The sequence below is a fragment of the Rhododendron vialii genome, chromosome 3a (genome assembly GCF_030253575.1).
Source record: "Rhododendron vialii isolate Sample 1 chromosome 3a, ASM3025357v1".
In the NCBI taxonomy this organism is placed as follows: domain Eukaryota; kingdom Viridiplantae; phylum Streptophyta; class Magnoliopsida; order Ericales; family Ericaceae; genus Rhododendron; species Rhododendron vialii.
The window spans coordinates 30,469,991-30,587,262 of NC_080559.1; the positions used below are offsets into that span (position 1 = coordinate 30,469,991).

General features: G+C 39.0%; 14 protein-coding genes and 1 non-coding gene across 25 annotated transcripts; 8 read left to right on the plus strand and 7 right to left on the minus strand.

The window, feature by feature from the left end:
• Positions 1 to 9,484: 9,484 nt before the first annotated feature.
• LOC131319831 (histone-lysine N-methyltransferase ATXR6) lies at positions 9,485 to 12,471 on the minus strand. Of its 2 annotated transcripts, none has more exons than XM_058350240.1 (6): positions 12,132 to 12,471; positions 11,174 to 11,254; positions 10,827 to 11,056; positions 10,314 to 10,414; positions 9,985 to 10,197; positions 9,485 to 9,902 (listed from the first exon to the last, which is right to left on the minus strand). In XM_058350240.1, exons 1-6 carry the CDS (start codon positions 12,379 to 12,381, stop codon positions 9,743 to 9,745), a joined length of 1,035 nt encoding a protein of 344 aa, XP_058206223.1. In that variant the 5' UTR covers positions 12,382 to 12,471; the 3' UTR covers positions 9,485 to 9,742. The 2 variants fall into 2 exon arrangements, with proteins under 2 accessions (XP_058206223.1, XP_058206222.1); XM_058350239.1 differs by having other exon boundaries at positions 11,168 to 11,254.
• Positions 12,472 to 13,295: 824 nt separating this feature from the next.
• Positions 13,296 to 18,551, plus strand: LOC131319832 (uncharacterized). 2 transcript variants are annotated; one of them, XM_058350242.1, is made up of 9 exons: positions 13,296 to 13,731; positions 15,316 to 15,447; positions 15,609 to 15,732; positions 16,649 to 17,094; positions 17,320 to 17,396; positions 17,498 to 17,633; positions 17,877 to 18,080; positions 18,339 to 18,436; positions 18,526 to 18,551. In XM_058350242.1, exons 1-8 carry the CDS (start codon positions 13,351 to 13,353, stop codon positions 18,396 to 18,398), a joined length of 1,560 nt encoding a protein of 519 aa, XP_058206225.1. In that variant the 5' UTR covers positions 13,296 to 13,350; the 3' UTR covers positions 18,399 to 18,436; positions 18,526 to 18,551. The 2 variants fall into 2 exon arrangements, with proteins under 2 accessions (XP_058206225.1, XP_058206224.1); XM_058350241.1 differs by having other exon boundaries at positions 18,339 to 18,546.
• Positions 18,552 to 20,334: 1,783 nt separating this feature from the next.
• On the plus strand, positions 20,335 to 22,153 carry LOC131319835 (dof zinc finger protein DOF4.6-like). Of its 2 annotated transcripts, XM_058350245.1 has the most exons (3): positions 20,651 to 20,911; positions 21,080 to 21,593; positions 21,669 to 22,153. In XM_058350245.1, the coding sequence occupies exons 2-3, from the start codon at positions 21,083 to 21,085 to the stop codon at positions 21,788 to 21,790; spliced, it is 633 nt and encodes a 210-aa protein (XP_058206228.1). In that variant the 5' UTR covers positions 20,651 to 20,911; positions 21,080 to 21,082; the 3' UTR covers positions 21,791 to 22,153. The 2 variants fall into 2 exon arrangements, with proteins under 2 accessions (XP_058206227.1, XP_058206228.1); XM_058350244.1 differs by lacking the exon at positions 20,651 to 20,911 and adding an exon at positions 20,335 to 20,537 and having other exon boundaries at positions 21,080 to 22,153.
• Positions 22,154 to 22,781: 628 nt separating this feature from the next.
• Positions 22,782 to 27,384, minus strand: LOC131319833 (uncharacterized). The gene is made up of 5 exons (XM_058350243.1): positions 26,786 to 27,384; positions 25,163 to 25,368; positions 24,167 to 24,265; positions 23,775 to 23,848; positions 22,782 to 23,203 (listed from the first exon to the last, which is right to left on the minus strand). Exons 1-5 carry the CDS (start codon positions 27,123 to 27,125, stop codon positions 22,978 to 22,980), a joined length of 945 nt encoding a protein of 314 aa, XP_058206226.1. The 5' UTR covers positions 27,126 to 27,384; the 3' UTR covers positions 22,782 to 22,977.
• A 672-nt stretch (positions 27,385 to 28,056) lies between these two features.
• Positions 28,057 to 31,441, minus strand: LOC131319836 (protein yippee-like At4g27745). Of its 5 annotated transcripts, none has more exons than XM_058350250.1 (4): positions 31,356 to 31,441; positions 30,678 to 30,803; positions 29,206 to 29,258; positions 28,057 to 29,112 (listed from the first exon to the last, which is right to left on the minus strand). In XM_058350250.1, exons 2-4 carry the CDS (start codon positions 30,768 to 30,770, stop codon positions 29,031 to 29,033), a joined length of 228 nt encoding a protein of 75 aa, XP_058206233.1. In that variant the 5' UTR covers positions 30,771 to 30,803; positions 31,356 to 31,441; the 3' UTR covers positions 28,057 to 29,030. The 5 variants fall into 5 exon arrangements, with proteins under 5 accessions (XP_058206233.1, XP_058206232.1, XP_058206230.1 ...); XM_058350249.1 differs by lacking the exon at positions 31,356 to 31,441 and adding an exon at positions 30,947 to 31,331; XM_058350247.1 differs by lacking the exons at positions 28,057 to 29,112; positions 29,206 to 29,258 and adding an exon at positions 29,346 to 29,775.
• Positions 31,442 to 33,971: 2,530 nt separating this feature from the next.
• Positions 33,972 to 38,106, plus strand: LOC131319837 (protein FLUORESCENT IN BLUE LIGHT, chloroplastic-like). Of its 2 annotated transcripts, none has more exons than XM_058350251.1 (5): positions 33,972 to 34,127; positions 35,260 to 35,474; positions 35,912 to 36,074; positions 36,503 to 36,823; positions 37,600 to 38,106. In XM_058350251.1, exons 1-5 carry the CDS (start codon positions 34,028 to 34,030, stop codon positions 37,821 to 37,823), a joined length of 1,023 nt encoding a protein of 340 aa, XP_058206234.1. In that variant the 5' UTR covers positions 33,972 to 34,027; the 3' UTR covers positions 37,824 to 38,106. The 2 variants fall into 2 exon arrangements, with proteins under 2 accessions (XP_058206234.1, XP_058206235.1); XM_058350252.1 differs by having other exon boundaries at positions 33,992 to 34,127; positions 35,286 to 35,474.
• An 8,312-nt stretch (positions 38,107 to 46,418) lies between these two features.
• Positions 46,419 to 46,526, minus strand: LOC131321467 (small nucleolar RNA snoR100). Its single transcript, XR_009198512.1, has one exon. It is a non-coding gene; the product is annotated as a small nucleolar RNA snoR100 (small nucleolar RNA).
• A 2,476-nt stretch (positions 46,527 to 49,002) lies between these two features.
• On the plus strand, positions 49,003 to 54,823 carry LOC131319839 (oligopeptide transporter 6-like). Its single transcript, XM_058350253.1, has 7 exons — positions 49,003 to 49,692; positions 51,054 to 51,151; positions 51,244 to 51,813; positions 53,008 to 53,266; positions 53,352 to 53,534; positions 53,792 to 54,435; positions 54,636 to 54,823. The coding sequence occupies exons 1-6, from the start codon at positions 49,225 to 49,227 to the stop codon at positions 54,407 to 54,409; spliced, it is 2,196 nt and encodes a 731-aa protein (XP_058206236.1). The 5' UTR covers positions 49,003 to 49,224; the 3' UTR covers positions 54,410 to 54,435; positions 54,636 to 54,823.
• Positions 54,824 to 54,958: 135 nt separating this feature from the next.
• On the plus strand, positions 54,959 to 68,357 carry LOC131319840 (oligopeptide transporter 6-like). Of its 2 annotated transcripts, XM_058350255.1 has the most exons (7): positions 54,959 to 55,464; positions 55,550 to 55,732; positions 65,863 to 65,960; positions 66,166 to 66,735; positions 66,817 to 67,075; positions 67,161 to 67,343; positions 67,644 to 68,357. In XM_058350255.1, the coding sequence occupies exons 2-7, from the start codon at positions 55,649 to 55,651 to the stop codon at positions 68,259 to 68,261; spliced, it is 1,812 nt and encodes a 603-aa protein (XP_058206238.1). In that variant the 5' UTR covers positions 54,959 to 55,464; positions 55,550 to 55,648; the 3' UTR covers positions 68,262 to 68,357. The 2 variants fall into 2 exon arrangements, with proteins under 2 accessions (XP_058206238.1, XP_058206237.1); XM_058350254.1 differs by lacking the exons at positions 54,959 to 55,464; positions 55,550 to 55,732 and adding an exon at positions 64,992 to 65,497.
• Positions 68,358 to 69,455: 1,098 nt separating this feature from the next.
• LOC131321336 (putative F-box protein At3g25750) lies at positions 69,456 to 70,663 on the plus strand. The gene is made up of 2 exons (XM_058352328.1): positions 69,456 to 69,823; positions 69,967 to 70,663. The coding sequence occupies exons 1-2, from the start codon at positions 69,456 to 69,458 to the stop codon at positions 70,661 to 70,663; spliced, it is 1,065 nt and encodes a 354-aa protein (XP_058208311.1).
• A 183-nt stretch (positions 70,664 to 70,846) lies between these two features.
• LOC131319841 (U-box domain-containing protein 43-like) lies at positions 70,847 to 76,529 on the minus strand. Of its 2 annotated transcripts, none has more exons than XM_058350257.1 (5): positions 76,215 to 76,529; positions 74,118 to 75,396; positions 73,452 to 73,755; positions 72,552 to 73,042; positions 70,847 to 71,971 (listed from the first exon to the last, which is right to left on the minus strand). In XM_058350257.1, exons 2-5 carry the CDS (start codon positions 75,348 to 75,350, stop codon positions 70,967 to 70,969), a joined length of 3,033 nt encoding a protein of 1,010 aa, XP_058206240.1. In that variant the 5' UTR covers positions 75,351 to 75,396; positions 76,215 to 76,529; the 3' UTR covers positions 70,847 to 70,966. The 2 variants fall into 2 exon arrangements, with proteins under 2 accessions (XP_058206240.1, XP_058206241.1); XM_058350258.1 differs by lacking the exon at positions 76,215 to 76,529 and adding an exon at positions 76,039 to 76,123.
• A 1,045-nt stretch (positions 76,530 to 77,574) lies between these two features.
• LOC131319842 (MAG2-interacting protein 2) lies at positions 77,575 to 90,199 on the plus strand. Its single transcript, XM_058350259.1, has 12 exons — positions 77,575 to 77,831; positions 77,967 to 78,015; positions 78,704 to 78,877; positions 79,216 to 79,417; positions 79,534 to 79,754; positions 80,450 to 81,446; positions 82,339 to 83,315; positions 83,700 to 83,788; positions 84,214 to 84,573; positions 85,493 to 86,732; positions 86,914 to 87,179; positions 87,290 to 90,199. Exons 1-12 carry the CDS (start codon positions 77,742 to 77,744, stop codon positions 89,906 to 89,908), a joined length of 7,284 nt encoding a protein of 2,427 aa, XP_058206242.1. The 5' UTR covers positions 77,575 to 77,741; the 3' UTR covers positions 89,909 to 90,199.
• Positions 90,200 to 92,152: 1,953 nt separating this feature from the next.
• On the plus strand, positions 92,153 to 95,888 carry LOC131319843 (uncharacterized). Its single transcript, XM_058350260.1, has 3 exons — positions 92,153 to 92,391; positions 94,304 to 94,463; positions 95,438 to 95,888. The coding sequence occupies exons 1-3, from the start codon at positions 92,313 to 92,315 to the stop codon at positions 95,664 to 95,666; spliced, it is 468 nt and encodes a 155-aa protein (XP_058206243.1). The 5' UTR covers positions 92,153 to 92,312; the 3' UTR covers positions 95,667 to 95,888.
• Positions 95,889 to 96,191: 303 nt separating this feature from the next.
• Positions 96,192 to 102,297, minus strand: LOC131319844 (vacuolar protein sorting-associated protein 26A). Its single transcript, XM_058350261.1, has 12 exons — positions 102,182 to 102,297; positions 101,926 to 101,973; positions 101,721 to 101,795; positions 101,103 to 101,177; positions 100,869 to 100,941; positions 100,252 to 100,296; positions 100,057 to 100,168; positions 99,027 to 99,093; positions 98,172 to 98,216; positions 97,668 to 97,723; positions 97,090 to 97,265; positions 96,192 to 96,674 (listed from the first exon to the last, which is right to left on the minus strand). Exons 2-12 carry the CDS (start codon positions 101,926 to 101,928, stop codon positions 96,496 to 96,498), a joined length of 906 nt encoding a protein of 301 aa, XP_058206244.1. The 5' UTR covers positions 101,929 to 101,973; positions 102,182 to 102,297; the 3' UTR covers positions 96,192 to 96,495.
• Positions 102,298 to 106,039: 3,742 nt separating this feature from the next.
• Positions 106,040 to 108,361, minus strand: LOC131319846 (AAA-ATPase At2g46620-like). Its single transcript, XM_058350263.1, has one exon. The coding sequence runs from the start codon at positions 107,722 to 107,724 to the stop codon at positions 106,258 to 106,260; it is 1,467 nt and encodes a 488-aa protein (XP_058206246.1). The 5' UTR covers positions 107,725 to 108,361; the 3' UTR covers positions 106,040 to 106,257.
• Positions 108,362 to 117,272: the final 8,911 nt, after the last annotated feature.

Below are 117,272 nucleotides of genomic sequence, written 5' to 3' on the forward strand. Positions count from 1 at the left end.
ACATAAAAGTCACAACAAGTTAACCTGCTAAAGACATCATATGGGGGTGAGAGCATTGCTGCATAGTTATAGTTTTGAAGTAACTTCATTAATTTGAAAATTTTTGTTCTACCGTTCTATAGAGGAAATATTCGTCCATAGACTAAATTAACTACTCTAGAGAAAACAAGAGAAAACACTCTCATAGATCAAACGACAAGTCAATTAAACGACGAGAGAAAAACAAAACAAATACTAAAATATAGAAGAAAATGTGTAGAACTAGTACCACGGCCTTTCCCTTCTACCGCCATACAAGGGTGTGAAATCCTAGGGGATCTGAAGAGAGAAGAAAGATATTTATAATGGCCAGATAGAGAGAGACTTTATAGAGGTCATGACAGTTAAAGATTACAAAATTATTTCCTTGTGGATTATAAAGTACATAATAAACACGAGAAATATTTACGAGGAAATCGTGTGGTCTCTGAGTCTTTGTTCGATATATATCTCTGTCTCAGTATTTGCATGCATGGTGCCGCGGCCTGGAAAATGCATGTATAGTAGAAAATATATATAAGTCAGCAAATAACAATAATATAGTAAAAAAATTTTTTTTGGTAACGGAGGAATAGTCCTACAGTCAAACCATTAAATGGACCCGACTGCACAACCCATAAAAAAAAATTTTGGTAACGGAGGAACAGTCCAATAGTCAGATCACTAAATGGATCCGACTGCACAACTCAAACCTCCAGGGTAGTTAGCGCGGCCACATCAATCATGGCCCCCCCACTTACTTCAGAATACTCACCCGGTGAAAAATCGAACCCGGGCAACCTGGGTGTGTCCAAATATAATAATTTGTTTTGTCTTATGTTACCTGTTTGGGATATCTGATATGAACATTTTACTTGCCACAATTTTGCATCATTCTAGTTCCCTCCTTTTGGAGCTAGAATAGAATGGTGGTTGTAAACGTTTTGAAACGACAGGTATCCTCCAACTGAACTAAATTATCACTATTTTGCATTAAGGTTACCAGCTTAATTAATTGGAGTACAAATTTAAAAAAAAAACATTTAGATGCTAGTTGTTTAAGTAATGGAACTCTTATTTTATGAAGGTGCAATTTGATTTCCAATCATTAACGTGATATGAATTAATCTCCCTTTTTTTTTATCGGCAGTAAATTTATTGAAAAAAACTTGATAAATAGTACATCAAGATGGGAGAGGGGGAGGAAAATCCAACCAAAAGTTGGATGAAAAAAAAAAAAACCTATGAAACAAAGCCCCCAAAAAACACATGGAACAGAAAATGCAAAGAACATATCCTTAATGATCCCTTGTTACTTTACAAATTAAGGAAAATCAAGAAAGAAATTATTGTAGCCTTAGATCATTCTCTTTGTGATCATCACTCATATGACTGTTAATTTCAAATAAGTTTTTTTTATTTTATTTGACAGAAATGAAAAGAAATCATTATTCCTTGGTAGTCTAACGCTACAGCAAAAAAACCAATGAGACCTAGAGATATTCTTCAATCCCTTTTCAGAATGATTTTTAGCGATGTTGAGCATATAAAAACATCTAAAATTAAACTTCATCAATCTGAGACGGAGATACAAAATGAATATTGATTTTTGCCAAAACCCCAAATAAATAGCAGAAAATAAAATCGGTGCCTGACGATCGTTGTTTATCTTTTCAAAGTTCTTCTCTCTTCATTGTATAAGCGCAGCACAATTAACATCAAAAGAAATAATTCAAAAGGCCAAAATGAAGCACATAAAACTGGATTAAGAGTAGCGCACGTAATAATTAAGCTAGTCTTTTTTCGTCTTTGATAACTCGATATCCGGTCCAATAAATCGACTAATCCATAGACCTAGCTAGCTAGTGGAAGCGAGTTAATTTCGCAACAAGTTGCTACTGTACGATTTAAGAACAATACAAACTAAACAAGAATCACAAGAAACTAATTGAAATTAACAGTAGAATATAACAGAAGCATATATATACACGTAAGGATAGTGAAAAAGTGGAAGAACTTATCTGATTTTGGATGGAGAGAGAGAACTAGAGAGAGGACAACAAAGCCATATCCGTAGTAGATCTCATGCAATTTCCTCCTCCGTTTTTAACATTGCTTACTCAAATGAGCATCTCAGAAACAGATCTTGATTTGGACTGCATGTCCCGTTCAAGCCGAATTAAAGATTGGAGAAGTTCCGGTCCCGGTCCATTCCGACAGGAACTAGGTTGATGTTACGATCAACATCATATCAGAAATTATAAATAGAAAATTAAAGCAAATATATATATATATATATATATATATATATATATATATATGTGCATGTTGAAAACAGTGGTTTGAAAATCAGTCACACACGTGGGGGTTTCCGTCAGAATATGCATGCAATTAAAGAAATCCACTGCCGTTGGAATACTCATTTGAGCAAGAAACATTACAAGGAGAGGGGTTCCAGTTCTCTCTCTCTCTCTCTCTCTCTCTCTCTCTCTCTCTCTCTCTCTGAGTTGGCTTCCAGGAGTAATGGCCCCGTTGGCTTCCAGGAGTAATGGCCCCGAGAATGAAGGAGAGTGTCCTGTTATAAATAGGACGATGTTGATACCATGATGAGACGGAATTACCGCCGAGCAAAAAATAAAAAATTACCATAACACCCCCCTTGGTGCCTTTAGAAAGACTGGTCGCCAATGGTGGCAAAGCAAGTGCACGTGGTAGTACCTACGGTCGCGGACCGATTTTCCATCATTTCTCTCAAAATCAATTGGTATTAGAAAGGGTTTCAATTAAGTTTTTTATGATATTTGACATCGCACCCGTAAATTTGCTTTTAGAGAGATCGCAGAAAATGTAATTGCAATCAAATCCATGGAGACACTCTGGACCCAACACATACAACATACAAACATATATCATTGAGTTTCTGCCCTACTTTACGTTACAACTTGGGGGAAAAAAACAAAACTTACGGCCAAGTTTATCCTTAGAAATCAAAGTGAGTCATATCTTTACTCACATAATGATTCGGTAAGATCTCTGCTCGTGCATTTGCAAATTTTACTCCCTCCGTCCCCTTTTTAAAATTCAGTGTTTCATTTTGGACTGTCCATTTTGTAAAGTTAGTATGAAAAATTGGTATATTTTCCATTTTACCTCTAAAAGTAGATTTCATTTTGAAAAGTTTTAGTGAGTAAAAGTGTAATGATGATGTCTCTATAGTGGGTAAATAGGGAAAGTGGAGATAAAAGTTAATATGAATGTGTAATGATGATATTTTCTTAATAAGTTGAACTTACGAAGCGTAACACTCAAAAATTGACCGAGGGAGTAATAATTTTATTTGAGATGTCACTTTAACCCTCGCACGTACTTCCGCTCCTGCTCTTGCATTATACGAGTTATGTAGGTTATATCATCAATATTCTTGAATCCAAAAATTCGATAAAGAGGGGCACTTTAGTAGTCATGATCCCGAAAATATTTTTCCCAATCAAGTCTAATGTTATTTTCGGTCTTGTTTCATATGCTTTGAAGATGGTTTTGTTACTCAAAACGAAAAAGCCTAAAATTTTGAAAGAACTAAAAATATCAAACAAGCATATCCCATCCCAAAATATTAATTTAGGAATAAAAAGACATGACTTTTGTTGGAGATATGCCTTGAATTTGGAATGGTCGAAGAAAGGTATTTGACTTCCTAAAAGATTTGTTTCTGTGTTGATTTAGACTTTGGGTGCAAGGAATTTTGTTTAGGCAAATATTTGTTTTTGGAAGGACTCTGTGACTATAAATATAGTCTTATTCCCTTCATTAGGTTTTAGACTTTTTGAATGAATCCCTTTGGATTGTTTTATGCTCTATTGGATTCCACCTAGGATTTTAGTATCCCTATCGGATTCCGTCAAAGATTTGTCCTTAGATATCTGTAATTGGATACTTCAACAAGAGTTACAGGTATAGCCAACTTTGTGTGTTATCTCCCTGTTTATAGTAGATCCTCTTGCTCTTCTCCCGTGGACGTACCCAATTTGGGGATCTTCTCCCGTGGACGTACCCAATTTGGGGAACCACGTAAATCTTGTGTTATTGATTTTTGCTTGTTATTTTGTTAATATTCTCAATTTCGTTTTCGGCACAACAACTTTCAGGAACACAAACACAGGTATTAGATTCGAAAAAACTTTTGAGAAAACAAAAACCTGTCCTGCAAAGTATTTTTCAAAAAGAGAGGAGAGATGAGGTTATTTCTGAGAATGAAAATCGTGAAGCAATTAATAATTAAAGGAGCTATTTTATTGCTTTTGAGACTTATTGAGAGTTGATGGTTTGATAATTTGTAACTATCAAAAACACTCATCTAAATTTTTTAAGAGAGAGATAAAAGATTATACATGTACATATATAGGAGTTTAATTAAGTTCCAATACTAGAAAACCTATGGGGCTACGTGACCTAGCTCTGGTTCTTCGTTGGATCCGCTTCATATCATGAACAAAAACTTCTCTATATACCCGTGGAAATCAAATGTACGACAACAGTTAAGTATCATAGATTCTTTGTTAGTGTTTGTTTCATCATCGATCGTTTCTTCATTTTGTATCATATAGCCTATGTCGATGGTTTTGGTTGTTTCTTTACTTGTGCATAGTCTCAGGTCTCATATGAATCTTGAGTTTGTAGAGAAGCTTGTGAAGGGAAAAAAGGCGAGCGATTCTACAACCAAATCCATCCACAAATCCAAGCACACAAACACATCCTAAAGGGGAAAAAATGAATACCTTTTTTTTTTTTTTTCCTTGATCGGGAAAAAGAAGAAGAAATTAAAGAGTACCTTGCCTAGGGCTCTGTGGTCAAGAGCACGCGTAAACTCCCCCGTACACCTTGAGTTAGTAAAAAAAAGACATAGAAAATTAGTACGAGACTTCGCTATCTCTATGAATAATAGTAAATTGCAGAAGAGGGTATTATGGGAAGGATAGAATAGAAAGAGGTGAAAGTTGACCTGGAAGCCTGTAAGCTAGGGCAGCAGCACGCACAGGATGTAGTTGGAAAACTTGACAGTCAAGTTCACAGAGAAACAGAAGCTATGGAATTGTAGTTGTTCATGGAATGGCAGCTCAAACCCAACAACCAAAAACTAACAGGCAATATGTAGTTATTATAATGGTGAAATTAACGAAATCCAATTTTGATTAATTATATTGGTGCCCTCTCCATCAATAAAAGTAGCTTTGTTTATGAGGATTTTTTTAATCTAAAATTAAAGTGACCCAACTTCATAAACTCGAGTATTCATTTGACACTTTAATAAAAAGAAATATTATTAGAAAAAGAAATGCTAGATAAAAAAAAAAAAAAAAAAACCCTAAAAATCACTCAGAACAAGGATTTCTTACCGTTAATAAAAGATAGAACAGAGATAAATGATCATACGACACAAAGTTTGAAGTAGGATGTAGAGTACATGATCTCTTACCCTTCCGAAAAGCAATAGGAACATCTAAGTCCGGTGGTGGAGAAGGGGAAATCTGGTGACTGGATACGGGATTAGGTTCGATCCCATAGGTGGGGGTCCATTCTCAAATGGGGATAAGCGATAAGCCGCTTTGCGGGACTTCCCTATCTGCAATTTGTCTATTAACGATCATAAACACTGTATTTCGAGCAGGAATCTTCTCCTGCTAGACTACTAAAATGTGACTTGTTTCTTTTTGATGTTTTCTTGTAGATACTGACACATGTCTCATACACAATTGGAGGCCCATTTTCTTGTATATCTTGTTGCCCTTTTTTTTTTGTGGATCAGACCCTGTTTCTGTACTTTGCGCAGACCTCCTCGCTTACTGATGAGCACAAATTATTGACACATGGAAGTCCCATGTCACATCTTGTTAGTCCCAAAATGCCCATAATTGCCTATGGTTATTATATCTTTCATCACTTATATTGGATTATCGTTTGCGCAGGAAAAGATGATAATTAGAGGTATTTTCGGTAAATTAAAAGCGTCCAAAGTCAATCTGGAATTGCAAAAAAGTGACGGATCGTGTCCCATTCTGAATGGAAGTTGGCTAGAAGAAAGGAAATAAATTTCACGTTGAATCAAAGTTCGGCCATATCTTTTAAAGGTGGATCCACCTTACCAGTTCCTTTTGATGCACTAATGGAAATTGGACTTCAGAAGAAGGGGAGACCAAGGCAAATTAGAAGGGAATTAGGAAATCTAATTAATTTCTTTAAATATGGGATTTAATTAGGGAAGAGATCTTTTTGCATAAGAATTCTTGGCATGTATAAAAGGACTTCCCACACCCCCGAAGAGGACCTTTTCAACGCACCAACTCGGCACAACTCGGCACACTGCACGCAGCAGCAGCATCTTGGCGCAAAGAAGAAGAAGACGGAGAAAGAATTATTTGTTCTCTTTTTGTAAGCTTTGTTCAATGGAGTTTTATCTTTATTTGTTTATGTGTTTTGATTCCATGAGCGGCTAAACTTTTCAACTAGGGTTGAGGATGAAGCCCTATTAATGACTATTGTTTATATGTTCATGAGATTTGATTTTACCCGATTATTTGGTTTGATTTTGATTAAATTGTTCTTACTCCAAATCAACTATTAGGGATAAATTTTGGATATGAGTTCAATCATGTTTTTCTCATGATTTGGAATTGTCTTTAACATTGAACGCTGGATTTTCATTGTTAACTATAAAACTGAATATTTATTGTGATTTGTTAAAAGCGGATACAATTAATGATTCGGTTTTATACTTGCGAGCGGAGAGAAACAAACATTAGACTTTTTGATGAATTTTCACGATGATATTTTCCATGGTAACAGAATTAGCTTTCAGATTATCGTGAAGAAATTTTGGGTAAAGTCAATGATCATGAATATATAATGATACGAGTTAATGGGTGTGGATTCCGAAACCTTAGTATTTTCTCCTTTGGTTAAAAAGAAGCTTTAATTTTCTCTTCTTTAATAATTTAGTTTATTGTTTTTACTTTTTACTTTTAGTTTAAAAAATCAATCACAACATTTGTCAACTAGGTTAGGGTTTAATCGGTTTAAGTTATTTATTTTTCCTAGAAGAATCATAAGTCCCTGTGGGTTCGACCTCGCTCTTGCATTACTATACTTCGGTACGATTCGTGCGCTTGCGAATACATTAAAATTTCACATCTCTTACAACTGAACACACAACACACTACGAAAAGACAGAGAAAATTAAGGGGGCGTTTCTGCTGACCAATAAATTATGGACAATTTTTTGTTGTCGAAAAATGTTAAAGTTGTTTACACTAACCTATAAGTTGTAGATGGTATATGGGTGGGTGAAAGGAAAAAATAGAGAGAAAAATGAAGAGGAAGAAGTTGTGAATTTTTGTAAATAACATGGCAAAATGCAATAATTTGTAGCCCAAATTTTTTAGTGAAAATGCCCCTATGATTTCTGTTCAAAGAAATCTGTTCTATTCACAAAATAATACTTATAAGATTCGCATAAAGATCTCCCGGTAAGAAAAAGGTGAGAAGCAGCACGAAAAAGTAGTATTTGGTGGTCTTGGGGCCCACCTAGGCGTTCCGACACCCTTATTCACCACACATACTTGTAGGGTCCAGTATTAAGTGTATGGACCTCACAAAGATGTGTAGTAACTAAGGATATTGGGGCATCACATGCAGTGGCGTAGCTAGGAATTTAGCTCGGTGGAGGCACCATTAATTAACACGGTCATGGTATTCTTTATCTTTCTTAATAAACAACCGTAATATAAAAAGAAATGAACTTAGAACGTAAAATATTTGCTACAATATACAGATAGATAACGGGTTTTGATGAAAAGCAAATGCGAAAAAGTTTTTTTTTTTTTGAGAGCTTGACAAAGATACTAGGGGATGTAAGTGTTATATGAGGAAAAATGTGAATACTTTTTGGATACAAACTGTCATGACCTTTTTACTTTTAATTGCTTCGTCTTATCTACAAAAACTTAAACTAGCAAACCGATAACACCGAACCAATCGAACCGCGTTGGCGAACACCGAACCGAGCAGCTTTGTTCATCAAGCAGTCGGTGTCAGTTTTTTATTTTTTCAAACCGACCGGTTCGGTTCAGTGGAAAAACAGGCAAAAAATTGACCAAACCAAACCGATTCCATCCCTAGCTACAAAATATAGATAGATAACAGGTTTATATAATAAAAAAAAAAAGACAAAAAAGAAAACTTTTTTTGAGAACTTAACAAATATACCAGGAGATGTAAGTGTTACTATAAGAGAAAAAATGTGAATATATACTTTTTGGATACAAATTGTCATGACCTTTATAATTTGGGAGCAAAACCGATACTTTTGGAAATTGCACTTGGGGTTCTTATCGCACACTGTCTCCACCGACACTAACCATGTAGCGGTGCCCCAACACCACTGAATATCCTGTCCAAATGAAGACCACTGAAATCTTATCGGGGGTGTGATATGAGAAGTCTCTTTCTTCTTGTACCAATATACCGTATATATATGTCATAAACGTTCGGAGTTTATGTAACTACAAAGAGAGGACAACTTGGCCAACCACAATTAGCAGTGGCCTTTTTTTGTTTGTTTGGTGGGTAGTGCATGTGATAAGTCTACCAGCTCAGTGTTTGTACATAAATATTCACCTAATTGTGATTTACAGTGTCTGTAGTTTCGGGTAGGATCCAAAGTTTTAAATAACGGGTTACGGGATCGGTGCACGTGACGGTATCAGACATGGTGTAAGTAGGAATCGGCTCTAACGATCGTGAATTTTTAAAGTTTATTTTGACCAATTTTCCCCCTGTAGGCTGTAGTAGTATCTAAATTCAGTAAATCACCCTTTAACAATCGAGTATCTGCCCTGAACCAATTTGTGAATCAAAAACAGACCAATAAGTATACAAAATCGGTCGGTACGCATGTGGTTTTTCCATCTTGCTGGTATATCAAAGTGCAACGGTATCAGAACACGCAAAAACTGTTACTACATAATAGCTGATATGATGCATAACAGACCATATTTTAAAGCATACCCCTTCAAACTTCCATTATGTGAAAACATTCCGAGCTCATAACAATAATTCAAACAGTTCAACCAGTAGGATCCCCAAAGAGACACATTTCTACACATGTCCATAGGCACGTGAACCCGTTACATTTCATTTTGGGAAATGGATTTCATAAGTTTTCGGTATGCAACATAATTTTCAAGGCACTTTGCAGAGTAAAATACAACGTGTTCACTGACAATCCAGTCTTTGGAGAATTCCCTTCAGCTTGTCTTCTTCCCCCAAGGCAAGTGTGAAAGAAATCTTAAAAACGACTTTGCACCAAAAGAGATCACACAATACCAATGTTAACAGGGCATCAAAGTACGACACACACATTAGGAAGTGGGCCAAATGACACTCAGAACTGGAAACAGAAGTAAACTGAAACTGGAAGCAGTAAATTCTATTAAGATGATTGAATTGCAAATATGAAGTTCCCAGTTTCACCAGATTTGAATCAAGATTACATTCGTCGTTATCCAAAATGAGGATGATTTACATTAGCAGGACACAAACAAGTAGATTTCTTTGTCTTCTTTGTAATTCTTGTGCTTGGGAAAGTTTGAATAAACTAAGGAGAAGGGTTCACAAGGGGTATAAAGTTAGCTTGTCATAGCCTAATCAAATAGCCAAGGATTGGAGGAGGCTAAACAAAGTGCTCAGTTGGATATTCATGTTCATACCCATTGTAATCATAGTACAACCTCTCTCCCTTTGGAATGTCTCTGCTTGCGATCAGTAAAGCCCGACACTCCCCGTTCACATCGAATCTCACACATTTCACATTCTGCTTCTTTTTCCCATCTCTGCACGATAACAAAAATGCGATTATTAGATGTAATGAGGAACCATGGAATGTTTTGTCACTTGGAGGAAGGACAAACTTACGGTGTGTGATTATTGATGCCATTTATGAATCGAGCAATGTTACTACGCTTGTCTGGACAGATGACTAGGCTTTTTGAAGGATCCGCAGCTGAAATAAGTGTCATCATGCTATCGCCATCGTCATTTTCACGATTTTCCAAGTAATCGACGTCTCCAACATACTCCGTGATTATAGTTAAATCCTTGATGAACCTATCTGCCTCTACCGTGAATCTGTTAATAACACACAAATGAGTTGACTTCCGTCAAGGAATATAGTATCTAAAAACACTCCATGAAAAATGAACAAAACTAATAAGAAAAACAAACTTAGAATACAAAGAACTTACCCTTCTCTAGGATCAAAAACAACCATGAGGGGTGGCCACTCCCCTCTCTCCATCATGTTCTTGCACAAGTCCAGGGTTTCCATGTCCTCTTTAGGCAAAACCTGAATATGATTTTTATTTGCATTTTCAGTCAAATAGCACCAACAAAAAATGATAACCATATATGTAATCACTTAAAACATGATTGAGAGCTATTTCCCTATGAAATATATGTACATGACATCCGTTGTCACAGAATACTAGAGGGTGAATTCAGTGGACTATGGTTATGGCAAATTCAGCTAAACATTAGACAATAAACCACCAGAGACAACACATTAGAACAGTCCTAGCTTGAAGGGCTTTCCGATCATAAGGTTTATGCAACTTTACAATGCTTCACTTTGTGTTCAAACTTCAAAGGATCCTTAAATTTGATTGTCCGTGTTGATAGCTTCAGAAAGGGCTATTACACCATTTTGGGTTTTCTTTATTCAACTTTTGGGCAATGAAATGTTACAATGTTTATTATACCTGCATTCCTCCTTGTTCCAGAGCTGCACAATTTGCTGATCTAGGAGCCATGCCAGGCACATAAGTAAGTTCATTTCTGAAATCTGCACCGGTTGCTGTCAATGCCGTGGCCAATGAAGCCATTTGTTCTAATCTCCTTATTGGATCTTCACATGGGTTAAACGCCAACAACTTTCTTCTCTTCTTTGACACCTTCAAAATACTTGTTCTCTTTCTTCTCTTTCGACTATCTGAATTAAAAAAATCAATAGAATTGAGCGGGAGAGGTCATTTCTGTTTTCTACACAAAACAAATAAATAAAAAAAACAAGAAATCAAACTGACAGTGAAATTCCATGTACCTGTACCTGGACTTATCTTCTGTATTGGTTCTGAAGACCTTTGAATTCGAAAGAAATCAACAATTTTCGTTTGGACAAGAGGAAAACCTGTGAATTAAAGGAAAGAGGTTGTTGTTTTGATTTCTAACCAATGATAAATCACAACCCTATATCACAAATTAAACATAGGACAGATGATGCGATGCATGTTAGCTGACCCTAACAAATCAATAACGCCCCATTTGTTTCTGAATTTTTTTTAAAATTTAACAACATTTATTAAGATGAGACCATTCACTAAATGCATTCTAACATTTAATTTCTCTTCTATCTAAGAAGATAATGAAAATTTTGTGTAGGCGCTTTTTGATTCATTGTACCTGATACAAAAACCCAAATATATGGCAATGTAACTGATCCAACTATGCTTACGTGTCCATAAGCGAATCTATATCCTAACTTTCTGGTTTAACCGCCCCTTTGGATGGTGAAAAAGGCTGAGATAAGAAAGAGGAAAAGACAATAAAAAAAATATTCTATTTTTGTACTTTTCTAACCAAAATACTCATTCCAGATGAGTGATTTTGCTAGAAAACATAACCCTTTCTTTCATTTTCTTATGAAATCCCTTAATCCAAAGGGAATGTAAATAAACCACATTGTAAATTTCAAAATCCCAATTGTTGGAGTCCTTCACAAGAGGTGCAAGTGGTGAGAGTGACAAGAATCAAGGGCTCCACCACAGCCTAAACTTTAGCTGCCCATGTTGGACTTTTGCTTCCCATTCCTGATTTGGTTGAAGTTTTGATGTGAAGAGCATTGAATTACTTCTTTGTTTTTTTCTCTTCATAAGAGAGGTGAGGTTTGAGCGCGTAAACCAATAACAAGAAAAACGCAGACAAATAACTTAACTTAATTTTTTTGGGTAAGGTTAACTTAACTTAATTGACATTACTAAATCGTAAAACGAGCACAAAATACGTACTTTTGGGTTTTTTCTTGTGGTCCGAACACGAGGGGCAGAACCAGGAGCCTTTGGGGACGGAAGCGAGGATGGGCCTGAGGCAAAAGAGGTGAAACCCACAATCGCATTTGTCGCAGAGAAGCAGCTCGGACGGGCTCTCGCCGGAGCCGCATTCCTCACAGCAGGTGTCGGTGTAAGAATCCTCCCGTTTCGATTTCGAAGAGACAGGACGAGGCTTTGGAGCCATGGTTCTGCGCCTGAGGGAAGCCATAGATGGGAGAGAGAGTTTGGTTTGAGACTGGAAGAGAGAGAGAGAGAGAGAGAGTGCGAATTTGGATTGGGGCAAAAGTTGTTTAGATACAGCAAATGGGACAAAGCGAGGAATACGAGGGTTTTGGCAGAACAATTTGGCGCGATAATTTGGTTTGGCGGGAAGTTGGGGGTGGTTTTTGGCGCCAATGCATCCAAAGGGACCAAATTCTAAATTCTACTAATTTTCTAGATTTTTGATTTTTTTTTTCTTCATAAAAATTAGAGAGGGGTGGTTTTGAGAATATGGATGAAAAATTATTCCACCCCTCTACGGCATCTCCGTGATACTTGCCCCAAATTTATCATTTACCACACATGTCTTTCAGTGCATGTAATAATAACAATGCTAATATGTATTGAACATGAGTCCGTAAATAATTAAACTATATTTTTTGTCAACTAACTTTGTGCCATTAAAAAAATGTTTTTTAAAATTTTTTTTTTTTATCTTCAAAAGGATGAAAGAAAACGACGAACGTAACAACTTTTGTCCTCTTAAATGTGATCATAGGAACTCCACAACTACCATTTAAGTATAAGATGGCATAAGCATCACTCCTATCATCGGGAGGACCCGAACCCAAACCTCCACTAGGGGGTGTGGCGTACATTGCAACTCCATCATATCCGAGAAATTTTTCAGTGCCTGATGGGTATGTCTCACGTGGTGTCCGCTCGACACTCTCGAGCCGTCTAATATATTTTTCGATGGCTCATATTAAAACCTTTTCTCTCCTCTCATCCCTTCTATTTCTCTCTCCCTTTCTATTTCAAATCCGAACAGTCCAAAACTGAATCAGACAGTTTGAATGTGCTGAATAAGCATCATGTGGTACCCGCATGCTACTGAAAAATTCTCGACATATACGATCCACGCCTTTTGAAGCAAAAAAAAGGCCACGCACAATCCATTTCCCCTCCGTTCCAAATGGAAGCCGAAGACCGTAACCCGCCCACCATCTACTCCGTCTCTTCCGTCGACTCGCCCGAGTTCACCCGCTTCACTCGCGCCCTAACTCGCTCATCCGTCATCGGCCTCGACGCCGAGTGGCAGCCTCTCCGTGTCCACCAGCCCACGTTCCCCACCGTCTCCCTCCTCCAAATCGCCTGCCGATCAGCCGGCGACGACGACGATTCATCGGTTTTCCTACTGGACCTCTTAGCGATTCCTCTCCCGTCAATCTACGGACTGTTGAAGGACGTGTTCGTTTCACCAGAGGTGCTGAAACTGGGGTTTAGGTTCAAGCAGGATCTGGTTTACTTGTCTTCCACTTTCTGCTCTCAAGGCTGCGACCCTGGTTTTGATAGGGTGAGTTTTATTTGTCTGTTTGTAGTCAAACGCAATCAAAATTGCGCAATTCAGGACTCCTAAGTTTTTAAATTTAATTGGAATTAAGAATAAATGGAGTCTCGTGTGAATGTTTTTGTTAAATTTTGCTCAATTTGTTCAGTTTTGTTTTGCGTGTGGTGATAATTATGGACATTCACTTGCTGCTAGGGCTGCAAGCGAGCCGAGTCGAGCTTTGTTGTGTTGGAGCTCGGCTCGTTTACTAAATGAGCCAAAAATTCGACTGTAAACGAGCCGAGCCAAGCTTTGGAGCGCTTACTAAATGAGCCCAAAACTCGAGCTTGAGCTTGGCCAATTACTAAATGAATCAAGCCGAGCTGAGCCTCGCGAGCAGCTCGATTCGTTTGTAGCCCTCTACGAAGCACGGGTACTTCAGAAATGTACCGGGTACGGCAAAATTTGATTGGGTACTTTTGATAATTTTGGGTACGGCATGGGTACGTTTTAGCCTAAAATGATTTTTTTTTCAAAATTTCAGGGATTTTTTTTGTAAATAATTATAAAATATGGGCTTATTGTGTAAATTTTGTCTTTTATATACACATTCACGTGTTTACTGAGTCACTGAGAGAGGCAGCGGTCTAGGGCTCCAAATCGGAACAGAAGACGTAAGTTCTCTCTCTTTTATATACACATACACGTTTACACTGAGTCAATGTTTGTAAGCACTGTTGGTATGTAAGGAACAAGGAACTCATCTAGCTTTGATCTAGTCACGTTGAACTTGATGTATGAACTTCGAACTTTTATCTATGTTGCTTTTTGTTGGTAAAATGGGTTTATATTTCATTTAAAGCAATAAAAAATAGAAAAAATTTATATATCTATTCGCCGTACCCCTGCCGTACCCTACTTTTTTGGGGTTTTGCCATTTCCCGTACCCGTACCGCGTACCTGTGCTCCATAGGTAGCCCTACTTGCTGATTATTATGAATTATATATACCGCTTTGCGATGCATATTCAGTTATCTTGAAATTGCTAGCCCCTTGGATGGAGGGATTTCATAAGAAAAGAAAAGAAAGGATTATAGTTTATTTTCAAATCACTCATTTGAATTGAATTTTGGTGAGAAACGGAGAGAACAATACAAAAAATTTTGATTGGCTCTTCCCCTTTCTTATCACACCCAGAAGTTAAAGCCCTTTGATAACATAGCTGTCGAGTATACATTGAGTTACTTAATTGTAAAGAGTTCTGTATGGCATTGATAAATTTTGTAGTTTTTTTGTCCCTGCTATAACGTTTCGGTTTATAAGTTATGCATCATTTATACTCCCTCGTGCAAAAAAAAATGGTTTGAGCATGGCATGATTGCCCTCGCAAGACTTCTCTGCTCAATGCATGTGATAATGTCCTTGAGAAGCATTTCTTTTTGTGGTATTTGAGATGAGGTCTTTATTTGCAACAGAAAGAAGTTGTATGCCATTAAACTGTGCGGTTGACAAATAGATTCCATTTAGATAGTTCATTTTCAGAACGTATAAAGTAGCTGAAAGTACAATATCCGGTTTCATTGTATCTTATTTGGTGGAAATGGTAAATAGGTGGAACCCTTTCTGGACATTACAAGCATTTACAATTATCTACAACACAAGCAACTAGGAAGAAAGATACCGAAGCAAATCAAGAGCTTGGCAACCATCTGTGAAGAAGTGTTGGGCATCTCTCTTTCAAAGGTTTGCTCTTGAAAAATCGCATTTTGTTCGTTGGATGGATTTAAACCCGAGTTTTCTCTTACAGTAATACTTGTTGTAAGCTGTTTCTTTCTGGGCCTAAATTTGAATTGCAATTTGAAAATTGCGTCTAAGAATCTTCCAACACAACTCATTTCTGGTAGGAACTTCAATGTAGTGATTGGTCATGTCGTCCCCTTACAGCAGAGCAAAAAGCATATGCAGCTGAAGATGCACATTGTTTGCTTGAAATCTTTAAGGTCTTCCAGATCAAGGTTAGCAAAGAAGGTTTGTGACACTTAACAGTTTGAAATCGTTAAACTTGTTTAACCATGGTATAGGGAATAGTAAGGGACAGAAAATCAGATTATGCACTTGACAATTAAAAACATCAGAAAGGGGATCTGAAGTAATTGGCTCAATATCTACATCTCAGAGCAGCTTTTTCTGTGAGAGGCAATAGAGGAACTCTGAGAGATCTCATATGTAGCCCTTTGGGCATCTGCTTTCTTCCGTATAGTGAAACCCTCATCGTCTGATTGCCTATGGAGTAGGTATTTGTTACTGAACCACGTAAAATCTCCGAGTTCTCTGTGTTTGCTCATTTCTCTATCTCTTCCGTCGTTTGTTCAACTACCAATAATCATGTCCGCTTTATGTGTTTGTTAATGCTTCCACACAACAGGATCAACATGAGTTTTGATTGTTGAATGAACGTCTTTTAATTCATTTGCCCTTTAAATTTTGTAACTTGTTTTCATCCTCCTGTTTCTCGTTAAGGGAGGTTAAATACTAGACGACATCAAAGAATGCATATGAGGACCAGCCTTTGACAGGTTTCTCAATGTAGTACAGTAGCAGCTTTATTAATTATCCACTTATTTTCTTTTTCTGATGATCAAATGTTGTAGGATGTTTTCTACTTGTGAGCTTTGAACAGAAAATCATCTTCTCTTTCTCTGGTATAAATCACCCTATTGTGCTGCATGAAGCATCTAATGCCCCACAAATTGATACCATTCTGAAATAAAGGGATATATCATATATGTAGCCCACCTGCTGCATTTCAGATGAAATGCAGAGACAAGTCTTTTGGTTTCTAATTCGAATGCCTGTGGTCTTAAATAATATTCAGTCTGCTTATAAAAACTAAAATGTTAGCGTTGGTCAGAGTACTATAAATTTCTTTTATTCTTTACTGCAGGGGATTCTTTCGGTGAAGTCACTGAACTTAGTTTCTCTCATCTAGATCTTGGGTTGAAAGAGATTCTTGAGAAGCCTAATAGTTGTGATAAAATCTTGCGGACCAAATTCAGTGAAGCTTTAGAGATTGTCCGAGCTACTACATCTTCTGAATCCTCTCATAGAGTACTTTCTGCAAGGAGAGAAGTACCTGATGTGTCATGCATGAATACCATACCAATGGATGGTTCGCTATTGCAGATTGTTCAGATACATGGTGATAGAATCCTATTAAAGGAATCTGACAGAAAACCTAAAATGTCCAGAAAGAAAGGAAAAAGAAAACCTTCTGAAAGTTTGATATGCAAAGAAAGGCGATCAGAAAAGGTCGATGATTGGCAAGGCCTTCCACCTTGGGACTTGTCCTTGGGTGGTGATGGATGCCCGAAGTTTCTATGTGATGTGATGGTAAGTGGCAGTACTTTAGTAAGTTGTTGCTTGGAGATTCTTTTCTAATGCCGTTATTTGCAAGTGTACTAGTTCCTTTGGAATTACGAGGCTTGGGATTTGATGTCCCTCTTCTCTCCTGCTATGATCGTTGTTTGAAAATTGCATTCCTCTTAGTTTCCAATTAGATGTGATTGGATATGTCTCAATATTCAATTATGAGAGCTGAATAAAAGGATCAAGCAGGTAGAAGGCTTGGCAAAACATCTTCGGTGTGTTGGAATAGATGCTGCAGTTCCATATGCTAAAAAGCCTGAAACCAGGTGTTATTCTTTTGAATAAATTTTCCTCATTTTAGAATTGTGATTCTTTCTTTGTTTTTTATTTTCTAATGTAACTTTATTTGCCACTTGTTTTTCATTAGGGGCTTAATAGACCAAGCACAAAGAGAGAAGAGGGTGCTTCTGACACGAGATGTCAAGCTTTTGAGACATGGATATCTATTAGAAAATCAAATATACAGAGTGAAGAGTCTTCTGAAAAATGAACAGCTGCTTGAGGTATATATTCAATGTAGTCAGTGGTGCATGCTAAGTTTGGACTTAGTTATATTGTTGGCATGCATACTCATTCCTAGTTATTACCATAGTAAGTCCCAATATAACCTCAAGCGTCTAGGGTTTTAAATAAAGGTGGTTACATATTGTATACCGTAACGTTTCCTGATACCGCGAGTTAAAACCCTGAGCTTATCATGAAAGTGAGTACATAGTTGTGGATGCTAATATGATGAATCCTTGCAGGTAATTGAGACTTTCCAATTGAAAATTATTGAGGATCACCTGATGTCAAGGTGCACCAAATGCAATGGTAGGTTTGTTCAAAAACCACTAACAACAGAGGAGGCTGTTGAAGCTGCGAAGGGTTTCCAAGTGATTCCCAACTGTTTGTTTAACAAGAATTTAGAGTTCTGGCAGTGCATGGACTGCAACCAACTCTACTGGGAGGTAGACATTCGATGAAATTTCTGCTTCAATCATGGTTTTATCTGCTTTTTTCGTAGTGATTACATGCTTGTATCATGAATCTAATGTCAGCATACCAGAATCATATAATCAATACTTGTGGGAGTCATGGTTCTACTATCTTTATGTTCTCTTTGATTACTTTGTTACGAAAACTCTCATCAAACATGTCATTTTTTTGTCTTTGTTGTGATATATGATTGCGTATGGTTTAAGATAACACCTGTAATATTGTTACAGGGAACCCAATACCATAATGCAGTACAGAAGTTCATCGACGTTTGCAAGCTAAATGCGTAACTCAAATGCCACCAATCCTCGGCGAATATTTGCAACGGGTATCGTATTTTATTTGTTCTAATTTCTTGTTATGTTGTATTTGTTACTGTCAGATAACACGTGTATTTGTTTTGGTTTATTTATGAAGCTTCAATCTGCCATTGCTACCTGTTGTGCGTATCCTTTTTCCACAAATTTTCCTCCATGAGCTTCTCTGCTTGTTGCAAATGGACAGTCCCTTTGCTTGTCGAAAGGGTTGCGGTGTTGCACCCAATACAACATCATGAATCTAATCTGGAAAATTTCAGATAAACTGATACTAATAAACTTAAAAAAAATTGAGGGAAAATTAACGAAACGCTTAGGGAGACCAAAAAAAAAAAGGAGTTAAGATAAGCATGTGAAGGTCACTCTTCGTATAATTCTGTCAAAAACAAATGGTGGGAATTTGACATTTTATATGATTCTGGCAAGAATTGCTGCTTTAAAGACAGCAAAATAAGCAGCAATGCTGTGGAAGAAATCTGGGCGGGAGTGCTGACTCATGTGGGCATCGAAGGGTTGGGCTGCTACCCAGGGTCTATTCTCCACACCACGTTATGGTGGGATTCATACAATTTGGCTTGGGTCCCATCATAACGTGTGGCAGTGGAGGAGTATGGACACCATGTGGCGGCACTCCAAGGGCATTGAATAATTTTTTCTTAGTATCTTTGAGAATCCCTTCTTTTGCACTCAATTTTTGCTCTCAATCATTGCTTTGGATTTTTTTAAGACGCTTTTATGCTTGCACTCTCGTTCCGCTCTCGTATGCAAACATCAATTACTATGTGACCTATGGGTGTTTTGCTAAACAAGTCACTTGCCTTATTTTTTTTCTTTATTCAATTTTTTTTTTTTACATCTGTTAGTTTCATGTCATATTTTTAGGATTATTGATTCGTCTCAACGAGTCAACGAGAGTAATCGAAAAAGTAAAAAATTAGGGTTCGAACTTAATTTTTTAAATAAAGCCCAAAATTAGCCCAAAAAATCAAATTTTTTGGCTTTACTAAAAAAAATTGAGTTTGGATCACAATTTTTTTACTTTTAGATTTCTTTCGTCGAGAGAAACTAATAATTCACAAAAATATGATGCGAAATTAACAAATGCAAAAAAAAAAAATTGAATAAAAAAAAATAAAAGGTCGAATGACTTGCTCCATTTTTTTAAGCCAAATTTATCACCCCTTGGTCCCAAAAAAATTCGTTTCGATTTGATCGAACGGTTTTGGGGTGGGATTCTCTGCTTCGGAAAAGGACAATCGCACGCTCTGACGGGACCCCGGCCCACCGTCGCTCATAGAAGCCGTTGAAAGGCTCGAATAAAACGTTTCGTTTTCTAATTGGTTAGTACTTCGGTTGGGTAGCCCCATGTAAGAATTGACCATAGAATGGTGAAAAGTGGAAAAAAGATCAACAAAAAAATGGAGTAAAGAAGAGGTGAAGCGTGGAAAATTGTAAAGGAGCAACCAAGGCGGTTGGCGTAGTGATTGTGTAGCGGTACTAAATACTATAAGGTTGCTGGTTCAAATTCTATGGAGAGAACAGTGATATCTATTGTGTTTGGTTAGGCCATTGGATTGGGGTTTTTTGCAGTGCACAGCCGCAACCGATCTAGCTGTCTATTTTGACGCGGGCAGTTCAGATTTAATCTGAACCATTCATTACTAGGCCGTTAGGGGAAAAATAAGTTCTATCACACAAAAAAGAACCTGTAAAAGAAGCATAAAAAAGCTTCTGTCAGCTCAATACCATAGTCAGAAAAGAAGCCACTATACTGCACTCTGGTCATGCAACACGCACAAAACCACTCGCAAGCAAAAAGATTATGAATGACTAATGAAAAAGTATACACCCAAGGGAGGTGCTACTACTCTCATGATTACAGACTATAATGGCAATTTTGTGTGTATTAACTGAGCCATGCTAATTGCTAGTACAAGAAAAAACAAAAGAAAAAAAAAAGTCATTTCAAGACTGGCTACTAGTCGCAGCAAATTGGTGTTTTGCTTGTGATTTTCCTATCTTTTCAAAGCCAAGACTCAAAAGCGCTCTCTCTCTCTCTCTCTCTCTCTCTCTTCTTCATCTTGATCCATGGACATTTCTCAGTGGCGACAGGTAAAGAAACTATGTCTTCTCCCTCCGAAATCATCATACATGCTATCTCCTCACTTGGGTCTTGACCGGTTTTAAAGACTAATCCAGAATGCTTTGGGTTTTAAGAAATTTTCTTGTTGGTTGCAACTTTTCTTAGATATCTTCCATTTTTAGTTTGCAAGTACTCACCCCCTTCTCTCTTTTTCTTTGTTTTCCCACCATCTGATATGAGGAATGATATGAACACAACCCCGGACACAACTTTATCGAGAGTCTTTCGATACATATGAGTCCACATACCACATACATCCAACTGTTTCGGACACAGTTGTGTCCGATAGATAGGCGTGTTCCTAGAATTTTCCATCCAATAAAAGGGCCCCCCGCAAGCAGTCGTAATTTGTTCTTTCTGCCTTGCTTGTTTGCCTTTTTACTTTCTTAACTTCTCTATTTTCCCCTACATATTTTCCTTTCGTGCTCGACTGTAATTTTGTTTTTTCCTCATACATAGAATAGAGCCCTTCTCTTATCCAGTTATCCTCTTTTTGGTTTTTTGTTTTCAGGGGATGGAGTCAAGGGGTATAACTGAAATGAGGAAGCCAATTAGGCCACAAAAAGAACAAGCATTGAACTGTCCAAGGTGCAATTCAACCAACACAAAATTCTGCTACTACAACAACTACAGCCTCTCTCAGCCAAGATACTTCTGCAAGTCTTGTAGGAGGTACTGGACTGAAGGTGGGTCCCTCAGAAATGTTCCAGTAGGTGGAGGCTCCAGGATTAACCACAAGAAATCATCATCATCAAAGAATAATCTCCCTCATGATCTGACCCCGCCAACAAATTCCTCACACTCTGCCATCCAAAACCCTAAATTTCACCAAGGCCAAGACCTCAACCTTACTTGCCTACCCCCTAATACTAGTGATCACAACACCATTTACCCTAACCCTTTTGGATATAGGATATTTGACTCAGATGGGGCAATTTCTGAGCAAGAATTCAAGCCAATCAGCCTTAATATTTGTCTAAACGGGTTTGGAAATGTGTATGGATCAAGGTTTCCAGGGGTTCCCCGTCCAGTCCTGACGCACAAATACACACAAATAACTTTCCCACCAACTCCTCTCCCATGCGCGCCTGACTTTGAAGAGAGTACAAGTGCAAGGCCATTTTTCCCTTTTGAGGAGTTGAAGCTGCATAATAAAGGGCAAGGAGAGCCTAGCACAACTGGGCACTGGAGTGGGATGTTGGGTGGAGGGTCTAATTGGTAAAATTACTACCATTCGAAAATGGGTAAGGAAAAAAACTGAATAAAGTCTCTCTCTCTCTCTCTCTCTCTCTCTCTCTCTCTCTCTCTAAATCCCAGCAAGGGAGCAAAGAACCCTAAGTTGTATGCGTCTTGGTGAAGATGAAAATTGATCCTAGTTCCATGTTTTGAAGCAGCATTTTTTGAGCTGTTCTGCTTAGTAGAATGTCTGTTCTTGGGAATTGAGACCAATAAACCTTTCCTAAAGTAAACGATGTGGCCTAGATTAACTAAGAGCATAGGGATTGCATCGGCACCTGTATATGAACCACAAAATTTATCTTCATGTGCAGTTTTCTTGATTCTAGAAAGCAAAGATTGTTTCGTATGGCAGGGTGATCGATTAACATTAGTCTATGATTTTTGTTTGATAACATTGGGTCAGGCAATGTATGCATCTGACTAAACTAATCCACAGGATCAATCCCGCTGTCAATTAGAGGGGGGCCATAAGTGTTAATAGCACATCTGCCTTAACCACCATATCAACTCCTTGGGATATTGGTATGCGATCACAAAGTGTCTAATAACTTCGATCTAGTAGAGAAATGAAATTAAAAATCATCTCGTGATTCCCAAGTTCACCTGCTATACCAACAGGTCACATAACATGCTCAATATGGAAACCGCATATGAATACCTAGCCACGTTAGCACTCCCGAAATTTTTTTTGTATTTTTGGTTGTACCCACAAACATTCCCCTTGGCAGTCGTGCGCGTGTGTGTGAGCGCTCTTCTTTTTTTTTGTGGTGGAAGACTGACTCGATAAAAATTCACATAACAGTTGTGAGGTCATCCAAGTAACTAACATGATCAGATTAAGATCTCTATCATATTTGCACAGATTAAAATAATACGACAACGTCTCCAATCAAGATTTCCAAACCATTCTTCCCTAAGGCCGTGTTTGGATTTTGGAGTAAAGAATTTGGTGAGGGAAAAGAATGCAAGCATGCTTTCAATTGTAAAGGGAAATTCCCAGCCTTTCATTTCTATCCACAGATCAGTCTACAAATTGTTACCAACACATACTCGAGAAAAAAAACAACGGGAGTTGATGACGCACCTCCAGCGTGTATCTTCTGAGCCGCTCCAGGAATTTTCCTGTGAGGGTAAATAGCAGCGATGAAAGGATCATTACTATGATTAGATTCAGTAAAGGTCAAGCGACTCGAGCACTCTGCGAGCTTGGATGTGTAGAGCCATCAGTCTCTGCTCTGGATCAAGGGTAGAGCCAAACTGACTAGCAGCCCAAATCAAAGAGGCAGACTTCTCACCCATAAGCCGCCTTATGTCTTCATGTACTGCTGCCATTGGAGATCTCTCTCTCCCATTTACATGCCCAATGAGCAGCAGCAAAAACTCTCCACATTTTAGCCTGATCAGAAAAAATAGTAGTTTTCAAGTCACTGTGTTTTCCAATAAAAGCAACATCATAAGGTAACCAGACAAAATATGAAAAGACTAGAGGAATGATATAATTTCTGATACTTCTATCCAAAACTGAGACGGGGAGAGCCTAATGCACTAATGAAATTTGTGTAATAAGAATCTGAATGAAATGAAAGAGATCCAAGTTAAACTACGGTGAAATAGTTTTTTTTGCCATGGCCTTCCAAGATTTATCTGTGCTAACCAAGATTTATCTGTGCTTCCTAATAGTTCCGAAATCCTCAATCCCACTAGTTTTTACATTCCCAACTTTCCAAGAAGGGCAAACAGTACTGATCAAGAATGCACAGAATTGTTCCCAGAGCATCAAATTACGTTCTCGTCACTCAGGGATCCAACAAAAGGCCCGTTCACAAATTATTAATTTAGTTCACATAAATGAGAGACCATTGAAGTATATATCTTAACTGGCCATAAAGAAGGCAGGAATCATGTGGTATATGCAAGTTAACAGTCAATAAAACGGGGAAAAACCGAAGCCTGGGCAGAAAAATTACCTCAAATTCTCTTCTACTTGTTTGTCTTTTATGAGTATAGCAACTTCCTCAATGCCATTGCACGCCTCAAAATCCTATATATTATTGCCAAAAAATTAAATATGCAGGAAGCAAAAAAATTTAATATGCAGGCATTGTAGATAGCAAAATAAATATGTATATTCCTTTTCACATTTCTAAATCCAAATATCTGAAGGACTACTTACATTTCAAGGGCATTTTTACAAGTTAGTTTCATAAATAATAGCTCTACACTGAATCTTAAGACCTTATATTCTGAAAAGGAAGACCGTAGCTTAAGAACTTTATTCAGAACTAATTCTCAGAACTTGTATGACTGCATCATTAAGTGGTAACCGAAACTTTAAACAGAGAGATGAGACAATGTCTACCATTTGGTTGGCAGATGAATCGAGCATTATTGAGATTAAAGCATCTAGACATGCGCCTTGCTCAAGTACTCCTCGAGTGGATAAGATATTCATCAATACCTGCAACATATGAAACCATGTCAAATCTGACATTCCTAACATGACATGAGAAGAAAATTTTAACAGCAAAGCATTGAAACTAAGGGAAAGAACCTAAAGTTTAAAGATTAATTTCCAAATTAGTAGTAGATGTCTACATAAAGTAGCCATCCGAAAAGTAAGAAATGGCTAGAAGCAGGCGGCAAGCAAAAGCTGCATGACACAATCAGTTGAATGGAGAAACTCACACCAAAGCAGATTATTTCCCATGTTTACATGATTCACAATGATGACCTACACAGAACACCTTTGCATGGTGGCTACCAGATGCATCCCTGAAATCTTACTCATGTCCAACAACTATCCAGTGCAAGGGGGCTCAACATTCAACAGGCTTTGATAACTATGTCACAGCTCATACTAAATGTGATTTCTGGAGAAGAACCAAAACATATTCACATAGCCAACTGGGGCCAAAAATGTTGGGCTTATACATTGAATATTGAATTGATGGCTTCTGGTTTCTTGTTTGCACCATCTGACAGGATTAAACACATTGCCAACCATTACAGAATTAGAAGCCTTCCTTTCCATCAAGTCCTTGAGCAATCTATCTTCAACAGTATTAGGATAGTTCTACTTCTCTCACATTTGATAAACAGTATGTTCTAAACATTTTCTTTTTGACGGGGAGGGAAGAGGGAAGGAGAAAGAAAGATAAGGGAATCCGACCCAGATGTAAACAAGAGACGTGCCTAGTACGACATTTTTCTTACAATCTCCAAATTGATAAATGATTGTAAAACAATTGAGACAGCAAAGAAGTTAGCCAAAGAATCTGCAAACATATACGTATATATATGTACGCATGGTTTTTGTGATGGGGTAAACAAGAGGTTAACCTATGTATATGTATACCTGGATTGCCTTGTGTTGATGAGCCAGTAGTGCGCTTCCTCTGTGCAGCAAACAACATCCTTCCAAAACTCGAAGTGCAAGTGCAACTTCAGAATCAGTTGAAGGTGTAACTATCCTAATGGGTTCAGTGCCAAATATATGATCCAAATTTGCTACCCTCTGCTCCTCTAGCTCTTTTAATGAATGTTGAAACAGAACCGGCACAACTGGTAGATACCAAAACACCATGACGTCAGCCACGTCTCAACGTCAAATCATACAGATTTTTCCAAAAGGAAAACCAAATTGACAGTCTTTGCGCTTCAACAACAGAAATCGTTAAATTACCAATTCTCAACCTTTGACATCTGACATATAAGCATAGCAGCTATCTTTCAAAACCTCTATATGTCATCAATCCGAAAACAGCACTCAATTTGGTTGCAGAGAAAACATAGGAAAGCACAAAAACTTATACCCAGTATTTCCGAATTTGATTTTCTTCGAGGAGGAAAATGAACAATGATAATCTAATCCAATCATTTTTTACTTTTTTTTCCCCCCTCGGAGAAAGTCAGTATGATTGGATCATCTAATCCAATCATCTTGGCTTGGCAACATCGCAAAATGTCACTTTTTTCAAATATTGAACCAAATCAACCATAATATTTAGATAGTTTCTCTTTTGTGGTATTATAAGTTTCCTCCTGTAGCCTGTAACAAATCCTAAACACATAGAGAACTAAATAGATTGTATTTACATCTATCCAAATCAAGTAGATGCAAACATCAGGAAAGAATGATAAAAAAAACATCAGGATCTAGGAGATGAACACCAACAAGTAAGACAAATTTGCCATCCTGGCTTAGCAACAGAGCAAAACGTTACCTTTTTCAAGAAATAAAACAACTTTTACCAGAAGATTGGATAGTTTCTCTTTTCCAGTCATACAAGTTCTCCTTTTTTCCCCCGCAATCAAACAAGAGATGATGGCAATCAAGCTGAAACAAAACAGTAACAAATACAGAACTAAACATATCGTACGTCCATTCAATTCGAATCACCACAAATTCGCTTAGATGTAAACACCGGGCTCTAGTACGCACACACAAACAAATAGAAAACGTTTCACCACCTTGGCTTGGCAACAGGGCAAAATGTCATCTTCTCCACAAATTAAACCTAGAATGGATAGTTTATCTATTCCGGTGTTTAAAGCTTCTCCCTTTTTTTTCTCAATAAACAAATAAGAAACAGCGGCAATCAAGCCACAACAAATAATTACCACACACAAAACAGATCGTATATCCATTCAATCAGAATCACTACAAACTTGTATAGACGTAAACATCGGGCGCTAGTATATAAACACAAACAAATAGAATAAATTCACCGCCTTGGCTTAGCAACAGAGCAAAATGTCGCCTTTTTCACAAATAAAACCATTTAAGCCAGAATAACGGATAATTTATCTTTCCTAATTCCTAGTGTTTTCTCCTTTTGTTCTCGGCAAAAATGTAACGCGCCAATCAAGCCGCAAAAAACAGTTAACACTTAAACACATACAAAACTGAACAGATCGTATATACAGTCAATTCGAATAGCTACAAACTCGTATAGACGTAAACATCATATTACTTGACCTTGGAGATCGGGGATGGATTGGCTGTGGCAGAAGAGGTTGATTGTGGAGTCGGACTCGGCGACGGATCGGAGGAACTTGAGGATGCTGCGGAGGCCGCGGACGCGAAGGAACGAGAACTCGGCTCGCGCGTCCTTGAGTCCGGTCCGGAGCGCGAGCGTGATTTCCCTGTAGAGTCTCTGCTTGTCGAGCGAGTTCACCACGTCTCCGACGGGCGACGGCGACTGGGTCTGGGGGTCCGAGTTCAGGCTGTCGCTCCAGAAGGCCTTCTTCAGATACATCTCTCTCTCTCTCTCTCTCTCTCTCTCTCTCTCTCTCACTCTTCTTGCCCCCAGTATCATTTGGACGCTCAGTAGCCCAAAGCCATGTGCAAAAAAAGAGAATTTGCAGCTCACTTTGCTTAATGATGTCCGTACAAATCTGTTTTGTTTATATATGTAATTATTGATGTTTGATCAAAACTAATTTTTTTGCTTAGAAACATACTGGAGAGAAGCTTTACAAAATAAACGATTCCATTTCGGGCTTCCAACGAGACCGAACTGGACCTTGACCCCAAAATGGAGCAGCTCGGAGAGATCTTTATTCCCTTTCTTTTTTTTCAACAACTTAGATCATTTCAGATATTATATATAAGAAAAATACAGTATAATGAAAACGGACATTATTGGTCCGAAAATACAGAAAACGACAAACAAAAACAAAAACAAAATACACCAAACGAAACAAAAAAGAAAAGCCAACTAGAGCCAAGACGCCAGAGCACTATAAAGGGGGAGTTTGAGTGACCAAGTATGGACACAAAGCAAACTCTTCTGGATGAACCCGCTGCACCAACATTCCCTTTCTTTTAGATCTAAGCTAATGTAGGTTCTTTTTAAAAAAAAAAAAAATCAAAGTGAGCTATTTTTTTTATTTATCTTGTATTTATATTCATGAAAGAAACATTCTCTGAAAGTATCCTACGTTTTTTACAGTAATCATGATTAGTATTACAAATCACATACTTGAACCTGATTCAATGGTCCCAGATCAGTCAGGACACAAAATAACTCTGGAAGTTCTGCTTTGGCCCCAAGTCAAGTAGGCTAGCCGAACTGCCGTAACCATCACCGCTGCTGCTTTTCTATCAGAGTTTCGTAAACTTATTCAAGACATGATAAACCAGTTTTTTTTTTTTTCCCTTTTAACAGTACTGCAATCTATCTTTTCTTGATTATTCCATTATTCCAAATCCAAATCTTTCGCAAGGCCTTAGTTTAGTCACTGTGGTTATCATCTGAAGTTCTGAACAATAAAAGTTTGCACAATGAAATCCGACATGTCTTTATTCTCAGTACAATTTTGCAGACATTAGGAAAACGCCCCCAATGTCTTGTTCCACAACCCACGCATTCTTCTGCTAACCGCGTGTGGAGTCGCAAACCTTCCTAATTGGAACATATTCTCCGGTCAGTAGATGTTAAATCACCGCCTCCATTTTGCTGACGTTGTGAAGTCTCTCGCCCGGATGGGACCTTGCGTTATGCACCGTCGTTCAATGGTGAGGAATCTCGCCTTGCCCTTTTAGTGTCAATAGACACAATAGTAGCAGTTTCAACAGGTTATTCGCCCCAGGATCAAACATTCAATGCCTATCCAATGCTAGTATCGAACATTCAACGAAAAGATCATGGTCATATATGGACATTCCATCTAGCTTGCAGTTAGTTTGCTCCTGCAACTTCAGTTCATATTTACAGTCCAGCAACCAACGCAACCCCACCTTTTCTTTTGAAACCTGGAGAGTCTAAAGAAATTTCAGTGCTGTGTATTCCACTTGAGAAGATCAAATAAAATCATCTTAGATCACGTTTATACTAGTGCCATGAGCTAGCAAACGAAGACCAGAAACGCAAAAGCAAACCGGAACAAGAAAACGGCCAGAGTCCCCAATTTGTCAGTTGAGAACACAATTAATGCACTAGTTACTTTAACCATTTTCGCCTTTTAGGTAAAGGGCCAGCATTGCCTCTCTCGTTTACACATAAGGGTAGTCCCAAGTCTGTCCGTTGGTGTGAGATAGCAGACTGCAAATCTTGCCATACAGACTAAGATAACCGAACCTCCCGACATCTCCCAAATTTGTTTTCAAAATATAAAAATAGGCAGATTCTAGCATGTTGGTTTCCACCGGGCATGTTTCTTCTTTTTTTCCACAAGAGAACCCTAACTTTCAAGTTCTTCCCTCCTCCCAACGACAACCTTTAAATCTCCACCATTTCTCTGAAACCTAGTTCCATTCTATGAGGAACAGACAGATTACTGGACTCAGAGAGTTGCCTATGGCTGCAAGAGGAGTTGGAGAAAATGAGAGTTTGGAAGTTTAAACAACCACAAAACCCTAAAAACTCTAAGACTACTCTTTTTACCAGCACCTACTACGTAAAGGTCATGCTTGTTAATTTCACATTCTCCTTCAGATCCATAGAAACCTGTAATTGTACCAAGCACCACAACACACCATTTAGACAAAGCAAAGGCTTTACTATGAGCACAATCCTCGTAAATAAGGGATCAGAGAACACAATCGATGACACAGTTGTATTAATAACAAAACAATTAGTTCAACAAAACTTCCGTACAAATCACATTGAGATAGTAAATAAAGGGGACAATGACAAATTTCCATTTGAGTGACTATTCCTGGAGAAAATTAACATTAGGAAACATGGCACACTTGCATCAACAATGGGATGAATGGTATACGGTTTTTCTAGAAGGCTACCAATTATCCTTCACAATTTTTGACTTTTCAAGTATGAATTTCCCTTCCTTGTACTTCTGTGATGCCTCGTAAGCTCTTTCATACTTCCACCCCAAGACCTCACGGCAGTCACCACAATAGACATCGGCAACTGTGTGAAGACCAGTCAAGAGGTGCCTATCTTCTTTTGGCCCCATGACAATGTTCATTGTGTGAGAGAAAAGAAAGGCTCTACCATTTCTTCCCTGGAAACAAGAGATTGGAAATTTGAAATTAACAAACCTACTTAAAACTTTTGCTTGCGCCAAAACTGAAAGGAAACGTTCTGGCATCTCAAAACATTCAGGAAGCGCAAAATAGAAAAAATCTAGGGCCACGTTGAATTTGATTGTCAGCGAGGGGTCCTATAATCCCATCGCATGAGTATCACACCGGATTAATAACGAGAGCATATCTCATGTCATTGTTGGATGGGTTGTCCCCCAAATTGGCTTTTGTTTTGGATAAGCAATAATGCTATTGAAAAGGCATGAAGGGGATGCCACCCATGTACAAAAGAAAGCAAAGAACAAAAGGCCAAAACACCGACAATCCCAGAAATTCTACTCAATCAACAGTAAATGCCAAAAATATCTAGCATGGCAAGAAATTGATCAATGGAAGGATAGCTCACTTTCGACTCCCAACTAAACGAACTGGAAGAGTATGCACTCCCTCCGCAAATTGGTGCATTCAAATGCTACGAAGGAATGGCAAGGGATATATAATCCAATTTCACATATAATCCCGGGCAATCTAATGGGCCTAACAAGGGAAACAACCCTATAATGTAAGTTAAATTGAACCCGAATCCACTCTTCGCAAATTGACTAACAACAATATGCTCTTTCCATGAAATTCGGAAGATATGGTGGTTCAAAAGTTGGAAACATAACCAATATCTCTTCAAGAAGAATCATTCACGTCAATAACTTGTATCTCCAGTTAGTTGCCCTCGGTCAACGCTTTAATATAAAAACGAACCCGTGAACAAAGAACACACATCAAATTAGAGGTAAAAATGATAGACAGGGCAAGGTCAATTCTATACAAAAGAACTATAGTTCAACAACGGTTCTTACTACATGGATCAGAGGTATTCATTCACCTGAAAAGCCTTGGAAACTATATCGTCGTGAAGCGAAACATGATTTCGACAATTGCAGCAGCTGTACAGGCGAGGCCCGAAAAATTCAGCCATTAGACACACAATTCAGCTCCAAACACCTTATTGCTGCATCCAAAACATAGTTATGAGATCATAATAACACAGAAAGAACCAAGTAAATCAACTTGATTGATATCAACAGAAAACAAAAGGCCTGCGAAGTCGAAAACCCGAGCCGATAAGGGGGAAAGGGGCAGCAAGTGCTTTACCCACAACGAAGCTGGTAAAGACCCAAAATTCACAACAGAAGATAAACTACATAGAGTGTTAGCGTGCAAGTTTAGAACTCATTGAATATATGATTGAGTGAAAGATTCAAATAAAGTCATGGGTTTCGCAAGGGAAATAAAGAAGTGGGTGTGATAGAGACAGGATTGGTATGAGGTGCAAACTACAAGAATATACGAAAATAAAAACAAATTCTGAACCAATTAGAAAAGGGGAATCTTTGAAAACAAAATCTGCACAGTCAGATGGACTGGAGAAGACGACCCATTCTGAACTGAATTAAAGAAGTGGAATTGGATGAGGATCAAATTGGAGTCAAACTCAAAAAAAAAAAAAAATTGTAGATTGAAAACAGAATTAACCCCTTACAAATATTTTGAAAATTCTAACCTGCCCAGTGTGCCCTAGAGCTTACGGTAGCCATTCTTGAGAACCAAAGAGGAGTTTCTGGGCCTATTTCGGTTGGTGGGTGGTGACCGTATGTGGACGTAGCAATAACATCCCAACGCGCGCCCACAGCACGTTGCAACCACGCGTCCCGTTAAACTAAGATTTATTTTTTGTTTTTTCTTTATAAGACAGATCATTTTCTCATAATACATCATATTTAATTTAAAAATAAATACTTATTTAGTAGAATACACCCTAATAATTTTGAATGATTATGATGCCAGCAAAAACAATTTTGCCATTATAATTTTTCCATATTTATCTAAAGGGACAAACTGTAAGAGAATTCCAACCCATATAGTACTATTTTTGATAAAGCAATGTTGAAAAAAATAATCCGACCCTCCCATCAAAATTGACAACTCTTTCTCACACTTCAAATATGATAACTGAACATAAGCCCGATAAGAAAAAAAGAACATCACTCATTACCCCCCACCAATTATAATTAACATCTAATTATTTTATCAACGGAAAGTCTATGGACACAGCAAAAGTGGGCACAGATTGTGCACAGAATGCGTAGTGGGGTCTATAACGGGTCCCACAAAAATGATTCGAACCGTTCATTATGTTTAAAATATTTTTTCAAGGATCCTCTCAAAAAATTAGCTCAATCCGATACCTATAAGAACTTGATCTGGAAAAATGTTTTAAATATAATTAACGATTCGAATCATTTGTGTGAGACCCATAATGAGTCCCAGAATGTAATCTGTGCACGATTTGTGCACAATTTTGCTGTGTCAGAAGGAAGGTTCATAATTACACCATATTTCCGTAGGTTTTTTAGCCTTTAAAAGTTAATCCTATTGATTTTTTTCATTGTTCGAATATTTTTTGGCATCTATTAATTTGCATTATTGGTTTTTGAATGATTTTCTTTCCAAAAAAAATTCAATTAAATAATCCAAAATGAAAATTTATGCAAAAATAACAATGCAAAAAAAAAAGAATAAAAACAAAAAAAAAAAGGGAAATGATAATGCCAAACCCACTTTTATTCCTAACAAAGCCCTTTTTGTTCTTACCAAAACTCATTCATTGCATAACTCTTTTTGTTCTTACCAAAACTCATTCATTGCATAACTTAATTGTCCTCCACTACATTACTTACTTTATGAAATTACCCCTAAAAATCCCATAAGTGATGTTTTCCAGTTCCACATTTTCAAGCAAAAATGCAATTCACAAGCAAAACTAGAATTAATTTTAGAACAGAAGCAAACAAAAATTAAACTTCAATATTTTCCAGTGGAGTACATGTTTTATCAATTCATGAGCAACTCATCTAACAAACACGAGCTAATTTTTGAAGAGCCATGTTCACATCATCATCAAGAATCAAACATCAATTCCAAAAAGTTCTAAAGTTGCGATTAACAAATGATAATACTCTAGTCTTCGCACAAAAACTCCATTATGCATACTCTAGTATTCACTCAGCAAATCTACATTATGAAAGTTAAAGAAAAAAAGACTTTACATTTATTTGAACCTGTAAAGTTGCAATAGACAATAGAAGAGCAATAAAATTAATTCTTCTAGAAATTGAGTCGTCCTTACAGAAATAACAGAGAACGTGGCACTAACTAATGATGTTATCGATGGAGAGTTGAAAAATACATAGTTGTTGTTGTATAAATTACCGCTTTGTGACAACAAAAAAACCCAAAGCAAATCACTACCACGACTCTTCATCACATTGATGTTTGAATGGTGGGCGTTGACGAGAATGGAATATAAAACTTGGATTTACCCAATAGACAGGTGATTGTGGATGTTCAAACCTTAAAAGTCCAAACCCTAAGGTTGCAATAAACAGTAGAATACTAATAAACTTGGAGGAACTTAAATAAAGAACTATTGTGTATAAAATAGCTTTGCGTATAGTTTTAATGGGTGCAAAAAAATATTTTTGAAGGATAAATAATTCTCTGGATTTGAAGGGTTATTTTTGTAAAGTAAGTGATGTAATGGAGGACAATTAAGCTATGCAATGAATGAATTTGGGCATGAATAAAAAGCGTTTTGGCAGGAACAAAAATGGCTTTCGCATGATTTAACTCCCAAAAAAGACAACCATTGCTTAGAGCATCTCCAGCCTTGACCCATTTTAAAACTCAAATTTAAAAATGGGGCAAAAATCTCAAAAATCTCTCTTCAATATTTGACCCAAACCCTTTTCCATTTTTGGTTTTACCCTTTTTTTTTGCCCAAATCTGAGACAACTTTTGCCTTGACCCATTTTTCCAACGGCTAGTTGGAGAGGGAGAGAAAGAGGGAGATGTGTAAAATTTGGGTTTGATGGTTAGAAATGTGTTTACCCAAAATGGATTTTTATCCAAAATTTGACTCAAATTTGAGGAAAAATATGGGTGAAGGTTGGAGATGCTCTTAGTGCAGTTGGTCAGTCATTGTCTCCCATTTGTGGAAGGTCTTGGGTTCGAGCCCCACAGAGGGCAGGTCCTTTTGAGGACCAGGGTTATAGATAGCTCCCGCTGATGTATATCGCCGTGAAAAAATAAAAATAAAATAAAATAAATAAAATAAAATAAAATAAAATTTCTTGAACATTACCAAGAAGAGGCCCAACCGAAGAGCCATCAGCCATGGCGGTCGTCGTCCGTTGCTCCTCCCAACTCCGCCCCCTAACTCCGCCTCTTTCGACCGCCGCCCATCTCCCTCCACCCAATTTCCGCTTTCGACTTGGTCAGTCTCTCTCCCTCTCTCAATAGAATTCTCATCATTTCTGAAGTTATTGCTCCACAGTACTATCCTAATGTCATCTAGTTTAGAACAATTCATTGAGCAAAACCTTGGGTTAACCCCGAGGGTTTGATCCGGTGGTCTTGGCTTGGGACTTGGGGTTTGTTGCCTCCTAAGGTTGTACGTTCAGTAAGATAAAGTCAGACAAAAGTTGAACTTTCACCTACGCATTATGATGAACTTTTGAAGTACTGTTGTGATGACCTTCCACTTAGGTATTAAGCCTTATGAGGGATGTATCGTTTTGGTGGTGAATCTTTTGACGCTGGAGCACCAAATCATTGTGGTCTTGTGGCACTCTCTTCCCTAAGTAAGGAATTTGTCCCGAAAGTTTGAAACACTTGTGTGGACAACAAAATTGGAAACTGAAAGAGTTGAAACCAGCTTTGTCTCTTTAGTTAGAGTAGAAAACACTTTTTGTCTCTTCAGTCTTTTATAGTACTAAGGATAGACTCTTCCAAGCTTACCGATAGTTACTATACTATTTCAATGGGGAATAGAATCCATTTAGAGATATGTATTTGTTCCATTTGTTGTTTATTTTTCATACTTTGGGGATGCTTTTCTCATATACGTCGGGTAAGCATAGATACAGAGTTGAAATGGTTGAGACGTGTGATGAAGAAGATTACATAAACTTTGGGGATTTGACAATGCAATTTCACTCAAGCCAATTCTCTTCTGCCTTAAGTAGAATAGCAGAAGAGAATTGATACAGTGATTGCAGGGTAGAATTACAAATTGGCTGCAAAATCTTGCGGGGAAGTATCCTTGATCACCACTCACTGTGCTTTGTCCTGCTGCTTATTTTGCTAGAAATACGTCACAGATGCACTTGTTAATTTGTTATCTTTCCATCTGCTTAAGTTTCGTGATTAAGTTCTTGTTGGTATCTGATATTGAGGAAGCTTCCACACACAGAAGAATTATTTATCCACTCTTTTGCTCTCTTACATTTATTAGTGTGAGACTGTCTTGTGTATACTCTGTCGGCCACCCTTTACAATTGATATGATGGTGTGAAATCAAGACATAAAAGCATGCTTCTGACGGTAACCAAAACACACTTTTTCAGGCAATATGGATTCTATTCCTTTGAAGGTAAAGAAGTTAATTTCATCAGTGGAAAACGCTGCTAAGGAAGAATTTGAGGCTTATCTAGCATTGCTAGGCAGACAGGCTATGCCTTTGGGAGTGGATGATGTGAAGACCTCAATATCAGAAGGAAATTCTGTCGGCCCTACACAACTAGATGATGACAGCTCTCCAGGACACTTACTTGCTCATCAGGTACGATGGTGATGCCACATCTGTTGTTGTTCTAATTCTGATGTGACATGCACAATTAGAAGTGGGTAGAACTTCTGTCCGTCAATGTATTGTTTGATGAAGTTGCTGGAATTTGGTTTTGGGTCTCTAACGCTTGGATACTTTTTCTATAATCATCATATAAGATAAGTAAACGAGTTTATTTCTTTTTCGTATTCCGCTATTGTCATCAACTATATGTTTTTTTTCCTTTCATTTTTACATGAGTTGTATTACATGGATAGAAATGTGATTTTGACAAGGTAAATGGACCCGTCAAGCTGTTTTAGTAGCCAAAAACATGCATGTGCCTCATATACCTGTCTCAGTTTGAATATTTATGATGATCAGGGGCTCTATGGGTCGCTGTTATAGTTTGATGACGTCAATAAACTCCTCCATTGGAATTCCTTTTGCAGGTGATGGTTCTTGGAAGATTCCCAGCCTTCGCACTTTTCGTTGTTAATGCCTTGATGTTTAGCACACCGCTTGAGGCTCTGGCAGAAACATTTGAGGCTGATCAGTCTATTTTCAACATGCCATTACTGCTATTTGCAGCCTTTATGGGGGCAACAGTTGGAGGTATGCCACATCTAGCCATGGTGTCGTAACCTTATGTTTTCTTCCTTAATTTTCATGAACAATACCTTAAATGTTGTACGCCCCACTGTCCACATCTTAAACCCCAGCCTTAGTTTCTGTGCAAGTTTCAATAAACGCTTTTAGACATTCGGTTTCGTGGGCTTGCCCAGATGCAAATAACACACCAATGCCCCCAATCCGAGGATAGCATAGGAGCATTTGAGATGAGTCTAAATTTGACGTCAAAACTGTGTCAACTAACTGTTTGCTTATCCACAATAGAAATAGAAGTCACGAGCCCGAAAGTATGTACATTCGATTATCGCTCTTCAGCCATTTGAAGGAGATACCCTTTATACTTACTCATATGTTTAGGTTTTAGCTCCCAGTGAGTTTCAAAACACTAAATAGTTCATTTGGTATTACAGTATTGCTTCCACAATGGAAAAAAGAAAATTTGAAGCAGCTGGATGAGCAGTTGCGCCAGATCAAGGCAGATCTAAGAAGGCAAGCAAAGATCAAGTCATTAGCCCCCACTTTGAGAAACGCTCCCGCTGTTGGTAGAGTACCTGAAAATGAAGTAATTGCTGATCCGAGGAAGCATGAGTTGATTTCTCATTTGAAATCCGGAGACGATTTTTTGACGAATCAGGATCCTGATAAGGCATTTGTAGAGTTTGAGGCGGCTCTTAAACTCGCTCACAATCTATCGGATCGAACCAAGATGAAGAAGGCTGGTACAGGTTTAGGTTGGTTATCCGTGGTCGTCTCCTCTCTTTTTTTGGCCTCCAATCCAGCGTATGTTTGTTTACTGCTGTTTTAAGGGAATCATAAAACTCTGAGGCCCCGTTTGATAACAGTGATAGATGGATGGGATTCGTAAGAAGATGAGATTAGGATTGGGATTGATAATAAGAAGAGATTGGTAATGAGAAGGAATTTGTAATGAGTATGTTTGTTTGAGTTGGAATTGAATGATAAGATTATTAATATCATGTTTGTTTGAGATGGAATTAGATGATGGGATTGGATTGATAGAAGGAATTGGTAATGAGAATGGGTTGGGTTGGGATTGATAATACCATCTCCCCCGGGTATTCATAATACCCCCTAAAGCCCACCTTACTAGTCCCTTGGACTAATAGTCCTAACCCATTTTTGGTTATCAAACAAAGGATTGGTAGTCCATTGGGATTGGTAGTCCAATCCTAAGGGTTAATAAGTTTATCAAACGGGGCCTTACAGGAAGGGTAGGATATCGAATGTTGTGTGATTTTAAAAATTCTTGGGTTCAATCAACCCAGATGCATTAATCTAGTGACAACCTTACATGCGGGCAATAGCATTTACATAGGTTTGGTGGGTTTTCAATCAGCTGAAAGAACTAATTCCTCACTATTGGTTACAAATGTTGCTTTTACGCGTTGGTATTGTGTTGCTCAGTTTTACAGTAGATAATTTCTTGCTCAACAGTTTGCTGAAACATTTGTTTTTTTTTTAACGAATTTGAATATTTGTCAAGCAGGTGCCTCATTGCAAATGCAAGGAAAATTTCACGAAGCTATTCAATGCTATTTCGCGGTACTGGCAAGCTCAAAACAGGAGGCAAAAGTCCGATCAAAAAGGAAACGGGAGGTTAAAGATTCTGGGGATACAGAAGCTTATAGAGCAATCGCGGAATGTTACACTGAGCTTGGAGAAGTTGATTTGGCCAAGGCTTTCTATGAGAAGTATAGTAATTCACTATAACAGGCGGATTTATTCGTTTATCTACTCGGGTAGTTGTTTTCCTTGTTTGTTGTGTTGCGGGATGATTTTTTCCATGTGTTGATAATAGCTTTGGTATCATTTTCAGTTTGACAAATCTTTTTTGAAGGTTGCAAGTGTTTCCGGTGGCAATCTTCTGCTTCTCTAATTTTATTTGGGTGCTGTTCCCGTGTTATTTTTGTATTCTAAACTCATATGTTCGGACCAGCGACTAGCTAACCATGCTAGTATTTCATTTTTGCTAATGGAACTAAGAATGCTAGAACGTCACATGAGTCTATGTATTTTGAGGGTTTTTTTTTTTTTTTTGGGACTATGGATTGAGATCAACATGAAAAATTATTCCGTCAAAATATATAGGAAATAAGGACTTTCCAAGGTAAAAAAGAAAGAGATTTCTTGATTCAGTCCATCAAACCAAAAGACCAATCATTGGGGTTCATACTTTTGGAAACACGCTAAGGTTAAGATTTTTGGATTTTTTTTTTGTTTTGTTCTTATTTAAATTTTTTTCGCATTTATTAGTTTTGCGCCTAATTTTTGCTGGCTTTTTGATTTTTAACTTGAATATTTTTCAAAATATTTGGGCAAAAGTCATTAATTTTTTACATTTTTGGGAATCAATAATTCACAAAAATTAGGTGCAAAACTAACAAATGTGAATTTTTTGAATAAGGACAAAACAAAACAAAAAAGCCCAAGAAAACCCTTTTGCGCCTAACTTTTGTGAATTATTGATTTGTTTCATTAAGATGAATGGAAAAAGTAAAAAAATCATAATTTTTGTTTATGCGCTTTATTGTATTATTTGGATTTTTAGGCCTACAAGTGTTTTGGGCTATGGCCATTTAGGGGTGTTTGGGTTGTCCCAATTGGCTGTATTTTTCTACTTTTGGTTAAAATTCCTTTTCCCTTTTCCCCATTAATAAAATATTTTTGTCAATCAAAAAAAAAATCATGAATTTTACCCAAATATTTTTGAAAATATTGAATATCCAAAATAAAGCCCAAAAACATGTTAATTGCTACTCTTAGTCACTCCTCCCATTAACTAGAGCCAAGACTGCGCAGATGGTCACCCATTGCGTCATAGAATTTTGCTCTCTTTCCTCCTCCTCCTCTCTATCTGTCTCCCTCCGCCATAGTAGTTGCTACTTCCTCCGTTCCCTTTTTAAAATTCAGTATTTCATTTTGGGTTGTCCCTTAATAAGTATCCATTTTGTAAAGTAGTGGGTAAAAGTTGGTACATTTTCTATTTTGCCTCTAAAAGTAGATTCTATTTTGAAAAGTTAGTAAGTAAAAGTGCAATGATGATATTTCTATAGAGGGTAAGTAGGAAAAATTGAGATAAAAATTGATGTGAAAAGTTTAATAATGATATTTTTTTAATAAGTTAAAGATACGAAGCGAGACACTTAAAAAAGGACAGAGTAGTATTTTTGGTGCTTAAAAATGTCAAGCTTCATGGGTTGCCTAGCTATTTTACTTGCGGCGATGAAAGAGCAGCACAAGCGCACGCCGTGTAACTAGACTTACCCGACTCCATTCAAGCATCCTATAATCGTACTTACAGGGTGTGGTACGCGTTATGCGTTCCTGTTGCGAATTGAGTGCCGATACTGTTACTCTTTAGATATAGTTGTCTTCTGTGCATATCTAATGGTGTTGTGCAGTATCCCAGGAAATTCATCATATGTTGGGGGGAGACTCGGCTAGGCCTTTGAGTGGTGGAGTAACCGGTCGTCCGGGTTATGAATATTCTTGGATAAACCGACTGGCAAAAGATCGACTCTGAATGCTTATGTCCTCGGATTAGGATTTTTTTGTTTGCAGCAGAATGATCAGCACTCTCAAGTGCAAGATTGGACTTTATTTTGGAACTGTGCTACACACACAGCAATCTGTGCACAGATTGTGCAAAGATTTTGTTGTGGGGCTCACCACGGGTCCTACACAAATCATCCGAGCCGTTCATTAAATGTAAAACATTTTTTCAAGATTCCCCGTAAAAAATAAGCTCAATCCAATAGCTATAGGTACTTCATCCAACCATCTAACTTTTCATTAAGATTTTTGGATAATTAAAAGTTGTGTGATTGGATCGAGCATCTATAGATATCGGATTGAGATTATTTTTTACGGGGACCCTTGAAAAAATGTTTTACATTTAATGAAGAGCTTGGATGATTTGTATGGAAATCCGTGGTGAACCCCACAACAAAATCTGTGCACAATCTGTGCACAGATTGTATGTGTGTGTAGACTTTCTGTTTATTTTGTGCCTGTCACATTTGAAAGCAAAGTAAAGTCGCGCCAAGAGTACCTGTGTATATCCTGTTTTATATTGGGAGATGCTCTTATTTTTGGGTCTACAAAGTTTCTAGGGACTATATAAACTTTTTCTCTAACGGAGTTGCCAGAAATATGTATTAGCAGGGGCATTATGAAATAAAATTCCGGTGACAACGAATCTCAGACATCCCAAGAGGCACCGACTCACGACTTGATGTTTTTGGGTAATACGATGGTGGCTTGCGTGTTACATCACGAAAAAATGAGTGAGTTTTTAAATTCTGGAACAGTGTTTTGTTCACCCACCTATTACGAATTCTAAATAAAGTAGATAATGTCATAATCTTCACCCGATTTTTTGAGTTATTGAACACAATATCCTTCATAAATGCGTATTTGGACGAGTTAGTTGAACTATGTATGGAGCAACATCAGTTTCAATTCAAGTAAAACTAAAACGAAAAAGAAAAATGCAGCGGGGGCCGTGCCCCGGTGTGGTTACATTGGCTCCGCCACTGATTTTCCTCGAGTACAATTTTGTTTACCCTCCTTATACGAGGATGAACATTACCTTCTCTCTTATTAGTTGAAATAGTGTGGATCCCATCAAAAAGTGATGTCATGCTTACCGTGTAATACACTTTTTGGTAAGCATGACATCACATTGTAATAGGATCCATACCATTTCAATTTTCAACAAATAGGAATAAGAGTAATGTTCACCCTCTTAAGTGGAGGGGTGAACAAAACTCAACTCGTTTTTCCTCTCATCTTTTAGACCGATATGACATTTGGTTTTCCACCAACTTATTTTTTTGGTCCACCTTCAATATAGTGGTCAAGTGCGTTATATCTTCCCATTTCGCGTGTGCTTATCCGTCGGCGTCGAGGGCATTTTGTCTGCCATTGCTGATGAATCGTCAACGTACGTTCGAGTAGATTTATGGTCCAGCACTCCAACTCCACGTTATCAGAATACTCCATGCTTTGGGCATTTCCCATTTTTTCAATTGGGGACCAGGGTGAAATGTTCAATCGAGGACAACCCCGAGCGGGTTTGGCTAAGTATGAATGAGAAAGCAACAAGTGTTTGTAATCAGAAAGCATGTTCGAATTTCACGGAGGTCAAATGTTCCAAATCTCGAGGTCACTGAAAGGTTTGTTCGGCCATTAATTTTAGAATTCCGGAATTAGTCGAAGTGCGCAAACAGACACGTTATCGGGAAAAAAAAAAAAAGTGAGATCGAGGACATTGTTTTGGAGTGAGCTAGCCCAGCCTGGAATCCAAGCATTTGTAGGATGTAGATTTCTTTGTTTCTGTCGATGAGGGTGTTGGGAGTTTGGAATTAAACTTAGAAAACAACTGGTCATTATTGCCGCCCCAGAGCGAGGGTTAGAAAATTAAAGAGAGTGCCAAAATCAATTCTCGTCAACATATATGTGATGCTGATTGAATGAACCGAGCGGCTTGCGAGCTCGGCTCGTTTAGTAAACGAATCGAGTGGAGCTCGGTTCGTTTGACAAAAGCTCGACTCGTTAAGAAATGCTCGGCTCGATTAAAGAGGCTCGTTAAGAGCTTGGCTTATTAAAGCTCGAACTCAAGTTTTTGACTCGTTTAGTAAACGAGCTGAGCTCGAACTTGACAAAACTCAGCTAGTTTACAGCAAGCTGCTTGTCATCATTTGTCAAAGCAATGTGTGCTTTCGTTATTTGTGGAATTTTTTACAACTTGTGGGCCTGTGACAATGTGTGGTTTCGCTATTTGTGGAATTTTAGACAACTTGTGGGCCTGTGGCAATGTGTGGTTTCGTTATTTGTGGAATTTTAGACTACTTGTGGGCCTGTGGCAATGTGTGGTTTAGGGAAAAAAATCGAAATGGTCCTTATAGTTTAGTGTTTGTGTCAATTTGGTCTCTGCAGTTTGAATTGGCTCGATTTACACTCTGTAGTTTTCATTTTGTTCCAACTTGGTCCAATTACTAACTGTCGTTAGACTCCGTTAACCCCAGATACGAATGGGCCCATTTTCTAGGCTTAAAACTGTAATCTGTCATTCTCCTCTTACCCTAATATACCTCCAAACCAAAACACAGAGCCTCATTGTTCCATTCTCCATTTTTTTTCACGGCTTCCATTCTCCATTTGTCGCGCCCGAGATTTTACCTTCGACCGAAATGTGTCTTGTTCGCCTTCGGAGGGAATGAGTGAGAGGGATTAGGCCTGAATAAGTGATTTGATTCCTATGGATTGTGACGTGGTTCTTACAAAAATAAGGAAAAATGAGGAGTTTTGTGTTCTATAAAAGGGGTTCGGATATTTTTAAAAAATGTATGAATTTTTAAAAAATGAGCAAGGGATTTCTTGCTGATATATTGCTGAATTCTGCTTGTGGTGAAGCTTGAGTTGTGATGTGGCTGTTTGATCGTGGTGTGTACTGATATCTCTTTTCAACTCCCAACCGTGGGGGAGGGCTAGGAGATAGCTGGGTTATTAGTGTTTTTTAGCATGTTTTATTGTCCAATTGTTGTTGCTCCTATTGCTGTTGGTCACGGTTGAATAATGAGCTGAACTATTACTACAGTATTGATGAATTATGCGATAAACTAGTTTGCTTGGATTTCATGATATAATGGGTTTGCTTCCTGCTGCATTTGGTGCTAATGGAAATGTGCTGGACGAGATGAGCTCTAGTAAATAATTATGGAAGATCCTTTTGCTGAGGTTCGTGATCTAATGAGACTGCTCCTGAAATGTTTTTGTGACTGTTGGAAGCCATTCAACTTCCATTGAATGTAATCTTCTCTTCTTTTCTTTTCTTTTGCTTTCCCTCGGGCCTATACAGTATCTCTTTCCCAGTGGTCTGTATTTGGTCTTTTCTCGATGTACCATTTGTCAAATTTTTAATAAAATTTTGTTGCCTATCAAAAAAAAATGTTTGAATTTTAGAAAATGAAGTGGGTTTTATTTTAAAAAGAGACTGAGCTTTCATCAAGCTGCCTACATATTTCCAAGTAAAGGAGAATCAGGTTCGGCCATAGTTTGGGCCACAAAAGGGGTTTAGAAAAAAACTTAGAGTCTCCGGGCATAGAGTTTCGGTGTGTTTGGTCACCTCTTGAATATCGGAAGAATAATTCAAATATTTTAGAAAAAAGAACATAGGCCAGAGAACCCGGTTTTTAGAAAAAAGTGACTCAATTTTGCTTTTTAGGAAAAACCTTTAGGTCTGCGAGATTAGAGAATAAAGTGTTTGGTAATTCACTAGAAAAGAGACCCATTTGTGTTTGGGGTTAACGGAGGCTAATGGCAGTTAGTAATCGGACCAAGTTGGAACAAAATAGAAACTATAGAGTGTAAAGCGAGCTAATTCAAACTGCAAGGACCAAGTTGACACAAACAATAAACTACATGGACTATTTTGATTTTTTTCCATTTGCGGAATTTTAGCTATGTATTGTTTGGAACTTAAAATAAACGGGAGAAAAGAAAATGGGAGAAAAATAAGCGGGAGATTGGACGGTGCACAATTCTAGATTTTTTATTTATTTATTTATCCTTTTTCTATCCAAACCAAATAATTGGAAAGAAATTTTTTTTTTTTAATTTTTCCTTCTGTTCTCTTCTTTTCTAACACACCATTAGTTTCAAACAAAAAATAAAACTAAAAAGAACAAATCATTAATTACGTGTAATTTTCTTCTTCTTATGGATATCTGCTCCGGCCCCGTCGATGGAGGGGGATTTCATTAGATTGTTCTTAATAGTACTCTTAAATAAAATAAATCTACGTCTTGTTTTTTTTTTTTTTGTTTATTTGTTTGATATAGTGTTGCGATGTTTTCAAAACCTATTTTCTCAAGATAAATGTGTTACAAAAATGTACCAAATATTATGTGAGCGATATAATTTTCATCTTATTGAGCTAGTCTAGAAAGGGTCCGATCATTTTGATTAACTTATGGGATTTATTTTTGTGATCTAATCAAAAAAAAGTTATGAGATATTTCAAATATAATCACCAAATTTTTGTAACCACTACCTGAATCGAATTAAATGTTAATTAACGAAGTCAAAAGTGTTGGTCCGATGGGGCCTTTACTCGCGTTAGTGGTTTCAATATTCAGAAAAATGCATAGGCTAATAAGAATTTTTGGGTTTTTTCTTGTTTTGTTTTTATTAAAAAAAATCAGTATTTGGTAGTTTTGTGCCTAATTTTTATGATTCTCACAAATCGAAAAAATAAAAAATTATGACTTTTACTCAAATATTTTTGAAAATATCCAAAATAAAGCCAAAAAAATCTCAAAAAATAACTCGACCTTAAGAGTGTGCTGCACATGGAAGTTTCTTGACTTTTTGATGAATGTTACATGGGGTGTTTTTTTTTGACAACGAGGGGAAGGTTTGAGCCAGTAAATTTACGCGTATTTCAATTAATTTTCTTCCAGATTCGATCAAAGAAAGGTCATTCATACCGGAACTAATAAGTTCACAAAAAAAAAAATACTTTCTTACGACTGACTTCCAAAAATTGAATCCTGATTAATTACGAAATACTGTATACGAAAAGCAAACCCATCAACCAACAAACTGACCTAAACGCGGGTTTTGGGAGGATGATTGCAACTTGCAAGTCCACACTCTCATTTGATGCTTATCGGTTTCGATGCCGACATCGATCTTCTGAAAGCAGTATTTTATTTCAACTTTAAAGACTTTTAATTAATTGAAGGGGGTGGGGGAGCACTGTGTTTGTCTTAAATTAGCCCCAGTGGACTTTTGTCCTTGTTCGTTGAATTCCTTCTAGATTTGCGTTAGATTTTAGATTATTCATTTGTCAATTTCAAAAATAAAAATGACCCAAGAAAAAAATATTCGTTGAAGTAAAAAACAAGTTTCAAAATAAAAGGATTATTGACTTCTTGTTCATCTTATATGAGTTATTTTTACTTTCGGTCTAGATGTGTATATTTTTTAAATGGGACAGTAGGGGTCATCAGTCAAGTGTTGCCCTATAACCGGGAAAGAATAAGTAAAATGTTGAATGAGTAATTAATGTTAAAGTTTATTGATAAGATTAAAATAACATAGTAGATGTGTTTTTTCAAAAGCGTTAAAAGTGCTAAATGAGTTTTATTTATTTATTTATAATTTCTTTGTATTTAGTGGTGAAAAAAGCTCATTTAATACTACTTTTAACACTTTTGAGAAACTACCCCTACACAAGTATTAGAAATACATCAAACTAGAAAACAAGTTCATAATCACTATAAACTAAACCCAACTAATAATTCAATTAAGAAGGAAAATAATTCCAACAAATATAAGAGGAATAACGTTCACACATAGGGGACTAGGCACAGAGATTTAAACTTCTGACCTCCTAATAGAAATCGAATTTGGGGTGCTTGGCTGCCTGGTGTCCCCGTGTGTTGGGCCAATTGCATCTCAGCCGAATAGATATCAATCGTCCATTGCTATTCGACCGAAATGCAATTTGAGTCATCTGTTGTCGAGCATGAACGGTCCAAATTGACCCAACACGCATATTGTCCCACGCACCCAGGTTCATAAAAACTTAAAGGGATAAGCATGAAAATTTAAACTCCCGACCTGTCAGTAAACCGTAAAATGCAGGAGGAGGAATAGTTATGAAACTCGGATTCCACTCGGTAGTTGCTCACATTTCACACATCACACGTGACGTGACAGACTGGACTCCCAGTTATTATCAAGAGCGTTCCAAGATCTGAAAAAGAGATTGGATACACACAAAGGTAAATTTAGTCAAATTACTCATTAAATTCCACTATAACTGCACAATTATTGCTTTCCTTAAGCTGCCAGAGAAAGCGAACCCACTAGACATAAAAACAGCTACGCAAGTCGTCCTCTTCATCAGTTAAATTGGAAATCCCCCATCAGTGGGGCTGAAAATATCATTGGACCTCTTCGTCTTTGGAATTAGAATTTACTCTAATAGTGGCGAAATATATACTAAAAAAATATAATACAATATTAATAGTCATCGACTCCAGAAAAAATTAAAATAACATAATAAAAATTATAATAAATGATATTTTTCATTTGCACATGAAGTACGAAAAAAGACTAATTTTAATTTTGGGCATCGATAATGTCACTCCAACAACAATAACAGTAGAACCCATGTCGTCCTCAACCATTGGGGGTATGAGCGGGGGAGGATTGGAGATGGACTTAACTTTTGACAATATGTACAGAGTAGCTGATCCCAGAATACTACTTAAACAGTAGCCCCTCTATACATGTTTTGCTGCGGAACCATGCCCCAAAATCAAAGTCACATGACATCAGAGAGGACAGGCCTAGAGGTCCAATTCAATTTATGTGCACATTACCATGCTTCCTTCATTAATAGTCCAGAGCATCGGTATGCACAAAGATAATGTTACTTTCCAAATTTATAATGTTACTTCTCAGATCCCTCTATGAATTTCCCAAATTGATAACCGCATTCCCTTTTGAGAGTGGCATTATAAATTTGGGGAGTGATATAATTAAATTCCCTTAATTTTTTAGGTTAAGTTATTTTAGGGTTAGAATTTATTTGGAGTTTTTTTTTTCTTAATTATACATCATCATTTATATTATTTCACTTTGGCCCATTAAATTTAGTTTTAGAATACTTTTTTGGGTCTACTTTCTTGAAAAAAAATAGAAGGTTTATGACTAGTATATAATAAAAAATAAGAAAAAAATCTAGCAGTGGCGAAACTATATAAGTTGGGGATAAATTTTTTTTTCCATATATAATAATTGCGTTTTTTTAATTTCTTGTCGTGGCGGCCGCCGCCACTAGACCCCCCTCTGGTCCCATCCTTGCTCCTTATTGTTGTATGGTGAAAGGATAGAACGGTGAATTGGGTATCTGAAAACAGAAGGGGGTATACCTCCGGGAAGACGCTCAGACGAACAAGTTAGTAAGAGCCCGAGAGGTGGAGGAAAGTATGCTTTTTGTGAAATTTGTAAGAATGAGAGAGATTCGATCATTTACCTTGCCTCTTACTTATAGGCAAGGTTTTGAGTTTTGGACTGGTAGATGATATCATTTTCGATTATAAGTATAAAGCTTCTAAATCATGTCACTTTCGACCATAAGTAAAAAGCTTCAAGATCATATCACTTTCGATCATATCTAGAAAGTTTCTAGATAACCCTTTAATTCCCACTTGCAAGCACTATTCCTGAGATATTTTCCCGAATGATAACGTACTTTCCGAACGAAAGCTTTTATGCCCATGGACGAGCTAAGGTGTTACTGAGTGATCATGCAGTAAAACATGCCAGGAAGGGAATACACTCGGGAGAGCCTCTGAGGGTCGGCACACGCTCTGCGGAACAACGGAGTGCTTTCCCATGATGTGTAGTGATGTTACAGACGAACTGAGGGATCCGCCCTATTGCTTCTGAGTACATAAGAATCCTCTGGACCTTCTGAACCATGAATATTTCGGCCCACTACACCATCTAAATGGGATTTCGATCCAGATTTACGTTCCCACTAGAATTTTATTCAATGCCACTGGTACCTGTTGTTATTTTGTTCCACACCATAAATGTGATTAATTGGTTAGTCATTAGGATCAAGTGGCGGAACTAGGATTTGGGTTCGTTAATCGCCGGCACCGGTGGTGATCGTTGCAAAAAATCGAGCCGATTGAAGATTGCCGTTCAGCGGCTTCCGTCGATTCCTCGCCCTTGAGCTCTCGCCTGTACTGGTTTGATAGTTTTACCGTCACCGAGCTAAATCGAATGAGGGAGGAGATCGAGACTACGCCGGGAGAAATACGGAGAAAACAACGTGGGTTTGTTTTGTTTGTAAATAAGATGAGAAATTTTAAACTGAGAGTTTGGGAAGTCACATTGGCTAAAGCTCTACGCCTGTGAGAGTTTTATTCTGAGTTTTCGGTTGAAACTAAAGATGGACCCCGGCCCCAATCAGCCCCAAAACAATTCCGCCACTATCAGGACCCATTAGGCCAATTGCTTAGTTCATATTTCCACTAGCAATTTTAGGTGACAAGTTATGACGTTTTTGCTTGTTGTTCATACTGAGCAACAAGTTTTGCATTCCATTTATTGATATTTAGGGGGTGTTTCCGGTAGTGAAAGATTTGTAGATTTTTATCTGTGATTGAAAAGTTAGATATTTTCGGTAGTGAAGAAGTTGTTGAGAAATGTCAAATTGTTTCTAATAGTGAAAAAGTTTTTGCTGGGTATGTAAGTGAAAAAGTTGTTGAGTTGGCAAAAACTTTTTTGTAAGAGGAAACCAATTGGTAAAATGTGTTTCGTTTCTAGTGTTTTTTATTAGTGGAAACGGGACCTCAATTGAGTGTTATAGGCGCTTGGATTTAATTTTGTGGGGTTCAAGCATTATGGATGTTTAGTTGGCTTCTTGTCAACGGTTGAGGGGTATGTTAAGTAATGTGAGTAGCAGCTGGAAGCTCTCTCAAAGCATTTACTATTCCTATCGTATTATTTCCATTTCGGGCATCTTTATGATTCATGAAAACTTTTTTTTGCCGTTCAAAAAAAAAGAAAAAGTTTTGCATTCCATCTACAGTTTATACGTTAGTAGAAACAATTTGACATTTTTCAACAATTTCCTCTCAACAAACTTAAATTTTTTTAATAACCTATTGGTCAGTAAAAACAACTTGATATTTTTCAACAACTTGTTGGTTAATGAAAATAACTTGATATACTTCAACAACAAGAAGTAATCCTTAAGTTTTTTACTACCGAAAACACCCAATGTTAAGAACCTAGCCACAAAATGGTACCTAATACAGTGAATAAATTTTTCACACCCACGGAATCTTTATGAATCCTTAAATCCTAATCCATAGGATTCTCTGAATCTCCCTATTCAAACTCATCCTGCCCAGACTCATTCTACACCTCAATACTTCTTCCTTATCCTATTTAGCTGCATTACATCTATTCTATATATAATACTAATTCTATGTTCCGTTTGGTCACCCACAACCTTGGAGTGCATTGAATCAACCTCTCTCTCTCTCTCTCTCTCTCTCTCTCTCTCTCTCTCCCCATGGCCAGCATCCCCATGGATGAGCCGGCGACGGTTTCAGACGAGTGTTCGATCAAACAAGTGGATATAACAGTGCCGAAAACCGACGACCCAACGCTACCCGTCCTCACATTCAGGATGTGGGTTCTGGGTCTCACTTCCTGCGTCCTGTTGTCCTTCGTGAACCAGTTCTTCTGGTACAGGACCGAGCCGCTGACCGTCACCTCCATTGCCGCCCAGATTGCGGTGGTTCCCATCGGGCACCTGATGGCCCGGACCGTGACGAAGCGGGTTTTCTTTCCGGGGACGAGATGGGAGTTCACGATGAATCCGGGGCCGTTCAACGTGAAGGAGCATGTCTTGATTACCATATTTGCGAATTCGGGTGCCGGTAGTGTTTATGCCACCCATATATTGAGTGCTGTTAAGCTTTTTTACAAGAAAAGCCTCTCGTTTTTGCCTGCCCTTATTATCATGGCCACAACCCAGGTTCGATGCTCTCTCTAGCTCTCTCTGCTTGCGCAAAATGTATTGGATTTTGAGGAGGAAAAAAAAAAAAGCATTTTTGGAATTTATTTGAAAACTTTGTGGGAAAGATCATCTATAAGATTGTTAACCTTTGTTTCTGGGGTAAGAACCCATCTTGTACACCACCTTGGATGGTGAGAAAGGAGGAATTAGAAAAGAGATGGGAGTCATTTCTTTCCAAATCTCATCAGTTTGGGTGAGATTGGTTGAGAAAGGGAAAGGACCAATCAATTTATATATAACCCAACAACATTTTCCTTTCATTTCTCACGAAATCACTCCATCAAAATAGGCTGAGAGATGAGAGAAGATTAAAGAAATGCTTCTCTATTCTCAAAAGTCGTTATGAAAAATGAATGAGGTATGAAAATAATAATGACCAATGACCCGGGGATGCTGAGGGCAGCCAGCCCTACAACTCTGTAGTGCGGTCAATTTTGAAATGGACCGAGCAATAGACGTTTCAGATCAATAAAAGCTTGCATTAATTTGAGCAATTCATGCCAAAATGGATGGCCGAATTCTGAAAGGTGCAACTCACCATGGCCAAAAGGAAAATAGTTTAACACATGTCTGAAACACATCACACATCACAGGTGTGTTCAGGATCGTCCGATGTTGTGGATTTTATGTACACCACTTGCATGGTACAGTTCCGCACACTCTGGACAGATGTGTCTAGATCTGTATCTGAACATATGCACCCGTAACATTGCTAATGTTCTTTGTTTCTTTTCGAATCGATGAATTGTGAGTAGAGAAGAAGACTATAAGGCAAAAACAGTCAACAGAGTTGGGAAAACAAGAAGACAACAGATATGCATTGACAGAAGAATTTTTTTTCATTACCTACAATTTCTTTGAATATTTACAAGTAATTTAACATCTTGTATTCTGTCTCCTTAATCGGTATCAATAACAATAGACTTCAATAAAGCATGATGAGCATTAATTCCTTGATATTTTTGTGTCCTGTTTACAATATAGAGGGTTCATGCTCAGTTGGTTAGGAGCAGATAGTCATAGTTTCGTGGTAATTTGAAGTAAATTAGGAAATCCTCAATAATGCTATGAAATGGAGTTTTTTGGGGGCAACTTATCATGAATGGAGTGTTTACGGCTCCAGCTCCGGCTCATACTGACAATTAATAATTTGAATATTTTACCGGTAAAAGTATATTATTATTGATAAAAGATTTAAAACAAATCTGGACCATTGAAAACTCTAACCGACGGTTGCGACCACTTGGACTGCACCTCTGCAGTCCAAACACTAGACTGCAGACAATCCATGTTCTAAATTTACTAAACTGTGATTGTAGGTTTTGGGGTTTGGCTGGGCGGGGCTTTTCCGAAAATATCTAGTTGAGCCAGGAGAAATGTGGTGGCCGTCTAATCTTGTTCAGGTCTCCTTATTCAGGTAGATTACTCATGTCCTTGTAATCATTCGTCGTCCAAATCTCTGTTTTAATTTTGCGAGCTTTTTGTGATCCAAATTTGAAACTGTTGCAGGGCTCTGCATGAGAGAGAGAAGAGGCCCAAAGGCGGCACGACAAGGACCCAATTCTTCCTCATAACCTTCATTTGTGCATTCGCTTATTACGCCTTTCCTGGCTTCCTCTTTCCACTCTTGACTTCATTCTCTTGGGTCTGTTGGCTCGCTCCCGACTCGGTTTTGGTCCAACAAATAGGCTCGGGCTACAAAGGCCTCGGAATTGGGAGTATAGGACTGGACTGGTCCGCCATTGCCTCGTATCTCGGGAGCCCACTGGCCAGCCCGTGGTTTGCCACTGCCAACATAGCCATTGGGTTCGCCTTTGTGATGTACGTAATGACACCGATCTCTTACTGGCACAACATCTACAACGCCAAGACCTTTCCGTTGTTCTCCAACAAGCTTTTCATGTCAAATGGTTCTGAATACGATATCACGAATATCGTGAACTCCAACTTCCACCTTGACGTGGATGCTTATGAGAAGTATGGACAGTTACATATGAGCACGTTCTTTGCCATGACATACGGCCTCGGATTCGCCACTCTTTCTGCTACCGCCGTGCATATCCTGCTCTTTCACGGACGGTAAAGACCACGCTGCTTTTGCATTTTGATTCTGTAGATCGCACATTGTTAGCTCAAGCTGTGGAAACTTTATATCCATTTCAAAACCAATTGGCAATGAGTGAAGAGGTCCAGATGTTATTAAGTAATCACCCATTCCACTCTCAAGCAATGTGAAATTTGTTAAGGAAATAGAGTCCCATATTGTTTGGGAGTGGAATGGGTGATCACTTAATAACATCTGGGACCTCTCCACTCTTTGCCAATTGGTTTTGAGATGGATATAAAGTTTCCACATGGTATCAAAGCGGGGCCCGTTCTACCCCCACATTTTAAAAAATTCGCAATCCACACGCCACGATGACAGACTAGCAAAAAGGTTGCACGATGATAGGACCCAAAAGTGGCCACACGTGACAGACCTCAAACGCGGTTGCACGTGAGGGGGGATGTTAAGGAAATAGAGTCCCATATTGCTTGGGAGTGGAATGGGTGATTACTTAATAACATCTGGGACCTCTCCACTCATTGCCAATTGGTTTTGAGATGGACATAAAGTTTCCACAGAATTCATTTCCTTAACATCTTCCCTCACGTGCAACCGCGTTTGAGGTCTGTCAAGTGTGGCCACTTTTGGGTCCCTCATCGTGCAGCTTTTTTGCTGATCTGTCATCGTAGAGTGTGGATTGTGAATTTTTTAAAATGTGAGGTGGAATGGGCCCCACTCTGATACCATATAGAAACTTTATATCCATCTTAAAACCAATTGGCAATGAGTGGAGAGGTCCATATGTTATTAAGTGATCACCCATTCCACTCCCAAACAATGTGGGATTCTATTTCCTTAATATCCCCCCTCACGTGCAGCCGCGTTTGAGGTTTGTCACGTGTGGCCACTTTTGGGTCTCTATCATCGTGCAGCTTTTTTGCTGGTCTGTCATCGTGGAGTGTGAATTGTTAATTTTTAAAATGTGGGGTAGAACGGACCCCGCTTTGATACCTATGCCATAAAAACTATCTGCCATGGGTGGCTATATAGAAAAAGCCAACCACGAACCATTATCAATAAGTTAGACCATTGGCATATGGATGCTTGCCTGTGCTTGGAGTTCAAATGTTCCATGGTTAGAAATCATAAGCAATTATCAGCAAAAGCTCTTAGAATCGTTTGTCCTTCCAAGGCGAAAAGCTGATTTGACCCTTTGACAAATGCAGGGAACTGATGGAGCGAAGCAGAAGTGCCTTCGGAGAGAAGCAGAAGATGGACGTGCATAGCAGGCTGATGAAGGTATACAAACAGGTGCCTATGTGGTGGTTTCTTGCCATTCTAGTGGTGAACATCGCGCTCATCTTCTTCGCTTGCATCCATTACGAGGAGACTCTTCAATTGCCTTGGTGGGGTGTATTGCTTGCTTGCGCCATTGCGATTCTTTTCACCCTTCCTATTGGTATCATCGCTGCCACCACAAACCAGGTAAACTTCGCAACCAACCTTTTCTTTTATATATGCATAGATAGACAAGGATCGAGTACTTTTTGTGAATTGTATCGTTGAACAGGCACCGGGCTTGAACATCATCACAGAGTACATCATTGGGTATGTGTACCCAGAGCGCCCTGTTGCGAATATGGCCTTCAAGGTGTACGGATATATTAGTATGACTCAAGCTTTAACATTTCTGTCGGATTTTAAGCTTGGTCACTACATGAAGATTCCTCCTAGAGCAATGTTCATGGCTCAGGTTAGCTTTTGTTTCTAAGTTACGTCCTGCCTTCGATGTTGGGTATCCTTTTCAGAATCAATTTTCCCCGCGTAATTTTGAGAATTGGTTTTGGTTTAACGCATTTTTGTAGGCCATTTTCTTGGAAAGAACCTAATTCTGGAAAATACTACAAAATCTCTTCAAATTCTTGTAAACCAGTTTGGCTTCTGAAAGTGTTTTGAAAAACAGCAATCAAATAGAAACTTCACTGAAATCTAAATAGAAAACATTTTCAGGTGGTGGGAACGCTTGTATCGGTCCTAGTATATCAGGCAACTGCGTGGTGGCTAATGGGAACCATCCCGCACCTCTGCGACACCTCATTGCTGCCGCCAAATAGCCAGTGGACATGCCCAATGGACACTGTTTTCTACGACGCATCTGTCATTTGGGGCCTCATTGGGCCCCGGAGAATCTTTGGCAACCTCGGCATCTACTCAAATGTCAACTGGTTCTTCCTCGGCGGTGCCATCGCCCCTCTACTCGTCTGGTTGGCTCACAAAGTGTTCCCCAATAGGAACTGGATCCGGCTTATCCACATGCCGGTGTTGCTCGGCGCAACGTCTATGATGCCCCCGGCTACTGCTGTCAACTACACCAGTTGGCTCATCGTCGCGTTTGTTTTTGGGTTTGTTATGTTTAGGTACCACCTCAAGTGGTGGGAGCGGTACAATTACGTTCTTTCAGGCGGGCTGGATGCCGGGACGGCTTTCATGTCGGTGTTGTTATTCGTCGGGCTGCAAATGCAGAACATTGAGCTCGATTGGTGGGGTGGGAGTCCGGATAGGTGCCCGTTGGCGGCTTGTCCAACTGCCGAGGGAGTTTCAGTTAAGGGCTGCCCAGTTTTCTCTTGAAAGTCGTCACTGATATGACCATTTCAGTTTTTAGTTTGTTCAGAATAGGAAATTGACTTATACACTCCAATTTTTACAACATACACTCCTTTTTTTGTCTTTATTTGATATGAATTTACTCTATTGCCCTTAATATGTGAAAAAATAAACTTGTGAGAGGGTAAAAAAATAAATTCATATGAATAAGGACAAAAAAGGAAGTGTATGTGGTAAAAAGGGAGTGTAGAAGTCAATTTCCTTCAGAATATTATCTCTGTAAATAGTTTATGTCTGGATTCTACAGTGATTGCTAGTTCTTATTTGGATATCAGATGGTAGTATGGTACACGCAGAACTGCTAAGGACACTAAGTTTCTGGGGGCTCTCTCTTTATTTTTCCCAAATCTAAGTACTCTCTGGTTTATTTTTGTGGTACTGAATGTTTGTCTATACCAATGAGCCCTTGAGAGAGAGAGAGAGAGAGAGAGCTGAATGGTCAGCATAGAAGAAAAGAATTTTGAAACATGGCTGTGCTGAAAGGCAATTCGAGTTCAACCAACAAATGGAGATCTACTGAAAAAGAAAGATCTCTACTTCCTTGAGGACCCCGACCTCGTGCTGCTAATGCGCTGATAAACCTTCAGCTGGGAAGCCAGAATTGGTAGCAATCGCCAGTTAGCCATACGGAGACTTTAAACTACATGCGAAATAATAGGTCCTGCCTTTGATATATGGTTGGACGATTATGAAATGTTTAACATTCTCCAAGGCCTTGCAAAATTCTTTTGAGTAGCAAACAGATCGATGAAGGTTAGTATCACTTATATTTTCGGAGTTCGTAAGGCTAAAAAAAAATTAAAAAAAAGAGAGTAGAGGGAGCCGGAGAGAGGGTATACAAACAGGTGCCAATATGGTGGTTTCACATCTTTCTATTGTTGAACCTCGCTCTCATCTTCTTTGCTTGCTTCTATTACCATGAGACTATTCAATTGCCTTGGTGGGGTGTTTTGCTCGCTTGCACCATCGCGTTTGTTTTCACCCTTCCGATTGGTGTCATCGCTGCCACCACAAACCAGGTAAAATTCCAACCAATTAACCTTTGCCTTTGCAGACACACATGGATTGATTGGGTATGGTTTTGTGATTTGTATTGTTGAACAGGCACCGGGATTGAACATTATCACGGAGTATATTTTCGGGTCTGTGTACCCAGGACGTCCTGTTGCCAATATAGCCTTTAAGACGTTTGGATACATTAGCATGATCCAAGCTTTAACATTTCTAGCAGACTTGAAGCTTGGTCACTACATGAAGATTCCTCCTAGAACAATGTTCATGGCTCAGGTTTAGCTTTTGTTTCTTGCCATTTGAATTCTGCCTTGCAATGTCTGCTTTTTTTCTTTTTTCAAAATCAATTTTTGAAAATAATTTTTGTATTTCAAAAAACTTGCTTACGGTCAGTTTTCTGAAAAAGGAACGTAGCTTGAGTAAAGTACTTTCAGATCTTGTAAACTATTTTCGCTAAGAATAACCACAATATTGACATGATGGACGTTATATTATCATACGCAGTTCTTAATTAAAAACTACTCTTTTTTTTAATCGGCAAAAGATAAAGATTTATTAACTCCAAACACAAAGTACAGAGCTAATAGGATTATGGATACACCAGTCTGACCATCCATGACTCTCATCTCCTAATCATATGGAAGAAAAACTAAGTTGAATCCAACAGATTGAGTCCAAACCAGAGGAAAAACACCTAAAAAGCCTAAGTTGGAGAGACACCGACCCAAAAACCCAAACGGGCTAAGCCCACACACCTAAAATCTAATCAAACACAAATTAAAAACTGCACTTGAAAACTGTTTTCAAATACAACAATCAAACACAAATGCCCAGAAATCTAAAATCTAATCACATTTTCAGGTAGTAGGGACACTTTCTATCGGTCATCGTATATCAGGCAACTGCTTGGTGGCTGATGGGAACCATTCCCAACCTCTGCGACACCTCATTGCTGCCGCCTAGCAGCCAATGGACGTGCCCAGGTGACCACGTTTTCTACGACACCTCAGTCATTTGGGGCCTAGTTGGGCTCCGGAGGATCTTTGGCGATCTCAGCCAATACTCAATGTTAAACTGGTGCTTCCTCGCTGGTGCCATCGCTCCTCTACTAGTTTGGCTTGCCCACAAAGCATTTCCCAATCAGAAATGGATTGGACTAATCCACATGCCAGTGTTGATTGGTGCAACAGCAGAAATGCCCCTGGCTACTGCGGTCAACTACACAAGTTGGTTTTGTTGGGGTCCACCCATAGTGGTGGGTTATTTTGTGTAACACCCTGAGTGGGTGTTGAGCGTATTTACTCTTGGAGTCCCTTATATATAGTCGTAAACCCTATTAGGGTTAGGGTGTGACATAATGTGAGGGAGAGGGTGAGGCGAGCGTGGGGGGCCGGTCTGTGGCCTCCCGGAGAGGGAGAGGAACCGGCGTATGGTTCCCGGAGAGTTTTTTCATCTTTATTGTATATTGTGTGAATATATAATCAAAGGGAGTTTTTCTCTGAAATCACTGCGTGTGCTTGTGTGTGTGGTGTCCCTCACGGTCCTAACAATTGGTATCAGAGCGGGGTTGAAGAAGAGGGTCACCGGAAAAATCACGGATTCGATTTCTAAAAAAAAGGGTTGCTCACAAACCTCGTGTTTTGTCACCCGAAGAAGAAAGCACAGAGCATGGCCTAAGCTGGGTTCTCGGTCGAACCGTTTGAAAACTCAATCGGACTGGTAAGGGTTGTGCACCTCACTGAGACGAGTCTATAGGAGGTGACGGGGTCGAGTTTCGTCGCCGGATGAAGGCTCGGGAGCCATTCGATCACAGCGGGCGGAGTCAGCGACGGGCAGAGAGGTTGTTTTGAAAAGCCCGCGGTCATGGATGATCGAAGATGAGTTTTGAGCACTGGGTTGTGTTCACCTCGAGGAGACGATCACGGATTGGGGTAGAACGTCGCCGGAGGAGCTCGGAGGTGGCAGCAATGGCCGTTCGAACGGCGGAGGCGAGTCTGCATAGAGGCTGTTCAAGGGTGGTTCGTACCAGAAGTTGTCGGATGCGAGATTGGAGCACGGGGTTGTGTTCATCTCGAGCTCGGGAGTGGTTGGAAAATCACCGAGCGAAGCCAGAGTAAGCTGCACGCGCCTCTGGAAGCGGCGGCACGTTAGATCTACGCGCTCGTGTGTGCTGCACGCGTGGGACCGTGGCTGGCACATGCCAGCAGGTGGGGTGGTGGCACACGCCAGGCGTGCGCGGTCAACGCCTAGTCAGCCGGTCAACGCTGACGGGGACTGCCACATCATACGCCACGTGGCAGACATGTCATCGCCATGTGGCACTGCCACGTCATCAGGTCACAATGGCGTGTCTGGTCAACGGTCAAACAGCTCGGTCAAACAGGAAGAATATTCCAGATTGGTTTTTTGCAATTTCGTAGCCGTTCGGACTCCGTTTTTTGCGAGTGAGTAGTCGATTTTGACTATCCTGACGTTCCGGATCCCAACCATGCGTTCTATTTTCTTATTGGAGGATCCTAGGCTGAGGCTAATGTTTGGTTGAGTAGGAATCGGAAGTTTAGAGACAGTTCGGGTTGTGAGGAGGCTTGGTGCAACATAGGGATCAGCTTCGGACGGCCATGGGAGGTCGTGAGCAGTCGTGGGAGACCTAGTGAGTAAGGATACATTCCTTCGAGTGTTGCATCCCGGTTTGGGGGGTGCTGGAGAGCTCGTCTGGTAATGACACAAGCACTTACTAGGGACGATATATCAGAGATCAAGGGTTGCAGGGAAAAGCCTGAAGTGGAACGAGGATGGACCGAGTGACAGGAGAAGATCCGAGAGAGATGATTGAGAGTGGTAGGATGCATTGGGAGTGACAGATGTGATGAAGACCTATCATCAGGAGTTGCAGTTGTGATTTGAGCTGCATGAGGATGATGATGGGCAACCGATACATGCTTGTGGAGAGTACAGACAGATAGAGCTGATATTTGGTACGAGACAAGTAGTATGAGTTTTTTGTGACAGTGAATAGGTGAAGCAACAATTGCGGAGACACACAGGAAAGGCATTGGAGTACGAGGAGTCATGACCTGAGATGTACAGGAGTGTCGGTTACCAAATCAGATTGTGTGTGGAATAGTCTGTAGACGGCGGGCAACTGGTTGTTTGGGAGATGTTCACGGGAGCTCTGGACAGAGGGATGGAGATGGAGACCAGACGATGTATCGCTGGGATCTCTTCCTTTGTGGATTTTGTGATTGAATTCTCTCTATGGTATGCGGCCGCATGAGAAGGAGAGATGAAGTCACAGATTGCATCCTGGTAAGGATGCGGGCAATTCGGTCAAGGGGGTGCGAGCACTCTATTGAGGGGATGCTAAATATCAGCGGAGATGTCGGTATTGCAGCCGGAAAGTGCGCGGGTTTAGCCTCGGAAGATCTAGTCTTGCAAAGAGACATTCAGTCAGGCAGGAGTACTTCGGTGAGGGGGTGCTGGCAGCTAGACTTGGAGTGACACATGCGCTTTGCTAGAGAGGCTGGACAGATGCAACAATTGCCCACTCTGAGTGGAGGGGGTGATTGTTGGGGTCCACCCATAGTGGGGGAGTTATTTTGTGTAACACCCTTAGTGTTGAGTGTTGAGTGTATTTACCTTTAGAGTCCTTATATATAGTTGTTAACCCTATTAGGGTTAGGGTGTGATATAATGTGAGGGAGAGAGTGAGGCGAGCGTGGGGGGCTGGTCTGTGGCCTCCCAGAGAGGAACCGGCTTATGATTCCCAGAGAGTTTTTTCATCTTTATTGTATATTGTGTGAATATATAATCAAATGGAGTTTTTCTCTGAAATCACTGCGTGTGTTTGTGTGTGTGGTGTCCCTCACGGTCCTAACAGGTTTGTCGTTGCGTTCGTTTTTGGGTTTGTTATTTTCAGGTACCGGACCAAGTGGTGGGAGCGGTACAACTATGTTCTTTCAGGCGGGCCTGATGCTGGGACAGCTTTCTTTTCAGTGTTGTTATTCCTCGGGTTGCAGAATATTGGGTCGATTGGTGGGGTGGGATTCCGGATAGGTGCCCGTTGGCTGCTTGTCCAACTGCTACGGGAATTATAGTTGAGGGCTGCCCTGTCTTCTCTTGATAAATTGTACTCCTTTTCTGTGACTCAAATGTCTAGGCCATCTTATGACTAGTTTGATCGAGTAGTATTCTCTCGATATTTGTCACTACTTTGACCATTTTAAGTTTGTAGGTTGTCTAGAACCCAAGCCTAGGAATGAAAAAACTTCTGATTCTTCTTGGTCTTTGATGAACAGTATGCCATACTTGTGGCCGCTGCTAAAAGAGTTATCGGAATTGATTTCGATATCTACTCCGGCCACAATGGTGTTGATTACGGCGATGATATCTGAATCTGGAAGATAAAAGGCGAATCTTTTGATTGGGATTTGACTAAGAAATGGCTGTTCCAATTTGTTCTTATTTGTCTGTACGTGTATTGATGTTCACTTGCTGGGTTTCGCGTTTTTGCTTCGAGCAATGCTACGTACACAATTTTAAATCACAATCCATCCGGAGTTGTTCCTAAACTGGGCTTTCCAATTTGATGCGTTAACGTCTGTTAGGGAAAAAAAAATACTACATAGTTAACGATAACACTATGAAGCTTTGTCATTAGGGAAATTGCGGAGACAAACGATTCCCTTTTATATATGAGAGAGATGAGATACATAATTTTGACTATGAAACATCTATCTATTTATATTTATACTATATAATATTACAGAACTAGCGAATGAGCTCGTGCCTAAAGGCACGGCAAGATGTAACGTAAAATAAATCTTGATGAACATCACTCCTATAGACCCCTAGTCAATGAACTCACCTCCTCATGTTTACATTTTTTGAAAGAAGCTTCAAATAGGGCTCAGTAAGTGCATTTGATAAACTATTTATGAACCAAATATAGTTGAAGGAACTAACGAAAAAAATATGAACGCGTAAGCCAACAACTTCTAGTAGATTTCATTCATTAGCGAAGGCATGGCCTGTGCCTGAAGGCATGAAGCAAACATGAGTGAAAGACCACATTGATCCAACTCCGAGACCTCACAAACTTGTGTTTCAAATAAGCTTCACAAAATTCGTCCAACTTAGTTATTGAGCTTTGAAAAAAGAGACTACTTATAAAATAGAGTTTGGGACTACAATCTTATAGCAACTTGCATGTTTGGGTGTGTATCCCCTGCCTTCCCCTAATATCTTGTGGCAACTTACAAAGGGAGTCTGATATGTCGACTACACATCACGAAATAATACCTGAAACAATTGACATCTAGAATCAAAACCAAAGTTGAAGTCGTCGTTCGAACTTTCAAAGAGATCACACAACACCTCCTTTTGAATCCACTACAACTAAAGCATAGAACGGTCGATTGTGTACGCAGGTGAATAAAACTAAAATTGAATCAATGCCAAAATTGGTTCCCCATAAATGGAGCGAATGAGACAAAGAGAGAAACCATTGACTGAAAAGGAGAGAGTGAATCACAACTAACAGAGGCTCCTCTGGTCTTCAAACAACTGGCCATGGTTACACAGCAGTTACATGTGAAAAAAAGTTAAGGAACAAAAATTCAAATCTAGCCCTTTTTCTTTGTGCCATATCAAGCCCGATGTTCATATATTTGGCACCCTAAACCAGGAAAACAATTACCTTCCTTGGCCTAGTTTAGTCAAATCTAAACGTTCTTACTCAGCTATGCAAAATAAAGAACAAAAAACAGAGAAGCAATGGTCTAACCTATGCACGTTACCTTCTTAAGCTTGATAGTTACTCCTAATAAATCTACACACACAATCTAGAGAAGTTCATATTCTTTTACGTGCTATAAAGAAAATAAAACAAATATAAGCCAATCTACCGTATAGTAGGTGGAGTTATGTCTTCCTTGTCCTCTCATTTTCCCAATCTACAGTTGGCTGTCACTATACTATTTCACACTCATTAAGAAGATTGTAAAAAAAAACTGCAAAAACTATAGCGTTGCTCAGGCGACTTGAACTTAAAGTCCCCTAATCCGGAAGGAATTTTATAGCGTACATTTGCAAATAATTTGTCAACGCCATATAAATACCCAAAATCCAGTTTTCTAGTCAAAAGCCTAACTTGAATACATCATTTTTTAAAGTTAAACTAAATGTAAAAACAACAAAGATCGATGTAGCCAAAATTTTTAGGCTTCCACTATGGACACCAAAATCATTCAAAGCCAAAATAAAAATCACCACCCATCTGGATTATGGATTGAAGCGGTTGCAGCATGGAGACATCAATGTAGCGGGGCCGCAGGAGACATGGGAAACATGAAACAGAGAACAATTAGAAATTTTGGAATCCTTTAAGAAATTAAAGAGTAACAAATTAACATAAAGATTACACAACCTTAACAGAGGAGAAAATCCCAATAACGAAATCCGTAAATCGTGTACATTAATCCAAATATGCTCGGCAAATCTCAAACCCAATCTACTTTCCCTTTATGACCTAATCCGACCTTCCAATGGGTGCACTATATGCTTGGCAACAAAAGATAGTTTACCAAATTTTGACAACAGAAGTCTTATGGGCCCCAACGCCTGTGTGAGTGTGTGTAATTGGGAGTGTAAAATGGGTATGGTTATAAAATGATTGAGCCAATTCCAATTGTTTATGTTAAGTACCGTAGCTATCTAGAGATCTAAACTAAATACACTTAGTTTGTGTATAGTTTTACATGACACCTATACACTTGGCACCTATAATTCCAATTTGCGTCTAGTTTTATATGCCACCTATACCTAAACCTCTTACATCCTTGTTGAAATTGAACACGAAACTTGAAATCCACCGTACCTCTTCTATTTTGTTGCCGGGTATGCAAGATCAATTTTAGAAGGCTTTCTGTAATGACCGCCATCATACCTGAGTCTAATTTTCTTGACTCTCCTGCGCGTCTACCATTTTTTCTAGGAATTAGCAAGAAGCAACTCTGTCACACTTGCGAAAATTGACAACCCACACGATCAAATTTAAGTAACCACACTATCTAATAAAACCACAACCTCCTGCCACATTCAAATTCAAACAAACAAATGCAGATGAAAACCAATTAAATAGCAACAACCCATACCTTTACTATGAACTAAATTGCAGGAAATTCACGCAACTATAAAACCCCCTTGTATATCCTTTCACAATCAATCCGCAAAAAAATCAGCCAATGATTTTCACCAACAGATGGATTAATCACTCCTCCCCCATCTTATACTCTTTCACATACAGTTAAACAGATGGATTAATCACTCCTCCCCCATCTTATACTCTTTCACATACAGTTAAAAAGGTTGTGATTGATCTAGAGTTTACTGGGAATAAATCATTTGCTAAAACAAACAAATGGGACCCAATCTGACCTTTGGATCAAAATATACAATTCAAGTTGCCCATCAACATAAAGTAAAAATGCCAATAAGCCCAAACCAAGAATAATCAAGGTTTTGGGGGAATAATATGACTGAAAAATAAGTGTTTGTTGTAATCAGTAGCTCGCGCCGGCAATTTTCTTTCACACTGATCAAACAATCTACATGGTTTCCCAAAAATGAACAAACGAAAAACAGATTGGGGTCCATTTTGTGGGTAGCTATGTTAGGAAGGCTCTCAACTAAGGATCGGTTGGCTAATTAGGGTGTTGTCAATGATAGAAGTTGTGCTCTATGGTTTGGAAACTAATAATCACCTATTCTTTGATTGTGTGTTTACCTCCCAAGTATGGATTGAGATTAATTTTTGGCCTTGGGCAGCATTCCTGGGATCTTGTTTCAAAAACCCATTGCAAAGGAAAATCTCTGAAACTCTCTGTGCACAGGAAAAACAAAGTTTGTATACAACTCACCTCAATTCGATGTAGTTCCGAAGAAATTATTGGTGATTTCGGTGGTGTGGTCAGAGAGGTAGAGAAAGTTAAGAAGATGAACGGAAAAAGGAATGCATAGAAGGAATTATGATACCTAAATGAATAGAAGGAATTATTATGATAAAATGGATATAAGGTATGATTTCGTGATTGAATTTGGCATAAAATGGAAGACTTTTATAAAAGGGATGAATAGAAGCAATAGAAGGTATGATTTCACTCAAAAGTCTCCTGTAATAAGGTATATGATAAATGATACTCCTAAAAGGTAGTATCTATATAAGGAATGAATACCACCCATAAATCACAATTGTAGGTTTTCTTTCCAAATATATTTTCTAACCCTAACAACCGTAAAACTCGGCCGTAGAAAAAATGTGTATTGATCCTAAGGTCCCAAACTATATGAATCTGAAAACCACTCTCCCATATTATATAGACTTCTATATGTGGAATGATTTCCAATGTGTTGTGCACAAATTCTATTGAAAAGAATGGCTTCTCCAATACAATATTGATTTTTTTTTTTCATTCAAAAAAATTTAGTGTTTTCATGCTAGTAAACGAAATAGGAAAACCAAATAAAAATATATATATAGAAAAACGTCCATAACAAGAAAACACGAACAATTGCTTGAACTCACGGCAATTGAAAATCATAATAATTCAAGAACGTATTTTCTTACGCTATTTGTGTAAAATTGAGAGATAGGTAAAATGGATTTGATCAATCGCTAACTAATACTGGGGTTCTTTGACTTCTTGATATGGAGAGACATCGAACTCTCCAATTGTTAACTCACTAATTTTTTTCTAATTTTCCACTTATTTATCAAAAATTATTTAATACTTCCGGAGTATATGAACAATATATTCTCTCCTCTCACATAACATGCGGGGCCCACACGAGGACACATGTGAGACCCACATAACTGTGAGAAAAATGGAGTATATTATTCATATATTCCGGAAGTATTGAATTATTAGTCCTGATTTGTACAAGAAAAATTCTAAAATCAACCCAGTGGGCTGATAATAATAAGTGTGTGAATGTGTATTAAATGATGTATAAAGTACACAGAAATACATGTTTTCTTTGTCTTCTATTTTGTTTATCGTCAGCCCAGTGGGCGGCTGACAATAGCAAGACCGTTTTGGAAAAAAAAACTTCAAAATTGTCTTTATTAATTGAAAATATTATAAAATCAAAACTTCCAATTTGAAGTTGCAATTAATATTCAATCTAAAATCCAAGCAAAAGCACTTGTGGAGAGAGAGAGAGACCCTAGGGGCTGGTACATGCGTGGGGTGGGATGGCGTGTCAGCTAACCAATTGGAGTAAGTCAAAAGAAAGGTATCATGAGTAAAATACTCCTCCATAGAAACTGGTTTTGCAGAGGAAGGCAGGAAGGACTGCATCATGACTCGTGGAAGAATAATGGAAGAAGGAAAAACCTCGGGACTTGAGAGGAGGCACATGACTCCATGTGCCCTGAGTAGGTCCGTCACTGCCGCCGGTTCATTTTGTATTCTATTCTACTACTCCTATCCTATAAGAAAGCTGTATTCTATACACATATATTAACTGATGTAGAGTAGCATTGGAGTGTGCATTCAAAACTACTACTACTACTTCTTCTCCATGGCCGGCACCCACGAGGATGATCCGGCGTCCGACGAGAGCCGGATCAAACAAGTCGACATAACGGTGCCGAAAACCGATGACCCGACCCTACCCGTCGTCACATTCAGAATGTGGGTGCTGGGACTCACTTCGTGCGTTGTGCTGTCCTTCGTGAACCAGTTCTTTTGGTACAGGACAGAGCCGCTGTCGCTCTCCTCGATCACCGCTCAGATCGCGGTGGTTCCTCTCGGGCATCTGATGGCCCGAGCCATCACCAATCGGGTCTACTTCTCCGGCACCCGGTGGGAGTTTACGTTGAATCCGGGCCCGTTCAATGTGAAGGAACATGTCTTGATTACCATATTTGCGAATTCGGGCGCTGGTAGTCCTTACGCTACTAGCATATTGAGTGCTGTTAAGCTTTTTTACAAAAAGCAGCTCACATTTTTGCCTGCCCTTATCATCATGGCTACCACCCAGGTAGGTTCCTCTATCAATCTATCTATGCTTCTAAACCATAGAGCTGCGGACCAAACTTTCATTCTTCTCCAAAGCGACCAAATATTTCAAACTTTGGAGCCACTGGGTTATGTCTAGTCGTTACCTTCAAGGTCCCGAAATTAGTCAAGGTGGGCTCATATTGGCCCTGACATCTGGTTATAAAAAATAAAAAATAAAAACCTTCAATTTATTGTCAGTGCTTCTCATTAATCTTTCTTCTGTCTCTTCCTCATGCATCGCACAGGGTGTCGCTTGTGTCTATATATATATATATGCGCGCGCGCTGATTACACAAATTTTAGCGGCGGACTTCTTACATTAATTTTATCGAATTGTCTTTGTAGGTCTTGGGGTATGGCTGGGCTGGGCTTTTCCGTGAATATCTAGTTGAGCCAGGAGAAATGTGGTGGCCTGGTAATCTAATTCAAGTCTCATTATTCAGGTATAAATTCAGGCCCTCATAACTATTTCTTGTCCAAATCATTAAATCTTGAGCACTAACGCTACGATGAACCCGGAAAATTTACGGGTCATCAAGAAATAATGCAGAGTATAACATTTCTAGACACTCTTTATCGAAAGTAATTCGCAGCCGTGTTTTCTTGTTTTGGTGAGGTTTCTTTTTACGACGGTTGAAACTGTCGCAGGGCTCTACACGAGAAAGAGAAGAGGCCTGGAGGCGGCACAACGAGGACCCAATTCTTCCTCATAGTCCTCATTTGCAGCTTCGCTTATTACATTGTTTCGGGCTATTTCTTCCCACTGTTGACTTCGTTCTCTTGGGTCTGTTGGCTCGCTCCTTACTCCGTTTTAGTCCAGCAAATCGGCTCGGGCTTACAAGGCCTCGGCATAGGCAGCTTTGGATTGGATTGGCCCACCATTTCGTCATATCTCGGGAGCCCACTGGCCAGCCCGTGGTTTGCCACAGCCAATGTAGCCGTTGGGTTCGTCCTTGTCATGTACGTAATGACACCCATCACTTACTGGCTCAATATCTACAACGCCAAGAACTTTACCCTGTTCTCCAGTGAGCTTTTCATGTCGAACGGTACTGTATACGATATCTCGCAAATCGTGGATTCCAATTTCCAGTTTGATGAGAACGCTTACCAGAAGTATGGACCGATACACCTAAGCACGTTCTTTGCCATGGCATACGGCCTGGGATTTGCAACTCTTTCTGCGACGGTTGTGCATATCCTACTCTTTAACGGAAGGTAAACGATGTTGCGTTTACATTTTCCGTTGGTTGACAGAAATCAAAGTATCAAAAAATAAAAAAAAATTGACACATGCAGGGATATATTGGAGCAAAGCAAAAGATCGTTCGGAAAAAGTAAGAAGATGGATATACATAGCAGGCTAATGAAGGTATACAAACAGGTGCCAATGTGGTGGTTTCACATCATTCTACTGTTGAACCTCGCTCTCATCTTCTTTGCTTGCTTCTATTACCATGAGACTCTTCAATTGCCTTGGTGGGGTGTTTTGCTCGCTTGCACCATTGCATTTGTTTTCACCCTTCCGATTGGTGTCATCGCTGCCACCACAAACCAGGTAAAATTCCAACCAATTAACCTTTGCCTTTGCAGACACACATGGATTGATTGGGTATGGTTTTGTGATTTGTATTGTTGAACAGGCACCAGGATTGAACATTATCACGGAGTATATTTTCGGGTATGTGTACCCAGGACGTCCTGTTGCGAATATGGCCTTTAAGACGTTTGGATACATTAGCATGATCCAAGCTTTAACATTTCTAGCAGACTTGAAGCTTGGTCACTACATGAAGATTCCTCCTAGAACAATGTTCATGGCTCAGGTTTAGCTTTTGTTTCTTGCTATTTGAATTCTCTGCCTTGCAATGTTTGCTTTTTCCTTTTTTCAAAATCAATTTTGGATTTCAAAACTTGCTTTCGGTCAGTTTTCTGAAAAAATAACGGAGCTTGAGTAAAGTACTTCAAATCTTGTAAACGATTTTCGCTAAGAGTAACGGCAATATTGAAATGACGGGCGTTGTATTATCATACGCAGTTCCTAAAAACTGCTCTTGAAAACTGTTTTCAAAAACAACAAACAAACACAAATTGCCCAGAAATCTAAAATCTAATCACATTTTCAGGTAGTAGGGACACTTGTATCGGTCATTGTATATCAGGCAACTGCTTGGTGGCTGATGGGAAGCATTCCCAACCTCTGCGACACCTCATTGCTGCCACCTAACAGCCAATGGACGTGCCCAACTGACCACGTTTTCTACGACGCCTCGGTCATTTGGGGCCTAGTTGGGCCCCGGAGGATCTTTGGCCAACTCGGCCAATACTCAATGTTAAACTGGTTCTTCCTCGGTGGTGCCATCGCTCCTCTACTAGTTTGGCTTGCCCACAAAGCGTTTCCCAAGCAGAAGTGGGTTGGGCTAATCCACATGCCAGTGTTGATCGGTGCAACAGCGGGAATGCCCCCGGCTACTGCGGTCAACTACACCAGTTGGTTTGTCGTTGCCTTTGTTTTTGGGTTTGTTATTTTCAGGTACCGGACCAAGTGGTGGGAGCGGCACAACTATATTCTTTCCGGCGGGCTTGATGCTGGAACAGCTTTCTTGTCGGTCTTGGTATTCATCGGGCTGCAAATGCAGAATATTGAGGTCAATTGGTGGGGTGCGACTCCGGATAGGTGCCCACTGGCAGCTTGTCCAACTGCCAAGGGAATTTCAATTGAGGGCTGCCCTGTATTCTCTTGATAAAACTTTTTTTTTTTTTTTAAACTCAGATGTCCGGACCAGCTTAGTCTTCTCTTAATATCCGTCTCCATAGATAATGTAATTATTTTCACGGACTCTGCTGCGGTGGACTAGTATTCATTTAAATCTCATATGCTTGATACAAAATTTCCAAGGGCAAAATGGATGGAAATTTGTGGGGCTTTCTCCATCATTGTTATCTAAATGCTTTCTAGCAAGTTCCGAATACCAGCTATTGACTATATCCTGTAAGCTGTAACTGTAATTTGGATTCAAAAACCTATATTCACCGGGTGAGACAATACGACATACCGTATTATGAATGCTCTGCTCTCTTGCTCTTTCCAGACATGCATTTCAAATACCACATTACGAATATCTGGGTTTGGCTCTTGAATCTTTTATATTTTGTCGAAATTCGGGGGATTGAATATTTGTCTACATAGTTTCCGTTTGACAAAAAAGAAGAAGAATATTTGTCTACATGACCACCAACCCCTTCACTTTAGGGAAAAAGTAAAATGAAAGGGGGAAAGCATGGTGCCTCGTGCAGTACTTTAGGGAGAGACTTCAAAACTTAGCTGCACTGAAAAGCCAATTGACTCCAACCATTAAGAGGAAATCTACCAAAAAGAAAAATCTAACTATGCATAAAAGAATAACTACACCAGTAAAGAGTAAAGAGTGAGCTTCGTTTTATTTTAGGTAACTACATTCTTATAACCAATATGTAGTATCAAAAATGCTACTCACATAACAATTTAAACACAACACCAAACACAATCTCTCACATACATGTGGGCTCCACACACACTACTATATGTGGACTCCACATGTATGTGAGAGATTGTATTTGGTGTTATATTTGGATTGTTGTGTGAGTAGCATTGTCGAAACCTAGACTAGCTACAAAATTCTATAAAGCGTGCAACATAAAAATAGGGTTTACACAATAAACAATTGGCACAACATTGATTCATTAGAAACATTAAGAAATCTGCTGTGGATGTTATTGGAGTATTTCTTAAACTAAATCTCGGGTAAAAAACAAAAGAGTTTCCACTTTTAATTCTGCTTAACAACTAATGATTTTATTTCCATGTTCGTTTCTCTCATGCTATTTGATGTTTCTTACCCACGTCCTTCCCATCCGGCGTCTTCTTCAGCGAATCCGAGGCGAATACTGCATTATCAATGGGTCAGTGGTCTGATCTTCCGGAGCAATTTCTGGAGGCCATAGAAGAGCGTGTCGTCCTATACGCCGATAAAGTTCGACTCCGCTCTGTTTGTGCGCCGTGGCGCTCAACTTTGCCGAAGCTGCCACACCAAGAACTTCGCCAGTCTCCGTGCTTGGTGCTACCGTCTGGCAGCAATAATAGTGTCACGGCTTGTGGGTTGTTCAGCCCGCTTGATGACAAGTTTTATCACTTGGAGTTGCCTGAGCTAGGTGGAGGCAAGTTGTTCCTAGGATCCTCCCACTGTTGGGTGGTTACCGGTGGGGACAGTTCCTCGTTACGCATCCTTAATCCGCTCACAAGGGCCCAACTCAAACTTCCACCAAGGTCTTGTTTCCCGATATCAAAACGTACCGTCCTAGTGATACGGATAATGAGTATGGTCTTCGGGGTTGTTTGGGCAAGGCCTACACCTTTAGTGCAAAGCATGTGCGGAACCATTTTACGCACAAGATTATATTATGGACAAGTCCGGCCGACGACAACTATGTTGCTGTGGCCGCCTATGGGGTTTTCGACAGACTGGTATATTGTAGAAAGGGATATACAGAATGGGTTCACTTGGACGGGGATTGTACAGGTTATGCAGATTTTATATTCTTCAGGGGGCAATTCTATGCTTTAGATCTGAAGGGACGCCTTTTGATTTGTGAAGTTGGAGCTCGCCTGAACGTAACAAAGATCATGGAAATAGTTGCTCCAAGGACTGCTATGGCTCGGCTGCCTCGGAAGTACTTGGTAGAGTATTCCGGTGGGCTTCTAATGGTTGACAGAATATTTTCTGTGGACAGAAGTATAGAGGATGAACCCTCGTACGAAAGAATTAGAACATGTGGGTTCAAAGTTTACAAGCTTGATGTCAGCGACAACGGTTCGTCTTGGTTTGAGGTGAGAGACTTGGGTGGAGATTCGTTGTTTCTGGGGAAGAACTCGTCGTGGTTAATCTCATCGGCCGATTTTCCTGGCTACAAAGGAAACCGCATCTGCTTCACAGATGACAATCGTGATGTTAACGATCAAGTTGAGTTCCGAGTAGTAAGTTTTGATATGGGTGTCTACGACCTAGATGATGGGATGATTGAGTCGTTACCTGTGCCAGGTTACGGAGGACATGGGAAAAACTTGTTTCGGCAGCCCCCGATTTGGGTAATGCCAAAGGCCTATTGAGAAAGCGTTCTCGTTGAATCCTTGTTAATTCGTTGTTTTTTGGGTGCAATAGCCTTGTTATTTGTTAGCTACTGAACTTTAGTTGAGCAAAACTTCTTTTCCCATTCTTGTCCTGAACAATGTTGTTTGCTATTTCTTAACTTTCTTTGGATGAACACTTCAAAAATAAGCAAGCCAAAGCTATTGGCAAAGGTATTATGCCCTTATTCTGCTTTCTGGGTAACCTTGTACTAACAGATAATTACAATCAATACATCAGAAAATCATATATTTTCTGTAATAAATGGAATTAAAAAGCCTAGATCAGAAAAAAGAAGACTGATCGTGAATCACATTCAAATGAGCAAGTGTCTTAGCAGCAGTAGATTTCATACTACTAGTTCCTCTCTGCGTAATATCAACTAATGGCAGCTGTGCTGAAGGCCCATACTTCTGTTTCAAGTCCAGCAATCTAAAAACCCTCTCTAACGCCTTGAGAGCTTTCTCTTGCAACCGGGGCGAGTCAGAACTCAACATCTTTACTATTGAGCCAATGGCATTGGCTTCATCCAGCACCTTACTCCCTTTCTGTAATTGCTCACCTTCAATCAATGTCAATAGTGCATCTAAAGAAGCTTCACTTGCACAGGTATCTCTCTCTTCGAGAACACTCACAAGGGGTTTGATCGCATCACACTCCAAAAGACAAAACGACGATTCAGGAGTACAAATGCCTGAGTGAACGGGGCAGCAACCAGGATCAGGCGACCCCAAGCAACAAGCGAATACCACTTTCTTCTTCTTTGCTGGGGTGCTCAAAGCTGAAGAACTCTCTGAAAGCTGTTTTAGTGAAATGGCAACACTTTTTTTTGTCAATGAAGTTCCGGAGACTAGCAAATCCACTAACAGGGGTATGAATCTGGCTTCTGCTACCTTTTTCTGCCATTCATGGTTTGTTGGAACGGTGAAACGACAGAGAGCTGTAGCGGAATTCTCTACCACCTCTTTTTTGTAAGAACTATCTGTGTTTCCAGTGGCAAGAAAAGTAAAGATAACTTGTAGCGTGTTGGAATTTAGGAGCCACTCAGTCATCTGGGAATCTCTAGGGAGGTTGGATACTACACCAATAGCAGAAGCAATCTCTTCTGTGTCGTTAGAAGTTTTTGCGATTTTTAACAAGGTTTCCATGCATCTCTGCGTCACATGTTCCAGAAAGCTGTTGTTATCACAGTCTTGTGTCAAGCAATGGAACAGCTTCACGGCACTTGCACGAAGAAGAGTGTTGTTGTCGAGTTCGCACAATTGAACCAGCACTCTAGTAGCAGAAATCTGATATGGACATAGTCAAAACTTAAATGTCAAAATAGCAGCTAGATTTGGCTACCCCTTAGTTTATGAATCAATTGGGTGTAACGAACCAGATCCCTGTGGTTCAAACAAGGGATGCCATAACTCACAATTTCTGATGTGGAAGCTTCCTAATCCCTGGGAACCGAAGGATGGTGAGGGAAAAGAAAGAGAGGTCAGATTACACTACACCAAGTGATGCTTGTGTGATGGTTGCATCCAAGGTTTTCTGTTTCTTGATAGGTTGCTGTGAGTCTTACAGTAACTTAATGCAACTTGTACAATTAAGATATTCAACCCCGAGAAACAGTTACTATATGAAACGACTTTTTAGCAACTTAAGACTGGCAGAAGAAAGTGTGCTCTGTGGTTCATTTTAATGGTTTCTTGCATAATCAGTTGTTTTTATTTATTCCTCCTTATCCCTTCACTGGTTAAGGAATAGCTGCATTTCCTCGCAAAATAACAAAACAAGAAATTTCTAAGTCCAAAAGAGCTTTCATGCAAAATACAGAAATCTTCTTGTATTTCATTACTGTGGTCGTGGAACTGCAATATATACCTGTCTTAATGTAGTACTGATCTCAAAACCGGAAGAAGATTGGCACATCGCAATAAACGTTTGGAGAATGCTTTGTTGCACTTGGGGGCCTGTCAAAGAAATGAGAGAAAAGAGTTTGAAAATATCTTCCTCTGAATCAAATATCGACACTTTCATCTGATCAGCTTCAGGGGCAGTAGTTGATATGGCAAGGTTCATAATCGTAGCCGCTGCTTGCTCACGCAAACTTGTTGATGATAACCTGTGACAGTAAAGAAGTTCAAACAGTTGGCCCACAGCACCTTCTCTAATCATCTGCAGTCCGTTTTGTGGAATGGTTGAGAGGTTCTGAAGAGCTTTAACAGACACTTTCTTCATCTCTATATCATCGTGTGAGAGCAATTGCAGAAGTGGACCTTTTGCCCCGTCTTTAAATAGAGACAGTTTGCTGTGATCAGTCAACTCAACCTCTGATAAAGTCTTGGCCATCATCATTTTAACACTTTCAGTTCCTGCAATAAAATACGGCTATACTAGTTCCACATCATGTTGTATATTCTCGAAATGAGCCCCAATTTCAACATGAATCTGCAGTTAGTCTACATCCATAAGTTGGGGAGGAGCCAAAAGTTTTGTCAGAAGAGAGACCAGAAAAGTACTATTGATTAGTTTTTTGTGCATTATATAGGCGTGATGAAAAAATAATAAGGCAAATCAATAAATTTGGACAGGCATCTCTTTTTATGTCCTTAAATATTGCCTATTCCTTTTGAGATATCTAATTAGGATCTTAGAATATGATTGACTTGGCCACCCTTTTATTGTATTCTATTGGTTGTGTTGTGAAGTGTCCTAATTTCAAGACTTGTGATGCGCTATTGTGTCACTACGTTCGACTGAAGTGGGGAGCATAGGGAGTACCTGAAGAAAGAAGGCGCAACAAAGGTCCAAAATAATTTGCATTTGCCATCTGAACAACATTCTCATCAAGGAAGGATAGATTCCCTAAAATCTCATGGGCATCTTTTGCAGCTTGAGGATCATCACTGCTGGACATTGTCACTACTAGAAGTATACAACCCTGAACCCTTCCAATTAAGTTCCTTACCACATCGTTTCTTGATAATTCTAACAGCAACCTCAGTGCTGCCTTACTCTCGTTTACCTTACGCGCAAGGGAATGAACAATGAGCTCAATGGCATCGTCTACTTTAGCAATTCTCTCCTGTCAAAAATGGAATTTCGAGCTGATGAGATGCGTCTAAACTAGAGTCGTAGTATTCATCACACAAAGTATTATGGTCATATCAAAGTGGGAGATGGTCTTGACTCGATGGAATAAATGTCTCCCTTCATTTCATATTTGTGGTTGGCTTTGGGCAACCGTGCCCCTTACTAGGATGGACACTCTGTATCTTTTGTCATAAAAATCGAGACTTTTCCTCCCAAATTAAAAAATCCCAAGTAGTTTTTTTTTGAGAAAAAGTATTCAAAATCATCAAAAAGGACATTAAAAAAATACGGATTAATTTTCAAGGTGTCCGGGATGGTAAAAAAGAACCAAGAGACAGAGGTAGTAAGAAGTACCTTGTTATCAGCATTATCCTTTGCAAGGGAAAAAAGGATGTCGAGAGCATTCTTTCTTATTTCAGAGATTTTTGCACCAAGGAGACCAATAAGAATTGGTACATAGTCCTCCATAATTATCCATTCCTTGTGCAACTCTCTTTCAACACATAAATCCTGCAGCTTTCCAAGGGAATGAAGTACTTCTTGCTCCTCGTTTGACTGAACCTTTGGTTTCAAGGAAGCAATGGTAATCATGGTATTCCGGTCCTTCCATTCTTCAATTGACTCACGAAGAGTTTTGTTGGATCGCAAAAGCGACTTGTTCAAGGGGTTCATTGTTAAAGGACACTGCTTGTTACCCTCTTCCAACCACTTCTCTATTGCACTTCTTTCAAATGTCTGCCCATGGGAAGTTTCCACGGGGTCCACCATGATATCCATAGTGATTGGGCAATAAAACGACTGGAGAGGTTCCAGTGGCTGTCTACCCAAGGAATGTCGCTTGCTTAAATACTTCACCTCTTTCTCCTCTGGAGTTGTGATCATATCAGCCTTGCATAGCAACGCAACGATCTGTTCCATCTGTAAAGCTTCTGCCATGTCTTCCCTCAGCTGATCATTGTCGATTACGCTCTTTAGTGCCTCAAATTCCCTCTTGACTTCCGATTGTTCAGTTGAGATTCCTACAGCCTCAGCAATAAGTATTACCAAATTATTCGCATAGGATCGATCAACATTCCTCTCTTCAATTCCTGACTCAATTTTCTCCAATATTTCTTGTTCTGCTATAGTTATTCGGTACCTGGCATCAAGCATACTCTTGCATAGCTTGGTGATCTCATCATTTACAACGGATGAACCATCCAAAGAGGCCAAGGAGAGAAGGCCCAAAGCCCGGCTAATTTCGATTGTATTGCCTTCTAACTGTTTAATGATTCTCCGGCAATTGAGAAAGAGATAGACCTTGTTTCTGTTGATACAACTTAGAGTCAACTGCTTAGCGACTTTAATCTCCCCGTTTAGAATCTCTACAGCATGTTTTAAGCTGTCAGAAGGTTGCATATCTAACTTGGACAACTCTCTTAAGACCAATGTAATTCTCTCCATGTAAGTTGAAAATTTGTCGAAATTCTCCTTCTGAACTAGAACTGAGTTGGCGGCATTTACAGTTTCAATTAGGGCTAGGGTAGTCTCATAGAGGATTTCTGAACCCGGAACAAGCGCTGCACTAATTGTTATGTCGTTTGCCATCTCAGTACAGGTAATGTGAAGACAGAAACTCAACTTCGAGAGAACCCTGGATTTTACACAAAAAAATCAATACCACCCTCTATCAGACAAGTGAATTTGACCGCTTAGAAACGTGGCAAAATGATTTTAGTGATGGCATAAAGTCATGCATCAAATTCCAACTACATGAACTTCATGAACAAAGAAAGAAAATTCCTCAACGAAACGATCTCACATTCATGATCTATTTTCCTCTTTTTCCCAATCCATTTACTGCACGAACTACCACAGCCTAACCTTATTTTCAGTTCCCAAGAAATTGAAGGAAAAGGGGAACAAACAAAACGAACACCGTAAAACTGAGCTACCAGCTAGGTTTCCTCGCCCTTGTAAAATTAGATTATTTAACCTAAATAACAAACATTCTATAACTTCCCTACATTTTCTCGGCAACCAGACAAACCGAACTAGGGGACATGGAACTGGCACAGGAGCGGCTTTACTAGTGATTTAGGGGATTCAAGCAAAAAAATGCGCGAAAGTTTTTAAATATTTTCAAGTACATTTACTATTGTCTGCACGGGTCAGTCGTGCGTTGCCAACGTAAATGAAAAATCTACTTAAATTTGTGAGTAACGATGTAGTATGGCACAATTAAACAAAATAAATCAGGGTCAATGAATATGAATTTTTGCAAAAATAAAAAAACCTTTATCTTAGATAGAGTTCGGTTTCTTTATACAATTTTGTACTGAAATTCTAGAGCCGCCCCTGCAACTAACATTAATTAACCAGATAGGGTAGATCAAAGTTCAAATTTCGTGAATAAGAACTTCTAAACAAACCCAAATGCTTATCAAACTCGACGAGATCTGACCAACTTACTTCGAGTGATGACTGTTGAGTGAATCAGGACTCGGGAGAAACCAGTGGCGGCCTTCAACCAGAGCCGCGGACTTGTTCTCTGATTCCCTTTGAAGGACTTCAACTCTCTTGGAAAATTACACAAGAAATCTAGGGCTTCTCAACATCTCATCGTCTAAAGCGATTCTCAAGCTGGAAACCGAAGACTGTTCCTTAGCCGGGCAAAGACGGGACTAAGTGACCGGTTTCTCCCACGCGCTCGACTTCTTTGAAACGTCGGAAATTGAAATCTTTTATTTGAACGCGTTAATGTATTGACAAGGCAATCTCTGGGACAATATGTGGAAGGGATTACGTATCACTCCTTAAGTATTTTCCCTCAGCAATCAGTATATATTCCTGCTAATAACACAATTTTAAAACACGGTTGCGTTCAGATCAGTTCAATGCGTCCGTTCCACGTGCATCGAACCGCTCCGGAACATAATTGAACTTGTTTCACGTGCATCAATCTGCTCCGAACACGGCTATGTCCAAAGTTCTGTTCCTAGGTTTTTTCTTCTTCTCAAATTCCACTACAAATGGTTGAGTCAGTTGCGTCCAAATCCGTTCTGTTAGGATCGAAGCACACGATTCACGAGGATAAAACAGTAAAAAAATCGATACAGAAATATACGTGGTTCTCCCAAAGCCGGGTACGTCCACGGGAGCGAGAGAGCAATTTTTTTTTATTGATGATTACTGTACATTGAGTTTTACAATAGAGAATATTTATACTTCCGTACCGTTTTCGCTTCGTTGCACTTGGCTCCACTTCACTATGCTTGCAAGTGGTCTTTATTGTAGAACTTTTCGGTACCTCTCATAATATGAAGCACAAGCTCTAACACGTTTCATGCACCCGTTCCACGTGCATCGAATCTCTCCGGAACGCAATTGAACTTGTTTCACATGCTTCGATCCGCTCCGAATACAGTTATATCCGAAGTAATGTTCTTAAGTTTTTTTTTCTTCTCAAATTCCATTACGTATGGTATGGTTGAGTCTCCAAACGTGCATCAAACCGCTCTAAAACACAATCGAAACCTGTTTCACATGCATCAATTCACTCCGAACACAATTATGTCCGAAGTTGGGTTCCTATGGTTTTTCTTCTCCTCAAATTCATCTACGTATGGTTTAGTCAACTACAGTATTCAAGTAAAGGGTCTGGGTTCTACTTCGGGCCCCACGCGAATCACGGCAAAAAAGAGCGCCAAGGTAAGCGTTCTGTTTTTTACTTCGCCCCTAAAAACGAAAACGCGTGTTCATTAGTTTTCCCTTGAGCGTGTTCACTTATAACGCTTTCTGCCTGGACCTTAGATATTTAAATAACGCTTTTCTCTTTCTTTAGTGAGCGATTCCAGATCGCTTTCTTTTTCCGCCTTCTCGATCACTCCCCGTCGCGGCAAAGCCACCGAAGGAAGAGGTTCACTTCTTCCTCCTCGGCGTTCGATTTCTAGGGTTTTAGATCCCCTGTAAAGATACAGATTTTGGTGCTTGGTTTCCATGGAAGAAGGCGTCCGAGAAGTTCTCTACGAAACACGTTATCACGCTTCCAGGCCTTACTCTCCCAATTACCCTCCCCAACTTCACCAGGTCTCTCTCTCTCTCTCCGACATACACCTATCTACTTGTGTATGCATTCAATTCTTTGTATTTCTGTAACCTAATGCTTCTTCGTATGTTTTTAATCTGATTATATACTCAATTTAATAATGTGTACAAATTCAGCTGGACGAAGGTGTCAAAGGAAGTCTTCTCTCGTTGCTTTCCTCTCGAGGTACATTTAGTTCTTATTTCATCACGGATTTGGTATCTGCAGAAGTTCAATTACTTAGTACTCCATTCTATAGGATCATATACGTACAGAATTGAGCAACAAATTTGTATCTAATGGTTTGAAAGTTTGAGCAGGGGTTTTGATGTTCTAAATTCTTAGTTACAGACATTGATCAAATTTATCATACAGGCAAATGCATCTGTTTGATCCAATGCAGATTGAGAATGGGGGTGATATACTAGTAAACTGATCCTTTTGTGATTTACTAAGCTGATAAGAGATTTGTTCTTTTGTTCATAACTTTTTAACTAGGCTGATAAGCGATATACTCTCTCGATCATGGACAAATTTTTTTTCTATTAATGTCTATAAGGTAGTTTGTTTGATAGAAAATATTGAGGGAAGCTTTCAATCATACTTGTAGGGCACTAAGCAGCATGACAGCAACTAATGCTTATAAAATAGACGCTGCTTATAGTTAGTTGTCATCACCATTTTGAATCTTGTGATTCTTATAGTTCATGGATTATGTGGTTGTCGATCATTTCTGTTACCAACAAGCTCATCCCAGCCAAGATGACGTATAGTGTTCCTTGTATCTTTCTTTATCTACTTCGTGGAATGGGTTGGTTCTGGCAATTGATATATTCCTGATGTCCTGTTTTGTGTATGTGGAATTACAATGAAGGTGTAAGTCAACTTAAACGAAAATGGAGTGAGTATCGGAGTCCAATAAAGTTAAGGAAATGGGTATCTTTGTTTGTCTCTCCAAGGGGTGAACGTCTTGCTGTAGCTGTGGGAAATCACATAACAATCTTGCAGAAGGAGGATGACTACCAGCAGCCATGTGGTTTTTTCACTAGTAAGATTCACATGCTTATTTCATGGAGCTAGGTAATATCACCTTGCATAAAATCAAAATGAGGTTTTTCTTCATTTTTTCCTATATTTCCATCAGGTGCTTGCGGAAATTTCTTTGACTTGTGCACTCTTTTTGCCCCCTTTTTAGTTGCATTATTTTTTTCCTACATTATTTTCTCTGGATATTCTACTCACCCCTTGATGTAACCCTGTTGCAAATCAGATTATTGGGGGATGAACATGCATGTTAGTTGAATATGTGGGTCAACTTGTCATCTCGTGGTCTTTTGCATTTCATTCATCTCTTGTGCTATTGTAATTTCCTTACTATGCTATCAGGCAGCACCCTTTGCACATTTACTTTTGGAGGTTGGTCGGAAACTCACGATGTTCTTGGAGTTGCTGATGATGCCGATATACTCTATTTCATAAAATCCAATGGTGAAGAGATAACCAGAATTACAAAGGGAAATTTAAAAGTATCTTCGTCAATATTGGGCTTGATAGCATTTGATGGCTCTGATATGAACAAATCTTGCTTGTAAGTTTTTGTATTACTATCCGCAATTCCGGCACAAAATATGCTGAGTATAAGGTCTCTGTTTACATTTTGTAGTTTTTCAACAGCTCTTTTGAGTAGATACAATCCCATCACAGGTGTGGCTTCAACGTCCTTACATCAGATGGTTCTCTTCATGAAGTCGAGATCAGTCAGGATCCAAGTGCTTCTGTTTTGTCTGCACACACATCTAGAAATGGCTCTACTTTAAAGGACTTTACTGCAAATGTCTTCTGCTTGAATTACCACCCAGAAAGTTCTTTGCTTGCAGTAGTTGGTGGTGCTGTTAGTGTCCCAATGACCTCTAGTGCTAGCACTGGTAATGTTTGCTTTTGTTTCCTTTTCTCCCTGTTTGTTGCTTTCTTTCCCAGCTCACGATTTTGCTGTAGTCTTCAGTGTCAAAGCTGGAGCTTGGATTGACCTCTCTCTCTCTCTCTCTGAATTTGTGCGTAATACATGCAAGTGTTAGGTTGAATCCAGAAAACTTATTGTCCCTCTGCCGTGTTCTATTTAGTAACATAACCAGATAATCGAATAAACCCAGAAAGTGACATGCTATCAGTTCAGACTTCAGAGTCATTGAATTGTTCTGGTTATTGCTTGAAAATTTTGAGCAAAATCTGCATCTTGGCCTGAAGTTCTTCTTTTGCAATTATATGCGAAGTCTGAAATGTGTTTGAGATCTAGATCTCCTGTCCTGAATATTATACCTTTGAGAATAAATTCTTTACACCGCCGGTGTAAACATTTGTTTCCTCCAAATCAATTGCATTGCGACACGTGTCAAAACAGTGGTCCCAATTAATAAAACATGGCGACGTGGCGCAATGCAATTGATTTGGAGGAAATAAATGTTTATACCGGTGGTGTAAAAGAATTTATTCTCTGTACCTTTTCCCATGTCAGTTTTTCAATCTTTTATAGAAACAAGGAGAGGTGGAGCCATACACATAATTGTAGAGTCAAGGCTTTCTTCTTATAAAGCTATTTAAAATCTGTTCCTGTTCTTCCCAGGAACCTATAGTCTTTCTCTCTGGCGACGAACCAGCAACCTAGGTTTGAACCCAGTGTTTTCTACTCAGCTTGAAGGTTTATATTCCAAACCAAAAGGTCATGTCGGTCAATTAACATCTCCAAAGGTGCTTTTCTCACCAGAGGGTAAGTTTGTGGCTGCTCTAGATGTGAGAGGGCACTTGGTCATTTTTAAGCTGGATAATGGACAGTTTTCTCTTTCAAATCTCTCTTGTGGAGACAAATATGATTCACAAGATAGCAGTGATATGTCAACCAGGGGGAAGGAATCATTAAGCGATATCATGGATTTTACTTGGTGGTCTGACTATATCCTTGTAGTTGCAAAGAGGAGTGGCACAGTCACCATGATTGACATCTTTAGTGGTGTTAGACTATTGGAGAAAGATCCGTTGTGCTCTATGGCAATTTTGGAAAGAGTACAACTGGTCCCAGGGCACTTTTTTCTTTTACAAAGTACATCTGAGTCCCATGACTCATCTGAGAAGAAGGCAACAAGTGACTTGGAACATATAGATCTGGTAACTGAAGATAAATATAATCATCCCGATGTTGCTAAACTGCACTGGAGCTTATTATCATTCTCCAAGAGATCTGTTTCTGAAATGTACGACATATTAATCAGTGAGCAAAAGTATCAGGCTGCGCTGGATTTTGCTAATCGTTATGGGTTGGATAGAGATGAAGTGCTCAAGTCACAGTGGTTGCATTCTGTCCAAGAAGTAAATGAAATAAATGTGTTTCTGTCAGCAATCAAGGATCAATCTTTTGTACTTTCTGAATGTGTGGAAAGGGTGGGACCTAAGGAGGATGTAGAGAGGGCTTTGATTGCACATGGGCTCCATCTCACAAACCAGTACAGATGCTTGGAAGCACAAATTAATGAAAATAGCCCAATTTGGGATTTTTTTTTGGCAAGGCTGAAATTGTTGCAATTCCGAGACAAGCTGGAGACGTTTCTTGGGATAAATATGGGCAGGTGATAGTGCTATTAAAATTATATCTCTTTCCCCAACACAAAAGTTGCCTGTTTGGTTTCTCCGCTCTCTTTCTCTCTTCTTTCTAATACATTACATATCCATGTACATATGCAGATATACATATAGATACATATATCTATAGATTTATTTTATGATTCCATGGAGCCACTTAGTTTGATAAGGTTAACCAACTATAAATGAATGACGTCTTCACATAGACATTTTGTTTCTTCCTGTCAGCAGGACTGGATATTTTCAGGTGAGTTTCCCATGTCCCTGCCTGCATATACTTAATATTGCTAAACTGCCTATGGGATCTGATAAATCCTTCTCATCTTTTGGTGTGGAAAATTTTCTTCTTGCACATCATTATATCGGAATTTGCTACCAATGTTCTTTGCTTGTGTTCTTGACATGGACAATAAGAATCCTTCTCATCTGTTTGTGTGAAATCTTATTCTTGCAACATCATGATATTTCAATTTGCTACCCATGTTCTTTGCTTGTGTTGTTGACATGGACAATAAGTAATTTCTGTTCAGCTTGTAGCATTATGCGTTAAAGTGGCTTTCTATTTGTGTCAGAGAAGTACATGTTAAAACACTGTCAAGCTAAATTCAAAAGCACTTTCTTGTAAATGGTCTTTCTTCTTATATATCGAAGGATTGACCGAAACTTTAAGGTTTCATCGTTTCTCAGACAATGACTGAGAATATTGGTTTGGTTTGACTGCAAAGGTCTTCAGTATGTTCCATCTAATCATCGGAAAAGGTGATGTTTACTATCATATAAACTCCAGAGAGAAAACCACAAAACTCAGTCACGAACGAATGGTAGTTTTTGTAGTTCGTCAAGTGGTTTCTACTTTCTTAATGACATCGTCGTGTGCAGGTTTTCCAGACAGGAGTACAGCAAATTCCGACGTATGCCTCTGAATGAAGCTGCTGTGACACTTGCAGAAAGTGGGAAAATTGGGGCCTTGAACCTTCTTTTCAAGCGTCACCCTTATTCATTGAATCCTTTCATGTTAGAGATTTTAGCTGCTATCCCTGAAACAGTGCCGGTTCAATCTTATGGACAGCTTCTTCCTGGGAATTCTCCACCTTCAGATATTCCTCTGAGAGAAAAAGACTGGGTTGAATGTCAAGAGATGGTAACATTCATTCGTAGGCTACCTGAGACTCAAGAGAGCAGTATTCAGCTCAGAACCGAACCCATCATGAAGCAATGGTTTGGTATTTCATGGCCATCAACTAATGAGCTTTGTATGTGGTATAGAAGCAGAGCTAGAGATATGGATAGCTTAAGTGGCCAGCTAGATAACTGCCTTTCTTTGGTTGATTTTGCTTGTCGTAAAGGTATTTATGAGCTACAACAGTTCCGTGAAGATATCTCTTACTTGCAGCAGCTCATTTACTTTGATGACAGTGATGATGAGGTAAATTTTAGCATGAGTCTTGTTGCATGGGAACAGTTATCTGACTATGAAAAGTTCAAAATGATGTTAAAGGGGGTCAAAGAGGAAAATGTGCTTGAGAGACTACACAAGAATGCGATTCCATTTATGCAAAATAGGTTTCAGATCATGAGTTCAGTTTGTAAAGATGCAGTGATGGATGAGCCTTCTTCTGTGGATAGGAAGTCTGAATCTTTTCTAGTTAGATGGCTGAAGGAAATTGCCTCAGAGAACAAATTAGACATATGCCTGAAGGTCATTGAAGAAGGGTGCAAAAATTCTCAAAGTAAAAGCATTTTTGAAGATAAGTCCGAAGCTGTAGATTGTGCTCTTCAGTGCATATATGTGTGCAGTATCACAACTAGGTGGAGTACCATGGCCTCAATTCTGTCAAAGTTTCCGGAAATGCGAGGTAATTTTCTTATGTGCAGATTTGATTGTAGATACGAAATGAGATCAATTGTCTGGCAAATAATTGGATCTGGCTGATCAATATTCAGTAAATATGAGTCGAGGTGATGACATCAGTGAACCTATTTTTTCCTTTCCAAGTCCACGTTATTTGATCAAATAGTTGTCTACTGGTCCTCATAGGAAGAAGATGTATTTGTTCAGTATATGCTAGTCGCAGTGCAGAAGTTCAAGTTTGAGTTGCAGTGCACTAAAAGCTGTATACGTTTTTGCTTTTCTCCTCTTTCCTATGTTTATTTACGTGTGTGCTTATATAATAGATTGCACAGATTTCACTTTTGGAGTTCCTATTCTTGATCATAATGGATATGTATGACCTTTGCAGATTCTGAAGTGCGTGTGGAGGGTCTCAAGAAAAGACTTAAAATGGCAGAAGGCCATATTGAAGCGGGAAGGCTTTTGTCATTTTACCAGGTTTGTACCTCTCCTCTAGAAATAATGATTTTGCTTATACTCGGCATTATGATCTGGCCATTTATCTTCCTGGTTTAGCTACCTTTTATTTATTCATCTCTCGGTTCTACTTGGGGAATTGTTGAAATACTTTCTGGAGCCTTGGTTCTCCCACCACCGACGGTGACCACCATCTATGTAGTATAAGGTCCATCCAAGTATTGCTACTTATAAGCACATATATTTTTGTTGGACGCCTCCTGGTAGAACTTTTTCAGTGCCACGAGAAGTATGAAGTAAATAGTTGGGTGGAACTTTCTGTATATGGTATCTTCCTCTGGGTTTCTCTTCTGCAGATAGAACCGTGCTATACCTATCTATGATTATATCCAGTCATATAACGATTGTGGAGGTAAACTCCTAATATGGCTTTTGTTTATGTGCAGGTCCCAAAGCCAATTAAATTTTTCTTGGAGGCACATTCTGATATAAAGGGTGTAAAACAGATCCTTCGCCTTATCCTTTCCAAATTTGTCCGTCGACAACCGGGCCATTCTGATAATGAGTGGGCGAACATGTGGCGTGATTTGCAGAGCTTGCAAGAAAAGGCATTTCCTTTTCTAGACCAAGAGTATATGTTGATGGAGTTCTGCAGGGGTCTGCTGAAAGCTGGGAAGTTTTCGCTTGCAAGGAATTATTTAAGAGGTACTGCTTCTGTTGCTTTGGCAACGGATAAGGCAGAAAATCTAGTTATTCAAGCTGCACGGGAATATTTTTTCTCAGCCTCAAGTCTTACTGGCTCAGAAGTAAGTATTTAACTCAGTTTATCTATGTGAATATACTAAGATGGATGACTAAGTTCTGAATGTTGGATTTTAGGCTTAAAAAATGATTTCTCTTATTGCTGCTATTCTTGTTTATGTCCAGTTGCATTGGGCACTCATGGTTGTTGCGTTATCATGGCCTATACTTGCGTGTACAAGTGTGCATTCATTAAGATGACAACTTTGATATCATTCAGGAGTTCATGATGCCTTAATAAAGCAATTTGGACTAATATTGATAAGGACTCATTGTTTGGTATTGTTAGTGATGTTTTCACCGTTTAACAAACCTGCTAAATATTGCATACTAGGAGCATACTAATCTTCCTGTACCAGCAACAGATGTACAATTCCTGAAACTTTTATTTGGAACAGATACACATCCTTCCCCTTGCACCAAGGAGTTTTTCAACTATTCAGTCAAGTTGTATTAAGCACTTTTCCATCTACTGTTGAGTAACAAGTGGAGTAATTACCGGAGAATTTTGCTCAAATTTATGGGCTGCTGCACATCAAGATGTGCCTCAATTAGTTGGTGGAAGAATCCACATGCAATGGTTTTCTTGAGGAATTTATAGAGGAAATTGGAGCTGGCTGGACCATGTGTTTGGAGGAATTTTGCAAGATACAGAATGTGTGGTCAAATTTACCCTGTGTCCATAAAAATCCAGTTTCATTCTCGTAATAGGTATTACTAAATGAAAATATTTTCAATCAGGTAATTTAAGATCCATTATTAGGGAGGGTTTTTTTTTTTTTTTTTTTGGGTTGAGATTATAGTAGGGAGAATTTTAAATATTAATTTACGCTTGTCTATTATAACAATTTGGTTTTGCTTAGATGTCATTTTTTCTATGATGTCAGTAGTGGAATTCACCAAGTTTGGTGGAACTTGTTTCAGGTCTGGAAGGCTAAGGAATGCCTGAATCTCTTCCCAGGTAGCCGAAATGTCAGGGCAGAGGCTGATATCATTGATGCACTTACTGTCAAGCTTCCAGACCTCGGTGTGAACATTTTACCTGTGCAATTTAGGCAAATCAAAGAGCCCATGGAAATTGTTAAGTTAGCAATTACGAGTCAAGTTGGAGCTTATTTAAACGTTGATGAAATCATTGAAGTTGCCAAACTCCTTGGATTGAGCTCTCAGGATGATATATCAGCTGTTCAAGAAGCTATTGCAAGAGAAGCAGCAGTTGCCGGTGATATTCAACTGGCTTTTGATCTCTGCCTTATTTTGGCGAAAAAGGGACATGGTTCTAGCTGGGACTTGTGTGCGGCAATGGCAAGAGGTCCTGACCTTGAAAACATGGACATAATTTCACGAAAACAGCTTCTTGGTTTCGCCTTGAGCTATTGTGATGAGGAATCGATTGGTGAGCTGCTGCATGCATGGAAAGACCTAGATATGCAAGTTCAATGTGAGAAATTGATGACTCTATCGGGGACAGATCCTCCCAAATTCTCAGTTCATGGTTCCTCAACTATCTCCTTTCCACTCCGAAATTCTGAAGAAATGGTTGATCGAAGGAATTTCTCTGAACAGGTTGATGGAGTCAATTGTGAAGATCAAGAAGTACATATCAGAGATATTAGAAACATACTTGCTCTTGTTGCTAAAGACTTGTCAAAGGTGAATGGCTCTAGTTCGGAAACTTTCCTTCGCGAAAATGGTAAAATTTTGTCCTTTGCGGCTCTACAGCTTCCATGGTTGCTTGAATTGAGTCACAAAGCAGAATATGGTAAAAAATTAACTGGAGGCTCAGTTTCGGGAAAGCCAGACATTAGTGTGAGAACTCAAGCAGTGGTGACTATGTTATCTTGGTTGGCAAGGAATGGTTTTGCTCCCAGAGATGATTTGATTGCATCTCTAGCAAAGTCGATTATGGAACCACCTGTTAGTGAAGAGGAAGACATCATAGGGTCTTCCTTTCTGTTGAATCTTATTGATGCCTTTCATGGGGTGGAAATAATAGAAGAACAAGTGAAAACAAGGGAAGCTTATAAAGAAATCTGTAGTATTATGAGTGTTGGGATGATATATAGTTCACTACATAACTCGACAGTGGACTGTCAGGGTCCTACTCAGAGGAGGGAGCTGCTGCTGAGGAAGTTTCAAGAGAAGCACACTTCACTCAGTTCAGGTGATTTGCTCCATTCCATCACAAATGTCCGAAGATTCAGACGGAATACTTTGTCTCCACTCTTTCATTTATGATGCTTATTGTTGTCTAAGAGTTTCCCTCGAATGATATTACCTTTCTTTCCATGCTATGTTGCCGTTGTTTTGTTCTCACATAATCACATTCCACCTTTTGAAATCAGATGAATTAGATAAAATTGACAGAGCACAATCCTCGTTTTGGAGAGATTGGAAACTGAAATTGGAAGAACAAAAGCGTGTGGCAGATCATTCTAGAGTGTTGGAGCAAATAATTCCTGGGGTTGAAACCATGCGCTTTTTGTCTCAGGACATGAACTACATTGAGAGTGTTGTTTTCTCCCATGTTGAATCAGTGAAGTTAGAGAAGAAGCATATTTTGAAGGACATGTTGAAGTTAGCTAATACCTATGGCTTGAATCACACAAAGGTATGCGGATTTTTGCTCTGAATTCTGAAGGCTGAAAACTTGATGACACTGAGTGCAGAATAATTCATTTTGTCAAATGATTTCTTAATCTCCGTTGACTTTCTTTTCAGGTTCTACTACAGTTCCTCCATTCTGTCCTTGTTTCCGAAGTTTGGGTCCTTGATGATATTACAGCTGAAATTTCCGAATTTAAAAATGAAATACTTGCTCATGCTGGAGAAGCCATTGAAACCATTTCCTTGTCTGTCTACCCTGCTATCGATGGGCATGACAAGCAGAGGCTTGCTTACTTGTATGGCTTGCTTTCTGATTGCTACTTGCAGCTGGAAGGAACGACAAAATTAGTACCTATGTTTCACCCAACCCTAGCACATATAAATGTTGATTTTGCTCATTTTTACAAGGTTGTTGAGCAAGAATGCAGTAGGGTGTCCTTTATTAAGGACCTTAACTTCAAAAATATTGTTGGGTTGGGTGGATTGAACTATGAGTTCTTTACCAATGAAATCTATGCTCACGTTGATGAATATACTGTGGAAGCATTGGCAACAATGGTCCAGGCGCTCATTGGCATGTATAGACATCCAATCCCTGAGGATCTCATATCATGGAAGGGCGTCTACAGACACCATGTACTATGTTTGTTAAAAGCTTTGGAGGAGAGAGTTAAAATGCAGGCAGAGTTTGAAAGCCAAGAAAACCTTCATGCCCTAATAAGTGAGCTTGAGAAGACCTACGATGGTTGCAGAAAGTATGTCAGAGTCATGGCATATCCAGATGTTTTGGACATGTTCAAACGATTCTTCACGGTGATAGCACCCCTATATAGATTATTTGAGGGTACATCTAGTGATTCAACGTGGAGGGACTGTCTCATATTCCTTTCTAATTTTTGGCTCAGAGTGATTGATGATATGAAGGAATTCACAAGTTGTGAGAGTCCTCAAGAAAAGTGTAACCTGGACAGCTTGATGTGTTGTGTCAAGGTTTTCACTAGGTTGGTTATAGAAGGACGAATCTCTCCCAAACAGGGCTGGGGAACTTTTATTGGCTATGTTATCAATGGCCTCAAAGGTGGCTTTGCTGATGATATTATCACTTTCTGCAGAGCAATGGGTTTTTCTGGGTGTGGGTTTGGAGCCATTGCTGAAGTATATTCTGAAGCAGTGTCACAATTGCAAATTGGCTCAAGTTTGGACGAACGACATTTCGAGAGTATTCAGGATCTTTCCCATCTCTATTTAAGTATATTGGAAACCATTTTACAGAACTTGGCCTCTGGATCTCTTGAACGCCAGAATTTACTTCATTTTATGTCATCTTTGAGTAGAATGGATGGTGATTTGGAGGATCTGAATAGGGTCAGGCAGGCTGTTTGGGAAAGAATGGCCAAGTTTTGTGATAACTTGATTCTACCAAGTCATGTTCGTGTTTATGCCCTTGAGCTTATGCAATTTATTTCAGATTCAGGGAGAAATGCAAGTATGTTTTCTGCTGAGCTCAAGTCAAATGTTTTGCCATGGGAAGGATGGGATGATTCGAGAAGTATCGCCACGAAGAGTGAGAGTACTGCTACTTTTGGAATTCCAACTCAGACAGATGCATCTAATAGATTGACAAGTACTTTAGTTGCTCTTAAATCGTCACAGCTTGTTTTAGCCATCTCACCAAGCATTGAAATTAGCCCACAAGACCTTTCCACTGTGGATTCAGCAGTTTCTTGCTTTATGAGATTATGCGGAGAGGCTGCTTCTGAACCCCACTTTGATGCTTTGCTAGCCATTTTGGGAGAGTGGGAGGGTCTTTTTGCTATTAAGAGGGACGAGGCAGATTCTGCAGAAGTATCAGATGTTGCAAATGATTGGGGCAATGATGATTGGGATGAAGGATGGGAAAGCTTTCCGGAAGAACCTGTTTCTAAAGAAACCAAGGAAGACAATTCCCTTCTGGTTCATCCTTTACACGTGTGTTGGTTGGAGATATTCAGGAAACTGATATCACTGTCACGATTTAGAGACTTATTTAAGTTGGTTGACCGATCGGTAGTAAAGTCTAATGGAGTATTGCTCGATCAAGTTGGTGCTCATTGCCTAACCCAAATTTTGCTGGGAATAGATTGCTTTGTAGCTCTTAAGATGGCACTATTGTTCCCATATGAAGAAATACGGCTGCAGTGTTTGGATGCAGTTGAGGACAAGCTAAAGCAAGGAGGTGTATCAGACGTGATTGTGAGGGACCACGAGTTTTTTATTCTTGTATTATGTTCTGGTATTGTATCGCCGATCATCTCTGGGTCCAAATACGGTACAACGTTCTCTCTTCTTTCCTATATGATTGGGAATTTCTCACGCCAGTATCAAGAAGCCCAGTTATCTAGCATCAAAAGTAAGGGGAGAAACGAAAACGAAAACGATGAGAGAGGATTCTTGATTCTTTTCGGAAGATATCTGTTTCCGTGTTTTGTGTCCGAGCTTGTGAAGGCAGACCAGCAGATTCTAGCGGGATTTCTTGTTACAAAGATCATGCACACTAATGCTTCTCTCAGTTTAATCAATGTTGCGGCGTCTAGTCTTAGATTGTTTTTGCAAAGGCAGCTTCAAGTACTGAAAGGTGATGACGAGGGTGTAGGCTTTGGTGAACCATTTGGAAATACCATCTCCCAGTTGAGAGGTAGGTTGGAAAATCTGATCCAATCTGCATTATCGGCACTTACAGCTGACATTAGATGATGTGGGACTTCTTGTACAATGCAACTGTTCGAAAGTTTTTTTTCCCTCCGTCGGTAAAAATGAGAGTAGAACGTAAGAATAGTTGGGTCCGAGCGAGCGTTTCCTTTGTCTTACAAGCTTTTGTATACTAACCCTCATAAATTTATTTGTAATCTACAATTTGTATGATAAAAAGTCCTTGATGGGCCTAAGCAGCTTTCGCCTAGAATATGTAGACAGTGATGGGCCTGCAGTTTGATCTTGCTTAAAAATTTGCAAGCTATGTCTTTTGTCAGATTATAATTTTCGATACTTTGCCTTCGTGAGTTCAATTTGAGGTTTTTTCCTTTCAATTTCTTTGTTTTGAAAGGAGGGTATAGAGCCATGCGAAAACAACAAATTGCATCATGTTTCAGTATTTGTTTTTGTTAAGGATTTTGATAATGAATGTTCTAAAAGCACTTATTTTGTACTCCCTTCGTTCCAAAATGCTTGTCCGGTCCGCAAAATGGAGTGTTAAAAATAATACAATTTTTGCAAGAAAAAATCATAAGTTTTTTAACAACTTATTAGATATCAATGAGTATTTTTAATTTGTAAAAAAAGTTTGAATTTTTTTTTGAAAAAATTGTATTATTTTTAATATTTTGTTTTGCGGATTGGACAAATATTTTGAGACAGAGGGAGTATATTTGAAATAGATTACCCAAGTAAAAAAGTGAACATGGTTTTGGCAATATGAGATGTTTCACATACTGGCATATTGTCAATTACCATCTAGATTTCAGCAGATATTCTATAAACTAGATTAGTGTCACCACTCACCGCCCGTCGCTCCTCCCGAAATGGTCCAGTAAAGGGTTTGGATTGCCGCGATGTGGGCCCGAAATGGTCCAGTAAAGGGTTTGGATTGCCGCGATGTGGGCGGTGGGCGGATCGCTGCCTACGACGACGCAAGAAAGTCCACAAAACTTATCATTCATTTAGATGAAGGTGGAGGCCTTATTCGTTTAACATATTTATTTTATTTTAACTTTGTTTTTCAATCATTACCTTATATTTTTTTTCAATCATTACCATATTTCTCTAATTATTAATTTTACTTCTCCCTCTATCTCTCTCGAATCATTACCGCTCTCTCCAATCATTACCTTATTTCTCTCTCCACCCACTACCAAAACTAAAATACCCAAAATTTCCAAACCAACAAGGCCGGAGTCTTTGCCATTTTAATCTGCCTAATTACTGATGTATGCATGAAATATTTAGCCGAGGCTTTGATGGCTTTTCTTGCCATCAAAACTTGGAAATAGAGGTATTCAAGAAAACCGTCCGAACCGTAAAACTGGTTCAATCCGGACTGAACCGTCTTATTTAGTCTGGTTCTGCAGTTCTACGGTCAGGTTATGGTTCCAAAAAAATAAGAACCCTTAATTTTGATTCAGTTACTGGTTCTCAATTAATGAACCGTGGTTAGAACCGAATCGGACCGTTTAGAACTAAGATAAAAATATAAATACATATGTGTGTAATTAAATATGTATTTGAATTTGGTAAGTTAATCTTTTCCTCGCGAAACTTAATTTATTTAGAGATGAAATCTCATTTATTAGGAAAACTTTTATTTTCTTCTTTCATTTACTATTCCAGATTATTTTCCTATTTCTTTAATTTTATGAGTTCATATTTTGTGAATAAGTGTTTAGATACTTATTGGATAGAACCGGATCCGAACCAAAACTAGACTGGTCTTACAGTTTAGTTCTAGTTAGGTTCCATGCATATATTGGTTAGGTTCTGGTTCCTAATTTTCTAAAACCGTTTGAAATGGTCCTATTACTGATTTTCTAGAGAACCAGACCAATTCGGACAGTATACACCCCTACTTGGAAATACTGATCTATGTTTTATTCTCTCACATCATTATCCCATTGTTAAGCTTGGTTCCGAACTGTGGTGAGATCTCTTACAGATAGTGGTGTGGTGAGACGGGATTACATTTTCAGGCGGGGTGATGGGTACCATAACCCATTTTGTTAAAAAAAAAAAAATATATATATATATATATATATATATATATATATATATATATATATATATTTCAAGCATGGCGGTAAAAAGCTGGACAAGTGAAGACACGTGGCGAGAAGCTAAGAGTTGGTACATATATTTCCCTACTTACGAGCTGTCGGATCTGGTCAGTACTTGTAGAATAGTAGTACTAATAACCTACGTTCAAGTTGCGGATCAAAAAAAAATAAAAAAACCTACGTTCAAGTTTCCAACCACTTGTTTGCCAGCAATGCTAAAAGGAACAGGGGACTCTCTCTCTCTCTCTCTCTCTCTCTCTCATGATCTGATCTGGCTCTGGAAAGATTTGGGTTTCCAAGTTCCGGTTTTGTGATAGTGAGGAATTGGGAAGAAGATGGAGGGATTGCCGGCAGATTTGTGTATGAAGATCTTTTGTTTGTTGGATCACCAGAACCTTGCAACTGCTCAACAAGGTCAGTAATGTAATAATCCCTTTTACTGTGAAATTTACTAATTTTTTCAGTTTCTTTGATGAATTTTTCCAAGACAGAGAACTGGGTTTTCGAAATTTTCTCGAATTGTGCAATTGTGGTCCGTAATTTGGTGTGAATTTTGAATTTGCTCTTATGGAATATAGGGGTTTGTTGAGGTCTGTTTGTGCATTGGTTTTTGTAGATTATGGGCAGACGATTTGCCCCGCAAATCGTCTGCACTGGAAATTTTCGTGTACCGGTGTATTTTTTGCCGTTGGGTTATTTGGAACTTTTAGGAGATAGTATAAAATTTTAACTTGATCCACGGTCGGAAAGGCATTGGAACAGAGGGAGGGAGGAATTTGGGTACAGAGGACTTGAGCTGGCCAATTTGATAGCTGCTGGTTGTTATCGCAGTAGTATTATTTTGTGGGTGAAGTTCAAAAAAAAATTTAAAACTAATTCTAGCAATTATTTAATTATGCACATATATGTCCATGCTGGGCTGCGGAAACAGCAATTAATCTAAACTTACTCTTGGCGTTCTCCCATGAGAGGGGCCATTGAGAGAGACTGAGAGACACTTGTGGCGCGACAGGATTGATACGGCCCCATGTGGCGCCTCCCATGCCATGTCGGAGTCTTGATGTATAGGTGTAGAGAACAGAGAGAACCAAAGGGGTGCGAGAGTGTGAGTTTAGTTTGTACCTCCGTCTTTGCGGTGATCTATTACCTAATACACTATTTTCTCCATGGAATGGGCATGTACATCACCTCACCTAGAGCTCGATATTATGTCATATTATGTTACAAGCCTTTGACAAGACTCCTGTGGGGTGGAGCCAGGATTTCATTTCAGAAGGGCGGAAACTTGTGAAAGAAAAGAGCTAGATTCATAGTAAATTGTAGAATTCAATAATTTCTATTGATAACCTACATTAATTAAAATGTATCGGTCCATTTGAAGTCTTAACAAATCAATTGCGGGAGACAGAGATCGAAGTATGAAAGGAATATGCCTTCTTTTTTCCAAATTCGTAATGACGAGAGAGCCCAGAATAGACAAAAGGAGCTTTGTTTAAGTTACTATTTGCTTCCAAAGTAGTTGAATATCAGGGGTTGGACAAGAGCCTTGAAAACCTACAAGATACTGCCCTTAACATACTTAGAGCATCCACGTCAGTTCAGGTAAATCATCCTGTTAGCTATAATTTGTTGTAAGGATTCAAAATCAACCCGCATCAGACTAGCTCAAGGCAAGCCACATTTTGAAAATGCAACAGGGATGCGCCAAAGCTCTTGCCTCACTCTTCATTAGCTATGTTTTCTTTAACTATTGGTTTACAAGTTCATTAGTGGAGAGTCCCTCATGGATTGAACGTTCGATGGGATAAAGAAGTGATATTCTAATTGGATAGAGATAAAAAGCAAAGAGTTTGATGGAGTAATAGTCTAAAAATTAACCGAATAAACTAAAAAGGGTGGCTCATTAGTTATAATTTGGTCAACAATTTGAAAAGATTGATGCAGAATTGCAGATGCTCCTATCTGCATATATAGAGATCACTAGGAAAAAAAAGGGTGGGCCGTGGCCCTCCCCAGCCATTGAACGACTCAGCCCCTGCCTTTGACTCCAAAATTTTCGCCCACGCGTACATAACCCTCACATCACTGCGAAGAAAACTGTGTATATACCATGTAGTGATCTGTCTTTTTTTAGGTCACCGTACTTCTTGAAGTTTTGTAATTCTGTTCTTCAGAAAGACTATTTAAATTAAGTATTTGTATTCACCAATAGTTCTGGCATAAATAGTACAATGCTGCATTTTTTTTTGCTTCTGATTATTCATTTCCCTTAACTACCAATGTGGATGTGAATAAATAATCTTACCCACTTTGGCATTTTTTAAAGTTTGCAGGAGGTGGAAAGTATTGGCTGCGGACAATAATCTATGGTCAAGCCTATGTAAAGAGAGATGGGGAAGCATTTGTGCTGCATTCTATGCCCCTAAAGATTCAAGATCATGGAAAGATGTGTATGAAGTGCAAGATCGACGCGATCGTGTCGGATTGTAAGCTGAAACTCATGCTAATCTCTTGGATTTTTATTGTTGGTTAAAGCATTTTAGTCCCTGGTCATCCAGCGACAGGACCATTGAGTTATTTATACCTACGGTTTTGAAATCCGAGTATGAAGAAGTTCTACGTTACTGCTTTTTGTTAGGGATGTTAGAATTGTGAGACTCACGAATCTCTTCATCCAGTACGGCACGACTGACGAATCTCTTCACCGACTCGATTTGAATCATGCTACTAAATCGGGTAGAAGAGAATCATGCAACTCCATTTGCAATTCACTGCAATTTACTTTAGTTTCTCTTTTTTGTTTGCAATTGCATAATGCATGAATATGATGCCGTTTTCACCTCTATAAGAATGGATTTTGTTCTGAGTGCTAGAAAATAATGTTCCTTGCTTATATCTGTGTTCAAAAGTGTATACTTTTGTTAGATTTCTTGGAGGGTTCCAACCTAAAACCAATTGGCAATAGGTGGAGTAGCCTCTAGAATTTATTAACCAAGCTTGGGTGGCTTAGATGAGCGATGTGAGACAAGTCTAACACTCCCCCTCACGTCCAGCCCGGATGCACGTGGAGGTGACAGACCAGGAGCTGACTGACTGACTCGGGCGACAGAGATGACAGAGACTTTCCCACAAGAGGTGAGGCCACCCAAGACCTAGCTCTGATACCATGTTAGATTTCTTGGAGGGTTCCAACCTAAAACCAATTGGCTATAGGTGGAGTAGCCTCTAGAATTTATTAACCAAGCTTGGGTGGCTTAGATGAGCGATGTGAGACAAGTCTAACAACTTTCACAAGTTTATGTATTCACGATTACATATGATCCTGATTCAATATTCTAGCAGAAGGATTCACATCACAGTGTCAATGTCCTGGTTCTTGCTTATGGATTATTTTGACAATATTCTTACTCTTCAACAAAGTAGACTTGCTTGTAAACTGATTGGGTAATGTTTTTTCCAGAGGTCAAAAGATCATTAGAGAAGGCGTTGATTATTATCTCGTTCATCTGGGTGAAGTTCATCGCCATTTGGGCTCAAGACCGCAGAGTAAGGGTGCAAATGGATGTTTACTCGGTTCAGAAATAGGTCTCAAAGAGGAACCCAGCTCCGGGATTCTGGACAAAATCCTTTTCTTTCTTGGGGACTTGGAAGCAGCTTCCATGTGTGGAAAACGTAAACGGGAGGTGTGAACGATTCTTGGTCAGTCGCTTTTTGTATATGGTCTCATTTTGTCTGTATGTCTGAATGTGTTTATTTGCATTGTTGTAAGATGTGATAATGATGGCTCGGGTATTTATTCAGATTCGATTAGTATTGGAATCGCATACAGTTTCCGCGTTGTAATTTTCCTCGTCATCTGTTACACCTCATCTCTGAGAAAATGAATGACAATTTGTTTATTACAAGGTCAAGTCAGTTTTAACTGTTTACATCCCAGAGATCTGAACCAGAATGCAAGAGAAAGCACAAAGGAAACCACTGCGAGCAACAAGGACCTAGGTCATATATTCGCCCTTTGCTCCTGCTCTCATCATCGTTCTGCGCTTAAGCTCTCAATCTTCGCTCTCACAAATTATAGTGGTTTTAAGATTTTTTTCAAAAAATGCTTTCATGCTGCGCATGCGAAGCATAGGACTTCAATAAGGACATACACCATTGATTCTGAATAGCCTTTAAAAGAAGTAATTATCCCTGGGTCAACTAGTTGTGTCAGGTAAAGGATAACAGTTCATATTCTTATTCAAAACATCAAACAGGGATCCTAGCTTCGAATTCCAGATACTCCACATAGATGCCATCTGTACAACAAACCCAAGAGGGGAATCACCAATAAGGACAAATACAAAATAAGTACAAATTCAACATAACACTCCCCGATAAATAACATTCTGACATGTCCTAACAACCTCCGAGAAACATCATTTGACATGATCCTACGCGTTGATGCTCCATGTAGTGCCTCGTGATTGCAATCAATTTCTCCGTTCTTGATGGAACGACAATTTCATACAAGAAAAATCAGGAAGCTTCTTCAAGACGGTATATTGTAATTTCTTGCTGCTTAAAATACCGACGGTCCTCTTCATCGACAAGAACAAGGTTCAAGTAATACTTCACGCTGAATTTGTTGTTGATGTTGCGATGCGTTGGCGTCAGTTCGTATGGGCTAAGAAACAATCTAATTGGTATTGACTCACCTGTCAAAGGAATCACACTTTTTTCATCAACACGAACTAACATGAGAGATTATATTCGACAAAATAAGCATCTGCTGCTAATATTTCAGTACAATAATGGTCAAGTATTGAATCTGAAAACTTGGTATAAACAAAGGCCCAAAACATAGATCCAGCACAATAATTTTTCTTGGTGTCGAGCTAGAGAAAAATGGTGCAAAAGAAGCAAACCAGTCAGCTTCCTGACAGTTTTTGCCTTTCCTAACCTCTGAAAGGATTCAGCTTTAGCATATCTTGAAGTTTTAAATTTCTGCTCTGATGGTACAAGTGATGGTTGTTTTGGAAAGTAGATATTAAGACTTGTATAACTGTAAGAGAGAGATGGGTACATTGCATTAAGTGGAAGCAGAATCCTAAACGATGATAGTGAGCATACCTCTGACTGGAGCACCATCCATCAACTCAAACTTTGCAAGTGTCTCCGTCTCAACGTGGGTGCTGGCCCCTGATCCGGTTGATTCTCTACGTCTGATCTCAAGGTCCATATTCTTAATCTTAATTCTCACAAGAAGAAAATATATCTTTCCTATAATCACGTCTTTCAAATGATACCTGAAAAGCAAACACTACAGTCAGCCAAGGCCATATATGCCAGCACTTCACTAAAACTTTTAAACAACCAATGAATAAGCAACTACTTTGTCAGACCAAAAAGGTGATTTAGTTGGCAAGATTACTAGTCCAGGACCCAGATTGCAAATTATTCCTATCCGATGACCATAACTTATCACCAGATTCAGGCTATAAGAGACTTAGGATATTGGATGTGTGGAGCCTGGGCTAAATTGGCCCTTACAACCCAGTTGAACCCGAGCACATAGGAGAACCACATTCTTTTTTCTTTCCCTCTTTTCAGGTTTCGGTATTCTATAGAGAAAGAAGTTACTACCAGATGTCTGATCAGAAGTATCGTAAACCACAAGTAATAAATTGCTGATCAAAATCACAGCTTACTTGCTTTTATTGTACTCGAACTCGATGTGAAGGCAATCTTCAATTCCAACTTCCATCTGCAAGGTGAAAAGATTATAGACTCATAAGCCAATTTGGGGGCTGGCAGTGCATTATGCATTCATCTAACATATATGTTTCTCCATGTAATACACAATTTCTCATAGACATGAAGCATGGCAGCCAAGATAAGCCAACACTGGAAGTTTTCTTTCAGGCAAAAGAAAAAATAACAAGAAAGGCCAGAAAAAAAAAATGCCCAGAGCCCAGCCATAGGCAGTGTATCCCCCACAAAAAGCACCAAAAAATAAAAACTCAATAGAAACAACAAAGATGGTCTGCCATGTAATTTCCTCTATAGTCTGCCTTCTGGGATGGCCAGTGGTCAGCCAACATTATTTATACTGCTGCAACGGACATAAATATTCCTTTTTAAACATGAATGGCTCTTCTAAATACAAAATGGTGTATGTGCAAATGTAAAAGATGTAGCACTACCACACTAACCTTGATACTATTGTTGATTGGTGGAGCCGGACTGTAATTACGAACCTGATGGATAAAAATTGGAAGACGGAGATCAGCAATGTAAAATGCTAACTGATAATGTTCTCAAACAGCAGAGTTAAAATACAGTTGCATATTGGTAGAAGCAAACGTTGCAGAAAGAATGTGAATGAGCCAAGGACATCATAATTGAAAGTTAGAGAAATCCGACCCTTCGGCAAATACCTATACCGACACTCATATCCTAAATTAACACCGAATGAGCTCAGAAGGTCTAACTGTTTGAGCATTTGTTTAAAAAGAGGAAACATGAAGATATTAAAATTCTATCAGCTGAGTTCCAAAGTGAGGATCTAAATAAGGATCTCCACTGCACCGCAATTTTAAAAGAAATTATGTTCTAAGCTTTCATTCAAACAAGCACAAGTAATGCCTGAACAGTCCAAACAAAAACCACATCTTCGGAGGTGGAGACATCAACAGGTATCACGTGATGATAGGTCATTATTTCTACAAACATTTTTCTGCAGGTGCATCTGTATGAAGACCTATGTAGGAGGCCAAACTACATGCTTATTCGTAGCTTTAGTGTCAAGTTGATGAAAATGTAGCAACTAATAAGTTGATAAATCATGTGGAGCAATGTTCCTCAAACCATTATATGGATATCTCTAACCAAACCTCGAGAGAATTGAAAGTCTAAGTAATTGTTCTTCAGATATAGCTGAATCCGGAGTACAGTTTCTTTGCTTCTTTATTGGAAAGAAGAATGGCCAATTACCACACACGCGCGCACAGAGAGAGAGAGAGAGAGAGAGAGAGAGAGAGAGAGAGAGAGAGAGAGAGAGAGATTACAACAAAATCTTGGTATTCCACAACGCTGCCGGCATAACCACGACTGATTGTGACTTTCAAGACATACCTGCAAAGACAAACAGCGTGATTCAGGGAGAGCTCAAGTGCTCAACACGAATTTCAACATCCCAGATGTCCTATTCAAAGTATCAGTCCCGACGAATAAAATAAGCTGATAAATATAGCTAATCTAAGTAATGTGTTCGATTTCTGATGTTACCTTCAACGAACAATTTTTTTTCATGTAACCTTTAACAAACTGAATGACCATGCATCCTGAGAACATCCTTTCCAGTTTGATAATAGACCATGTTAGTTTATTAACATTTGCATTCAAGCTACATGGGACGAGGGGGTATTGAGTGTCTTGGGAGTTGGGACAACATGTTTCAAGAGAAAATGTTCCTCAATTGACCTCCGCCCAACGCAAAGACAAGGTTTTTTGTCGGGCCTAGATGGGACAACTTACAACCATTCAATTGGGTTCCAGGCAATTCTCAAGATACTTTTGGGCGGGAGGGAGTGTAAGGCTATCTAAGTATGATTTCAACCCCTTACACCCATGAAAACAAACACGACTAACAGGAAGGATTAAGGCATAATGCATCCTAGTGTTGGATGACCTAGTTGCATGCTACCTTCTAGAAAAGCCCGACCAAGCCCTTGATGAGGAATAGGTGTCCGCTCAATGCAAGACCCGCAAACATTTTCCCTCAATGAAGGATGTAACCTCAGGAATGACAAATTGGAACATTCATCAATAAAAACTGGCACGTAGATGGGGAAGTAAAAACCAGTTTGAAGAAAGTTATGCAATTGCACTTGACGACCTTAAAAATCTGGGACAAGCCTCGTAACTTATGAGATCCTATAATTTGTGGCAGATCTCAATAGCAAACAATCGAAATCCATATTATTTGAACAATAAAAAAAAAGAAGAAAAAAGATCCAAAAAGGAAGACATTAAGCCAACAGTCAAACCACAAATACAATCACAAAGTTAGGTACAAAAATTCATGCCTAATATTACCTGAGCCGCACGTTCACCCCATTGTATGTCTCATAAGGCATTTCGACGGTAGAAAATTCAAAGGGATATGTCTTCCTTTCGTATATTTCACCGGGAACATCCAGCTCGCGAACTTAACAAAATCAAACAAACCAGATCAAAGAGAGAATTCCATTTCACGAGTAATTGTGGGAAAATAAATACTAGCACACTCACCAAGGGAGGTAAAGTCATAGAAGTTGCCTCTGTCGAAATACATTTCTGCAATAACCAACAAAAAATGTAACTGCAACAGAACTGATAACTCGTACCTATTTGTAATCATTAGCAGCGAGAGTGGAAAAGCAGGAAAGTTAATTAATAAGTGGAACACAGTAGTCACAACCAAGAGAACGACAAAGAACTATTGGTATAAATTATTTTGCCAGGGATTACATTATATATGAAAATACAAAAGAGTAATGTGGTAAGTGCACCATCTACAAGTAAGTCACAAGGGCATAGCCCATAACTGAATCATTAGCAGATTAGGAAGATAGAAACTGAAAAACAGACCCCATTAGGTAAAGCAACAGCAGCAAAATAGATTATGGAAGACAAATGATAGATTCGATACCAACATACAAAGCAAATGTCAACAGATCACTTAAGAATGAGACCTATATGCAAGTGTCTTATTTATTATCAATGTTTTCCTTTTGATAAACCAAAACTTCAATCAAACGAGGATTCCAACTTCCAAACGAAAAGGTACGCTCGTCATTGTATATGAGAGAACTCCACATCTATCCATGTCAAGCAAATATTGTCAGGGAAACTTTGGGTAAACTCACCTATCTGACCAAGGAGCTCAACCTTAATCCCATTATGTTCAACTTTCTTCCCTTGAACTGGTTCTATAGAAATCTGAAAAATACACCATATGATATTATGTATAAAGATACATTTATATGATCATATATCATCAAAGCATACAGGTTCCTACACTGACAAATTCAGAGATAATTTCTGAAACAAACTCAAATTGGAAATAAAAACAATCTCAACTATACGATTCATAGAAGTACCTTCCCAGCAATATTTTCCTGACTATGGAAGAGTGGGACCGACAGTGATGTGCCATTTTCCTTCTTTGTCGGGACCTATGTGGACAAGAAGTAAGAACATCATCACCACACTAACCCAACTTTTATTTCATTTGCAATGAATCCCCAGAAGTAAACTGCCGGACTAAATCTGAATCTAGGGTTCCAGACACTGAACCAACAGTCCAGTAATTTTTCAAAAAATTCCCTGTGCAAACCTATGTAAATGCTACAAACTTTCCCGAATTTGAGAAAAACAATACATAAACCAAAGGACCATGTCAATATACATGGTTCTTGAAGGTAATCATACTTTCACCTTGAAGAAAATCAAAATGATTGAGTCATCGTCACTGAATATGCACATTCCCTAATCGTGCATCATTCCACACCCACGGAAAGAAAATTCACAGGAACCCATTACTAAGATGGGGCAGGGACCTTAGTTACATTGCACCGACCAATAAGAAGTGCCACATATCTCCCAGTTTCTATAATTCTCTAATTCCAGTGAACTACCTCCCTAGCAACTAGACCAATTCCAGTACTATATCTACAACTATGTAATCGCAGGCACTAAACATTAAAGAAGAAAACTACCTTCTTGCGATTTTTCTCATCAGAAAATGTGATTGAAACGTTACAAGCAGGCTTGAAAGCTCCAACGAGAAAATTCTGGAGAAAAAAAAAAAATCCTCATCATTTTTTAAATAAACTTCACATAACAATAAACCCGCACTCAAAAAAATACACAAATAATTCTAAACCATCACAAGATAGTAGAGAAAAAAAATAAAAACTTTACCATGTTGTTCACGGTCGAATACCAAATCCAGAACTTTGATCACAACACCTGACAAAGTCAAATGCCAGAAATTTCAAGTTCAAACGTAGACAGAGAGCTAGAGATGCGAAATTGTCAAAGGTTCCAGCTGATTTCGTGCAAACCCTAATATTTGGTTTCGTGCTTGTGAATTTACTATTCAAACACCACCCAACGTGTGCGTATATTCAACGAATACCCATATACTGGGAAAATGCATACAGAGAGAGGTTCTTACCAAATTGAGAGAGAGAGAGAGAGAGAGAGAGAGAGAGAGAGTGATCGGAGTTGTTTGACGGGGAAGGATCGAAAGGAGGGAGTCAAAGATCAAGCAATGCAACCTTTCAGAATTCGGATCGAATTGTAAAAACCCAATTCCATGCCCCGGCGGGTTTCGATATAGCCCGATGGTTTGGCCCATTAAAAAAAAAATACAAGGCCCGTTACCTTGGGGGTTGGATCAAGCCCAAAGACAAAGGGGAAAATGACGGTCCAGGACGTGTTTTGATAATTAATACCCGCTAAAGACAAACTAAAAACATTTTTTAGTGTTAAAAATTTCATTGGAGAGTATTAATTATCAAAACACGTCATTGGCCGTCATTTTCCCAAGAAAAAGCTTGCAACTTCCATAAAGAGTGCAATTTCAGAACAATTAAGTCTACATTGGCGGTGCTCAAGAAAATCATTCAAACCGCAAAATTGGTCCGATCCAGACCAAATCGACCTATTTGGTCCGATTCTGCGGTTAATTGGTCAGGTTATGGTTCCAAAAAAAATAAGAACCGTTAATTTTGATTCGGTTACTAATTCTTAATTAAAGAACCGTGGTTTGAACCGGATCGGACTGTTTACAACTAATATATATATATATATATATATATAGTAAGTTGTTGAAAAACTTTTGATTTTTTCTTGCAAAAATTGTATTATTTTTAACACTCCGTTTTGCGAACCGGACAAAGAAATTGGGACGGGAGGAGTATTAATTAGGTTTTGGTTCTCAATTTTCTAGAAACCGTTTGAAATGGTCCAGTTACTAGTTTTCTAGAAAACCAAACCAATCCGGACCGTGTGCACCCCTAGTCTACATACATAAGTGTGGGGCCCACTCCATAATTTAACGTGTGGAGCCGACACCTATGTGGTTGGGAAGTGATCAATAGGAGTGTATCTAACATTGCTCATTTCAAAACCATTTTAGATGGTCTTACGAAAGTGATTCGCGCATTACTTTTGCACATATGCGTTCTATGTCTCATATATTGTTGTGATTTTCTTATAATCGGATGTCCAAGCTAATTTACGCGCACCTCGACTAATTTCGAGGCCTTGAAGTTAACGATCGGACAAATCATTCAATGACCCCAAAGTTTGAAATATTTTGCTTCTGTCGGTTTGAACATACGATCTCATGTAGGTCAAACACTTGTTGCTTTATTGTTGTGATTTTTTTATGTTTTTCTGTTTCTTTGCTCCTTCAGTATATTGGGAACATCACATGGGGAGAAGTTTTTGTTTTGAACCATGACCTTGTGGTTCGAGTAAAAAGTTAAAGGCAATTGCCAACGAAGCAATGTCACGTGAAACTGTGAAAGTAGAAGATTCTAAGGGTTCTGACCTTTTTCAGAGAGGAAACAAAAATTTGAAGAGTAAATTCTCTCACTGGGTGGAAACCCCACGATTCCTGTCACTCATTGTGGGTCATACCTTGTTCATTATAATAATTTGATAATTTATTTTGTAGGTCTTACAAAATATAATTTATACAAAAAATTAGCTTTATCGGATAACGATAGAAATATCAAAAAATTTAGTAGTTTAGAAAATAGATGATCATATTTAACTTCCATTTTATAAGCCAAAATTTGATGTTCTATATACCTATCAATGTCCAACCAAGCTAATGTTTTGTATGTACGTACAGGGACGGAGCCAGAAATTTCACCACGCAGGGGCGGCCGTGCATGCGAGAAAAAAAAAAACGCATGCATAATCACGCAAATACTTTAAAACTCAAAATAACATAAATACATAAATTGGTTTAACTAATGAGATCAATCTTGATGTATGTGTATTGTTTTTCTTTATTGTTTATCTTCTTTTTTTTCATTTATCATAACTGGACGAATTCGGTACATGGGCTTTCATGTTACTTGATTTTATCAGTCAAAAAACTAAGAATTAGGAGAAGTCTAGAACAACAATTGGAGAAAGACATACCTACAACTTAAATTTCACCAAAATTACTTATGGGTTGTTTGGATTGGTGTTTGAATTTTTTTTTTTAAAATAGTAGAGGTAATAAGTGGAGAGAGATAGAGAGAGAAATGTTGAAAGTAGAGGGAATCTAGGAAGAATTTTTTGAAAAATTCTTTTTGAAAAGGGAAGTGAAAAAGTGTTTCCAAAATCTCTTCTCCTCTGTCTCTATTTTCTCGAAATTGCATTTGAAGTCTTAACAATTGGGAATGTTTGTGCCAAGAGAATGAGAGAGAGGGGATTTGGCGATTTGGTGTGTCATTGAGATTTTAAAACAAAAATAAACAAAACTGTAAAACACTAAGCCCATCTAACGAAAGATGGAAGTTTATTACTTAAATATTCACAATATTAACCCTATAGTTTTATTTTTTTTTATATTTTAACCCTTAGCCTTTAGTAATTAATGTTGGTATTCTCATAGTTCAAAGGTTTCAATTATATATTTTTTTTCAAAATTCTACACAGGGGCGAGCCTATATATTTTTATATGAATTTTTTTTTACATATAATATTAGTATTTCCTTGTCTTCTTGCAGGGGTGACCGTCCCTACTGGCCCATTCCTGGCTCCATCTCTGTGTACGTACTTCTTTGCAGACTCTACAAGATAAACGGTTCAGATTACTGCAATAAACGTACGGTAGAGTCCACAAATGATGGTAGGAAAAATCGATTTTTCCCTCCGAGGCGGACAGAATTTAAACTCGAAATTGAACGTGGGAATAAGCAATGACTATCTTTGTGCCAACAGCTACAACGGCTTCCACCGTACAAAGAATGCAAGTAGTATTTTCAAAGCTTTTTTTTTTTTTTAAAATACAATGTGACTCGAGCCAGTTTGCACGCACCTCAGATTAATCCCCACAACTTCTTTCAAGAATTGTTGGTAAGAAGAATCGAAGTATTTTCAAAGTTACTCGAGTCAATTCTTTAAACTTGTTTGTATATTTTTAAACTTTTACTAACTGTTGAAGTTTGTTTTTAATCCGCTACTACTAATTGAAACACTATTTTTTACATGCTCAACTTTTTATTCGCAAAGGATGAAACCATCCCAGTTTTCTACAGAGTTTGCACAATTGTCACTCTGCATATTTTAATGAACTCGGTGGTAAGGCTGAAAATGATGATTTGTTTCTGTAGAAAAATTGGGAATTGGGGATGATATTTTTGCAGTGGTGTGCACGACACCATCTTGCATACTTCCGAGTCATCGGATCGTGCATCCGACGGCTCGAATCTCATTTCAGCAATAAAAGGCTTTCGATCGTTGATTGTAGAGATGAGATACGAGCCGTTGGATGCACGATCCGACGGCTCAGAGATGCGCAACACAAATCTCATTGCACAACACCAACTCGAAGTCCAAAAATTGGGGCGATTAGAAATAGTAGCAGCTAAGTTAATAATGCATTAACAAACCACCCCATGCATGGCACAAGTATTTCTTAAATGTTCCATTACTTGATTGCTTTCCAAAATCACTGATGTTTTCCTCTTTGAAAATGAAGGGTGAATTGGAAAGTCTCACATTGAAAAGTACAAGTCATCAGCTCTCGAGTTTTGTCTTTTAAGGCAACGGTTCAATCACGTCGCTTTGAGATTACGTACAACACGTAGTCAATTGCATATAGAATAATAAAAAAACCACGGTAATACGAGTACTAATAATATCCCAACAACCATCTACCTAAGTTATCATTTTTTTCTTATCGATGTGCCATCTCAACAACAATTAAGTCCTTAATTAGTAATTACTAACGAATTCTTCGATAAACTTACGTACGAGCAATTATGGTTTATGTGTTGCATTACACAGAATACAACAAGTAGTATTAATGAAAACACGATACGTATGATTATTTTTGGACAATAAGACATTGTATTACTTACGAATAAAGAGTAAAAAGAAGAAAACAAAATGACCTGCACGGAATTTTAGAAATAGAAACGGCCTAAAAATGAATTTTGGTAGCCTCTAAACAAATTTAAGGAGTCCTAAGTTCCGGAGCTCCAAGTGTAAACCGCTAAAACCCGACCCACTTGCCCGCAATCATTTGACTTCAATTTCGTGCCGCGAATTTTCTCTCTCACTCAAATCCAAATCCTCCGAATTCTTCCTACCGCTCCTCATCCTCAACAGCCCGTACAACTTCCGAAACTCCTTCATCGTATGGGACCCGTCCCGGGTAAAGAACGACCCGCACTCGCCGGGCTCTCCGTAGCTCCGACCCGACGAGCTCTCGGTCAGTCTCGGCCCGAGGTTACCCGACCCCCTACGGTCCACACTATTGCTCTGCAAGGCAGTGATAACCGTTTTTATCGCCCGGCTCGGCGAGGTCCGGTTCGAGATCATGATCTCCCCGATCTCGGCCGGGCTCAAACTCGCCCCGGTTTGGAAAACCTCTTCCACCTGCGGGAAGAGCTTGTGCTCTTTCAGACCCAAATGGCTACTGGCCAGGGTCTTGAAAGCGGAGAAATCACACAGGGGGAAGTACACGTGTACGTCGATCCTCCCGGGCCTGAGGACCGTCGGATCGATCTGATCCTTGCCGTTCATCGTGAAGACCATGACGCGCTCTTCCCCGCAGCAGGAGAATATTCCGTCCATGAAGTTGAGTATCCCGGACAAGCTCACGGCCGTCGGTTTCGCGGCCAGGTAACGGTCGAGATCCTCGATCACGATCAACGACTTGTTCGTCGTGTGCAGCAGCAGCATCTTTAAATCGGAGTCGTCCGATACGTTCGATAGGTCGACGTCGTACACGTCGTAGCAGAGGAACTTGGCCATTCCGGCGACGAAGCTCGATTTTCCTGTGCCGGAAGGTCCGTACAGTAGATAACTCCGCTTCCAGACGCGGCCCAGGCGGTGGTAGTACTGCCTCGACTTGAGAAAGGACTCCATGTCCGACTTGATCTTGTTCTTCACATCGGAATCCATCGCGACCGTTTCGATCGTGGACGGATGGGTGAACGGGACAGATCTCCACCGTCCGTTCCTCTCCGGTCGCTCCTCCGCGTTCAAGAAAAGCTTCACCTCCTTTTTCCTCTGGTCAATATCCTCGAAGGTCGCGTGAATGTGCTGCAAGTAAGGGCGGAGGATCCGACGCTTGTCCTTCCTCCTGATCCTTAGAAGCAACGCCCGCGATCCGTCCCGATCGGACCTCTCGTTCGTCCAGTGCACCCTGGCGCCCAGGAACGCGTCGATCAGCGTCTGGTTGTCGTCGAGTACCGGGACGATGTCGTTCGGCTTCGGACCGGCGAAGAGGTTGGCCCCGTCGGAGTCCTCGACGGCCGGGAGCGAGTTGAGGTAGGTGGAGACTTTCCTGTATAGGTGGTTCTCCTGCATGTGCTCGTTGAATTGCGGGATTCTGTAGGTCTGGTGGACGTGGCATTTGTCGGCGATCAATCTGCACCAGTTTCTGACGATTTGGAGGACGGACGTTTTGTACAGGAACCGGAAAAGCAAGTAGGAAGCCGTGATTGCGGCTAGGAGTAGAATTGGGTTCGGTGGAAGCATGATTGGGAAGGTCCCGCGTGGTATGATGGAGAGAGCGAGAGAGAGGGAATCAATGATGATCAAGGGAGATTGATGGGGGAGGAAATCATGGGGGTAGGCAGAGATTGCTTTTGCTGTTGGAATTCTATCAGGACTAGGAGTATATCAATAGAAGGTATTAGTCCAATGGGGGAAGAGGGTGGGTGTTGGGGGGATATGATTTTATTGGGTGTTTATATTGGGAGCCTTTTAAAATGAGGGGTAGTGGGTTTCTGTTGAAACTTTGAAGATGGGATGGCTGGCTGGCTGTTGTTTGTGTAGCTAATAAAGCCTGGCATGGAAAGTTTAACAGGTCAAGGCCACACTTTACACACTGTGACTGTGTCAACAAAGAAAGGGTGAAAACACGCAAGCGCTCACACACATGGAGAGAGAGAGTGTATGTGTGTGGAGAGAGAGTGTGTGTGTGGTATGAAGACAGCTCCTCGGTAGCTTGGCCGAGAACTGCACAGGGCGGTTTGGCTGATTTCCATTCCTTGTCGGACCTAATTCAACAATCGGTTTCGTTGCTATTGTAGATCTCATCGGGAACACTTGGTTGTTAATTGGGTATCAATCCTTATGCGAACGGAATACAAAAATAGAAATGGTTTTGCATACAAATGATGTAATAGTAAACCTTGGCTATGCATTTCGATGAGATCTTTCATGTTAATGAAACCGATTGTTGAATAATGTTTGGCGAGTGGCCGAAAATCGTGAAACTCCATCCCGTGCAGTGAATTGTCAGAGCAACCGTGTTTCTGTTAAGTAACCTTGAAAACCTTGTTGAACTACATTTTGAAAACAATTACTAATAGAAAGACTAAACGAGCAATTTCTTAACTTTTAAGATACTCTTTATGAATTTCCATTTTACCTTTCTCTTGAAGTCCATAATTAGAAGATTTGGATCGCCGCATTAAAATTACTGGGAGAGATTTTTTGATTGTCGACGTCTCCAGTTATGAACTTGAGTAGAAAGTTTTTAGCGTTTTTATTTTTCAAATTGAGAGGAGAGATCATTTACGTCACGTATAAATTACGAAATACAAACCGCTAGACACTATATCAATTGTGAAAGCCACGAGATAACTAAGTCCAACAATTTAATCAATATAAGAGAGAAAGAAAGAGCTCCGTTAAGGGAAGAACAACTACGCGCGCATAGGTGAAGATATTTGAAATCTTGAACTCATAATGAGATGCAAGAGTCCTGACCAACAAAACTAACTCCCGTTGGTTACAAAGTTTGTTTCATTCTAAGCAAGGCTATTTTGTGGTACCCCATGAGTAATTGCCGTGGCCGTGAATGTGCGACCGATGACTAGTCTTTGGAATATTATGTTAGAAAACATTAATAATCACTCCAAGCCCCGATATGTGTCTAGTTTTCAATATTAAATGGTTGAACGATTGATATGGACGTACGCGAAGAACAAGCAATTTCCTTTAGTTGGGACTTTGGATTTATTGGACAACGGTAGGAGATGAGATTAAGTCTTTTTTTTTAACTCGTGTCCATACTAGTTTATGCGCATTTCGATTTATCTCGAAGGTCATTATCCACCAATTTAGGCCTAATTAAAGCCAAAGTAAATGCCACGTATGAGGTTTCGAACTTGAAACCGGCGTGCACTTGGCCACCGTTTTCAAGGACTTACTCCCTCCGTCCGGATTTAATAGCCTTCTTTGAGAGTTCATTTCAGTTTTCAATTGATTATATCTTGTAATTTATAATATTTTATGTAATTTTGAAAATATTGTCTTATAGAACTAATTGAGATATATCAAACAAAATTCATATTGGATATAAAATTCATTACCAATTTAAAAATATGACTCATTTTTTATCCGTTTAGAATTAAACGAGTGACTATTAAATCCGGACAGGAAGAGTATTAGAGAAGCTTGAATAGTTGATTTTGTAGACTATAATAAAGATGTCATGGTTCCGTTTACAATCACGCAAAAGTTAGATTAACAGATTTTGATGATTTACTTGAAATTCTTAATATGAGCTGGAAAGATTTGTTGTGTTGTCTATTATTAAGAGTTAAATAAAAGACGAAGCTGTTAATATTCAATTGATCATGTCTAGATTGCCATCAATAATTCTCTTTAGAAATATTTTCTATAGTACGGAGTACTTGTTTGTCCATAAAAAATTATACAGCTTTAAATATGTAACAAAGTTATACTATACATTAGAGAATTACGTCTCGGCCTGAGCACCTATCAACCAGCTATTCTCTCTCTTCCACTTAAAGACCTTGAAGGCTTTAAGAATCTCTTCTTCTTTTTTGACATGGAAGAATCTCATTTTTTTGAGACCAATAAATTAGAAGATTATTATCAAATATAATTTATTAATTGTTTTAAGCATATAAATTAAATATGTTAGGCTAACAATAGTCAATAGCCTTCATAATACGAAGTATTTACAGTACTTCCGAAAAAGTAAATATAAGTGTTAACAGTAATTACGAAGGCTATTGTTTTTAGGGGTGTACACGATTCGGATTGGTCTGGTTCTTTAGAAAATTAGTAATCGGATCATTTTCAACGGTTCTAGGAAATTGGGAACCAGAACCTAACTGATATATGTGTGGAACCTAACTAGAAGTAAACCGTAAAACCGGTTCGGTTTTGATTCAGTTCAGGTTCTATCCAATTAGCATTCAAACACTTATTCACAAAATATAAACTCATAAAATTTAAAATTTAAAGCATCAAATAACTCATAAAATAATAATAGACATTTTATTAAGAATCAAAACCCAATATGGTTCACGAAGTACTTGACACTCGACAGAAAAACATTGACGAAAACCACCAATAAAGTAGCCAAAAACCACTTATGGAATAATTAAATTCAGTGACAGAAAAACATTAATGACCCATTATATTTAGGACTAAAATTAAACATATATCATAAACTATAAAATATTGCAGCACGTCTTGAAGTAAAGAACATCAGCTCCATGTCCAAAACATCACTTAAATCAGCAGCACTAACTTCTTCCATGTTCAAAATGTAGACCAATCTCTACACATATATTTATTTTTATATAATTATATATATTAGTTCTAAACGGTCCGGTCCGGTTCTAACTACGGTTATTTAATTGAGAACCAATAACCGAACAAAAATTAATGATTCTTATTTTTTTGGAACCATAACTTGACCACAGAACCGTAGAACCAGATCAAATAAGACGGTTTGGTCCGGATCGGATCGATTTTACTGTTTAGACGATTTTCTTGAACATCCCTAATTGTTTTGCGATTTTTAGCAACAAATATTTGCTTTTGCGGAAGTAAAATTGCAAACTTTGGGGACTATAAATAGTGATGTTGGTGGATTGGGAAATCCTGAAGTGTAAGGTCCTGTAGGGTGCACACCGGCCATCGATCTTGACAATAAATGATTAAGATATGATTTTTAATTATAATCGATAAAAATCATTTATTACCGATCATAATTAATTTTTAATGTAAATCGATAATTGATAAGATCGACGATTATGTGTTGCCTTACACGTATACTACACGGGGTGCAGCACCCCCGAATCCGATGTTGGTTACATCACATTTTTGGAGCCACTAGGTCGTCTTATTTGAAATTGTGGGCCTCATACCACCAATGCTGAATTTGTCAAACCGTTGAAAACTTGCACATACCTACAATACCAGGTCAAGTTATTCCCCACTTACAGTTACACTCATTCAGCCCATACACATTATCTTCTTTTTTTCCGATGGTCAGAAGTGTTTAGACCGGCTTACGCGTAAATCGATTAATTTCTTCTATAGTTCGGTCAAAGGCAGAGTCATTCACACCGGAACTGAAAAATTCACAAGAAACTATTTTTTTACAGATTGATCTCAAAAATCAAACTCTGATCAACTGTGTTAGAAACAAACCCAACTTATACATGCATTATCGGATGGAGGAGATAGATAGATGCGCACTAGGAAGAAAAATGTGGCTACGAAACTTTATAATAAAGGATACTTTTTGACTGGTAAGATATAGTGGATACGGGTTAGGATTTGGGAGGTGGGAGTTGGCCTGCGACAATTTGCCTTCTAAAAGATTATTCTTCGTAATCAAAATTACTTTTACAACACATATAGTCGAATTTGGTGTAATAATCAAATTACTTCGGATGATGAAATAAATTGCTCGACTGTTGATAAAAAAAAAATTTGAGAATCTCAAGTCTACAAACCAAAAATACAATTGAAGAAAGCAATCGAGAATCGATACGCGTTGGTCGCCTACAATATATAACCATTTGGGTGGATTTAGCTATTTGCAATAAGTCTACTTGCGTACACAATTTGCACACTCGCCTAAATAATTAGGGATCCTGCACGCACTGCATCGCGAGACCTGCGGTGGCGAATGCTCTTATTTTATGTGAATATGTGTGTAAAATATGTGTAAATAGGATTCTTATAGACTTGAAAACTTGTTACATAATTAATAAAAAGAAAAAGGTGGTCCTTATTATTTATGTGGGGAAGAATCCATCCCACATGGTTCAAACAAAAGTTGGAGTATCAACCAAAAAGTAGAATAGGACTACTCATCTCATACCACTCAAGTTCTTGATTTTTCAGATCAGAAAACAAAAAGTTCTTCAAAGGAATGCTTTGACAACCTATAAAACAGGTACATCGATCACTGGATATTTGCAATTTTTTACTTTTGCTAAGTGGATATTTTCCATCGCATATGATATCTTTTGGCCCAATAGTAACTACCGCCTATAATACATGATTTTTTTTTTTATCGGACCGGCAATTCAGGATTCATGTCAAGCCAAAAAAATTGATCTACATCATGCACTTGTAGGGCTCGAAGAGCATAATATCCTTGTAAAAAAAAAAAAATTTGATTTTTTTCACGTACTATAATTTATTCGCAAAGTTCTTTCAAGTGGACGGATGCATAATTAAATGTTTTGAACTCCGAATAAAAGACTGGTTACGGTAGGCACGGATCCTTTTTTTAGGCACGCATCCTTATTGTTTTTTTAGTCTACTTTGATGATACATCCACTTCGCCAGAATAGCGATCTCTCTCCTTCACAGCGATCCAGAAAGTGAGTCAATTAACAACCGAAAAATGTAGATTACGACTCCACTTTGGCATCTGGAAGACTAGCTACGCTGGAGGAGCAACGACGACTTTATGGATGTTTTTTTCACACTTGTTAGATAGCTCCAACAAAGTACAGTATAGCACTAGCAGAGATCGAGCGGATCCTTTCCTGATTACTAATAAAAGTTGTTTTGGAGTTACACAGCCGGAGCAGGGCCCTCAGCTCGCTTTTCAGGACCTCAATCATGGAAGGTGCATGCAAGCTTGATACTAGTTTTCTTTCTGTTTCTTTTAGTGCCTGGGTACCAAAAGAAAAATACTCTCTCTCTCTCTCTCTCTCTCTCTTTGACGGTGAGAGTGTTCAGGCCAGTTTACGCGCAACTCAACTAATCCCCTCCTCCGGTCCAGTCAAAGGTATGCTATATATCCACGTCGGGACTAGAGAGTTCACAAAAAATTTCTGTTTTGCGGCTTGAGTCACTTGACCTCAAGAATTGAATTTTGATCAATTGTCTGCGGAGCAAAAATCCACTAACCAACCGGACTAACCGTGGAGGTTCTCCCTCACACTCACCCCAATGTTGTCCAACTCTCAACACGAAGTAGACCAATCCCCCACTCATTGCGAAGACCTAATTGATTATCCATTTTAAAACCAAGACAGCCCATGAAAAAACCCAGCTGGACCAGCCACTTGAAAATGTATACTAGTATTTGTCAAGGTAGGTGCTATGCCCATAACTCCACAAAAAGGTCAGGTCAGGTCAGCTAGCTACAATTAACTAACCGTCCACTGTGCTTATGATGAGCCAGCTAGCCTTCATAACTGCCTTGGTTCGAAACCCTATATATATATATGAACACCATTGCAGCAACGTTCAGTTGTCCCCATCGGCATCTTCATAAGGAGTATCAATTCAATTATGATAGTGAAAGGAGGGTTGAGTTTTGCTGCTCTCAAATGAAGTGAATGGTCATCTGTCGTTAATAAATGTTATCAGCACCTACCATCAAACTACGTACTGCACAATTTTGGAACATTGATGCCACTTTAAAAAAAAAAAAAAAAAAAAGCATTCCAAAACAATGAAAGAATACTTGAGAATAAGGGAAATGTTTGTTGGAATTTTAGGTGAAAGAATTTGGAGCATTCAGAGGTCTCTTGAGGCAGCTGAAATGAGTCACATATATTTCGTTGTAAATATTACTATCACCAGCTAGCGTCTGAGCTCAGACTATTTGTACAATTTGGGAACATTGATGCCACTCAGGGTTATAGATCTGGGTTCTCGCTTTTGAATTCGGTCGGCTTAGGTGACGATTCTTGAACTCTCCAATAACGACGGTAAAAGCATCAAGAAGCAGATTCAGTGATTGATCATGCGAACCGGAAGCAGATCCAGTGATTGATCCTGCGGCGGAAAGCAGATTCAATGACAATCCTCCACCTACCTCGACGAGCGGAGTCAGCATTGGAACCGAGTGGCTTTTCTAGTATTTTGTTTTAATTTTTTGTAATTTAAAAAAATCCAATAAGTAACCTTGTCTAATATTAAAACGTGGAAATCAATGAGAGAATCTATCTATCTTCTATCTATATCCTATGAAAATGTGTTTAAGCCCCACAAACCTCCAAACCTCTATTCCTAATTTCCTGGATTTTGAACTTTATAAAAAAAAAATACCCACATGCCAATAAAATAAAAACTACCACGTCCATTCCCCCATGCTACTTGACTTCCACGTCCATTCTCCCCGACCCACTTCCCCTTTTTTCCCCAATTTCTAGCCACAGAGAGAGAGAGAGAGAGAGAGAGAGAGAGAGTTGAGCCGGGTGTGAGTTTAGAGTGTGGGATAATTAAAATTCCAACCAAAAAACAAGAAGACATGAAAAAGTAACTTCACAATATCAGATAACTACTCTCATGATTGGATAACTCCCCATTACCATGGCTTGATAAATACTCCTACGAGAAAACCTGATCGAAAACAAACATTGATGCAAGTTTTATTTTTTTTCCAATGTCCATTTCAAGCATCACGTAAAATTAAACTCATTCTGATCTTCCACTTCACAAATATTTACATGTGACCGTGGGCAGCGCGCGGTGGTCTCCATTAATTCTCTTATAGTTTCTTTGTAAAGAGAAGGGTCCAGAGGAGCAATGGGCAGCAATTCAAGAGACAATCAAATAATTTTTTCATTCTGCCATGCTTCGTGTTATATATACGAGCTAGATGGGTTTTCTTCTTTTTCTTTTCATTCGATCCTCTGTAATTTATTTTCATTTGATCTCCAAACCTTTGAATTCATTATTTAATGGTTTCACTATTTTTCTTTGAAGTATTTGTATAATTAGTTACCATGTTAGTATGATATACTCATATTGGAAATGATTGCCACATATAAACGAAAATGTATGCATATATAAATGTAGACGGTTACATTTTGTTTATTAAACTACTAGCGTTGTGTTCGTTTGATGCACGGAGAATTGAAAAAAATCGACTAATTTTGCAAACACTTTTTCCCTCCCGTGAATCGAATGGGCCGCGTTCAATACATGAAATATGAAAAAACAAATACTAATGCAGTAAATTTTTTGTCCCGTGCATCGAACGGATATTACACTGGTACTTCAAAATAATGGAAATGTTAAGTGATAAGGAGAGCTCTCTCTATCAGGACGACATTTTAGATTCCATTCTCCTTGGGGCGCGGAGTGCACTTTCTCCCACCCGGGGATGTGCTGTGCACTTGTTATAGGCTAGTTAGATTCACTTAAAACAAAATAATCTAATAATCTAAGACCTAAGAGCATCTCCATTGTAATTAGTAAATGAGCGTGGATAAATAAATTTAACAACAATGTTAAAAAAATACTTCACATTGTAATAAGCAAAATTACAAGTCTTTTAGCAAATAACCAAATTCCACTCATTTTATAACCAAACTTAATAACTTTTACTAATAACCAAACTCAATACTCAATAAGTGAATAGTCATATGTCGTTATAAATATTATCACCAGCTAGCTAGCTTCTGACTATTTGTACAATTTTGGAACATTGATGCCGCTCGGGGTTATAGATTTGGGTTCTCAGCTTTTGAATTTTGGTTGGTTCACGATTTCTGAGCTCTGGCCAATAACGACGGTAAAAGCGTTAAGAAGCATATCCAATGATTTATATCTTGCAGCGGGAAGCAGATCCAATGACGATCCTTCACCTATCTCTACGAGCAGAGTCGATATCGGAGATGAGTGGCTTTTCTAGCGTTTCATTTTATATTTAGTTTTAAGTTTTTGCCGTTGTATATTGTTCTTGTTTTGTATATGAGATGATGAGCTGTCGAGTTGACAGCCTTCAAAATACATAAATAAACAAAATAAAAAACATCCAATAAGCAACCTTGTCTAATAAAACGTGGTAAGCAATGGGAGAATACTTCAAAATAATGGAAATATTAAGTGGTAAGGTGCTCTTTCTTTATGAGGACGACATTTAGATTACATTCTCCCACTGGGGCGGGTTCCACTCCCACCGACCCTGAGTTAGGTTAGTTAGATTCATGAGTATTTTTACGTTTGATATTGGTTCTTCTCGACGAGAGGAATCGAAAAAAAAAATTCTTTATGACTTTTACACAAGTATTTTGGGAAATATCGAAAGGCTTGAAAAGTCACCGCTATTGGACTTCTTTTGGCGATTCCCACACTCGTAAACATCATGCCGCATAGCGAAGCATAATGCGAGGTATCGACGAGTCAAATAAAGTAAATGAGTAAACATGGCAAGTTGGTAACCAAATGGGCTCGTAATTTTTTTACTATAACTCAAGTTTTCGGGCCAGTTTACACTCATCTCAACTAATTCTGGGAACCAATCCCACACCCAAATGGGCCATACTTACCATCATCAGGAAACTAAAAGCCCCTCAATAGCCATAGAACTTCCGTTACTAAATTCACTTGCGTATACCTCAATATATATTGAGAGCCCTTCTTGTACATAATATCCTTACCGGAGTGTCCAATGGCAAAGCATCAATTGACAGCAATCACTAGCTATCAGAAGATTCAAGTTATCAGGTTTCCAATGAAATACTAACAAACGAATGAGAAAAAATATCTCACACTACAGGAAAATTACGAACTCAAACTATGCTGACCAAGTTTTAGTAAACCATTTGCTCCTCAAAATTTGGCAGGGCATGCATCTTTTTTGAGGACCACGAAAGTTTTCCGTGTAAAAACAGCTTGGTCCCCTGTGGCAAAAGATTCGCAATTCGTACGACAATTGCTTGATTGTGTCCGATCCCGTAAAGTAGTCAAATCGATCAGCATCAAACCTATTCGAGACGTAGCATCGATCAAAAACCAAATATCTGTATTCAGTACTGGTGCATGCCCGACGC

What these genes read in the sequence shown, in the direction of transcription:
- LOC131319837 (XM_058350251.1), top strand. Translation starts at nt 34,028, where the DNA reads ATGGCGGTCGTCGTCCGTTGCTCCTCCCAACTCCGCCCCCTAACTCCG. An exon ending in CAATTTCCGCTTTCGACTTG is followed by an intron (nt 34,128 to 35,259) that starts GTCAGTCTCTCT and finishes ACACTTTTTCAG; the next exon opens with GCAATATGGATTCTATTCCT. An exon ending in TATGGGGGCAACAGTTGGAG is followed by an intron (nt 36,075 to 36,502) that starts GTATGCCACATC and finishes TTGGTATTACAG; the next exon opens with TATTGCTTCCACAATGGAAA.
- LOC131319839 (XM_058350253.1), top strand. Translation starts at nt 49,225, where the DNA reads ATGGCCAGCATCCCCATGGATGAGCCGGCGACGGTTTCAGACGAGTGT. An exon ending in TCGCTGCCACCACAAACCAG is followed by an intron (nt 53,267 to 53,351) that starts GTAAACTTCGCA and finishes ATCGTTGAACAG; the next exon opens with GCACCGGGCTTGAACATCAT. An exon ending in GAGCAATGTTCATGGCTCAG is followed by an intron (nt 53,535 to 53,791) that starts GTTAGCTTTTGT and finishes AAACATTTTCAG; the next exon opens with GTGGTGGGAACGCTTGTATC.
- LOC131319836 (XM_058350247.1), bottom strand. Translation starts at nt 30,770, where the DNA reads ATGGCTGAATTTTTCGGGCCTCGCCTGTACAGCTGCTGCAATTGTCGA. An exon ending in TAGTTTCCAAGGCTTTTCAG is followed by an intron (nt 29,776 to 30,677) that starts GTGAATGAATAC and finishes TCTTGTTTCCAG; the next exon opens with GGAAGAAATGGTAGAGCCTT.
- LOC131319842 (XM_058350259.1), top strand. Translation starts at nt 77,742, where the DNA reads ATGGAAGAAGGCGTCCGAGAAGTTCTCTACGAAACACGTTATCACGCT. An exon ending in CTCGTTGCTTTCCTCTCGAG is followed by an intron (nt 78,016 to 78,703) that starts GTACATTTAGTT and finishes ATTACAATGAAG; the next exon opens with GTGTAAGTCAACTTAAACGA. An exon ending in GGCTTTTGTCATTTTACCAG is followed by an intron (nt 83,789 to 84,213) that starts GTTTGTACCTCT and finishes GTTTATGTGCAG; the next exon opens with GTCCCAAAGCCAATTAAATT.
- LOC131319840 (XM_058350254.1), top strand. Translation starts at nt 65,036, where the DNA reads ATGGCCGGCACCCACGAGGATGATCCGGCGTCCGACGAGAGCCGGATC. An exon ending in ATCCTACTCTTTAACGGAAG is followed by an intron (nt 66,736 to 66,816) that starts GTAAACGATGTT and finishes TGACACATGCAG; the next exon opens with GGATATATTGGAGCAAAGCA. An exon ending in GAACAATGTTCATGGCTCAG is followed by an intron (nt 67,344 to 67,643) that starts GTTTAGCTTTTG and finishes TCACATTTTCAG; the next exon opens with GTAGTAGGGACACTTGTATC.
- LOC131319833 (XM_058350243.1), bottom strand. Translation starts at nt 27,125, where the DNA reads ATGATACTGGGGGCAAGAAGAGTGAGAGAGAGAGAGAGAGAGAGAGAG. An exon ending in ATCAACACAAGGCAATCCAG is followed by an intron (nt 24,266 to 25,162) that starts GTATACATATAC and finishes CATATGTTGCAG; the next exon opens with GTATTGATGAATATCTTATC. An exon ending in ATTCATCTGCCAACCAAATG is followed by an intron (nt 23,849 to 24,166) that starts GTAGACATTGTC and finishes AATAATATATAG; the next exon opens with GATTTTGAGGCGTGCAATGG.
- LOC131319843 (XM_058350260.1), top strand. Translation starts at nt 92,313, where the DNA reads ATGGAGGGATTGCCGGCAGATTTGTGTATGAAGATCTTTTGTTTGTTG. An exon ending in CCTTGCAACTGCTCAACAAG is followed by an intron (nt 92,392 to 94,303) that starts GTCAGTAATGTA and finishes CATTTTTTAAAG; the next exon opens with TTTGCAGGAGGTGGAAAGTA. An exon ending in CGACGCGATCGTGTCGGATT is followed by an intron (nt 94,464 to 95,437) that starts GTAAGCTGAAAC and finishes TGTTTTTTCCAG; the next exon opens with AGGTCAAAAGATCATTAGAG.
- LOC131321336 (XM_058352328.1), top strand. Translation starts at nt 69,456, where the DNA reads ATGGGTCAGTGGTCTGATCTTCCGGAGCAATTTCTGGAGGCCATAGAA. An exon ending in CAACTCAAACTTCCACCAAG is followed by an intron (nt 69,824 to 69,966) that starts GTCTTGTTTCCC and finishes ATTATGGACAAG; the next exon opens with TCCGGCCGACGACAACTATG.
- LOC131319831 (XM_058350239.1), bottom strand. Translation starts at nt 12,381, where the DNA reads ATGGCTTCCCTCAGGCGCAGAACCATGGCTCCAAAGCCTCGTCCTGTC. An exon ending in CCACAAGAAAAAACCCAAAA is followed by an intron (nt 11,255 to 12,131) that starts GTACGTATTTTG and finishes TTTAATTCACAG; the next exon opens with GTTTTCCTCTTGTCCAAACG. An exon ending in GGCATCAATAATCACACACC is followed by an intron (nt 9,903 to 9,984) that starts GTAAGTTTGTCC and finishes GTTATCGTGCAG; the next exon opens with AGATGGGAAAAAGAAGCAGA.
- LOC131319841 (XM_058350257.1), bottom strand. Translation starts at nt 75,350, where the DNA reads ATGGCAAACGACATAACAATTAGTGCAGCGCTTGTTCCGGGTTCAGAA. An exon ending in AGGATAATGCTGATAACAAG is followed by an intron (nt 73,756 to 74,117) that starts GTACTTCTTACT and finishes CATTTTTGACAG; the next exon opens with GAGAGAATTGCTAAAGTAGA. An exon ending in TCAGTACTACATTAAGACAG is followed by an intron (nt 71,972 to 72,551) that starts GTATATATTGCA and finishes TGTCCATATCAG; the next exon opens with ATTTCTGCTACTAGAGTGCT.
- LOC131319846 (XM_058350263.1), bottom strand. Translation starts at nt 107,724, where the DNA reads ATGCTTCCACCGAACCCAATTCTACTCCTAGCCGCAATCACGGCTTCC.
- LOC131319832 (XM_058350242.1), top strand. Translation starts at nt 13,351, where the DNA reads ATGGAAGCCGAAGACCGTAACCCGCCCACCATCTACTCCGTCTCTTCC. An exon ending in AAAATGAACAGCTGCTTGAG is followed by an intron (nt 17,634 to 17,876) that starts GTATATATTCAA and finishes GAATCCTTGCAG; the next exon opens with GTAATTGAGACTTTCCAATT. An exon ending in GCAACCAACTCTACTGGGAG is followed by an intron (nt 18,081 to 18,338) that starts GTAGACATTCGA and finishes ATATTGTTACAG; the next exon opens with GGAACCCAATACCATAATGC.
- LOC131319835 (XM_058350244.1), top strand. Translation starts at nt 20,514, where the DNA reads ATGGACATTTCTCAGTGGCGACAG. An exon ending in ACATTTCTCAGTGGCGACAG is followed by an intron (nt 20,538 to 21,079) that starts GTAAAGAAACTA and finishes TTTTGTTTTCAG; the next exon opens with GGGATGGAGTCAAGGGGTAT.
- LOC131319844 (XM_058350261.1), bottom strand. An exon ending in CAATCAACAATAGTATCAAG is followed by an intron (nt 97,724 to 98,171) that starts GTTAGTGTGGTA and finishes TTCACCTTGCAG; the next exon opens with ATGGAAGTTGGAATTGAAGA. An exon ending in TTCGAGTACAATAAAAGCAA is followed by an intron (nt 97,266 to 97,667) that starts GTAAGCTGTGAT and finishes TTTGCTTTTCAG; the next exon opens with GTATCATTTGAAAGACGTGA.